The following is a 121,896-nucleotide window of genomic DNA, read 5'->3' on the forward strand; positions in this document are numbered from 1 at the left end:
AAAAAAGTCATTCAGATTGCTCTCCTGTGGTGCTGTGCTCTCACCACTTTCCTCATGTCGGATCTAGTGATCCTGCAACATCAGATTTTGCCAGGTCAGTGAGTTGATCCAATGAAAAACTAACTGGGGGGAAAAAAGTTTTTGATCAGATAGCCACCAAACCCAACATCCTGCGGCCCTGCTGTATCACTGTATCAGGTGCTGGGGCAGGACGAGCAGCTCATCATTCAAGGAAAATCACCCCTTTTAGCAGCAGCCCACATTCAACTGGTTTAAGAACAAATGAAACTACACCAAAGAACATGGTACTACACGCAGAACAAAGTATTCACAAATGGATGTGAGGTATGTCCCTTCAAGAAGCAAAAACTACCAACACAGGGGAGTAATTTTGTTTTTTTGGGGGGGGGCACATAAATATTGAAATTAGAACTATTTGTAATACAGAGAAAGTGATATTTGTGGATGTTTAAGCTGCATCCTTTGAAGGAAAAAAAATGCTTCTTAATCAAATTAAAAAGATAAAATGTTTTTCTTTTCAACACACGTTTTTTTTTTCCATTTCATTAAGATTTTCTTGGTCATAAAAATATGACCAAGAATGTAAATATAAAGAATATATATTTAGAATATAAATATAAAAATATGACCAAGAATATGACAGAATATTAAAAAGAAGAGAAATAAAATTTCTTCAATGTGGAACATCAGTCTTGTTATTTTCAGTACAGCGTTGTTTTTAATCACCCAAGCCTCTGAAGCTGAAAGCAATTGGAAACATTGGGAGGTACTGAATTTGCAGTGATCTTCTCTGGATTTAAAGAAAACATATCTTTGTGGGTAGGAGAGCACCCACCCTAGCAGCAGTGCTCAGCCCGACTGTCCTTCAGGAACATGCAGAGCACCCAACTCAGTCCCTGACGTGGTCAGAAGCTTCTGTGCATGCTCTTCCCAGCAGTGATACAGTTCAGCTACTTGCAGTGAGCCTGAATGGCAAGGTCAAGCAGGCAATGCACAGCAATTTGTCATGTCCCTCACAGCAAATACTTCTGGAGCATGTTAGAGCAGGACAAGCGTAGGAAGCACTATTTCAGACTTTGATGTAAAGATACAGGAGAACCATCATATCCTTTCTCAATTTCATTACCAGTGATCACAGTAGTAATTCAAAGACCAAACTGAGGACTCATTTGCACTGAATATTAATACAGGTGTAATAGATAAAAACTGGCAGGAGCAGTTTTCAGAACAATGCACCTGCCAGCAACAATCTTTGAAACAAATCCAAGTCTACTTGAGCAGCTTCTTTCCCTTTCTTGAAAAAGTGACTCGCTATGTTCAGCTACATCTTTTCAAAAGAAAACATTTGGACTCTTTTATTTTATAGACTTTGATCTAATGTCAGAATGGTAGTGATTTCAGTGAAGGTAAGCTCTTAAATAAGACTCGGGCATTTAACCATCTTTCAAGATAAGGCTTTAGTGAAGGAACTTACTTGACAGTTTGAAGATGAAAACCTCCTTTCATGCCAAAAATAGAAAGAATGCACCATTTTGGAACTGCCTTGCCTACTTGCCTTACTATTAGGTTGCAGAAATTGCCTTGACTTTTACAAAGAAGCTATTTCCCATGTCATTTGGCTCCTCATCTCCATTAAAAGGTGCTTAAAATATAGCAGGGGACTTCAGTTCTGATGTCCGCTGGACAGAAAACAGACCAGTGAACAGTTCACTAAATACCAACAGTCACCATCAGTTCATAACCAGAGCCTGCACAGATGTAGCTCCATTGAAATAAATGGAGTTCTGCAAGCAGAACACTTGACCTAAGGACTGATTCTGAAGCAGTCTGATATCAGTCCTCTGAGACATTCAATCTACCTACAAAAAATTGCTCTTAACTTGAAGAAAATTATGGAACCCAACTTGCTTAACATTTTAATTTTCATTTAAAAACATGTTCAAAACCTGCACATTAAAACATGCGATTTTGATAGTAAAATACTGAGAATTAAATTGCCCTTTTTCTACATGAATCCTTTAAGACTATCCTGTTACAAACTCAGGATACCTTTTCCCATCAATATCCTGAAGCACCCTTTCCCTCACTTGTTATACTTTGGTAAAAGAATACTTCATGTCCTCTCCATTACTTTCATGCTTAATGGCATTGCAATGAAAGAAATGACACCTTACAGAATTAGGACCCAGACTAGCGTCCCTTGGAGGCTGAATTTCAGATCATTATTTCTGCTGACACCGTGCAGCTGTTGCAGAGATTTTTTTTTCTAGGAGCAACTTCGATTTTTTTTTCATCTTTTTTTTTTTTTTTTTGCCACAGAAGTCTTTAGCGGGAAGAGGAAGGCACGGCTTGTTGGATCAGTGATGTAACAGCAGCTGACAGGTGGGTTTCAGGGAACTCTCTGGGGCCATGGCCTCTTTAGTGGTTTTACCACTCTAAACTCAATTACAGCGGAGTTTCACGCTCCACAGCAAACTCCAGTCCTTTTTTGATAAAAACTCTACAAAGTAAATAAGTCATGATGATGATATGGGTCTACCATTTAATATTCATTGAAGTACATATGTTTGAAAATTGGAAGCAGAGTTTAATCCATTTTCATATTTATATCAACATGAAGCTTTAAAAAGGATATCTTTCCTTTTCTCTGAGAATCCTGACAATTTCTGGTCTGACAAGATAAATAAAGATGTACAAAATTCACTTTGAATATAAGGAGAAGACCCACAGAGATTTAAAATGCAAACCTTGAAGTATATATCTTGAACCTATTCACTTTCAAGAGAGAACACGTCTCCCTTCTGTTTGAGTTTCTGTTTGATAGAAATGACATAAAATACTTTAAAGGATCCAGGATTCTTGATGCTGTGTGCGTAATTTGATCACAATCTCCTTATATCTTACTGCAAAGTGCACTGATGGTGTAGCATAGCAGGTTAATAGATTTTATAAAAGGACTTTAATATTTATGACCAATTTCTACTCTCATTTAGACATACGAGCTAGCACTAACTTTTCTGTCTTTGATACACTTGAAGTTAAAGCACTCATCAGAATTCAGTTGTGTACAGCTATGACAGTTAAATCAAAACACACAAAATGAGTAGTCTATATGAGAACTACAAATAAAACTGACAAAATAAACAAAGCATCAGTCTCTGCTTCAGCATCCCTAATTTAGAAAAAAAAACACCTCATATAGCATTAAGTTTAATCATTATAATATCAATCCGTTTTTCCTGCCCATGTTCATGTATTTTCAAAAATCATCAAAAAATAAAAATTGAAAAGAAGGTGTAGAAAAGTTTGCTTTGTCTTCACGTTTTATTTCAGAACTCTAAAAGATAAATGAACCTGGAGAAAAAAGAGTTAACATAATGATGTCGTCTTTTATTTGACTGAATGTTTAAGCATGGTGCTACGGCTGATGGCACCTTGTTTAATAATGCAGTACATCACTTCCTAAGGGGACAGGGCTTGATTTGAAAACTGAATATGGTGCACTCTAAATTCTCTTCCCTGAGGAAGGCTGACTAACTGATAAGTGCCATGAGCTAGCGCAGGGACTGATTCTGTCAAATCAAGCTCAAATGGAAGGCACAATGTAGACTCTTCTCAAGTCTTAGTGAAGTAATTTGAGCAGACGTTTGTGACATTAGACAGTGCATCAACTATGGAATGCTGTAAAAGTTCACTGTCTTACTACAAGGTGGTCTTTAGATGACAGGATAAAGAAATCAGTGCAAATTTGTTAATGTAACAACTTGGAAAAGCATGCTAAAAATGTCACTCTATTGGGATATGTGATAAAATGTATAGGGAAGTGACTGCCAATCGGGTTTCCTTGAGTCCTTTATTAGAACTCATGTAAAAGGCAGAAAAATAGAGAAATGCAATAAACACACAATATATATTAGTTGCTATCAATCACTTAGATTTTTGGTTTTCCTGAACTAGAAAAAAATTCCAATAGACAGCTTAAATCTTTGAACATCTTGTCTAAACGAGGACTGAAGAATAAAAATCTTTCAAGTCAGGAAGAAACTCACACAGGTTGAGAAGGGGATAAAATCTGTTAATCAGACATAAATAATGTGACAGCATGAAAGGACTGACTTTCAACAAACCTGCAAGAAACTGGAAATGAATGGAAATACCTCAATAAATAGAAGAGAAAATGGGAGAAAACAGGAATTTATCCCTGGCCAGTCATTCTTTCCTGATCTCATGTTTTTCTTCATTTAAGTAATTGGTTTCTGATAGTATGAAATGAGGAAAAATTCTGCCTGGCTTCCAGTAAAAAATTTGACAAATTGCTACCTGGGAAAGTTAAGGATGAAATTAGTGAAGAATAACATGGTAGATTAGGAACTGATCAAAGAGGATATAATAGCAAACAATGTTGAAAATTAGCATTTCTACTTAGAGCAAGTATGCGTCTTAGAGCAGTGTGTGTCTTCCAGGATATTTTTGAAAACAAACTTTATTAGAAGTTCTGTGACCTTAACAGAGAAGTAAAAGGGTACTGCTGAGATGGGTAGGTAATGCCCAGCTAAAAGGGGGAAGACTGGGAAGAAATGGTATATCACCAAATGCAAGACTGTGCATCTGGACACTCATAATATATATATACATATATATATATATTTATTTTTTTGTGAGCTTGAAATTCATCATCTTGGTAAAGACTGGTGTAACAAGTGATCAGAGGAGGAGTGGCAATGTCAATCCGATACCAGTGTGAGAAAGGCATCTGATACCAAGCTGGTACCAGATGAGGTTTTTCTGTCAGAGCACTATTAATATAATGGTGCAACACAGCTGGTGATACCCTACCTGGAATTCAGACCCATATTCCAAAGGCTCCATTTCAATAGTTTTAGGTATATTTTATTAAATAACAACTCTTCACGTCTGTTTTGCAAAGCTACCAGCTCCTTGGAGGTGTCACAGAGAAATGAGTGATCCTTTGCATTTGATCCTTTCCACTCTGCAGGATCAGACTCTTAAAGTGACTTTTCCTTGAACCAGACAGATGTCCTGTCCTCAGTGCTATTTATGACAGGAAAAATTGTGATTGCTTCAGGAATGGAAATACTGTAATACTAACAAGCTTTATTTTAGCCCCACCACAAAGAAAATATTTTGTAGAGGAATGATGAAGTGTATATGCTTGCTTGCTTTTTCTTTCTTTCTTTCTTTCTTTCTTTCTTTCTTTCTTTCTTTCTTTCTTTCTTTCTTTCTTTCTTTCTTTCTTTCTTTCTTTCTTTCTTTCTTTCTTTCTCTCTTTCTCTCTTTCTCTCTTTCTCTCTTTCTTTCTTTCTTTCTTTCTTTCAACTGGGGCTGTATGGAGCTCTATAACACCACTTTCATGAGCAGCGTGCTCAAAGGAACAATTTAGGCCAGTATCTGAGAAATGTCTTCAGCCCAAAGTACAGGTAATACACAAGTAAATACATTAATAATCTTGTATTAATGGACCACAGAGAGAATTTTCAAAGGCATTCAGCATTTGTAGAACTTGACAACCAGTGATATTAATGGCATTAAATTAAGAATTTGGAAAAGGGAACATCAGCCACCTTATGCTGCAGAGATGGAGTAAAGATGCAAATGTACATGTACTTCCAGTGCAGGTGATATTGAGAAGTTTTGCAACAAACTCATACTCAAGTTTTAATTCTTGGAATTCTGCTTCTTTGCAGTGCACAAATGTGTGTTGTTCACCACCCTAGTGATCCTAACCCTTTTTAATCCAGGCAAGAGTCAGGAAACCATACAACTTATTATGAACAAGACAGACCTGGTGGTGAGGTACATGTACAGGTTGCCCAGAGAAGCTGTGGATGCCCCATCCCTGGAGGTGTTCAAGGCCAGGCTGGATGGGGCTTTGAGCAACCTGGTCTAGTGGAAGGTGTCCCTGCCCATGGCAAGGGGGTTGGAATTATATGATTTTAAGGTCCCTTCCAACCCAAATCATTCTGTGATTCTGTGTGAGACCTGTACTAAACCCAGCCCTTCCAGTTATAGTACATATTACCTCACTCCATAGGTACACAAATCACTGAAACTCAGTGAGAGTGAGGGAGGGAGGCAGGCACAGACAGTCCCCTGGTGGAGTCTAATTGTTGAAGGTCTCACACAGAGAATCCACAGTACTGAGGCTCATAAACACTAAGCTGGAATACTGTGAGTCATCGACATTAAAAATTAAAAAAAAAAAATTATTATTTTTTTAAATCTCTGTCCTTTAAAGATAATAGAAAGGATTTTCTAAAATGTGTGTCTGGAAAATTCAGAGTGCATTTATCATTAAAACATCAAATGTCACCAGTTATTTTTTGATAACCTTCTATGACGGGATGACTAGCTGGGTAGATGAGGGGACAATGATAGATGTGGTCTACCTTGACTTCAGCAAGGCTTTTCACACCCTCTTCCATAACATCCTCACAGGCAAGCTCAGGAAGTGCAGCCCAGATGAGTGGCCAGTGAGGTGGGTTGGCAATCGGCTGTACGGCAGAGCTCAGAGGGTTGTGCTTGGTGGTGTGGAATCTAGTTGGAGGCCTATAGCTAGCGGTGTCCCCCAGGGGTCAGTACGGTGTCTAGTCTTGTTCTACTTATTCATCAGTGACCTGGACAACAGAACAGAGTGCACCCTTGGCAAGTTTGCTGATGACCCGAAGTTGGGAGGAGTGGCTGATGCCCCAGAGGGCTGTGCTGCCATTTAGAGGAACCTCGACATGCCGGATGGTTGGGCCAAGAGGAACCTCATGAAGTTCAACAAGGGCAAATGCAGGGCCTGCACCTAGGGAGGAATGACCCTAAGCACCAGTACAGGCTGGGGGTGATCTGCTGGAGAGTAGCTCTGCAGAGAGGGACCTGGGAGTCCTGGCAGACAAGCAGGCTGACCATGAGCCAGCACTGTGCCCTTGTGGCCAAGAATGCCAACGGTATCCTAGGGTGCATTTGGAAAAGTGTTGCCAGCAGGTCAAGGGAGATGATCCTGCCCCTCTAGTCGACCCTGGTGAGGCCACACCTGAAGTGTTGTGTCCAGTTCTGGGCTCCCCATTAAAAGAGGGACATGGAGCTACTGGACTGAGTCAAGAGGAGGGCTACAATGATAAGACTGGAGCACCTGTCGTACAAGGACATGCTGAGAGAGCTGGGCCTGTTTAGCCTGGAAAAGAGAAGACTGAGGGGAGACCTCATTAATGTATATAAATATCTGAGAGGAGGGTGTTAAGAGGATGGAGCTGGTCTCTTTTCAGTTGCGTCTAGTGACAGGATGAGAGGCATCGGGCACAAACTGAAGCACGGGAGGTTCTGGCTCAATAAGAGGGGGCACTTCTGTACTGAGAGGGTGACTGAGCACTGGGACAGGCTGCCCAGAGAGGCTGCGGAGTCTTCTTCTCTGGAGATGCTCAAAACCTGCTTGGGTGCCGTCCTGTGCAATGTGCTCTAGGTGATCCTGATTGCCATGGGGGTTGGACTAGATGATATTCAGAGGTCTCTGCAAACCTTGGCCGTTTTGTGATTCTGTTTTAGAAAGCCATTTAAAAATTATATTTGCATGTGACTGGACTTTATTACAAATCATAAGGGTCATAATATTTAATATGGTATATTATGCAAAAAATCTGATAATATTGATAACAGCCCTTTCCAGCCAGTCTGAAGTGATTTTCTTTGAAATCCTGAACATCTTCCTAGACTGCCACTCATTTTGCAAAGAAAAACAGAATAGAGAAGTGACAATGGCATCATAAAACTTCTTCCTTGCACTTTCACGAGTTTGATAATGTAGTGTAGTTGCACACAGAAAGAAAATGGAAGCATCCCCAGATAATGCCAGTGGCTACCCTTGAAGCATTTTGCTTTAATATCTCTATGCCTCGGTTTTCCTATTTTTATGGTGTTGATAATATTCACACCAGCAGGCTGCTGTAAAGCTAAATTTATTATTGTTTGTAGAATGCTTTTAGAGCATCCAAGTGAATGAATGATAGATATGCAAAACAGAACCTCTTGTAGCTATTATTCTCAGACAATTTCTGCTGAATTTATATAAAAAGAATACTGATTATTCTCAGATAAATATTCTCAAACAACTTATGTTGATTTTTTTTTCCCAATAAAATGGAATAGTTTTTTTTTTTTTTTTTTTTTTTGGCTGGTTGCTTATTTTTTGTTTGTTTGTTTGTTTATAACATTATAAATAAAACTGCTTTGGCCATCAGTCATTAAAAAAGTACAATGTCCTTTCTTGTTTGTTTGTTTGTTTCCTCAAATAAACAATAATAAATTGAAAATACATCAGATGCACTCAGCCTCTGCCAAGATATACAGGCACTGAACATCTACGTCATGCTGACATCCGTTGCATGAGCATGGGCTCACAGTCATCACTGCCTCTTCTTGTCAGTAAAATTTTTAAAGCTTTCCAAGCACATATTTGCTTTTGATGTGTAACTTTCAGCAAGAGAAATATGCAGAAAAAGACAGTGACCATTACCTTCCATTACTTTTTTTTTAAAAAAAAACAAACTTCTGGTACTCATCTAGTACTATTCAATCCTGTTGAATTCACACATTAAAAAGAGTGTTTTAGCATATTCTTCAGAGTATGAGAAGACCCTCACTTACTCATTCCAGTCATGTTCAAATCAAATAAAAAGAGGCAAGATATGCTCTGATATGCAGGACTGGAAGTCAACAGAACTGTGTTTAGCTCTGCCATCCATTCGCTTTGCAAATTGAAGTTCAGTCATAAAACTCTCAATTTTCATTCTAATGAACATAAATCGGCTGCTGCAGTTCCCACAGGACAGCCTGACCTCCTCCCACACAGAGTAAGAACCAACCCCTCCCTTTGAGCGTTGGCGTTTAGGGCACAGTGAACCATCCAGTGCCCGGGTTCTGCTCCTCATCACTTGCACTGCACTGCCCACCCTCATCTCTTCTGAGCTCCTCTGGGCACAGCACCAGGACCGGCTGCTCTGAGGTGGACCCCCTGCCATGCTCCCACCCAGCTCAGTGCAGCCCCACTGCTGAGCCCAGGCTCCAAAGCCCCCAGCCCCTCCTGCCACCGTCTGCTTTTGCCATGAGGCCATCCCACATGCGCTGGCTGACCACTGCTCTAATTCGTCAGACAGCCATCTTACAAGGGACAGAGAACTACTGGAGTCCAGAGGAGGGCTGCAAAGATAATTAGAGGATTGGAGCACATGTCATACGAGTACAGGCTGAGAGAGCTGGTCCTGTTTAGCCTGGAAAAGAGAAGACTGAGGGGAGACCTCCTTAATGCAATGAGGGGACACTGCTTTACTGTGAGGTGACAGAGCACTGGGACAGGCTGCCCAGAAAGGTTGTGGGGTCTCCTTCTCTGGAGATACCCAAAGCCCGCCTGGATGCCATCCTGTACAGTGTGCACTTGGTGATCCTGCTTGGCAGGGAGGTTGGACTGGGTGATCTTCAAAGGTCCTGCCAACCCCAGCCATTCTGAGATTCTGTAAAGGAACAGTTGATGGTGTCTTGCCCTTTGCATCCATGCCATGATGTAACCTACAGTAAGACCAGCAGTAACAAATTCCCACCTATGGCCAGTCATACCTTCTGGGCATAAGCCCGAGCCACTGCACACCTCCATTTAATAGAGTCAAGGAAAAAAGACTTCTGGAGCCCCTATGGATATGTGCAAAATACACACTTGTTCCCTGCACTGAGTAAAATGCCCCAAACTGAATGATTGACAAATTGTATGAATATTTGCTATACTTTCTCTCAACTGACCCATCTAAACCAGTAATTTTTATGTGTCTAGTTCTGTACACTCCCAGAACAGTTGCAGATTGAGATTTATAGTAAGCTTTTCATTCCTTCTAGGCCAATCTGCAATATAAACTAATACAGACACACAGAAAACACATGAACTTCATTTAAGGTCTTACCTGGATCAGGCCCTCTCACTGCTACTTTAACATACAAGACCATTGGGAAATGCCCAGAATGAATATACAAGCTCAGAAAATTTGTTGCTCGAGAACATAAGGACTTGTGACACACCCAGAAATCTCTGTTTAGAAACATCTGTATAGCTTACATCTATGCATAAATGTAATAATTAATGAAAACTGAGTGAACAGGATTATTATTTTTTAATTGGTATACCATGATCACCCTACCTGCTGGAACTCTTCACACACACAGAGTATGAGATCCAGCACTATAAAGTAGCAAATCAACTGGGCAGCAGTAATTACAATGTGATCCAGGATTATCCTTTCTGTTCAGGCGCTTAGAGTAAGCCATAACCAGGCTGGGTAGAATAATCTGCACATGTGAACATACATGCGAGTAAACATGCCTGCAGATTGCTCTGGTCCCCTTTCTGAAAGTCTGGTTTCTGACACTGGCAGCAGAAGCACAGACTCTCTCTGTTTGGAATGGAAAAGGAGACATGAAGAGTTCTTAAGTGCAGGAAGTTTAGGGGGAAACCAATAATGTAGCAGAAGGAAACTAAGAGAAAAACAGGTTTCTCATTCTCCAGTGATTCTCCACATTTATACAGTGCAGATAGGCTGTGAAGGCTGTGAAACCTTATGATCTAACCCTAGGCACTATTGACTTGGCACCATACTGCTTAGTTTTCCCTCAGATCAAATAAAATGCCTAAAAATAGCAACACTTGCCAAAACATTTGTGTTTTTAGCTTTGCTCAGTTGTCTTAACATTCATACCTCTTTTCTTTCTCTGTTCTACTTTGTGATTAGATTACACTTCTCAGTTGTGGGACCTAGGATTATGACTGAGCTGGAACTGGAGGGAATACAGCAAAGTACTCAGAAAGGGAAGGGGGAATATTTCTGACATTCCTATCAGTAAGAGCAAGTAGCAATTGACCAAACATGCTGTACGTCTATAGCCAGCTGTTACACACTGGGTGAATGGCCCTTGATCTCTCCACACTGCCTTATTGCATTTCCTGCATGGCATTACCTTTGCTGACAGATTCCACCCTCCTCGTCAATTAGGGTTGTCATCTTGTCCCTCAGGCTGCTCTCTGGGCTTCTTCAACTGATCTTTGTTTTACTTTTATTTCTGGATGCCATGTTATCGCTGTCGCCAGAATTTTGTATGTGCAGTTGAGTCTTTATATAAGCCTAAACCATAGCTCCTCTGTTAAAAAAAAAATAAAAAAATTAAAAAAACATTAGACATTGGAAACAAAATCAGACTGTATAAATTCTCTGGCTTTACTTGTGATCATGCCTCATGTTTTTAAATGTTACATCTTATTCTTTACATTTTTTACCCCTTCCCAGTTGCTCTGAATGACTTCCAACCTTGGTGCCAACCACTGCAAAAAGAATAAATCAGGTAGCAACTGGTTTCAGCCCAAGTCTACAGTGATTCTTACTGGCATTGCAAAGCTTACTTGAATTCACAAGGGGCTTAAAAAGCACTGAGATGGCAGAGATTGTTGTGGCAGAAGCAACTGGAAAATGTCCTGAGATTGAAACACAGACATATTAACATCACCCTTGTGGACGCTAATGACTTGCACTTTAAAATGCCAGAGGCTCATACTGCCAGCTAAAACAAAGAAAAAACACATTTTTAGTCTCCAAAGACTTTAGATCTTTCCAAACTCTGAGGGCAAATTCAGCCATAATGTATTTTTGCAGTAGAGCTGGGCAGCTCATGCATGCCACTGGGGGAATCATTGCCTGGAGTTGCTGTAGGCAGTGTAGTCGGTATAGCTAAATAAAACAGCAGCTGAAAACCTTTGAGAGGTTAAACCAGTAATGAAGCATTCTATAATGCAATGCAATCAAACCTAAACAGTCTGAAGGCATATCTTACTGACACTCACAACCCCCATCATTCTCGCTGAAATATATTTAAGGAAGAAAAACACCAAAAAAGAAAGCATTTCTACAGGAACTTTACAATTTAAATTGATGCATAATTAAAAAAATATTTTAATATTTTGATGAAGTAACAATGTCCTACATAGACATTTCTAGATGGAGAATTCTTTTAAGAGCTTAGTAGTAATGGCAGATTGGAAACTTTCGGAAACTGTAAATGTTTAAAGAGCTCTACTCAAAGAAACAGAAAGGTAACAGGAAAGAAGGGAAAATAGATGCTGAGAATAGAAAATGCTAGGAAAAGACTTACAAGCAAACACATGGAATAAAAATTTAGTGATTCAGTGGAAAAATAAGTGTAGGATAGTAAAAATACAAAGGCCAAATTAATCCTCAGTGTAAATGTAATGACAAACCAAGTCCAAGAAACTTCAAGCGGACTGGGAAAAAATGCAATTCCTTCTTTTTTAAATCTTTTTAATATGCAAGAGAAAAAAAATCCACATTTTATTTGTTTACATTTGAAATGAAAGCCATGTGTACTTTTATCTTCACAGATTCCATGAATGGCTAAACAACTGGCAGGGTAAGATGTGTGCTATATGGACTGCATTAAACCTGAGTTACTGAGAAAGTAATTTATACCTTGCCTAACTGAAAATACATTTTCTTCTTAAGAATGAAAATACCTAACTCATGTTTTAGAGTTTCCTTAGGGAACTACTCCTACCCCTAAAATTAAACACAGCATTGCCTTCTATAAATTTTATGACAAAACAAATGAATTAAAATAGAATTGCTTTCTTTTACTTCCAAATTACATTTCAAGTAATAGTATTTCTCACAATAGAATGAGAATTCTCAAAAAAAGAATGTGTTGTCAAAGTCAAGTAAGAAAGTATTAGAAAAAAAGGCAAAAAAATCACAAAAAAAATACAGAAGAAGAACTTCATATGGTCTTTCCTGTATATAAAAATTCTCACAATTGAATTCAGTGTTGGTAAGTGAAAAGTATTTGCTTAATTAACTTCTGGGTCTATGCCCCACAAATGCTTTGGCACATCTCATGGCTCATGTACATCTCAGTAATGAGCTGCAGGTACAGTTAAATCTGGAGTTGTTGAGTCATTGTTCTAAAGGTGAAACATTAAAATCTCTGTGGAGTTCCTCTCACTCTATAAAAAAAAAAAAAGTCTTTCTTCTCAGTTTAAGATTTATATATATTTAAAGGAATTCTCATTCCAGTAGCACAGGCACCCGGGCCATGGCCATCTAGCAGAGAGCTCCTTCTGTTCCCTAGCTGAGAGCCAGGGAGTTGTGCATGGCCTGACTTGGGTCAGACAACCAGCAGTGTTAGCACTGATTTCAGTACTGCTCAGTGAGAATCTACACTTAAATAAGGACCAACACCTGGCTAGATCACATTTGAAATATTGAATTTAATATTTAATTGCGATTTTATGAGCACTTTAAGACAAGATAAAATAGCTTTATTGCTAAACACAACATCTAGTTGCCATCAGCCTCTTTGCTTCCCATTTCTGCATAGACCCACTCCCTTTCATCACCTTGTGTTGGCACAAGCGTTCGTGTGGCCATGCCGTGTAAAGTTAGCTTACAACTAACCCAGACCGATACACCCACCTGGTTCGTTGAGCAGCTATGTAAACACTTGTGCCAGACCAAAAGGATGCGGTGGGTGAGGACTCTGAGGCAAAATGCAGGTAGAGGGAAACATTTTTAGTATGTCCTTCCTGCCAGTTACCTCAGACTATGTTCACGCAATAGCGTCAACTTATGATACATAGCCCATTGCCTCAAACAGAACAACCACTTCCCACTGTACGAAGCTTATTTATTCTATTTACCAAAATTCTTTCAACCTTTTATATAATTTCCCTGACTGCAGCTCTGTCCTTGCCTTTCCCCTTTCTGGGAATTTCTGAATTTCTCCAGGAATACTGGAGGCTAGCATTCATTAAGCGTGTGTAAGGATTTAAAGCATGCTGGGGATGGATGTGGCGCGACTTTGTCCTAACACGCTCTCAACACAAGGAGCCAGCAGGCCACAACCACCCCACCTCAGGGCCCTCTCCCTGCTCACAGGGAGCAGCCACAGGCAGGTCCCAAGGGGGTAACTGCGTCTCAGGACAGCTCACTTCCAGCAACCCTTTCCTCATTCCGATGTACCCAAACGTACCTATGCTGAAATAGCATGGCTGGTGTCCCTCTCTACCAGCTGACAAGACCCAAATCTTTTTGTACAAGTGAGCCATTTCCACCACTTATTGCTCCATGTTTTCTTCTAATTCAGTCAGTGACTTCTTCTTTAGGTTTTAAGTACTAAGCTGAGAACCGCCTCTGAGGAACCTCTCAGTAGATTATAATTTATTTTGCTGGCTCCTCCTAGCAAACACACGTTGTGCATGGCCAGATAACCACCCTGAATTTACTGCTGATGAGTAGTAACCATTCCCAAATTGGTGTCACTAAGCCATATGCCCCACAGAAGTGTTCCAACACAGTTGTCACCTTTATCAACCGCGCTGGTCGTCCTGTCAGAACAATACCAAATTCATCTGACCAGGCCTAATTCCTGTGAAATCAAGCTGCTTAACACTAACTGTACTTAATACACAGCTTTTAATTCTCTGGAGATGAAGTCAGCCATCAGTTGACCCGCTACTTCCTTCAGGCTCCTTGCCTACAAAGCTGTCTTGTATTGCATTTCCCCAGTCACCCATCTCATCGCTTACAACCACGGCAGATCATTCTCCCGATTCTCTGCAACTTTTCACATTTTCATTTAAAATCAACATCATTAGTCCAGACACGTTCATTAAAAAACTCTTGGTATGATTTGTTTCAGCCTGATTACATAAAAATGGGTAATGCTAAAAAGCAGGCCTTGTATGCACTGTGGGGCAAATTTTTTTTGTTGTTGTTCTTATATATGGACACATTGAGCTTTGTTATGAATTATAACTGTGACGTTATTAAATACTTTTACATCTTCTGCACTGCAGAAGAAACACACCTTTTACTAACAGAATTCATCCTTTTTCATACATATTTTTGAGAATCTATGCTTAAACCTGATAGCTATGTTGCTAATTAGATAGTAGTAAATATATATATATATATTTTTTCGAATGGTGACTACAGAGTACCTGCCTAATGTAAAGAGTTACACTAGGTAGTGTCCACAGAGAAGTTCTGAATAACTGACAATTACATAGCACCTAACCCTCAAAGAGGATGCAAGGCCATTTAAGGTACCATTTAAGAACTTCTTATTTTGTTTTTTCCTTGCTAACATTTATTCCACTCAAATATTAGAAATTATGTGGGAAGAAATTCTTACTGCAAAGGATGCAATATGCTCTTCCCACTGGAAACAAACAACTTTTACTGGTACTTTCTGAAGAACAGCAATAATCAAGAAACAAAACAGATGAGGACAAAGCTCTTCACTAAATTTTATTTTAAGGCCAATATTCAAAGTCACTGATTCAGTAAAATAATCACGAAGTATTTCATGCTTTCATTGGAACATATATTTGCCAACAATAAGCAGAGGATTTTGCAGAGTGAGCCCACATTTGTAATAATTCTTTCCACGCTGCTAAAAATACCACTTCTTTTGCATGTTTTTGATTAACCACACAAGCCTACAGAAATACAAAAATAATTTTATGCCACAAGAAGTCAAGTATTTAAAGTGGTTTATTAGACAAACTAGGGAAAAGTAAAAGGGATTTTTCCCCCCTTTTTTTCCTCCTTTGCAGGGATCACTTGTGATGCACATTGGATATCCCAATATATTTGACTGCTATTTTATCTTGATTTATCCAGACAGTATCTGCCCTATGGGAAATACTTGAACTTTTCAGCCTTCACACATTGTAGCACTGGGAAAATATCAGCAACACAACCCATGTTGCTGAAACAGGTTATTCTCTCCAGTTGAATGATACCCACTCCAGCCAGCCTAACTGACACTTACAAAAAAAATCTGTTTGATAAAGTCTGCAATATTTTATGATAAACATTTGAATAATACAAACGCTAAGCAGTTAGGAAAATATAAGATACTCAGAATGACAAAGAGAATTCAAGCTGAATTCACACTTGGATTTCACCTTCATTAACTGAAAATTTTCCCTTGAGCTGATATTTTGTCCCTAACACACTGTTTACACACAGGTCTGGCTAGAAAGATGTTTTACCATGGATGTGCACTTCTGGAGAAAAAAATAACTCTCTCTCTCTCTCTCTATATATATATATTTTTGCTGATTCAACAAAAAAGTAAATAAAAGCCAATGCAAGGAGCTAGAGTAACATGAAAAAAGCCATCACTTACCCCTACTTATGGTAAAAATACCTACTTATTTTTTAAACTCAGCAGCTCTGGAGTAAAGGAGAAAAAGCTTTCAAAAACAAAATACCAAACAATACCAAATTCCCCCTAATTTAATCTATCAAAAATCCGCCTCTTTGCAGAGAATGTCTACCAAGTTGTCCGATTTGTAGAAATTTTCTACATAATTGACTTGAGTTATAATTTTTTCTTGTAACACAACCAGTACTTGAGCTTTGAAAGAAAAAGTAGAAAAATAAAATTGCTTCTGCCATGCCTTTACAATTGGAAACATTATCCCTCAGGTAGAGCACTGCCGTACCAACATTTAATTTGTCATTTGAGTTTACAGGTGGGGTACAAATACCTAGAAAGGATGATGGAAAAATTAGCAAGAGAAGAATATCTCAAAGCAGATAAGCTGTGAAAAGAATTCAAAACTTTTTCCATCAGTGGCTGATTTGTGATCAGATTCTTGTGCTGTGCCCTTCCAGATGTTATTTACACCTCTCCTGGTATTTCGATCTGCTCAGTTTGTCGCCTCAGTCCAAGGAAAGGGAAACCAGACCAAAAGACAGTAGGTAGCTCTTACCACAATGAAAGCTAATTTGGTTACTGTTGATAAAGGTAATAATCCAGCTACCACTTTTGATACCCACACTTGAATGACCTGACTGAAACTAAATAAAGTGTTTTTTAGACAAGCGAGCTGTATAAATGTATAGCAGCATCTGTGCTGCATCTGTCTCTGGCATGTATATCACTGTGGTAGACATGCATGAGGTGTACATATACCGTATGCTTACACCAGAGGATTTAACACTCATTTTGAATGTTTGTGGGTTAGGTTTTGCAGACTCAAATTTCTGCCCAATTTCTGAAAAATAAATAAATAAATAAAAATTCAGTAGCCATTAAGATAAATCAGCGTATCTGTAAGAAAATCTCAAATATTTCTAACCAAAGCAGGAGCCTAGATTTTAGATGCTCTCACTAGATCTGTCTTACAGCCAGAACTCAAAAAATTTGTCATTGTTTGGGATAGGAGAAGACTTGGCAGAAAGAATTTGTCAGTGTGCCCACTGATATACAACAGTATAAGGATTCTTATCTAAAATTAACGCTGCAAGTTTATGAATCATACTGTATTCTATTTCCCAGTCCAGCTAGCAATCTCTGTGATCTCTGAATCATTCCACTCATTTCTCACCAAAACATGAAGCATGCATTAGAATCCGAAAATGATTTGACTTACTGGAGCTACAGGCAGCTGAAATAGTTTTACCTAGTACCCTACCTATTATTTTTACCTAAAGCCTGTCTTACCACTTTCTCCCCTCCAGCCTTCAAAATAGCCAAACTCTGGGACATGATATTCTTTGCAGTACAGCATGCCCACAGTTAAAAATGTAAAACAACGGCAGTGAAAGAAGAATCACAATGTGATGCACATGCATCTGCATCTTAATTCTCACTTTGTTTTTATTTAAAAGCAATAGATTAAATGCTGAAGGACTACTAATCACATACAGATTTATGACTGTTTTGCAGTCTTCAGTAACAGTACAGTATGCAAATCCCTCAACTATGATTCACTGCAGCTCTAAATATACCTTCTGACAAAAGCAGCTACCTCAACTTCTCATTTTATGCAGCTTATAGAAAAATTTCAGATGTGACCCAGTTATGTCACAACCATTTTCAAATTGTGATCCTTTGAAAACTAACTGTACAAAAAAAGCACCTTCTTACTCATCAGATCTACTCCCCATAGATAGCCAGGATAAGATCTGCTGACTTGGTTACAAAGATAAAGGCTCTACTACTTATTAAAATTTCTACTAGCCTTGCAAAACTAACAGAGCTGAGGAGAGGAGGGAGATAAATTCTTTTGCATTTGGACGTAATTATTTTACAGTGCAGCACAGCTCTAAGTCCTGAGAACCACATTGAAGATTTGGGGTATGATCAAGTAACAGCAAAAACATAAAAAGGACTTTTGCCTGCAGAAACATTTTAACTAACACGTATATATGATAAGCAGGGAATTTAGCTCCTTTGCTAGGGATTAAGTCACCACTGGGAAGGCACTGGTTTACATGAAAGCCAAGCATGCTTTATAGGCAAATCAACAGGACCCTGGAGCAGCAATTTTCCATTCAAAATTGCCTAGTATCCGTCTCTCTCCAGTTCCCAGGCTTGCCTTCTTATTTGTCATTTCAACATGAAACATAGGTATTAGCCTACATTTTCTAAGACCTGGTGCTTTGATTTTTTCCTTGCTACCTAATTCCTGCCCCAGTACCTCTGCTTCATTTTGTCACTCTGCCAGACCCAGAACAAAGCAAAACATTCTGCTGTACTGTCAGAGCTATGCACTCAGGCTTCCTTAAACCCCCAAACTGGCTTAAACTTAGGCACACTTACAGCATGGATGAGGGCAGCTTTTTTGTGTGTATGTGTGAGGGGCAGCAGTTGATACTTGAGAGACCAACAGCCACAGGCATCCCAGCAATAAAACTTAAAGGTCCGTGAAATAAAAGCATGAATCTTCCCACTATTTTCTCACAAGTGAGCTGTGCTTGCTTTCATCTTGTTTCTGTGAGGTGAAACAGCAATTCTTTTTCCACCCATAGTTAGCACCCATAACAGTTGTTTCGTTACTCTCATCTCACATATTTGTCCTTCCTTTCTATCTCTTCCTTTTACCTTAAATCAACAATTCTGGTGCCACCCTTCTCTACTTCCCTTCTGAACACATTCACTCGTACCACCTCCATCTCACTTCAATAGCTCTTGAGCTTCTTCACTGTCATCCTCTTGAAACAAAGCCTGACTGGTTGTGAAAACATGTTGACTTCAATACTATTTGCAGCTAGCGATTTTTCATGGAGAAGCTGCTTTGCAATATATGTTAAGTAACTCTGGCTAAATTACAAGACTTGAAAGACACTGAAATAAAAGCTGGAGGCTATGCAGGATGCTGGAAAATATTGCTAGCCCTAAGGCACTAAGCAACTTGAACTCTAAAAAGTCATAAATTTGTTTTAAAGCAATTACAGATTTTTTTTTCTCTAAATTCTTTGGACATGGTTAGGTTATGTTGTAAGTATTCTGCAAATGAAACTGAAAAATGCACTTTCACAAGATACCAGAAATATCAAGAGATTGGACAGAAAAATGTGAGGTTTTGCAGTAGCATTCCTGAGAGCACTTTGAAGTTGATCCCAATTTCTTCTCTCAGACCAAAGTGAAAACGAGGCATTAAAAGCATACAAAAACCTCAGCAAGTGTGAATTTAGACTAAGATTTTCTTCGCTTGTGCAGAAGAACATCTGCACATACACATACCTATATCTAGATAGATATAAGCACACTGAGAACCACATTCATCATGATCCTTCTGCCTCTCACTGCCTTAAAAGCAATCTCTTTCACAGGCCCTATTGCTTCAGGCTGAATTACATGAGTGAGATGAGGCAGGAAGCTTAAATCAACACATTTGGTCAGTTTTGGAGAATAAGATATAAAGAAAGGTCACTTTTTGATTTCTTCATCATGTTTCCTCAATATGTATTAAGACTGCATGTTCTTCAAGCCAGGATTTCCATGCGTTGTTTAAAATGTAAGGTTATCCTTACTCAGACATCAGAAATAAAACCTATATTGATCCTAACAATACAAACATAAACGTATCTCATCATCTTCTGAATTCTGTGACCTACACTCGGGTAAATCCTAAATTACTCCCTCCATGGCAAACTTTACTGCTAGCCCATTTCCCACGATGAACAAAGCCATCATAGGTGTGTTGGAAACTCTGCTGCCTCTCCCCAGTGCACAGCAGAGGCCACGCGCCACGCTGAGCTGTGACCGTGGTGGGAGGACGGCTGCTCCTACCTCGCTGCGCTGGTGTTGCCCACATAGAGCTGCCTCTGGACGCTGGCCTCATAAGGTTAAGGGGTGAGAGAGGACAGGCAAAAGTATCAGGACGTTCCCCACTGCTGACACCGCCACGTTTTGTGCCTATGTGAACCCAGTTGTTCCATCGGAATTCAACTATTCTGCCAGAGAGCTCAGACTGGTGGAGGACACCTCCAAGTCCTGGAGGGAAATGTGGAAATAAGCTGGGCCCCATCGCACAGCTTGCAAATGGAGACCATGTTTCATTTTTTTTCAGAGATCAACATCTCAGAACCCTCTTAATATGTGATAAAGGCTTTCAGCCATGGTCCTTGATATCCTTTTACCCTCCGACACACAGCGGCCACATCCGAACTGCCTAAAGGCAATGAACAGCCCTAATCCAATGCTGATTCTCTTCAGTTTATGTTACAGTGCAAACACATCAAAGCTGCTGCATGTCCTCTTATGTTTCTTCCACCATTTCAAAGGCATTTTGACAAAGCCTGAGCCATTCACTCCAAGAGTTTTTAGCACTCAGATTCCAGGGATGCATTTATAGTATATTTTTAACTTTGTCTTTTCTAGATTTCTCTAAAGCCACCTGTGGAATAAGCCACTGTTTAAACCTGTTTTGTACATATGGACTTCTATTTGAAAGTATGAGGACTGAGTGAAAGGAGCTCTAACTACTGTTATTGTAACTCTTGCTTTGAAAATTCCACTTCAGTTAAGTCTTTGACTAACCAAGGTACACCACATTTTCAATTAATTCCTCAGGACCTCCTTTCCTTTTCACACCAAGCAGCTGTCCCAACTTCTGCCAGTGGGGTCACATCTACGACCTCTCACTTGGCAGTGAAAAGACTCTCAGAGCAGCCTGTCACTTCGGATCCTGTTACCCACTTACTGGATTTTCAAACAAACACCTTTACACGTTGTCCTCTGGAGGGAATCCTTGTCAGAGTCTGCCCCCTTGTTCTCCTTCCAAACATTTCTTAAAGTTGTTCTTTATTGATTCAGTAGCAGTGAAATCTCTGCGACAAGAACCTATTTATCATGCTGATCAAGGTCTTCTCATTCAAGGTTGGACTCAATGATCTTGAGGTCTCTTCTAACCCAGACAATTCTGTGATTCTGTGATTGTTTTCCTTTACTCTTCTATTCACTTTGCTCCATCTTTTCCTGTCCTTATTGGAAACACCTCTGACATCCTTGTACAGTCCTTGCAGCAAGCTCCCAACACAAAGGGGCTCTATTCTTTAATCCACAATCAAGTTTGGTGAGCACATCTAGAAGACAACCTAAGGATTAGCATGTACATATGCTACTAGGTTGGTACTTGGGTTAAAAGATTCCTCCATTTCTTCCTTATTAAGACTGAACTCTGCCTTCTGTGAAATAACAGATACAGCAGCAGACACGGTAATTACTAATATCACAAGTACCATCTTACTAGCTTTAATTCATGCCTTAAAGCTTGACTGCGAGAAGTGCTGACAATCCAGGGCTTACTTATAAATAGCAGAAGTGGGTTTTTGTAACTTGGAACAACTGGGCCCTTTGCCTCTTGGTGAGACTTTTACACCTCTTAGCAAGTGTAACAGAAAACAGGTGATTGATTACACAGATTGTAGTTGACTTTATGAAAATCAACATTCTGGTGCCAGGTCTGCTCCTGGCATATTTGCAATCTGTGGCATTTTTTTTTGTGTGTGTGTGTGTGTGTGTTTGTGTGTGAAAAGACGCACTTAATTTACGAACATCCATCTAGTTCGCTGTTTTGTAATTGTTTTAGGAACCGGCTCTAATGCGCGTACCAAAATACCAATGCAGACGGCACCTGCTTGAAGTCAACAGGCTCAGGCAGAGAACTACAATTAAAAAAAAACTTTAATGAGGATCCTTCCCCCAGCCCCTCAGCCCCCTTTCTCCCTGAGGGAAGCAGCGGACAACACTTCAGGGGCTCCCCCCTCACTCTCACGGAGGCAGCGCACGGCGCGGGGCCGCGGTCCCCGCCTCAGCCCTCCCGCCAAACCGACGTGCGCGCGCCCGCTAACGGCCGCCAACGGCCCTCCCCCAGGCGCGCGGACGTGCGAGAGGTGACCCCCGGGCTCCGCGCCCCCCCCCTCACCCCCACGTGACTTCCTCCCGCCGGGCGAGGCGGGCGGCTCCTTCCACCAGCGCCGTAGCCAGAGGGGGGAACGGAAGGCGGGGCCGCGCTTCGCCAGGGCTCCTCCAGCAGCGCTGCCTCCGCCTCCCCCCGCGCGAGGAAATGGTTTCTCCCCCCGCCCCCTGCACGCAGGTCCGGAGCGCCGGCTGCCCGGCGGCGCGCATGCGCAGCGGCCGTCCTCGCGGCTCACGTGCTCCTCCGGCGCGCGGCGGGGCCATGGCCGCGCTGCTCAGCTCCGCCGGGCGCCTGCGGGCGCTGTGCGCGCGCCTCCGGCCCCTGCTGCCCCCGCGCGCGCCCGGCCCCGCCCTCAGGTGAGGCCCCGGGGGGGGGGGGCGCGGGGGGCGCGGGGCCTGAGGCGGCCTCGGGTGTGTGGGGCAGGGGGGGGGCGGCCCCGCAGGCCTCGGGGAGCCTGGGGCAGGCCTGCAGGGGGGACGCAGCAGGACCGCAGGGCTCGTTAGGGGCGAATCGGGAATAAAGCTTCCTACGTGGTGTCGCTCAGCAGGGCTTCGTGCTCATCAGCTGGGAGCTAACTGCTAAAACAGCTCGTTGCAAGGTGCGGTGCTCACAGGACTTCGTACACGCCTTGGTGCAGGTCTGACAGGACTTGCTGTCTGGGGACTGTTTCTGTAAGGAACTTGAAACGCGCTTTGTACAATGAGATTTTGGGTCTGACAGCTAGGCACTGTCACAAATGCTGCCTTCTGCTTGCTCCAAGTGATGCTCCTCTATGTCCCTAAGAATGAATGGGGTCGCCTGTGGGATGGTTTAGGGGTCTTGTGGAAACATGTAAATTCTCTGTTAGATTTTATTAAATACACGGGAAATGTGCTAGGTAAAGAAAATGTTCCAGTGATTTCATTCCAGAGATGATATTTTCACACAAAATCTTTGTCTTACTATCGCTCTAAGGTGTGGGTTTAGGTATCGTGATGTACAGGTGATGCTCTAACACCAAAGTGCGAAGGAGAGGTAATGCATCTGAGTGGAAATTACATGTACAAGCATATAATTTCAGTTTGTTTTATACTTTAAGTAACTGTTCATTATTGTGTTTTTCTACCTAAGTCTTAACTTCTGGAAGCGGATGCCTTTTGAAGAACTAGAGTGACTTGGGCGTATGGACCACATTTAGACTTTTCTGCTTGCTGCTGAGGTCTCAATTAAAAGTGAAATGCAGCCCATTACAGTAAACTTCAGAGAACACAGATGAAGCCATAGCTGTTATAGCGAGAGTAAGGGGAACTGGCGTAAGAGTGAATAAATAACAAGGAATAACTCAGCATTTGCCATGAGAACTGGGTATATGTCAGGCTCTGCATGTTTACATGTTCTTGGTTCAGTTGCTTTAGCACTGAACATAGTGAAGTCAGTTCAGATGCAGTTTCGGGACTTTGGTTACAGTTGTGATGACAGAAAAGTTGCAGATCCGTTTATTGCTTTGAAGATGTGAAACAGCAGCTACTCCCATTCAGGCAAGGGTTTTAATTAAAACATCAAACTGCTCTTGGATTTTCCACGGCAGTCCGAACTACCACCGCCAGCCCACAGAGTACAGAAGTGGTGGCTGGACTCTGGGTTGTGCCCGTACAATTCTCAGAGACCCCCAGGGCACTTTGCTTATCTGCTCAGAGCCAGGGTGACAGGCACTGGAGAGAGAGGCAGTTTGTAATGCAAGTAAGGCTTCAAATTCCATGTCAGGACTTTGAAGTACATCTGCGTCTATAGTAGAGTGAGGAAGATAGATTTTAGTTCTCTTCTGATGCCCTCTGTTCCAGGAAGCAGTTCCTGCTTTACTGAAGAGTGAAAGGAAGCTGCAGGGTGACCTTCGGTGGCTGTCAGAAATGGGCTGTAAATGGCCTAGACGCATTGTCCTGAGAGTATGATAGCCAAAGTACAAAGTCCTGCAGTCTTTACTGGCAAAGAAAATAACATACAGAGTACCAAAAGTACCATCCGTACGTTGCTAGGTAGAATGCACCCGTGTAAGCCTGTCAGGGATGCCTGGTATAAGCTTGGAGTCATAGTGGAGAGGCGCAGATGGATGCTCAGCCACAGCAGAACTCTCCAGTGACATGCTGTTAGCTCTCTCTGTAAGTTTAAACAGTTCAGTCTGATATAAATGTAGATGCTTCATAGAACAGGTAATGGCAAAGAACTTCTGTCCTGTTTGCTGCATAAGCAGCAGGTGAATTTTTGTCAATAGTAGACCTGCAGTAAAAGAAAAAAAAGGTCTAATTCTGTTAGCCATGTGCACAGGGCTGACAGTCAACTGAAGTTTCTCAGAAGCATGGCAAGGGCATCTGCTGTAAGTAAGCAGCCGTGCAGGATGTCAGAGGATGAGTTGTGTAGTCAGTAGGGTCTGTTAATGAGACTTCATAACCTGCAGTCAGATTGCTTGTGTTTCTCTCGACTTTACATTAAGTTAGCAGTTGACCATACTCCTTTCTCAGTTTTAATACTTTTCATAGGGCCTTGGATATACCAAGGTGGTGTCCTTCTGTGACCCTATCTGTACCAGTTCTTGCTGGTTGTAAGAATCTGTAAATGGAAGAAAAAGAAGAGATAGGACTGTACACCTTGACTACAGGATTGCACTTTGGTCCTCTGCATGAGAATTTGAATTAAAGGACAGATCAGGGGAATGGAAGTGATACTGGGTGTACAGTCAGAATGCAGTGCTAAATGTATCTCTGAAAGATGGTTTTTCTGGCATTGTCTGTGCATTTTGCTTCTCTGACAGAGCCAGCTGTGATGTCATTTGGATGGAATGGATGTGCTGCTTTCAGGTGGTCCTCCTGCAGTGACTGATGGCTCCTGGTGCTCTGCTGCGTGCTGCCACACCACAGCTGAGCCAAGGGAATAAACTCTGGGAGTATTTCCCATCTAATTTTGTGTCAATTTAACCTGAACTGACAATAGATGGATATCCAGTTGCATTGAGCGGTTGAGGAGCAAAAGCCTCATATAAAATCTAAAGGAAACGTACTGTTTCATTTGTCTGCCTGTAGTATTAAGTGTGAGATACACTAAGCCGTGACAAACCAATGCACCGTACTTCAGATCTATGACAGTAAACTGTAGTCAACATTATTTCCAGAAGAAATCCGTTTCTGGAACTTTGTTCGTGGAAGTTTCACGAAAGGAAGAAATGTTAAATGTGCAGCCTGATGTGCAGCAGTTAAGAACGCTGCAACAAACAATTCATCTGATGAGTGTTCAGAGGATTTTGAGTTAAGTTTATGTTTTGGGGAGTTTATTCTATGTGCTCCAGGTGATTGCCATGACTCGATGATACAGCTTGCTGCTACAGGAGACTAAGTGTGGGGGGGAAGCGTACCAGCTCCATCCTTCCCAGGCTGCCACCTCCCCCTTGCCCGCCAACTTGTCCTTGCTCTGGAACAGGGTGCTCCTTGGACCTGTCATGGGGTGATTGCATTTGCTGGGGTGCAAGGAAAAGAGTTTTGGGGCTGCACTGGATCAGTTAAGGATCTTATGCGCCCCAAAAGGGTGGAACTATGGGCCAAGGGAAAAGAGGGACTGGAACTGGTGCTGCTGGTGACTGTGTTAGATCAGTCCAGGTGTGTTGCTGCACTGCACTTTGTTAGGCTCTTGAGGTATGGATCATAATAGTATTGCTGAGAAAAAATCTACATGCAAGTGTCTCTGTGTCTTTTGCCTTGCTGTCACTTCTTTAGTTTAAGATTCTCATCTGTCAGGTCAGATGGTGGTTTCCATGACTCTGGGGAGCAGAGCAAACCATTCTGCTTGCTAATTTCCCTGAAAAGCGAACTGTTCTGGAGTGAAAACTTGTGTTGTCCTTGTCAGGCCTGTTAGTTGTTGATACGTTTCAGTGAGCTTGTACGGGACTGGGGCATGCTGGCGAGATGGGAAGGGGAACACCTTTTTAAAGAATCCTGGTTTAGATCCGGGGGACTTGATTTGAGTTTTGGATAAGCTGCAGTTTAAAAACCCAAATGACTCATGGTTTGCTGCATGTTACAATTTTAACTTGTGAATTAGTTATGCAGAGTTCTTAGATGCTTTCCAGGAACTGTGTCATTTCTCAGTCTACATGAAAAAACAAAATCTTCTCTCTTCCCACAGGATCCTGCTGTGTGGCCCTGAAACAAGAGTGCAGTGGCCTAACACTGGCCTTGTATGTGACCATAGCTGAGTCAGGGGAAGCACTGAACTTTAAAAAATTCAAAAAAGGATTGCACAGCCACCATATGGATATTTGCCTCTCTCTATTAGAGCTGCAAAAAAGTATTTGCTATGCCACATAAAAATACTGAATATTCAAGTTCTTTATAAATTAAAGAAGTTAAAAGTATAGGAACTAGTTTTCAGAGTACAAGCCATGCTCAGAGTAAAATAATGAAAGCCTAAAAGGGTTAAAATTCATCACTGTATGTAAAAACACTCCAGTCATTGATTAAATTTAATAGAGTCAAGAGTACATACACTGAGTGGGACCCCAGCATAATCCCCTATGGTGGCTGTGCAATCCTTTTTTGAATTTTTGTAATTTGTCAGGCTTTACAGAAAGTAAACCTCCTTCTGTTGCCAGGCAGACAACTGGAACCACCGTTTTTAATTATTATTGAGTTTTGGGAAAGACAGGATGCTTTTTACTCAGGCTGCTGTTTAAGATCTCTGTTGCTTCAGAGAATCAAACGCGCTGCGTTTAGACTGCTCTGGAAATACAGAATACAAGTACATCAGTGCAGTGCTGGGATTCTCACTAAACCCTTGCAAACACAGAAAAAATGTATTGATTAATTAAATATAAATTCCCAATGGCTACTTCATCTCTGCACAAGTTGTTCACTAGTTTAGCTTCAATTTTTTTCCATAAAGCTATAAGCCAGAATGGAAGGGAAAAGTTACTGTTGAAAAGTGAAAGTTGTATGTTGGGTTTAGGAGCATATAATTGGTTAACCTTTCCGATGTGGGCAAGATCTACACATTTAGTCCTCATAATTGTAGAAACAAAGCTGAAAATGATGTAAAGTACAATTATGTAGAGGCTCCAGCGTGGGAAGGCTACTTGTAGTCTTGCAGTAGCAGTAGTAGGAGAGAATTCACTTCATAGAGTTTAACCTGTTCTTTAGAGCTTCTCTTTGTAGGTACAAAGAAACACAATTCTGAAGCATGCTAAAGAGAAAGTAAACGTTTGGGGAAGAATGCTAATCGAAACACATCTGAAATTTGTCGTGTAGCTCTGTATGTTTGCACGTAAAATGTTTCACATGGAAAGGATTTTAAAAGGCTGTTTAAAGGCAACTGCTGAAATACTTACACCTATTTCAGCCCTTGGAGCGGTGTCATGCATTTTGCTGGGTAGTGTAACATTTAGTTCTGAACACAGTCAATGAAAGTAATAGAAAAAATACGGCTATACCTTAAGATTATGTAATCTAACATCTAGCACTGAGGCAGGAACAGGAATGTCAAGGTCATACATGATAGATTTTATCCCCCTCATCTGTTTCACAAGCTTCCAGATGAGTTTGTCAAAGTATCCTGTTCTAATATTTCGTAACAGTTAACATTATCAGTATGATTCCTGATGGATTATGTATAGTTGTGTCTGTCCTTGCATAGAGGAGATGTTCAAACCAGGCTTCCTGTGAGTAACCATACCATGACAAGCAGAGTTATTCCCCCGTGTCTTATCTGGGTTGCTTCTGTTAGGAATTCTGTTGTCTACCTAATTGTATGCCATGGAATGTTTCTGCCTTTTTTTTTTTTTTTTTTGTCCAAATTGTACAACTTCCTTTTTCATTGAATTTCCTCTGTTGATTTCAGACCATTTCATCAAGTAATCAGGATGACTTTGACATCTGAAATTTTCCATCTAAGAGTTTGCCGCCGTTACTGGTGTGCTCTCATCTACAAGTTCTATAAGTTTCCTATCTCCTCTGCCATCCAAATTGTTAATGCAACTTTTGAATGGGCATGGGGTCAAGGACTGGAGATTAGCTGAGTGAGGTCCATTAATATCTTCAGAATAGTTAATGCTTCTAAAAATTACTTAGTCCATTCTTCTGTTGTCACGTTCCCATCTCCTTGTTAAAATTTACTTAGTTATGGTGAAATGGTTAAAAATTATGTCATATGGTTATAATTAACATTTTTTGAAAGCTAAGCAGAGTGTGATGTCATTTTTTTTTTCTATTTTAAGATGTATCTACATTTTCTAAAATAGTTACTCATCTATTTAGAAGCCTTTCTTGCTGCCTTTTTATGTGACTTCCAAACTGAGATGTTAAGTCTGGCTTTTTTTGTTTATTATCATTTCCTTTTTTTTTAATTCTCCTAGTCGTGTGTTTCTCTGCTTATAAAAGTTACGGAGAAATTGCACAAGGTTGCTAAAGATTCCTGACACATAGATAACTGCTTCATTAATATGAGTTCCCCTGTGTTCTTTCTTCCTTCACTTACTTGTCTCAAATCAAACCTGATTCCGGTTCCCTTAGTTGGTCGAAGTTTGCATTTTTGGAAGCTTTCTTCGGTGCTCAATTTGTAGAATAGGGAACTCTTAATGTGTTTTTTTTTTTTTTGTAATTTTCTCCCGAGTTTTGTGTTCTTAGATGATTTCTAGTGATAAGAACCAAATTCAAGGCTGTAGATTCTTTCAGCTTCATCCTGCTTGTGAATTCACAGGAGTTCTTAACAAACTCTTCCTATGGATGTAAGCACCCTAGCATTATATGGTTTCTTAAGCCATACTATGATATACACAAATGCTGAAAGCCTACAGGTGATAAGAAGCACTCAAGTCTTATGCTATGTGTTATACTTGAGAATGATAATGATGCTTTAGGTGGATGCCAGTGAAGGCTGAAGAGTTCCTCAGCTTGTTTTATACTGCAGTACTCTTCTCCCCGTGTGTCAAAAACTTGGACTTGGACTCCCATGTTGCTATGCCTTGAAATGTCTTCAGTCATGAGAAATGAACAGAAAAAACAGATATTTCAATTTTAATCTGAAAAACATTTTTTTTTCTTGCTTGTGCTTTGATTACTAATGGGATTCAAAGTGTAGATTTCTGTATTACGGAGACAGTGAGCCCTGTGCTGCTGCTTGCATCCAAAGTGTTTTTTCTAACCTGACTTGAAGTACTCTGAAACGATTTCACGTAGCTCTTTTAATGGCTGTATAATAGCGGATGATACGATTTTCTTTATATCTTTATGAATAAATAAATAAAGAACTGATGATCATTAGTTTTGTTCTTACTGTTATCCAGTGGATAGCTTATAGTTCTGTAGTGTTATTTATGTGTCATTAAGGAATACATGTCAGAGCCATCTCATTTGATTATTACACCTGAGGGGGTGGAAGTTTTCATATTTTGCTGTTAGTCTTACCTTGTACTACTGGATTTTAATCCAGCTAGCCTAATGATTTCTGGTTGAGGGAAAGTACATTGTGACTGGTTATATGATGAAGTAGGAGGAAAAGGAAGGAAGCAGGGAAAAGGACGCCTTTGGAGATGGAGATTTTTAGTGAGAGATGGCATTGTTAGAGTAAGTTTTGCTAAGCTGACAATTCATTCACTACGGAAAGCCGTGTTTCACTTCCTTCTTTTTCTTCCTGCTTCCTCTGATTTTTAGTCCGTTTCTTTTTTTTGTGGTTTGCTGTGGTGGGTTTTGGACATGACGAGCTGTTGAGACTGAAAGCGAACTCTGTTTTTTGGCAATCTTTTTTTAAATTCTTTTTTCTTTTCCCCTTTTTCTTCCTTGACCTTTCTCTGTTGAAATAAAATGCAGGTAGTTTGCTGGCCTCTGGAAGTTACTCAGGAGGATGCTCTCAGTAAAATCTGCCTGCTTGAAAAAGCTAAATCCGAGCAGTAGTGCTGGTCCTCGTTACTGAAGGACTCCTTTGAATGCCTTCATAAAGCAAACACGTTTTCTACCTCACTGTTCTCACAGCTCTCTTAGGAAAGAGAATTGGCTTCAGGCTGGCTGTGTTTGAGGAGTTCAGCTTGAACTTACCTTGGGGCCTGCCCGGTTAGCAAACCAGGATTTCCAAGGGCCGGGGAAAAGGCATCCCTTGGGCCGCGTCCTGCTCACAAGATGCAATCCAGCCACCCATCAGGTTCTCCACCACACCCTTACCTGCCCCCTGCTTGGGCTTTTAGCCCTTTTTTGGCCATTCAATGGCTTGCAGCCAACAGCGGCCTGTCTGCGGGCCTCTTCCCTGCACTGGGGTGCCTGCGCTGAGGCCTTAAGCTTGCCCATGTAGTTATGCACATCAACTTATTTTTTTAAATAGCTAATTAAGTGGTGGGCTCTTAGCGTTTTGCTTGAAGTAAGAACACTTCTTGATGATATTTCTCACAGTTGCACTTTATTTTGAGAAAATAAATGCTGAAACAAATCCAATGTATGTTTGGTTTATGTTGCAAGATGACAACAGCGTCATGTTTGCTAATAGAAATCCTTCAGAATGGAGAATGATCTCGTTTTGCTTTAAGCTGTTAGATAAGCTTTGTTGTCTACAACACTGGCCTCTGAATTAGTTCTTGTGTATTCTAATTGAAAAGAAGGATACAATTAGCTGCCTTCATTTGGTGTGTTTTGGAAGAGTTGTCTGACTGTTTTTGGAACAGGTTTTCAAAAGCATGTGAGAGCTGTTGTGAGATCCCATAATGGGACTATAGACTTACAGAGCACAGAGATGATTTAAAAAAAATTATTTATGTAGGAATAGTACTCAAACCACTTACCACGAATTGGATCTAAGTGAAAATCTCAGACGAACAATTGTCACTTTGAGAAAATAAATGTGACTCTATCGTTTGTAGTAGAAAGGCTTACTGTGTGCAGTGAAATCAGTCACCTGCATTTGTTTGTTTACATTAATACGGAATGTTTTTGAGAAACTGATCATCAGCAAGAAGTAAAGAGCGTTACCTTCCTGACATTAAGTATGACTTGTGTAGTTGCAAGATGACTCTCAAGAGTGTAATCTATATTCTCCTTTTTTCTTTTTATTTAAGCAGAAATGTAGTTTACCAACCAAGGTTCCTTACAGTTGCACCTCAACAGCAGGGAAATGTTACAGAAGAACCAGTGTCAGAAGGTCTGAACAGAAGGGCATGGCAGTTTGACTGGGCATTAAATAGACTGGATAACTCTGTCAGAAAAACTGGCCGCATCCCGAAAACCCTTCTACTAAAAGTCTTCCAGGAAATATGCAGAGAAGGTGAGCTGCTTCCAATTCAAGTTAAAGCTAAAGTTGTGATAAAACACTTCATCAAAACAAGGAAATTTCTGAAGGAGTTGTGATTGTATTTTGTCTTTTGGATGTTGTTTAACCTTCCGCATGTATTGATGAACAAACTTTAAATGCTGTATAGATAGTATTCTGCTTTAAATGCGCACATTTTCTTTTCAAGGGTTTTTTGTCTTTGGAGTTTATACTACTTGTAGAAATTGAGTGTACTTCTAAGAAATCTTACTACGTTGCCCTGGTTATTACAGTTTCTTTTTTTTTCTTTTCTGTTAAACTTTTCTCATATAACAGTGTTCTGAACTCTTAACAGGGATTGTATCTGTCTACTTCATACAGTATATTTTGTCTGTAGGAAGCCATGGTGTCCTTGAGAGGTCATTTGTTTTAAAATGGAACTATACAGGGAAATGTGGAAATCTGTCCCCAGGTTTCTCCATTATCAGGTAGCTGTGGATATTCAGATTAACAAAGCTTTATTTATTTATTTTTTCAATAAAACAAAAATAAACAAGCGAGGCATTGTTTGTTCTGACAGATTCAATATTCCTTTGTCTAAAAATAGCCAGACTATTAATCTTTTGCAAATCAGGTAGCACAGTTGAGATTTGGTACCTGTTAGGATGAGTCAGCAGAGATATTTTATGAGTTGAGGTGTTGAATTGAGGTGAGAACTTTGAGTATACTGAACAATGACAACATGTATTGTTTTGTTTTAATTTTAAACTTTGCTGTCTATCCTGGAAGTTACTGTCTTATTTATTTATTTGGATCGTGGTCTTAAAGTTTTGAGACGTTTAGATGTAGAGCTTAGGGATATGGTTTAGTGGGAACTGTTAGCGTTAGGTCAGAGGTTGGACTCGATGATCTTGAGGTCTCTTCCAACCTAGAAATTCTGTGATTCTGAAGCTCACTGGTTAAAAGATGAGTTTTCAATTCATTCTCTCTTTTTGTTGAACATTTTTAGTTTTGTCTTTCTGCTTGTGATATCCTTTCTGACTGCCTTTTCTTTTTTAGGTATAAATTTATTAATTGCAAATGTGGATAGACAAGGATTTTATGCTTCCAAGCTTATCTGCAGCCACAGTTTTCATGATTTTTGATCAGTTAGTTTTTTTAGGAAGCATGTTAGTAAACAGTTTAATCGCTCATAGTGGTTTCCTTTAGTTATTTAAGTATTTTTTGTTTGGGTGGGCTTTGGAATTCATGAAAACAAAAAGCTTCAAAAGGTTTCCATTAAAATAAATGACAAATCTTAATTTGAAAAACAGACCTTTTTTATTTTTTAATAACAGCAAATATTTTTTTTAATAAAAATATTTTTGCTTTTTTTTTTTAATAAATGCAAACTTACCAAAGTGTGGAGTCTTGTTTATTTTTTTAAAACTATGTGTGTTTTAATGTTCTTCCGTTTATAATCATAACACAAAAAATACACCAATGCTTTTGATGCAGATCTCATCTTATGCATTTCCGTACTCATACTGCTGATTTTTTTTCCAGTTTCTTTTGACTTTGAATTACTAAGCCACTTGTATAATGTATGTGTAAAACACTGGCATCATGAAACTGGAGGTACTGGCATTTTTGCCACACTAACTTGATTGTATGCAGAGGTTTACAAGTTAACAAAGTATATTTCGTTTCCCGTCACTCCATGATGTTTTCACAAGCTCAAATCACCATTTGCAACTTGTACCTGCCCTCTCTCACTATTTTATCTTATTTATCGTTTCTCATTATTATTTTTCCCCCACTACTGTGTGTTTCTTTCCAGATGAGCTTACTCTGATATAGCAAAAAAATACTGACAATACTCTGATATAGCAAAAAATAACATTTTTTCCTATAGATTGTTCTAGTGAAACCCAGTTTACGATAATGATGTGATATCCCGCATTTGTTGGTCCTTTTGTGTATCAGAAGATCTAATTCATAGACTGCCTCATACCTTTCTGTTCTTGATTTTTTTTTTCTATTTTGCCATTATTTTATAGCTGTGTAGCTGTTCTTATAGCTCTGTATAATTGTAATAATAATAATAAAATATACCTGTAATATATAAAATCTACTTAGAGTAATAAGCAGCAGCTGGAGATAACTTTAGTGGCAACAGTTCCTGTCTCTATGCTGGGCTGTACACAACTTCAAAGTGTTGGCATGAAGACTTGGAAGTCATTTACAGAGCACTTGTGATGCTGCAGACTTGAGGTGATTTTGGAAGTCTGAGTCATGCAAGTCTTCATGTGTGTTTGTGTTTGGGATAGGAAACCTTAAATAACTACTTTTTTTTTTTTTTTTGTTAAACATTTAACTTGTATGCAAACATACATCTCTGATCATTTTTTTTTTTTTTTTTTTTTAAGTATTCTGCTTTCTACAGGAATCCTCCTTTTGATCATAAATGTCTGTGTTTCCTTATAAAGATGTGATTGAAAAAATCTTGTCTCCAATTTACTGGATAATCTGATAATCTGCAGTTCTACCTAGTTTTGCTTTAGGAGTAGTAGTGAAGTCCAAGGCAGTCAGCTAAGTCCATACTTCAGTTTTTGACATCTCTAGGGTTGTGTACAGAAGTTGGACGGTGTTGATGTTTCTAGTTTTCTTCATTATTTTCTTGATATAAATTAACTAATTTATTTTATGTTGATCATGGACAGAAATGAAAATGGATGCTAATGAGAATTGGGAATTAAATTTGGGATGTCTCAGAAAACCTGTTTTGAAATAGTATGGAATTGATATGAAGTATTTTGCAATTTTAGAGATTTACCAAAAAGTTGCGTCCCTATTAGAATTAGTGGGAAATACAAACTACCTGACCACCTGAGTTTAGGATTTTGTGTTGCACTTGTGTTTTTTCTGCTCAGCAGAGCTCAGTATTGTACTAATTGAAACGTTTTATCATGAACCTTCTTCAGCATATAATAGTGTCATTGTTTAATCATTTGGGTATCCTGTTCAGTAGAAAAGTTCAATCTTGAAAATTGTATCATTTACATAGGAGGGGTTTTTTCTCTTTCTGTTTTTCACTTCTATTCCTAATGATGGTCTAATGTTAGCGCTGGAGATAGGATTCTGAGATACCATTCATACTTCTTGCCAGCAACATCTCTTTTCAGCCTTAAGCTTTATGAATAAAATTTGGAGGTTAACAGCACTAGCATAGCAACAGGAGAAGAACCTGAATAAAAAGGCAAAATGAGTAGGGATATAGAGGTTTCTCCTTTCTGGGCAATTTGAAAACTTGTTTATTCATCTTCATTGATGCCACTAAAAAGTAAAAAGAGCGTCTGTCAGGTGGGTGAGTTACAGTAGTGTCTTGTCATCTTGTCCATGCTGTCTTGTTTCTGTTAAGTCCTGACATGACACACACACTTGTAGAGCTTGGTAAGGTGTGACTTGCATATGGGTTTATTCAATGTTTATTTCATTTGAAGAGAGATGCAGTGCAATGCTTAAGGAGTGTGAACTCTTCTCTACTGCAAGATTGAAACCACCTTCTTATTCAAGAGCTATAAACAGATGTAAAAATAACTAATTTTTGTAACGCTATTTGGAAGGATGGGTGCCCAGCACTGCATAAATATATACAGTATATACAATTACTTGGACAAGTTAGCATCAGAACCTATAAGTCCTAAATTTAGACAGTAATATTCTATAAATAAACTTAAAAGTTCCTTCAATGTTATCTTTCAAATGAATCCCAAAAGAGTGAAAGTTTGAAAATAATACACTTACTGAAACATATATTTCCCAGTGGTTCTTACATCTGACAGACTTGTGGCATTGTTGCTTCTGTTTGTGTCTTTGAGTGACTACTTCTGCTTTACTTGAATAAGACCTATTAATAATGTTATTTTTTACTGCAGGGTGTCCAGGGAGTAATCAGATCTCGCTTTTGTTGCGAAGTTGTGGTGCTCTGTTACCAGAGGTATTGTCATCTGAAAGAACAGAACTAGCCCATACGATATGGGACAAGATGAAAGAAATGGGTAGGTTAATTTTGTCAGTCCATCCTGCTGGAATAGCAGTGTGCTTTAGTTGTTTACTTTGTAATAGAAGATGGAATGCATCTTAACAGTGTTTAAATGTTACGTTATAATGGCAAAACCTCATTAGTAAATAAATGCTAGGTTTTCTTATTCAGGTGAGAGTTATTTCTTATTCTGGGAGTTATACTGACATCTAGGGGTGTTTATAATAAATCTAAAGATTGCTGTTTCTGATGCTTAAATCAGATTTTCACTCGATTTTGATCGTTGTAAGAATGTGTTGTACATCTCTTTTAGATGTTATGTTGATATAGGTAGGCTGAGTATTCCTAGTGCTACCAGCTATTGTGTCAGATGGTTTTTATTTTTAAGTTAGGCATTTGTCTATACATGTTGCATATATTAACTGATTCTTGATAGTAAAATTACTAAATGTGTAAAATGAATACATCCGTAAAGGCTGCAGAATAGTGTGCACACCAGCAACAGTGCTTCTGTGCTCTTTTTAGGTTTTAGCCTTTTACAAACAAACGTGTTAAATAGATGCCTGTTACTGTAAAGGTGGATAAAAGGAAGCAGACTGATTATAAATAAAGTTTATCCAGAATAAAATTGATAAGAAATTAATTACCTAAGAAAGCTGTAAAATCATGTAAAATATAGAGCATCTACATTCAGTGACAACAGTTGAAATATTTCTTTAGGTGCCGTCTATGACACAAGCCATTATAATGCTTTACTTAAAGTCTACCTCCAGAATGAGCATAAATTTTCTCCAACGGAATTCTTGGCCAGAATGGAGGAAGCTCATGTGCAGCCCAATCGAGTAGGTATTTTTAATAGTAATTTTGGTTAATATTTATTGGATAGAAATCATTAACTTCCCTTTTTTTGTTTTCTGTAGGTTACATACCAAAGGTTGATTGCTGCTTATTGCAATGAGGGTGACATTGAAGGAGCAAGGTATTCTTTTGCACTCACATTTAAAGAAATCTCTAAGAAAACTGATTATATTCCCCACCATTATTGTTATAACTCACTTCAGGGTAATTCTTAGAAACTGAGTAAAGCAAAGAGGATTCATTGTAATTTATTTGAGTACTGAATAGCAACTTTTTAGAGATAGCTGGAACCTGCATCACAAAAATGAAAATAAATTTCATCTGTGTGTTCAGATCAAATTGTATTGAAGCTGCTAAGAAAATAACTTCTGACATTTTTAGAGCAGGTGTGGAACAAGTATGAAGTTATAAAAGCTTACTGCCTGTATAAGAAAATGGCTACTTGCGAGGGCATTTGAGAACGAAGTGGCCTAAGGAGTAAACAGTAATGATTTTTTTTTTTGTTACACAGGGCTCACTGGATATTCCACCTAACATTAATTGCATTAATTTTTAGCAATGCTAAGTTGCAATAGTGAGATTGCTGGACATGTATAATAAGGAAAAAGGAGAATAGAAACAAACAAACAAAAATCTCAGCCCCATTATTTTGCCTATGCATATTTCAAAATGACAAAGATCTTTCATATGAAAAAAGACCACATTATGCAGCATGCGTAGATAAAATAGCTCAGTGACATCAGTATTTGTTTTTGTTTAATACAGTACTTGTCCAACAGCACAGTTATAGCGCGGTAGTTTATTTTCAAATTTAAAAAAAAAAATGTCTTTTTTTTTTCTTTTTTCAGTAAGATACTTGGATTTATGAAGAGCAAAGATCTCCCAATCACTGAAGCAGTATTCAGTAGCCTTGTCAAAGGTCATGCAAGATCAGGGTAATGTTAATACCTTTTTAAAAAATAATAATTTACTTTTTACTTTTATGTTTTACTATAACGTAAAGTGACATTGTACAGGAAATTTGTATGCCACAAAATAGCATAATGGTTTTGCATAATGTAAAAGATTGTCTTTCTACACATTTTTGAAGCAAACAAGGCTGTGTAGCAAAGGAAACAATTTTTCTTGTTTCTGAAAATGTTTTATTTCAAGATAAATTACTGTACTTCTGTAATGATTTGTGCTTTGGTGTTTTAGGGTTTGCTTAGTTAAATAGGTTTCTCTGTACTTGTTGCAGCCTTTGTTTCCGATTCTTAAGACCTTAATGAAGTAAGGTGGAAGTGACAATAAACAATTGTGATTAGATCCACTGATAACTCTTTCTTTCGAATTCTTTTAGCGATATCAAGAGTGCAGAAAATATCCTTTCAGTGATGAAGATGGCTGGTGTTGAGCCAGGTCCAGACACCTATTTATCACTGCTGAATGTATATGCTGAAAATGGTGATGCTGATAGCATCAAGAAGGTATTGTGAGTTTGAGTTTAAATACAATTTGTTTGATCTTTTGTTCAATTTAACTTCAAAATGCTTTTTATCCATACAGGAGGAGTCATACTGATTTTTTTAAACTTGTTTCCTCATAGCAAAAATTATTATTATTATTTTTTTTGCATCTGAATAGCCAGTTGACTGAAAGCAGTCTCATACTTTATGAAAAATATTTTTTTATTGATGCTTGCTTTTGGCACTAGGAGAAGATCTGGTGAATAGTGTTTGCCAGTGAGTGATTTAATAATTCGTTTTCTTTTCAAGGGGCAATGATTGTATATGATACATATAAAAGTAAACCTTGATTATCCTGCTCTCGTTGAAAGCATAGAATCCTTCCAGTAGAACTGTGATTTTTTTTAAGGAGAGTTCATACCTGCAACTTACATGTTCATAGTGTCTGAATAAGGTAATGCTGCTTTACAGCCCTTTGTGTAGTTGATCATTTCAAGTTTTGGACCACAACCGCCAGCTTTTGTAAATTTTACTATTTTAATATATTCTGTTTGAAGTCAGTATAGAGTTTATTAAAGTTAAGTATCTTACTGTTTTCAGACTCTAGAAGAGGTTGAGAAGACTGAAGGGTACCTTATGGATAGGATTTTGATGCAGGTGATATTTAGCCTTGCCAAGGCTGGATATCCTCAGTACATTGAAGATATTAAAGAACGTATAAGATTTGAAAAGGAATTAATTCCAGGTATGTACTTGGTTACTGCAATGATACTTTGCTGCTCAGGATGGTGAAGGGAAGCTTTTTTTTTTTTTTTCCCAAGAATGCCTAATGCCACCAAAAATAGGTAATTTTGTATCTTGAATATGGAATGAAAATACTATTTTGGCACTAGTTTGTAGGTTCATTTATGCTGTTCTTAATCGTGCTTTCTGAAATGTAAATTATAAACAAATTTAATAAACCAATTATATTTCAAACTAAAATATAAACCAAACATAAAATACAAAGCAATTCACATACTAAAATCTATGTATCATCTTTTTAACTTCTAAAATTCATTAAGACTTTAAGGAGACTCTTAAGGAGAGCAGTAATTGTGGAGTCCTTTCTTCAAACAACACTATTGTAACTCCTGTTGTGACAGCTCTTTGTGAATATCATAAAAAGGGAGACAGTAAACACTGACTATAGTTTTCTCTATCTACAGTTAAAGTCACTTTTAGATCCCAGTATGTGTAGTCTGATTGATAACTGTTAATTATACTCATCCCTTTTCCTTTTCTTTTTATTTTTTTGACACGTTTAGATTTTTTTTCTCTTATCTGGTATCCAATCATGCTACAGTGGTGATGGTTTGCTAATCTTAGGAATGGTCTTTTTAGTGCAGTAAGTGAATTTTGTTGACAATATAAATAATTCTGAAAGATGAAGTTTCAGATTTGATTGGTGAGTCATGTTAAAAGGTATGTCAGTGATACACGAAACTTACTTTCCTAGTTTTCACTGCTTTTAGTGTATTTTAATGTGAAAATAGTTATATACACTATTGTAATGTTGTTGGTCTCTGTCTTTCTGTCTCCAGATGCGATGAACCTCTGTTTGACTCTGATAACTCATGGCTTTGAAGATATAAGTTTCCGTATTTTGAAGTCTTACAATCATTTATCACGTGATAATGCGGACCAGGGTAGCTTCTTCTTACAACACTGTGTAAATAGAGATCTGGTATGCAGCATAATGATACTTCTTTTGTAATGCACTAGTGATAATATATTTAATTTAATGAATCCATGGAAATGGAAAACGGTATTTTTTTTTTTATAGCTCTTACAGAATCAAAGGATTTTAGTATTTCATGCCAATTTGCATAATAAAATGAAATTCATGAGGGAAGCCTGTTTGGGATGTGTAATATCAACTTCCTAAGCATGAGAAAAATCTGACAGTGTAAACAATTAGAGAAATGTAAAAATATATTAATTCTTGAAATTCTTTGCAGCCTTTGAGCAAGCTGAAGCAATTTTGTAGTGAGTTAAAAGAAACAAAAATGCACTCGGCACCGTTAACATTTGTCTTGCGTTGTGCTTTGGAGGCCAACAAGTCAGGTACTTTGCTTATTTATTTATTTTACGTATGTTTATTTAAAGTACTTGGTCACTGTTTAATTATGTTGTGAATGTTTTTAGCCCTGGCTATTGGTGTGATGAAGACCATGAAAGAGGAAGGCGTGCCGCTCAGACCTCACTATTTCTGGCCACTGATGGTTGGGTTCCAGAAAGAGAAGAATCTTAAAGGTTAGCAATATGATATGTGTTCCTCTTGCTTTGTTGTAAACCTAAGGTACAAATCTTCACTAAAACACCACTTCCAAGATTCACCAGGCTCTTGAATATAAGTGAAGACCTTGCTGCTTTTCTGTCTTTGTTGCAAACTTTTTTTTTTTTCCTTCAGAAAGGCTTTTTAAACCCCCCCCTTTCTTTCTCAATCGTGATACAAATTTAGGTGGCTTACCTTTGTATAGAAAGATGAGCAAAAGAGTTTATCTTTTTAACTCTTCACATTCTTTCTGCCTTTCAGTGGTTCTTTTCACTCCTCATTACTTCCAAGAGCTTACTCTTGAAGAAACTGAAATCTGAGAGAAGCATTTAATAGTAAGGTGGTGTTATAATAGCTCTCTTGGACTGCAAATCCAATTCTTTTTTGAAACCATCTTATTATGTACCTGATAAGCCAAATGTGAGTTTAGTTACAATAATAAAAACTGCAGGAGAACTTACGTCACTGAATGTACGAGCCTGACCTGACAGCATCCTGATTGAAGGACAGAAATGCTCAATCTTTTGGATTCTTAAGTAGGTTCAAGCATTTAGCATGCTTTCCCCTGTTACACATGGGGATGTCTACAGGCTATGAATAAGAATTGAACAAATATTAAATTTTAGAGTACAGTATCTAATTCTTTGGTTTGCGTTATTGGTAATTCAGAAAGAATGGTATTGTAAAAAGATGCTTTTAACAGAAGTACTTCCCCCTTGGGGAAACAAAAAACTGTCTTTTTCATCTTATCTCACAGTATAATGTGCTTTAGAATGAGATGCAGAGTTGTTAGTGTGACACTGGGTGACAAACAAAATGCACAAACAAAAAAAAAAGTGCTTTTAGCACTCTCTTCATATCGCAATTTTATCTTAAATATACAGTCACATTCCAGTTTGGAAGAAATGCTGAAACAAGTATTCCCTAATTGTTTCTGGCTATAAAAATGTCTCAAATCTTTTTCAAAAAGCCTTTGTGAAAACAATATTCAGTTTTTATTAACTCTTTAGGATCTGTTCTGCTAGACTACTACCCAAGTTTATCTTCTTACAGGTTTTCAAGAGCTACAAAGTTCAACGACATTTTAAAAGTATCTCAGTGTTGGTTTTAGGTGGGTCATTTGTGACTTACTTGGAGTGCATTATTGCCACAAATAAGTAAAATTAAGTTGTGTCATACTTCTGTATAGGCAGCGGGTGCTGCCTACTGAACAGAAAGAGATTGTCTGTTACTACAATGAAAGTTTCACTTCACTGACACAACTCTAAGAGATGCTGAAAGTGTTAGATTTAGACTTTGCTCCCAAAGCTGAGGCTATGTCTGACCATTGAGAGAAACTCAAGTTTCAGATCAAGGTCTCTGGCAAGTTCAGAAGTTTCCTTAATTTCAACTCCTACTGTAGAAATTGGCTGTACTCTGGCTAGGAGTTACTGCTGGAAGTCATGTAAACAAACTGAGAATAAAACTGTTGCAAAAGCCCTTGACTCTGGCTTTCTTTAATATGCCCTAGAAAGCCTGTCTTCTTCTGTCTGTAAAAGCAGTGGATGCATAAACTACTGTATGGCTGTATAATAGTAGTGTGGCTTTGCAGACATGGTTTTGTAACCTCATACTTAGTCTCTCAGAGTTTGAATCGTCAAGTGTGAAAGTTACTACTCCATACATAACTACAAAGGCCAGTGATTTTGCAATTCTTAAAATATGTGAGAAGATATCTAAGCATTTTTTTCTGCAGTGAAGAATCAGTGGAATCATTCTTGCTGCAGTGAAACAATAGTCTTGTTTTTTTTTTTTTCCCATTTTTGAAATTTAATTGTCAGTAAAAAGAAAAAATAAAGAGACCCACTATCTAAAAACACAACCAATATAGTTGAGGTAAAGTAAATAGGAGGAGAAAAAAACACCCTGAAATTTTCATAGAAATAACAGAGCAGAAAATAATGCTTCAGTGAGAACTTAAAGGTGACAACAGACAGTAAATGAGCAGAATGGTGCTTTCTAGCAGTGAAAAATAATAGGGCTGTGCTAAGAAAGGTACAGACAGACACTGCATCACATCTCGTACTAAAAAGGAGGTAATAATTGCTTCATCTACAAAGTAGCAATGCCTAGCCTAATGTGTATAATTTTGCATCTCAGTATTGGTAAGACTGAAAATGGAAAAGAACTTTTAAGGGGGGGAAGAAACGGTAAAAATCTGATAGGAGGTAGACAATGGACTAAATCATTAAAGGACACAGAAGAAAAGCAGCAACATACCTAGAACTGCAGGGTACAAATGCCTTAATATAATGCATGTAATATGACCCAAGCAATTACAGAACTAGTAACAACATTTAATTACACGTTTATCTGAGGTTAATTATAACAAAACCTGACACGCTATATCAAAGAAGGTTCCCTAACTTCTGTATTTTGCAGCTGAAGGTGAAAGAAGTAACAGTGAAGTGGTGGCTAAGAGGAATAAAGCTAAGCAAGGCAATTCTTTAAATATACTGCAGAGAACTTAACCACTCTGAACTAGCAAACAGATCTTTTCAGTCATTTTACACAGGCAGATATTTCAGGTGGAATATGCTCGCTTTTATTTGCATTTGATATGAAACTTGATAATTACTTATTTCTGTAGCATTTATCTAAATAAATGCTGTTAGGCTTGGCAATGGAAAGTATGTAAAAGGGTTTAAAAGAGGTATATGCAGTAGATCAGAAACGGTTTTTGAGATTCAGCTTGTATCAGATCATAGTAGCAGGAGAGTTGAGCAGAAATGTTTTACTTATGCTGGTAACTGGACATATTGGCTCCCTTCATATTTGTGGAATCACTTCAGGTATTTTTGAGGACAATTTTTAAAAGTCAATAGTGTATTTTAATTTCATTTTCTATTAAACTGTTGTGGTTTTATACACAAAGCATGGCTTGTGAATGATAATTCAGTTTTTACTTTGCCCCAGGAAAAAGAAGTTGGATGAATAAGGAAATAAGGCTCTTGAGTTCACTGAGAGCAATGAGTGCTGGTTTCCCTAAGTAATTACTACAGGTCGTGTTTTGTAGACAGACCTCTCCAGCCAAGAACTTTGGAGTGCATCTCAGATTAACAACACAGCAAAAATACTTAAATATTACATTTTTTTCCTGTACACGTCCTCCCTTTACAAGTTTTTTATTTGTTTAGAGAATTGCTGTAAGCACAGTTATGCTTCACTTTCAGATATTGAACTGTACGTAGCTGCCTTAGTAATTAAATTCTTCCTGTTCTGGTGGGACCATGTTAGATACAAGGTGCTGCTTCTTGTGAGAAACTTAAGAAATGAAAGGGGGTCTGAAATGTGAGCCTCTCTTTTCTCTCCTTAAGAGGCAGCAAGTTGCTCCGCTCCATCAGAGGAATACTATGATCATCTTGTGATAAATCTCTTATTGTATTTCTTGGTGTTTGGATGTACTTACTCGAGGCTGGAAAGATGCTTTTCTGCTTCTGCTGGGGCGTTCCAGTGCTGTTTCCAGTGCTGACAAAAAAGGAGAACGGAAGTGTTAGGCTGTGTTTTGTTCCCTATTTCTGTCTTCTTATAATTCACTTATATAATTGTGGCAATTCAACCCCTGGAATCCATACATACCTCAGCCCATCATCTCAAAAACCTCTTCTTGATGAAGCAGGGAAAGGTGACTGAAAAAACTCTCTGAACCCGTACAAGTCCAAGGAACTATTGTACGTATTTGAAAACAGGACTCCATCAAATTTTGATTTTTTTATGCCATGAATAGAAATTTTAAGACTTCGTGGATAGGCTGCCTTTCATATTACTCACATGATTTTTTCCTCAAATGCAGAATACCACTACCACAATATCAAGTATTCTATATAATTTCAGGATTTAGACAATTGCAAAATATTTTTAAATACATTATGTCTCATGCAGACCTTTTGAATGAACTGTTACATGGTCCCCAGGGACTAATCCTTAGTATAAAAAAAAAAAAAGCTTTCTCTTAGTAATCCTTTTATTTACAGAGTCTTTTTAGAAGACTATTTGATTGTGATTTTTCTTTAGTATCTTTGTGTGTTTTTTCGTCGCACCCAGTTTTCTATAACCCAAAACAGGATCTGCAAAGCAACCCATTGAGGTATGGGTGTACAGTTGATAAAGAAATAATTATTTTTAAACTAGTGTTTATTTCATTTTCCTCATTTTTTTACTTTGTTTTTGTGTATATTTTCTAATGTACATAATATATTAGTACAGTAATACGTGTATGCAGTTTCTAAATACATACACGTGGGGGAGAGCACATTCTCAGAAAAAGTCCAGAGACCGGTGTTGTAGCTAAATGTGGTTGCACTTCTGTCCTTTGTAGTCTGATCTTTGGTAGCTGGGAGAGAGAGAACACAATAGTGTACTTTCCAATACTGTTATGAGATGAAACTGGTATCTAGAAAGTCAACATACAATAATGCTCAAACCTTTACTCATCCATCCATTTGATGGTATCATAGTATTCTGATAAAAGTGGGAATGTTTCACTGCTTCGTGTTGCAGAAGATATTTACATGGTAATTAAAGTAGTTTCTCCTCTTCATGAGGTAGGAAATGTATGTGAAATTGTAGGATTCGGTGTTGATTTTCATTAATCTATTCCAAAAAACTCTCCACATCAGCTATTGTAGGTGTGAAGAAGTGTGTGGCTGTTCTTTCAACTTAATTTGGCTATGTACAATGGTTCTGTTGGTATACCTCCTCGATTTTCATCTCAGTCTTCTGCTGGTGTCCTAATCTTCATACGTGCACCTACCTTCAGAGGAGTTGTGCCAGGCCATGTAACTTCTGTGACAAATGGGTACTTGGGAATGGCTGTGCTTAACAAAGCAGATGTCTGCTCCGTTCTAGGTACAGAGTTAAGTATCTAGATCTAAATCTCCTGAGTTCACCACACCTTGTTCACTGTGTTAGATACCTTGCAGTCTTCAAATCGTACCTTAGTGATGAGGACTCAAACTCAGCTATTTGGTAAAAGGTTTCAACACAAGAGGGCTTAATACATATGTTGAGAAGTTGAAAACGTGGAATCGAAGCTAGCTGTTAAATTTTGAAAGGTATCAGTAAAGACTTATTGTAATTAATTCTTTATTCATATTTTCACAGATTCTGGGCCAAAATCAGAGTTTTGTTTAAGGCAAACTCGAACAGATGATGCGATTTTAATCTAGTGTGACTTGCCTGCATGTATTTGCAAGTGCTCAAAGGGAATTCACATTTGATTATTTGCACCATAGTGCACTGCATAAAATATTCATGGAAGTGTCACTTTTCCATAGGTGGCACTCCAGGGCAAAGACAGGGACTTTGGGAAACTTTGCATTTTTAAAGTAATAAGTATGAAATGCAAGTTGAAAAAAACATATGCTATTTGGAACTGGTGTCCTGCAGCAACTGACAAGTCACTTTTAGACCAGCAAAAAATGATAATACCTGTATTGATTTTGACAGGGGTTCAGAGTTTGCTAGCTAGGGTTACTGTAAGAAGTTTCTCCAAATCAAAAGAGGGTGAACAATTAAAAAGCATGAAATATACCGTAAAACTGTATGCTCTCATTGTTAAGCTCCAGTGACGATGTTACTGGATCCAGTAAGATCAGGTATCGTTGTCTTCAGATGCTTCTCTACAGTAGCAATACATGTGTAAATTGATCCAAAACGTGTAAAAGTTGTAATGTAGCTTCACTGGGGCTTGGGAGACTCTACCCTTTCTCTGATTTCCTGTTTGAGTCTGATGCGTTAATACAGAAAGTTAACACAGACCCGTTTGTTTATGAAAATGTTGCTTGCTTTGAACAAACCTAGAAAGAAATCTTGAAAGCTTGCCTTATTAATGTTGGGAACAAAGCTAAGAATGTTGATTTTGTGTCTTGAAAGTCATTATATTCATTACGCTAAATTCCAGGTCTTTTTTATGCACAATAATATGGACCTTCTAATATATAGCTTTAAAAGATGTTTTGCAAATACAATATAGAAAATAGCTGTGTACTAGCAATTTCCAAGCTAATGAAGACTTTCTTGGTTTTGATAGTGCATCATGCAACAGGAAATTTAGTAACTCAATTTCAAGCTTCACAGTTAGGAACTTTATTAACACCTCAGATAAAAATGCATTTTTTTACATGGTAGTTTCAAGAAACGAAACTGAAGAGACAAATCTGTTTTTGAAAAGCAACATTTGTTTTTATGTGTTTCTCAAATTTTCATTTTTCTGCAATGCTTAGCTTTACCAATTCTGTTTTGATAGGTATCTTTGAGATCCTCAAAGTGATGCATGAGTTGGGGGTGGAAATCGATGCAGAAACATACACTGGCTATGTTCTTAAAAATTTTCCTGATTGCAAAACCGCCTGTGCCCAGCTGAAGGTGAGTTTACATTTAAAATTCATAAAAATGATCATTGCAACACTTGTTTTTCTGTGAGAGATTTGGATACTAGTAGTACTCTAAACGTGAATGTGTATGATCAAGTCTGTTTAATATATTGAGAATACTTTTGAAGCAGTTGTTACATGGGTGATTTGTTTTATAATGTCTTTCTCCTGCTGTGTTTTCTTTTTGTTTCAGAGTTAATGAAAATATTTTCCTTGAGTTTTACTAGCTTGCTGTTCCTACAAGTCATAATAAATAAATGAATTACATTCTTTGTTTTTATCAGTAATGTTTTTTTTTCCAGTGCTGTTTTTAATGAAGAATTCAGAATTGCAGATTAAAACAATTGTACTGTTCTAGCATATCTAGCTAGCCATGTAGATGTCTGGAGAGCACTTTTCTAGGTTCTCAACAGCTACTGATACAAGAATGACAAGGTCCTTTGGGAAGGAAGAGTTTAAAATACCAAGTATCAGAAAGTTTTATTGTATGTACTTAAAATGTTTTTTATTGTTTTTGCTGTAGGAAAATAACTGCCTTTTTGAAACTGTTGGACTCTGTGTAGCACAAATTAGACATGAAGCAGCACATGGAAGACTGAATAATGTTCTTTCTCTGTGTAAGTGTATTTCACGTTGCATGTTAGTATATTCTCAGTGGTAGTGCTGATAGGTTGGTTGTAGGTGAAGGGATTTATGTGCACAAAGAAGTGTGGGAAATTTGTGCAAGGCTTTTGTTATGTGAGGTTCTCTACGACAAGATGTCAGACTTGAAACCACTAGTTCTGGACAACATAGTGTGGTTAAATTGATTTTTAGGATTGAGACTGGCCATAACATGACATATATGATATTTAGCAAAGCTGTGTTTGTGATATGGTTGTGAACCCCACATATTCTAGGAGTGCTTAAGGAAGCAATAGGCATGGACAACAACTGTTAAGGCTTTGGTGCAGGGATTGTTCTTGTTTTCTGTTTGTGGCATCAACTACAATGGGATGCTAGTTTAATAGCACTGCTCAGAAGTACTGCAGAATAATTTATGAATGAATCAGCTTTAAATAACTCAATGCCATTGACGTTAACCTGAGTCTGGAAGTTGGGTAGGAATTTGACAGGGTAATTAGGTCATGAAGTTATTTGCCTACTATACTGAGTCCGTAATAAAACCCCTTAATCTTGGACTAAATCTGATACAAAAAGTTCTCTTTTTAAACAACAGTTTTGTTTGTGTAAGACTGAGGGAAAAGCTAAGGCAGTCACTGACTTATTTAGCTAATACTAAAAGATAGTATGCTGTGACCCTGCAAAGCTGTGCTACGGCTTGGAAAGAAACGTTAACTGTAAGCTTGTACTAAATCAGAGTAGTCCTGTGTTAATCTGAAGATGGAAAAAGTTACAGTAAAAAGCAGTTTTTAATACTAAACTGGAAAACAGAGTCTGTATAAAGGCTTAAATCACTATTTTTGTATTTCAGTATATAATGCAAGTGAGTGAAAAGGAGAAAATGAAATGAGTAGGTATTAGTGATTTATTAATTGTTGTAATGAAGATTTATCAATTAAGTGAATCTTTTAAGGTTCACCTTACATTCTGCCATTACTGTTGTTAGTTCTCATTACAACAGAAATCTTAACCATGAAAAAGTAGTACTTGAAACAGCCGTGAATTCTTTTTTTGAAAGGCTAGTTATTTATTAGCAATAATTTTTTTTTCTGAAAAGTGGAGTAGGATTTGGTAGGTTTTTGCTTACATGAAAAATTATAGCCCCCCATCTCTCCACACTCATTTTGGTTAAGTAAACTAGTTGCTTTTCATTGTGTTTAAAGGCACAAACGTGTTTGTACGTGGTATAAGATAAATATATGTGATCCGGCACATACGTAACGTGCTGCATTTTGTTTTACTGTCATGAAATTATTCTCACATAGTGAATTGCTTAGCTGTTGTCTGTGGCTTGAATTCAAATTTTGTAGTGGTGTTTCTTTTTACAAAGCCTAGCGTTAATAATTCATAAAATCATACGAAATTTCTTTTTGAACTTGAGCTTTAAAGGAAAGTACTCCGGTAAATAGTTTACCAAGCTGAAATGAATGCTAGTAAATCTAATTAGCACCTAGGAAATGATAAGGCAAAGATATTAAACAGCTGATTTTTTTTTTTTTTTTTGGATTGGCTTCTTCTGCAATATTACAAAGAGGGAAAAATAGATGCAGTATGGAAAACAGTTCAAGATTGTCTCATCAATGTAGTTAGGGGAGGTGAAGGCTGGGTATGAGTGCTGGTTGCTATCTAGGTGTATTGATTCAGCTTCTCATACCTTATAATGTATAGATTTCTGCTCCTGACAAGATGAAAACTAAGAAGCATCAGCTGAGGAATCTGGGCGCATAAGGCGGCGTACATGAGAGCTGCTTTTCCCCTTTATCATGCCATTCCATTCCACTTCATTGTCAGCCTCTTGATTTTCTCAGACTTGTTTGTTGCTAAGGAAACCAGGTTGCCGATTGTCAGCAGCAGCTGAGCATACTAAGATGCTTTCTGCTCGTCTTTTTATGAGCAAAAAGTTTCATAAACCAGCGGAGGAGGGTTTGTATTGAGGGTTGCTTGAAAACCAACTTCACCTGAGATTTTCCGACTAAAATAAACATTTAATCATTTAAAACTTAGTTTTCTAAACGCCTGCGCTTAGACTAAGGTGTAGTTTTTGTATGTTGTTCCTGCCTTTTATTTTGCTGCTTCGCGCAGAGCTGGTGTTTTTATTTTGGTTCTCCTCTACCACCTACCTACTGTATTACAGCCCTTGCTGATGGGACCCAGTGCATTCAGGTTTTCAGAGGGTTTAGGTGTGTTGTGATAGTGAAGTCAAATTAAGATAGCTCCATACAGGACTTAAATTCACCTACTACTGTTGTTTTTTCTGGTTTTTTTTGTTTGTTTGTTTTTCCCAGCTGTACTATGACACTGGAATGAGAAACAGTAATTTTAGAGAAGGTAGAATTATTCCCAATATCTAGCAAAGAAAAAGTCTAAAGATGAGGATACAGGTATAACAGTAAATGACCTCTCAGATCATTTAAGTTAAAATTATTTTAGTTACCTTTGTGTTCATCCAATGTTGTAACAATTCTACATGTTAATGTTTACAGCTCATGGTTATTCATAGGTGTGTCTTTTTCTCCCCTTACATGTAATTTAATTTAGTGGATAGTGCTTTAGATAGAACTACTTCTTGCTTCTTGTCAGGCAGTTTACACCAGCAGAAAGAAATGTTTACAGTCTCGTGGTAAAAAGCAGTAGGATTTACATTAAGTCTATTTTAAAGCAGGTATTCAGTTTGAAACATCTCGGTAAACTGTTTGCCTGTGGTGTATTTTTTTTTGGTTGTTGTTTCAGTACTAATGACTCAAGTTTTCCTGGTTAGAGTTGTATTTTGTCTTTTGCTTTTTGCAACAGGGTATTTGGTCTTGTTACTGTTTTGCAGGGTTGCTTATTTCTATTGCTAATTTGTAATAAATAAATATATGTACATAAACTGGCCTTAAAGGTAGTGAAGAGGCAAAAATCTCTTGGAATATTTAATCTCTTTGGAAAGGAAGCAGACGTAGAGCTGATAAAAGTCAGGACTTTTTCAAATAGCATGGTATTTGAAATTTTGATTTTTACAAATGTTTGTCAGTATTTACTAAATAAACAAAATAGTCCATCTACTCAGTCCCCATTTATGTGACCAACTGACTTGCTGGTGTTCAGGGTTTTCTTGGAATGACTATTTAGAAACATTGCTTTCGTTTACAGTGTCTTCAGCAAGCACACCTTCTGTTGATTTTAACCAGTTTAGAAACAGCCTAATTAGGGGATTCAAAAGGTAAGATTGTTTTGTGAATATCCCTTTTTTTTCCCCTTTCTTTTGCCTTGTTGAGCACAAGTCCGTGCAGTTTTCCCTCCCTTCCTGTCCCTAACTCGATGTTTGAGAATTTTAAAGTAGGGTTCCAGCTGTGGCAGATCTGAGGAATCTGATTTTTCTCTGCACTCCCTGGTTTCCTTACCCCTGCTTTATCTGAGCATACTGCTATTATTGTTTGTTATCTGATATTTGACAGCATATAAACTCTTACAGGTAGGAAATATTTGGAATTTTATCTTTACTTTTTATGTTGCTAAACTGTTGTGCTAATATGATTTCCCTACAGATCGTTGTTAACCATTAGAGTAGACAGGTACTTAATGAGAACAAAATACCAAGAGAAGCTGGGCATACTCCACTACACCTGATAGCTTCGTTGTGCTACATTGCCACGACTTCATATTCAGACCTGTTTGGTCCCATTTTGAAAAGAGGGCTTTATGCTACTTGAAGGGTTGACATAAGCTTGTGGAAATACATGTGAATTAACAAGTACTTGTATCATCCTCTTTTTGCTCCAATCAAACATTTAGGACCGAGTTTTTTTCTGTAGCTTTACACCACAGGAGTCACTTAACATTACTTAGGACCAGAGTCTGAAAGCTGGTTTTATTGACTTGAGTAATTTACCAAAATTTCTTAATGGCTGTGATGTGACTATGTTTAGGTTGGGTATTACTAAAACACAGTGGATGAATATAGCCAAAATAACTACCTTGTAAATAGCAAGTTCTGTCCAGCTGATCATGTTCTGCCAAGGGAAAAGGAGGAGGAAAAAAAAAATCAGTGTTAAATCTGGGCTTGTTAACCTGGCACTAGATAACCTTGACTTCAAAAGGATAAGTGCAATAATATTTTAGATAATATTTAGATGATGTATTTTCAGCCCCAGAATCATCTGTTTCAGATGTTTAAATTGTTACTTTAGTTAATACATATTTTTTGTCTGCAACTACAGAGAAATAATCAGTTAAAGTAGGGCTTGCCCTAGAAAACAAGCCACACCAATGTTCCTATGCACCACCAAGGAATGCTGGCATGAAATAGCCTGCTACATGAGAGTAGTGCAGGTGGTCAGAATGCAACTTGCAGCAAATTGAAAGCATTATCAGCTTGTATCGTAAAAATTAGCTGCTGAAGATTCATACTCGGTGTAAGCAAAATAGTTATACTCCTAAGCAGTGGAACAGTTTCTCCTGTTGTGATTTAAAGAGTTATTGAACATTTGGGCTCAAAACTCAGAATTCTGGGGCAAACGAAATATTTTTTAACTTGCTTCAGCTGACTGTTGTTCTCTCTCCTTGCCACTTCTAACTGCAGCATTTATTAGTTTCTTGTTTGTTCTTATTGTAACCTGGCTTCAGGAGCTATATATGAGGTTGGCTGTACCTGAATTTTACCTTTTTATAGTTCCTGAAAGCATGCCCAATTGATGTTTCCTTCTCTGTTTTAAACTTAATAGCGAGAACAGCCTAAGAATGAAGCTTGAACATATGGTAGGAGAGAAGAGAATATTGGTTATCACCATACATTTTTTAAAAACCTGAACTCAGGAGAATTTGATGACAAAATGCTGGTCACAAATGTTCAAAGGAGCAGAGTTTAGGACTGGCACAGGGTGTGGACACATAAGGGACACACGAACAATGCCTGCAGCATACTAGCTGATGGATTTCTGTTGAAGCTGCTCTTTCCTAGTTATTGCTTCAAAGTATTCCTGTTCTATCTACCTGAACTACCATTACTATTTCAGAGTCAAGTACTTTGGGAAATTGATGCGTTTGATATCTGCAGTTCATTGTCATGCTGTCAGTGGTGGAGTGAGTTCACTCAGGAAAGCTCAACTAACCTCACAAATAGCATTTTTTCCTCTTTGTGGACCTGTGCTCCACTCATTTTCAAATACCTGTGGCAGTAGCACAAAAAGAATAAATGGTTCCTAGGCTTGAACCTCCTAAGTAAAATAGAATCCTAAACTTCTGTAAATGCTTTGAAGTTCCACTATAGCTGTTCAGACTGACATCTTATTTTCTCCTTAAAAGAATTATAGGAAGATAAAGTAAGGTCAAAAGCTTTTGATTTTTGTTTTCTTAGCCTTGTCTAGATTAATGCCGCTTTATAGTTGTTGAGATGTTACAGCTTTTAGATAGAACTCAGATGTCCTGTAAATAACAGGAATATGTCAGTTTTTTTTGTACTTGAGTGAACTGGTTAACATTTGGTCTTGGGTTGTAACCTGATGATGTGCAGAAGTGCTCTCCATTCAGTTCTATAGAACATCAACAGAAAAAGGAGAATGGTTTCATGTTGAGTTTGTGCTTAATATGTTACCTATTTATCTTACTCCAATAAACAGCTTAAGTCAGATATTTGATTAATTTATTCTTTGTTACAAATGCATTTAGAGGTACCTGTAGTTGTCCATCTATATTAAAAAATTAATTTTAATGCACAGAAGTACTCATTTTTATTCTAAATTTTACATGTGTTTTTCTATGTTGTACAAATTCTTTGCTTGAAGCTTATTTTCTCAAAATATTAGACTGCAGAATAACATGAAAAATGTGCAATTAGAACATGTTAAAATATTAGATTAAAAATAAAATTAAATACATTATTTTTAGTTACCTATTAGGAGTGCTGCATTATTTTAGGATGTTTACTAGAAACAGAGTTTAGTATAATGAAAAGTACAAAACTTATTCTGTACCACATAGGTTTAAACAATATGTTGGAATTACTGAGTTTTAATAATTTGCTTTAAATACCAAGATCCACAGTGTTAATATAGTTTGTGCGTTTTAAAAAAACACATGAGACCAGAGTAAAATCATTTTGTTCCTATTAATTTTTTATCCTTTGCTGCCCTCTTCAGCTCAAATGATGTACAGCTTTGGAGCAAGGTAAGTGGATATAGTGATGCTGTAAATAAAATCAATTTCTCTGCATACTTACGATAAGTTGATGTAAATCTGAATTCTGAGCCTGGTAATTGTAGAACTCATTAATTAGAGCAAGACATTTGTCAGTAGCAGATTATACAACTATATGAAATTTGGATTTCATATTTGATAAGTGCAGTTGTAAAAATCAAATGTGTATCTTTATTCTGATTTGTAGATCAGTGCGATTAGAGATGAAGGTAGTACACAGTTGTAGCTTTGTATACAAAGCTAGCCATGGTTTTCCTGACACTCCTAAAAATCCTTTTCTTTCTTTCCTTCCCTAAACTTTCTTCCTATCCCCACACCAGTGCACATAAAATAATAAGGCATGATTAGATTTTTCACGTTTCTGTCATTTTACTTAAAATATTGAAGGCAAAGACAGATAAAGTCACTTGAATGAAATCAAGTGAAAATTGGTTGATCATGCCCTCTCCAGTATAGGCTACCTTAGAAAGGTGCCCCATATAACTTGATTAATAAATCTTATAGGGACCTAGAACAGAGGAGATGTTGGCAAATGCTGACTGGTTACCAAATTTGGGAAGGGACTTGCTGCTTTCTGTCTTCTATTTAATTACTGTACTTGCTGATTAATATAAGCCTGTATGTGGCTTGCAGTATATTCAGATTTTTGGGGAAAAAAAAAAAAAGAAATTGCAGTTTGGAAAGTTGCTGTTTAATGATATGTATAAATAAATTATAGTCATGAGGTTCAGGGTGGTTTTTTTACCTACCACCTTCTGTTGTGTGAAGGTCATGGTCAGTGGATGTTGTCGTCCTCTGCATCTATCTTTCTTCCTTGTGTGTGGAGAGGGAAGGGGAAAAAATAAAAAGGAAAGAAAAAAGGGGATCAGTTTCATTACTTCCTTTATGAAATTAAACTTGAAGGACAGTTGAGGGCTAAAATAATGGTGGTCTGCATGTAAAGCTGTACCTACAGCTACTTCTGCTATTCTCCACAGTGGAGAAAAGGTGTATTTTATCATCTTTACTAAATTTATGAGTTAAATGTAGGTGTTAGCATTTCTTATTTTACAAAGGTTAACTGGAAAAACAAGTAGTTATTTATTAAAAATAATACCATGCTTTTTTTTCTGCAGTCCATTATTTTCAGTGTTCTCTGAAATTTGATTGAGAAGGAGAATTGTGTTACCATGACTTTATTAGTTTTTTATTAGTTGTGGGTTCTTCAGTGCATTGGTTCCTCACAGGGAGGATAAGGGCAAAAGGGCAGAAGCCCACTGTAGTTTAACCATTCACAGAATCTAGGCTGTTGGTAGAACGAGAAGTGATGGTTTCATTGCGCTTTTGGTGCTTTCTGGATTTATTTATTCATTTTCATTAACAATTAGGTGAGGATTCATTTTGTTCTGTCATTACTTAAAATACAGCTCTCTGACATCGAGAATCCGTCTCCCTCCTAGTTCTCTCAGATTGCATTCTATTGTCACATCAGATACAGCAAAATTCTTGAAATAGTTAAAAACTGTGATTTTAAATATAGATGATACAAATTGCTTAAGAACAGTCAAATGGATTTTTAAAACAATGTGGTTTAGGTGAAAGTATTTGTGGGTAGGATGTGGGGGGCTTGGGGTAAATGCTTCTTTTCCTCTGAAGTAAAATCCACGTGTTCTTTCAATTTGTATGAGACTAATGGAATACATGCTAAATTTAGTCAAAGTATAAAGAACGCAATTAATTTTTATGGATGTATATGTTGTCATTCAAAACTGCATTTATTTAGAAGGGCTATACTAGTTATCTTAAATCTAACAGAGCATGTTAAATCATGTTCCTCCGTTTTCTTCATGCATTTGCTTCTTTCAGAATTAAAAAAAAAAAAAAAAAAAGCTTTACGGGCCAATTTCATCCTTTCAGTAAATTGGAACATAATTGTAGCATCTCCAGGAGCGACATCAGTTAATATTTGCTTTAGGCTATGTCTTACGATAGTTAACTTTCTGTAGAATGATACACAAACATACTAGAAAATCTGTCTTACTGCCATATCTCAGAAAGCATTTCAGTTTGCAATATATATTTTTAAGAAAAACCTATTATTTACCCAAAAAACACACACACCAAAATAAGCCCACCTTCCTTGTATGTTTTTTTTTTTAAGAGAATTACTATGATGTGGTAAAGAATAATACTTAACAGCGAGATGCTTTATTATTTTGAGAATTCAATTTCAGGTACTATTTGTCCTTGCTTCTTTTGGCTGCAATGTACGATTATTCTGTCTTACCAGATAACAGAACTGTTGTACAAGGATGAACGTTATTGCCTGACGCCTCCAGGACCAACTGGTAGAGTTTCAATTTCTATGATTGTAACTTATCCACAAATCCGTTCTTCTGTGTAATGATGGGTTTGAGGGATTACAACAGTAAACACTGATTGCTTCTTTTTGAAAGTGAAATTTGAAAACATGTGGGGTAAAATCCTGATTCTAATAATCACAGCATATTTTTGAGATACATTAGATCTTTTCCTTTTTAGAATTATAAACAAATCTTGCTGATAACGATTTATTTTTCTAATTTTATTGACCAAAATACAGATATAGAATGAGCACAGTATCAGTGTTTAAATACTTTGAGAGAAAATAAAAGCCATCTTTCAGTCTAGTTTTACCTTTAGTGGTTTTGTGCAGTACAATGGTACTTAACATCGCAAATCTTCTACTTTGAAGTATACTTTTTTCATACATGAATAATCTGTATTAAAAAAAATAATAATAAAAAATCCTCCTGCTGGGGGAGGTTTACGGGGAAAGCTAACCATTTGAGAAGAAAATTAACTAATACTATTCCAATTCTTGAGTACAGGTCCCCATATATTTTTTTACTTTTATAGATAAAAGCCTTAGCACCATTTGATAAAATCTGTTAATCTTGGTTTTCATTGGTTAATAGGCAGCTCCTTCAGTACTAGTTATGTAATGGTTAAAGCATCTTCTATGCCTTCATATCAATATTACAATACTTAATGTAGCTTGGTAATGGAATGTAATGGGTAAAATGTACAGAAAAAATATGCAAAGTGGTAGAAATCAGTTTTTTCTTTTGAGCAGTGACAAAATATTTGTGGCAACTATTTGGGGTGGCGGGCAGGAAAGGGGGGGAAGGCCTTGGGCAGTACCACTTCTGTCACACAGCAGTGGAAAAAATAGATTGAAGTAAGATTCTGTACTGAAAAGCTGTCACTGGGTCTGAAAATAATTAATATTCCTTTCACTCACCAGTTAGATATGTGCTCCCAAACCACATAATCTCTATGCCTCAGTGATCATTGTTGCCATTTCAGAGCCTCTCATCAGGGTGACATCTCACACCAAAATGATTTCTTATAAATTAATCTTGATAACATGACAGTCTCGGTAATTTTAGTGGAATGCTTTCTCTTGTTTTTTTCCACAGAAGCTGTTGGCTATTTTCTTTATCACTTGATTGACAGCATGAGTGACTCAGAGGTACAGGCCAAGGAGGAGCGTTTGAGACAATACTTCCATCAGCTGAAGAAGATGGTACCATTTCATTTTTTGCTACATAATGCCTGTCCTGCCTGACATGTATCTATTAGATTTGAAATTGCTGCTTTTAAGTACAACCAGACCACTTCTCAATGACATGCAAGAGCTGGAGACTTGAATTACGTCTGAGATAATTTCTGTTAGACAAATTTCAGTTTGGTTGTGTTTCAAAACTCATATAATTTTTTCCCCACCTCTTGCTACAGAATATAGTTATCCCTACAAACCTCTGCAGCGGCATTTGCAGACTACTGGACTCCTCTCAAGTACCTGAATTAATTAAGGTCTGTGGTTCTATGACAATTACTTTGAAGCTAAAAAATAGAGTATGTGTACTCTGTGTGTAAATATTCTCCTTGGCAAAATAAATACCTTAATGCTATGATTTATATGTAAGCCTTTTAGCCTTTCTGTGATTTTTCACTAACTGTTGAAATTATTTTCATTCTCATGTATGATAGCTTAGAGGGATACATTTAGTATTCCTTCAAGTCAGTGAAATAATGCTGCAGAATACAGGGTTTTTAAATTGCAATTATGTAATAAACTCTACAACATTTTTAGCATCATATGGTTACTTATGGATGGATTTTTTTATTTTATTTTTCTGAATTAGTGATATCTTTGTTTTACTGCATTTTAGGATGTAAGGTCACTGTCTCCTAAAAAACCCGTGTCTACAGACAGCATTCCAGAAGTAAGTAAATTCACCAATGGCTATGCTTGTTCATACCAGAATAATAATAATAATGTTTGGATACGGGTTTTGGATGAAGTATAATCACTCGCTTTCAGGTCATGCAAGTATATTGACATTATTAAAATACACCGCTTGAAGTTCAGAGGTTACTTTCCAGAGTAGGAATAAAGGCTGTCCAGATTTTCCTATAGACCTGATGCTTGACCCCAGAGCTGGCTGAAGTTTCATGCCTCAGTTTCCCTGTCTGGTAAAATATATGTGCTTTGAAAGTTCTAGTTAACAGTGGTGGTGTGAGGGGTGTGAGGCTTAATTCATGCTTGTAAATTACAGCAGTCCTCTTGAGTGGCAGGAACCATATAAATCCATACTGTCTGTGATGCTGGAATGTCAAGTTTTTACATCCCTGATCTGAGCAGAACAGAGATGGAAAAGAAATAGGCTTCTGTTACCTACTTCCTGAACATAAGAACAGAGTACAAGGAAAAACAGTAGTGTTGACCTTTGTAGTTATGCTACTTAATGCTTTTTTTTTTTTACTGTATTCTGACTCAGATCTTCAATTAATATGTACTACTTAAACAGATAAAAGCATCTTAAATGATTAAAATTTTTCTTATACTATGGAAGGAGAGGATTATTTTGTCTGTCTTTCATTAAAGTGATCCGACAAGTTGTTCGGGGAAGGCTGTTTTTGAAATTGACATTCTTTCTGTTACCTCCATTTAGAGTGCTAAATCTGACGTGTCTGCTTTGGAGAAGAAACTAGAAAAGCGAAAAGCTGAAAACCAGCCTATTACAGATGTCTTGAAACAACTCATACATGCTCTTTGTGAAGAAGAGGTATCTTAAGCAATGCAGAGATAATTGGAAACACATAGCTATATTTTTAAAGGGACATAAATGACTGTATTATGGAAAGACAATAGTTAAGCAAAGACAAGTGCAGTGCTTGAGGTTTCATGGTTTGATGCTTATAAATCAAACATAAGTGCAAAAAGCAATTAAATCAAAAGGTTAACTAATTTCAGCAACACCTTGAATGGCATGTTTTGGGGTTGCTGAAGTTTGTTTACAATAATCTGCAAAGTGAATGATAGTAACAGCTGTGATAGGTTTATCATACATGCCAAATGTCCTTTCAAGCCATGGCTCCGGTCTCTTATATCTAGATTGTCAAGCAACTGATACATGCACTAGTCATTTGCAATTCAAATATTACTAGGTTGTTAATGCAGGGATTGAAATTCCATTTTCCTGCAGGAGGAAAGCTCTTCTGAGATAAAGGGTCTCTTGCCTTCATTCGGCAGGCGTCCAGCTGTAGTTTACATTCATTTAGTGTGTGTCTGTAATTTGTGGGGGTATCACCACACTTTTATTCAGTTTCTTGTTCAGTATGATCCTGCCTATAAAGCTGTATATGTAGGAACAGTAACAGTCATGCAGATGATAACACAGTATTCACTGCTGCTAAGGACATAGTTCAGAAAGAGTGATTCTCAGCTGTCTGTTTCTATGATTTTGCATATGAAACAAAAGCAAACACCATTATAAGTTTAAAGTGGTCAAATGTATGAATAGGGATGTATAAAAAAAAAAAGCTTTCTATGGGATTATTAAGTATATTCTTATTCTTTAGGAAGTGGTTTTATTGTTTGTTTGGCAGTACACTAGGTGAAAAATTGTTACGAATTCCAAATAAATAAAAACCATATTAGAACTTGGATTAATAATGTCTGTGTGGATTTAAAAAAAGAAAAGCCTTATTTAAAGCATGGTAGCAATGTTAACTAGAAAATTGACTTGGAAACCTACGCTGAAATTAACCTATATAGTGATTTAGAAAGATACTAATTTCTGCAAAATAATCTTTACTCTGAAATTTTTCTAAAGTATTACAGCTATGTTTTCAAAATAAGATCTTCTGCTATTAAAAGCACTAAAGCAGTCGAATAACCGCACACGGAACATATAAGATTCATAATGTCATATTGACTTTTCCTCTAGTTCACATCTTTGCTTTGTTCCTTTTTTAGAATATGCAAAAAGCCCTTGAAGTGAAAGCCAAATACGAACCGGACATGGTTGTCGGTGGCTATGCAGCCTTAATAAATTTGTGCTGTCGACATGATAATGTAGAAGATGCAATGAACCTGAAAGAAAAAGTGTAAGTACACCGGCACTGAAACATGTCACAGAGATTTATGCTGATACACAGACCTTGTTGAATTAAGTAGGTTGAATATTAACCCCCTCATCCATTTTTAATTAGTTTTCCCCCACCAATGTATGTGCATTTAAAACAGGGGTGTGGTTTTTTGAAACTATTTTTTCTATAATTGAACATCAGAAACAGCTACTTTGTATGGACAATAACTTTTTTTAAATTGCAAATTGTTGTATAGGATCTGTTTTGTTGTTATTTTAAGCATAAGTAGTGTATGAATTGAAGTTAGGCTTAAATTAAGTAGAAAAAAAAATACCTGTATTCTGTGTTAAAAAAGCAACTAGAATGCTTTTAGAATACATTGTACCTATATTGTCTTCAGGATAACAGTGCTGCTTAGTGGCATTGTATTTTAGGATTTACAACAGGCATTCTACTTTAATTTTTTATTTCCAGAGCTATGTATTTTATCTATGAAAATTACCTCCTGGCTAAAACATGTTATGCCTGGCTTATCCCAGAGCAAATTCTTTCAGCTCATCCTTTTATTTGCCCCTTTCCTTCTTCCCCTCTTCCCCTTGAAAACCTCCCTACAGTCCAGTGCTACAGGGGAGAAAACAAGTTGTGTTACTTTGACATTCTCTCTGTCTCTCATATGCATTCATGAAGTGTTTGCTTTGGTTTTACAGTAGGTTAATAGGCAGGTGCTCATTACACTTTGCTAATGTTTGAAACTGAGAAATAATTGAGCTGTAAATACCAAGAAATTCACCACTCTGCAAACACTAATGTATTGATTTTAGCCGCACTAACATTCTCCCACAATCCCCATAGTGAGATTGTATGAAGTAAAATAGAGTCTTCTAGTGGAGCTTCACTGCAGTAGCATGGTTTTACTGATCTGCCTTGAGTATAGCATAAAATTGCTATGAGGCAACTCTTCAAATTGTTGCAAAACCAGAGGAGGAATTGGTTTTTAAAATTCCAGGAAAGAGAAAATAAATACATAGAAGTAACTTTAAAATAGTAGATTTTCACTTGTTACTGTAGGCGAATAGCTTCACATTCTTTCCTTTATAGAAAACAGTACAGCACTACCCCAGATGTGAGGACTGAGTTTTCTTTCCAGGCTTATGGGAAACAGTTTTTTCCTTTCCAAAAACTACCAAATAATTAATAAGGACGTTTGTCTCTTTAAAACTAGGTAGTTTAGTTTTCTGTTGGTGGGAAGCTGCAGATTTTTCTTTTAACACTTAGAACTTTTACCTCTTAATGCTGTTCTTTTGGTACATAGTTTTCTGTTTTTTTTAATTAATTAATTTTTAATTAATCTGTATTTATAAAATATAAATGTCTGATACAATTTTTATTCTTTTAATTCCTAGCTTCCCTAGGAACTCACCTGTTGCTCTTGACACTGGAAAGTACATAGCACTGGTAGAAGTCTTAGGAAAGCATGGTAGACTAGAAGGTAATCCTTTGGCTTTTATTCTGTGTTTCTGCTATATAATAAAGGTATCTTGCTTCAAGAATAAAAATGTGAGTTGATATTAATGGTATATCATGTCCTGAAAAGTGCTTGAACATTTTGCATACAAATTTGCATGTGAATTCAACCAGAGATGCTTGGACAGTGCAGGCCATTAGTTTTAATGGATTGGCAAGCTTGTCATTTACATTTGCACAGCTCAGTGCTTTTTGCATTTCTGCAGCTAGTTTTTATTAGCATTGCTGTTTGGATTGAGTTTGAAGATCATGACTTATGGCACAAATTGCGTATGTGCCTAGACTAATGGCTTTGTTTTTGCTTAAGAAGGTCTGAAGGCTGAACATAAAACCTATAAACATAACCTTCTCATGAGAGCCAAGTACTAAAAAAAAATCATTTAACTTTTTATAAAGTATATATTTTTCTGCTCCTGTTCTTTTATGTGTTTGTTACTGTGTTTTAGAGTCATTCTGTCAAACTGCCTGGAAATTTTGGCTTTTAATGAGTGTTCTGCCAACTGCCTATTTTGGATTGCTAGATGTTTGCATTAAGCTGTTAGCTCTTTAATTTCTGTAATTTAGTCTAATATAATTCTATTATTTACATGATTTGGTTGATCTTTAAAAGAACCCTAGACTGTCATCAACTTTAAAACATGACTCCGAATATCGAGCTCTGTGATTTTGTAGAAGACCTGACACAATAAAAACGCGGTCCAAGCTTAAATAACACCGTAACATTTTGTATCTAAACGACTGTACAACAGAAGTAAGAAGCTAATATATTTTTTTGTAAATATAATCTTCTTTGAAATTTTTCTTACACACCTTTTAATCTTACTGTTCAAAAAATAATAAATAAAGCCGATGTTCTCTAAACCACAATAAATCAGATCATTACTACCTCTACATTAAAGCACTTTGAAAAGATTAGCTTGCTTTTAACAGCATGAGTGTCCCTCGGAAAATAAAACAATTCATAAATGTAGCCAAATGCAAAGTGGTCAAAACATTCTATCTATGCAATAATTAAGAACATTATAAAAATGCACTTATTCCATATACCGAAATGTTTGTTTCTGCCTTACTAATGAAGCTTAATGAACCTAATGTTTTAACATGCAGTCTGTTAGAAAGCTTTCATTGGCTCTCCTTGGCTAATTAGTATCGACACAGCAAACAGGCCCTATCGGTATCAGACCATTAGTCTGGCTGTATATACAGTGTAAACATATCTTTATTATCTGGCCTCGTGACAAGCCATCTGCTGAAGAAACAATGGAGTGATTTAGCAGATGTTAGCATTGAACGATAAAAGCATCCATTTAGTAGAATCTTGCAGCTATAGGGCAGACTATACAGGGTTATGTGGTACAGAGTGGGCACACAGTTCCTATCTATAATTTGTAGTCAAAGTTGCAGCAAAATGATAAAACCATGCTATTGTGGATTTATAATTGTAGTCTCGTTTAGAAATGCAAGTAGTAATTAACTTGAAATCGGCATTATACGCCAGAATTTACATTCCTGCTGGGTTTGAAATGCTGTTTTAATAGCAGTTTGTTTTCCCTACATGAAATTACCTAAGGGTCTTTTGTGTTGTTTCATTGTAGATGCTATTAACGTCCTAACAGAGATGAAAGAGAAGGACGTTCCGATCTCTGATAGAGCGGTTGCATCTTTTTTCCGCCTTCTTAATGCCGCTGCCATGCGAGGTGAAGTTGAAACAGTGAATCGGTTACACGAGACCATTGTGAACCTGGGGTTGGCAGAAACCGCTGCCCTTTATTCCCCTCTGATTACAGTTCACCTTGAAAAGTAAGCTATGTTTGAGCTAGAGGAAACAAGTTACGATAAAATATTTATTTGTTGTGTGACCTGTGTGTGCTGTGTGCAGTGGTTACACATTGGTGTGTGAAAGTGCTTTTGTATGTAAACTTGCACATGCTTACCATTCATACTTTGAGCGATCTCAGAGTATTGTGAATGAATAATCTGTTTGTAAGGTGCTTTTTGTCAGTTACATGTCACCTGATGGTATCGTTGTGGGAACAACAGGTATGTTTTATGGACGCACCAGAGGTGAAGTGGCTGTATTTTGAAATATGCTTGCAAATAAGATGGTTCTGAAGCCTGTTTGACAGGATGGCTATTCAGAGCATGCTAAGTACACTCAGCTCTTGTGGTTAAGTATGTGTTTTTCCCATCAAAACTATTATTTTGCTGAGCCATACAATTGATCTCAGGTGAGCCGAAGGGGTGTGTTTGGACATTGAAATATTTCCAATTCACACAATTATTCAGATAATTTGATATTACTGCCTATAGACTATGTTGCTGAATTTAAATTCGAGGAAAGTACTGACTGATATCTCTACTGTGATTTTCCCATATATACTATTAACGCCTTTTACCACAGAAAGGGAAGTTTGTGCACTCATTCTGGAAGGAAGTATCTGTAATTCCATGAGCGCTGTTCCTATGCATAACCTTTTTGATGAGGCAGGATGTTTAAATTAATATATATATGAACTATGTAACAATTTCTAACTGAAATTGAACCAAGGATTCCTTTTTGCTTTCCTACTGTATGCACAGTCTTTTTTTTTTTTTAGCATGTCATTTATGTACTTGTTGGATTTTAATCTTTTACAGCTACAGTGACTGATAAGTTTATTGCAGTTTGTTTCATATATGTATTAGATGTTCTTGGCTTAATATTATATTTGATATTAATATAATGCCTATAGAATACCATGAAATATTCACTTTTTTCATATTTAAGTCAACCTCAAAGATGGGTTCATAAAGTCTTCATAATGTTTTCTGTATCCACAAATTCGTGTCATAAAGGTGGAACTCTTGGTGGATGCATGCATGTTCTCTTGTAAAAATAGTATTTTAGAGAACTAGTCCTCTAGTTAGGAGTGTACAGAGTACACCTTTGCAGTCAGCAGCACTGCCTTGGTTATATCACAAGACGAGGCAGATGTTTATGAAGGTAATTTAACTGCAATCATATGTAACTAATGTGTTGGAAAAATATCTTTGCTTTACAGTGCACAGCAAGAGTGGTTGCATATTACATAATTGCTTTATGCACACTGACATGTGGTAGTACTGGGTTCTGTTCACTGGAAGTGGTATGGTGATGTGATGTGATCATGTGTGGATGCAAAGAGGAACGGGCAAGAATGCTGCTATTTTATCTCGATTCCCAGATTTCCACATTCTTTTGTATTATAAACATTTGGTAAAACTTCTTTTAAAACTTCGTTTGCTCTTTATAAAGAGACTTGATGAGACTAGACTCTCTTTTAAAAAAGAAAGCAATTCCTTCCTGTGGAGCTGTAAGACTACAAGTCATCAGTACTCAGCTGTATAACTTAATATATTTCATTATATATAAATACAGTACAAAGAATGCTAATTTCCAATGTTTTTCTCTGCCTTCTTACAAGAGGAAAGACTTGCTTCCTCTTCGATGTTAGACTGAACAGAAGGGGCAAGCTTTTTCCACATAGTTTGGTTTGAAAGAATGACTGCATTTCACTGATTTTTATTGTGGAGATCTTGAGAGTTTTTGAAAGTTGAGTGACTGAAATAAGCATTAGTCATTTCTTTTAGCAGTAGTGCTTACTATTTGCCATCCTGCAGTTCAAGTATCATTACTGAAATGCTGTCATTTAGCTGCAGATCATCAGCATGGCTCTGAAATTAGCCGTGAAATGTTTTTTTTAATGTTCCACAGCAGCATTTGAGCTAGTGTTCTGTGTTCTTAAATTAATTCAAACTTTTTAATTGCTTGTAAAGGAATCTGGTTTGCTTTTGAAGATCTCGACAATTTTGAGTTTAAAATGTTTTCATCTAACCCTCTTCTCTGTGCCCACTCATGAATATTCTGCAATTCTTGTTAAGTCCTAGTGCTTACAAGTGAGACTTTGTAGTGGAACGTGGAAAAGAAAAAAACAGAATTGTTGATTATTGCCTGCTCTTGTGCTATACAGTACTTCGATAATACCTATTTACAGCAGGAGAAATTAACAGATACAATAAGTACATGTAATTCTTTTTCTTCCAAGAAAGCTGCACAAGCTAATTTTCATAAAACAAAAAATAGGAGTTTCGAACTTTAAGACAGGAACCACATCAAGTTTCTTATTACCATGACTTTATTAGTGCTCCCCCTGTAAAATATTAGCTCTGAGAAAGGAAATAAACAAGAACATCCTCAGGTATGAAATTTACACGTTTTACTGTTTCAGAAGTGCTTTTAGGAGAGGGAAGAAAATCTGAAGGAAACCACTGAAAACATAGACTGCATGAAAAAAAAAATTCTGTAGTTTTAAGTCACTGAGCACAAGTGGTGAATAGCTGTATTTTTAGAGATCAAAAGGCTATAGCTCATTTGTATTTCTTTAAAAATGATTGGTGCATTTTAATACAGCATTGTCCATTAAAGTATTGTGTGCTGGGTTGTGATTAATTTCATATAAAGCCATATTTAGTTTCTTATGTAGCAGATGGCGTGCATCCAGTGCCTTGACAATTTTTCTTCTTGTTTTCACAGAGTTAAATTCACCTGATTTTGTTTGAGGTGATGCTTTGGCACGTACAAGTTACTTGACTTTTAAATTTACTGTTAAAAATAGACATCTTTTTAAATTAGGTGGTATTTTTTGGCAAAAGCATCTCTGATAGGGACAGTTTTTCAGATTTTCAGCGGCTTTATTTTAGATATTTGCATTAAAACTCCGTAGGTGTTGCAATGAAATTAAGGATGTTTGGCTCTCTTACTCCATTATTGCAATTAGGAATTTAGCATCATCAGTGCCAAAGGACAAAAGTGTCTCATTTGCCCTATGGGGACAGGACAGTGATAAGATGATTTTTCGTCAAGGATCATTGGGTCGTAATTAAGTTACATTCATGGCTATTGCTTTTTGAAGGATGATTGGTAAATGACAGGCTTCATGTGCTCGGTACGGACAGTGTTCGCTGGGGTTTTTTCTCCCTCTGTCAGAAAATCCTGTTGAGTCTGATAATGTAAATGTGGCATTTTATTCTGAACAAAAGAGCAGGGAAATGAGCTATCTTGTCTAATCATTCAGTTGTTTAACACCGACTTCCAGTTTAGACTCAATTGGCTGGAAAGCACTTGACATGTGAAGTTAGTGCTGTTCGGAACGCATGTTTGAGTAAATTTTAAAGTAAGTGACAGCTAAATTGTACCTAGGGAAATTACAAAGCCTTCAACACAGTTAATTTTTTGGGGAGGATTAGTTGTAATTGCAACACCAGTCTCCTTGAAGATTCCTTAGTATAGCAAATGAACAGAAAAACATTTAGCTCTTTCAAGAGCCCGTTCTCTTTTAACAGAATAATTTTTGTAAAGCTGATTGTACCTTGCTGAATTGACTTCCCTCTACACTAACATCTGCTTCAGATTTGTAGAGAGGGATTTGTTTTACCCGTCTACCCTCCACCCCCACCCCAGAGAGTCCCTTTTTTCTTTCTACCTCTCTAGTGGTTTCAGGTTTGAGAGCTTTTCAATCAGTAAACCCCTTAGGTAAATTGCCACTTCACTAAAGCTTTATGCATAATGTTGCAGCACTTCATTCCAATTAAAATCAATATTTGGAGTCTTAGTTTTATCAGGCAGACTCTCTGGTTGGGAAAGTTGTTTATTACAAGTAAAAGGGTTAGCTTTAGTGCTGCCTTCTTGAAGCAAGAGGGGAGTGGCTTGCTGAAATTGAAGGGGGCTGTTATAGCCAGGCATGGTGTTTAGCCAGTCTTCTGCAAACGCTGAGACATCTGACTAGTTCTGTCTCCTTAGCTTTCAGCAAGTAAAACTGCCCATGCAAATGTTTTTGGAGGTTTGCACCCCTGGTATCTTGGACTTCATAGGCATCCCAAACAGAAAACACGAATCCAGAAATTTCTGTGATCTTAACTCTAACTCCAGTTTAGTTGAAAGGTAATGCTGAACTGGGACTCCTGGAGGGTTACTTAAGGGGCAAGCATAATAAAGTCATGACTGAGGCTTCTCCTGTCATTTGAAAATAATAGTATAGCTTTGGTTTTAAGGGAACGTGTTTCGACACGGGGGGGGGAAACATACAAAGCCTTAAGTGTAATGGATATTAGCCTTGAACAAATACTGTCTGTGAGCTACTGAAAAAAAAAACAACTGTAGAATCTGGCCAACAGAAAATGAGGCACGGAGCATATCTGTTAACGTTATAAATAGGAATTTTGTGCAAACTGCCCCTGAAAGTCAGCTTTTCCTACGTGGCTAAGAGTATATGGCTTTATTTCTTTTGTGACTTGATCCATATTAATTAAATAGTAATTTTGGACCAGGCTTTTAATCTAGTTGTGTAGTAAGTAATCCTTTGGCGAGATAAAAGGGTATTTGACATGCATAAGTTTGTACAGAAAGACTGCCAAAAATTTTCAAACGCACAGCTGTTTATTTGCTTAAAACCCTGGTGCCTAAACAGAGTTTTCTTAAAATGTGGAAATTCTTTTTTGTGCAGCTTTCTTTTCTTTTTTTTTTTTTTGTTTGTTAGTGAGTCATAAGAAGAAGCACACTAAAATCTTACCTGTACTTGAAGTTTGAAGCTTATAGTAGGTTTCTAATTTTCTTTCTGTTTTTCTAACAGGACTGTCTTACAAAAGTAGTTGCTGGTACATATTCAGAATTAATTGCAGTCAGTGACAATTGAGAAATAGTGCAGGTTGTTAAGTAAATCATTTTAACTCAAGTATAAGCGTAAGATTATTTTTTTAAATAGTAGTAAAAATATTTTTTGAAGAAATACATCAAAATAAGGCTGAACTTCTGTACCTCTGCTATATATTTGTTGGTTGCCAGTTTTGTTGTTGATCGGATTTGCAGATGCTGTTCACTAGAAAACTCTGGATGACCAGTTGGTTGCTTGAATGCAACAGAACAAACATGTCAGATTTTGATAGATTAAAAACAAATGCCTGGTAAATGAGCGTACAAGATACTGACCTCCTTAAATGCAGAGTTATTTGGGAACCCGTGAGCTATGAGTACCAGTAACAAGTACAATATTTCCATTTTTGTAATCTTGGTCCTTTGCTGACTTTTTTCTCTGCATATACAGTATTAATGCCTCTAGAAGCATACATTTAGAGACGAGAAAACCCTTAATGCTTCTTTTTGAATGACATTCAAATTATTTGTTCATTTATTGATAGCTTTGACCTAAAAACAGTCACTTTAATCCTTTAGGAATACAGCTAAGACAATACTATGGCTGTTTGAGCATCAATCTGAAAAGCTAGATTTATCACTGAAAACTTCAATTTGAATGTGTAAATGTTGTTGTGCCTCCTTAGAAATAGAGTCGTTTTCTGTAAAACTGTTTTTTTAAGATGTTAACTGAACTTGCATCTAAAGCAGGAGAAAAATACTGATTATATAAAGCTTTATATCTGTCTATGGTAACTACCATGGTATTTCTCTTTTATGACAGTAATCTAGCCTGCAACATCTACTTGCAGTTTTGAAATTAACCTGTAATTTAGTCTTCACCCCAAATGACAAAAATTCAAATGACTCCATGGGGTGCCAGAAGATGCACTGTAAACAGGGCTCAGTAAGGGGGATAAGGTAGAAATCCGTCATCTTAGGTGTATTTTCAGGACGCCAGTATCAGTGAGCAAAATGAATTCCGTGTTTTACTCAAAAAAAAAAAAAAAAAAATCAAAAAAGAGATGAGATAGTATGTAGTAATTCAGATAGTTCATTCTTTGAAAAAGCAAAATGTGTGCTGCACAAGAAATCTCAGTGTGAGGAGGAGACATCTGACTTAACGTGTTTTAACAGAACATCTTAATTTGTTAAGGCTGAGATGATCGATAATAAAGTTGCTTCAGGAATGCAAAATCATCATCTCAAGTCACTTTTATTATAGCCTTTGGCTGCTTCTATTAAGTGATCTTTCCTCTTACCTACTTCCACCACCCTGTATTTGATAGTCCTTTTGAAATCTAAAATGCGGTCTTATTGACTGTTTGTACTTACTAAATTTTGTGTGTGTCATCTTGGTTTGACTCATTTAATTTTGAATTTCTTCCTTCAAAGAGTAACTTACATGTTGTTTACCACTGTTTCAGTGGTGGTCTTCTTTTTTTTTTTTTTTATTGGTTTGTAATTCTTTGAAAAAGGGTCTGCAGCATCTGACTTTGCTCTGTTAGTTGCACAGTTCAGGATCTGAAAGGTTACATTTGTTGGTTACTTTTTACAGTTCCAAGTCTGTATGGTTTTTATGGCTTTTCAATTACTTATTATGATTAGCTCTACTTCTGAAAGCATTAATATTGTATACACAGCAGAAAAAAAGTCACCAATGGACTGAGATAACAAAAGTGGAAATATTGTACTTGTTACTGGTATTTACTGCTGAAAGGCTTGTGACTAAGTCTGCATTTAAGGAGGTCAGTATCTTATGCACTAATTTACTAGTACCATGACTCTGTGTCATGGATAGGTCAGCACAGAGTACATTTTGGTACCTCAATATATTGTTAAATTCAGTGCAAAAAAAGTACACTTTTATTACAGAAAATATGCATTGGTTTCTGACCTTTATATAGAATGGGTAAATGCTAACCCTGCAATTGTAATGGAAGAAAAGGAATGGAAATAAACCTGGTGATTTATAGCTAGTCTGTAAAGGTATGAAACAAGCATAAAGCAATCTAAAGAGCTTTGTTTAACTAGGTTGACCCTGAGGATTTCTACTGAAATAAAAATGCTGTGGAAAAATTTTAAAGAGCTTAAAAATCGAAAATGTCTAAACAGAGATGTTTGCAGATATTGTATTCTGCACAATATTACATACTAACAAGAAAAATGGAACTCTGGAATATAAACAAATTTCTGTGGAATTGGTATTTTGTCACAGTAACATACGACAGAATTTAAGAATTTTAATTCAAAAATTTAAGTGTATCTAATGATGATGTAGAGCATTTAAACCTTTGTTTAATTTGTAATGAACAGTTATCGTGAACTCAAAAATTACACAGCAAGGACCTTTGAGCCTAAAACTGTAATTCTGTTTTTATTTATGTGTCTATCAAGAATACATGATATTTGCTTGTAGAAAAACTTTATCCGTTATTTGAAAACATCTGGAATATTGGGGGTGGTGGGGAATAAAATACTCTTCTGTATTATAGATCTGTACATAAATTGTCCTTGAAATTTTCAAGACCAAAGTGGATTCGTAATAGTCTACTCCTGCTCAGTTTTGCTATTTACTTATTTTTATTCTTTCTTTTTTTTTTTTTTTTTCCTTGAGGGATGACATGCCTGCTGCTCTGGAAGCTTTAATGGGCTGTTATAAGAAGCACGGGAAAATTCTTCAGCTTCATAACATCTACTGTAGACTCATAGAGAAAGGAGATGCTGATCTTCTGCAAAAAGGTTGGTTGTACGTAGTCAAGTACTGTCTGGTTATATGGAGTGCTTTCTGGAGGTTTTTCTTCCATGATAATTTATAGCATTTATGTCATCGGGAAGAACAAAATTTCATACCTTTGTGTTACTTTAAAGCATTTAAATGATGCCTAATGATTGAAAAATTGATATTGATTTTAAATGGAGAAGAATTCTATTGTTCGGGTAATACAGCAACAAGTTTTCAAAGATTAGTGTTAATACTTGTTCTAGATATATATATCACTTCTAAAAAACAACTTTTCCACACATATGTTTCTGAAATAGTTGTGTAGTTAAGAAGACTTAAATTCACACTTGGCATAAGCCAAGGATGCCAGCATACAGTCTGTTTTGTTGAATGTAATTCAAAATGTAGTGCAGCTCAACAGAAAAACAGTTTAAGCATGCTTAGCCACAAAGCTACAGCAGATTGTGCAATATGTTGTGATCGTGCCATACGCTTCAAAACATATTTGATATATATGTGTATGTATACATTAATGTACGGAATTTTGTGATGCTTGGAAAATAGAAAATATTAGTATTAAGAAAATTCAACATGTATATTAAAATGCTTGAATTCATTTAGTAAATCATTTTTGTTTTCTTTAGTTTCAGATTTTATAAGCAGAGAGTATGGTGACATGATGGCTCTCTATGATCTCTTCTTTGCCTTCTTGCAAACAGGAAAATACAAAGAGGCTAGGAAGGTCATTGAGGTAGGATTTTAACTATAGTACTCTATTCATGCAGCCATTTAGACTCTTAATTAGAAACATTTAAAGTTTTTAACCTTTAATTAGACTTGTTCTGATTCACGTTAATAGAATTCAATCCTAATAATGAAAAAAAAAGCCTCGACCAGCTTTATTTTGTATAATTACAGTTCAGAAGAGAGACAGTCTTGTTATATATTGAAATTGTTTCCTCACGTTTTCAAATTTGCTGTTATATATCAAAATGATATTTGCATATTAAATATCGGATTGTGGAACAATTAAATTAAACTGGCATTCCTGGGTGTAAAGTTGCTAATCCTCTTTCCGAAGGAATTCTTTGTTCTTAAAAGCACTGGAATTTAATTTGCTGCAGACCATGCTCAGATTTATTTGTAATGCTTGTCTACAAGTTAATCAGCCAAACAAGAGCTGTCTGCTACTGTTTGGCATTTAATTTAGCATTTCTTCTCTCTCTCTCTCTCTGTCTCTCTCTCTCTCTCTCTCTCTGTCTCTTTCTCTCTCTCTCTCTCTCTTGTTCTCTCTTTCAGGGTAGTAAGCAGCTTATAGGAAGTGGTAGGTGACAAACTTGGTCTATTTAGGATTAGTATATTTTATCTAGACTTGATTGAAATTGTGCTTACTGAAATTGATAAGTCAAAGGGGCAGCTGCAGAGTCTGCCCAGATTGTGATTATTTTTCTTCTTAACACAGTTGTATGTTGTTAAAATTCTGCATAAGTTTACAAGTTAATGTGTAGGAGGGGAGGGATCTTGCAGAAAAAGTGATACTCAGTCCTTATCATTTTTGTATTATGTACGTAACTGTAACCTATTTTTTCTGTTTTTTTTTTCTCCTTCCTAAGATAAAACTTGCTTTTTTTTTTTCTAGTTCTGTTAAAATATTTGAGATACCAGTTATCCTTACTTGAATTACTATCCAATAGAAATCGTTCTTTTAAAAAATCTGTTAACTGAAGGTCTGCTCTGTGATAGAACAATACTTCTCCTGCTTTAAGGAGGACAGAAGTGCTGAGCATCCTTTGAAAACAAATATTTTTGCTCAGAGATGGTCTTTTGGAGCTTAATCTAATAATACAGAAGAACTGAAATATCAGTATCTAACAAGACAGTGAGGAGTTCAGTTCTTTTGATAGGGATTTAAGTATATAGGATGTACAAATCTCAGAACTGGAAGTAAGAGTTTCTTAGACTTCTGTATTTAATTTCTCAACACTTCTATTGATGGCTACAGTTCAGCATTTGTGAATTGGATAGTAAGCAAATGAACAAATTATTATCAAATCAGAATAATTTAATAATTATTTTGAAATTATTATTTGAAAATGTTGTTTTAATAGGTGCCAATTTTATCTCTGCACATGTTCAGTATTTGGTGTTGTCAAGTGTCAGTAACCACAGACAGACATAAGTGTGAATCTGAGTACCTGGTATGTGGAGATGAAATGGAACTTCTCCTGTCTCTTTAGGCTCTTTAGAGTAGGATTTCCTGCTCTTACCTAGCTTCCACGAAGTATGAATTTCATCTTTGTATATGTTGTTGAGGGAAAAAAAAAAAAAAAAGGTTTAAATTTTTTAGGAATACAGAAATTTAGCTATGCATGTGATTTACCAGTGAATCAAGGGGCACAAAATCAATCACTGTATCAGGTGTTATTTTTAGGTATTTTGATGTAAGAATAATTTAGGTATTTTCCAAGACTACTTTTCTTCAAGGGCAAAAAAAATCTTAATTCATATCTTGCTGGGGAAGAAAATAGTTTTAGTCCATCAACGAGTTACTGTTTGCTTTTTTTGTTTTGTTGTGAAGTTGAAGCCATGCTGTGTATAATGTGGAAGATGGAGTACTGGCTGTATGTATATCATTTTCTCCAGCAGTGTTTTTTGCAGCTAAATTTCTTCTCTTGCTAGCCATCTCAGATAGTTTTTCTATTTTCATTTCCTGTTGAAGAAACATTCAGTAAAGGTTGATCAAATTCGGGGTCACTTGTTCTTTAGAGAAGTAGTTGCATGTTAGACATCTGTTGCCTGTCAGTGTACACTTCATCATGTACTGCTGATTATAGTGATCAATTCATTTTAGTGGTATCATTTGTTATTGTAGTATCTGAAGAATTAATAATGAGTATCTAAAAAGGTATGAATGAAAACGGGGAAAAAAAAAATCTATAGGCGCTAAGGAAATGAAAACTCCGGAGGTTATGGTCTTATAAATGGGGTTCTTTTTATTGGAGACCACTGCCTCAGCTTTCTCTTGTTACTTTTAGAAATCAGAGATCTGTTGGATGCTCCTGTGAAAGTGACAACTGCTGCTTTGAAAAAATTGCAACTCAAAACCCTAGGAAAAGAAAATAACTTTTAAATCTCAATCTCTGGTAAAATACAGCTGAATGACAGTAGTGGAAAAAGAAGGGGAAGATTTGGGTGTGGTTCTTTAATAAAATAAAAAAAAAAGTGTGGGGGGGGTCAGTTGTTTATGTACATAATCTGGTAACAAAAATGTGCATGCAGAGAGATATATATATATATATATATATATAAGCTCATGTTAAGGGATGTTGCCATAGCAAGAAAGCTCAAAGCTCTGGGGCACAGCTCCTTGTTGGTAGGGCAGGAAGACTAAGTAGAGAATGATAGCATAAAAGACAACTAAAGAATAATCAGTGTGAGCAAAGAATGTGCCTGACTAATACCAGACCAAGTAAATTGCAGCGCATAGTTTGGTGCTGTGGTTCTCTCTTTGAGGCAATAAAAGAGAAGACTTGAGGCAGAAGGGCCAATACCACTAGGTTCTGAGGCTTCATAGCGTGGTTGATAAGCTAACAGTTTGCAGTGTTGCTGGACTCTGATTAAGGTTTTGAAGTCTATTCTCATCTGTTTTGTGGCAGGTAGCTAGACAGAAAGCCTCTCTCAGAGATCAGACCTTCAAATGAGGTAGCTTCAGTTTCTCTGCAAAGGGAAGGTGTGCTTTGTTTTAGCCGTGTCTGGTGATTACAGAGTGCTGGTAGAAGGATGTACTGGGAGATGCTCTTTTACCTCAAGCTGGGAAGTTCTACTGTTGGGTTCATCACAGCGTGATTTAGTCTTCAGTTCTGAAGTATGCATCATCTGATGTGTCAGATTTTGTCATGAGTCCTTCAGAAGTGATCATAATCAAAACAGACCTTGGTACCCCTCTCTTCTTGTCCCTTACCATGAAGTCACCTACTAGCTTGCTGAGGGGCATCATCATCAATTACACCATTGTAGCCTTAGTTCTTCCCTTACTTGTAAAGGCCGTTTAGTTGCCTTTTTGACTTTGATTTTTTCTCTTTTTTTTCTCATAAAAGAGAGATAGTTAAGTAAGTAATTTTTTACTTTTAATACATGATACTTAAAGACTAAAAGAAACAGATGAATTTTCCAGTAAAAGGGATTCAGACACAATTACCTTCTAGAACAGTTTGGTTTTTTTTTAATTGTCTTCGAAAATGTCTCATTTCGATAATATCTAATCGAATTTTCTCATGGAGGGTCATCTTCATACATGTTGTTCCATTGTTTCATGTAGTAGAACTGAGAGTCTGGAAGAGTTGCATGGCCTGGTATTCTTTAAGTGCGGTATTTAAGTGGCAAGAGTATTTTCTAGAGCCTACTCCCCAGAATCCCTTTCAATCCATAGCTGCTTACCTCTTTTAAGAACTGGAAAAAATGAATTCCCTTATTTTTACTCAGTTGTCAGCTGCCACTGTTGCTGTTTTATTAAACTTGATCTAGCTGATGGTTGAGAGCTGGACTGATGTGAGGGTCATCCAGGAGAGAGGTGAGATGAAAAGGGAAGTTTACATCACCTTCAAGGAACCTGCTTCCTTCCCCCCACCCCCTTCACCCTGTTATTTTCCTTGCATGGTACATGGAGACTTAAAAATTAATTAGCTAAACAGTTATAGTTGTTCTTTGTCACTTGGGATCAATTTTAGCTGTTCAGTCATCTCTCAAGTTTTGCAGTAAGATCTGTAGTTCACCTGTGTGATGGTTGAGTGTTTCTAGACTTGCACTTTTTCCTTCATTTATTATACATGCTGAATGCTATTATCAAAATAGTCTCTGAATCTGTGTGTGAAGTCATGCCCATGGTCTAGACTACCCACTTGGTTCTTTGTGGTAGACTTGCAAGACTTGTACATGGGTAAGCACTGTAACAGTCCTGCAGCAGAGCTCCAAGGAAGCTGTTCTTTAAATCTGCTTTGCAAAAGCAGGCTTAGTTCATGACACTTAAGAAGTAAAAATGAACATTTTACACCTATGGCTGATATATGCAAAGTTTTAAACCATTTTCCAGTTGAAATCAGACTCAGGTTTACAGGTCAATTTTTGTTACTGTTAAGTAACGAAATAGAAGGCAAAATAACTATCTCAGGTTTATGTATCAAGTCTGTCTTTAAAACAAACAAACAAAAACTAAAACCTACCACAACCAAAAACAATAAAAACCACCACCACCACCAATGTAAATTATTATCAGAATCTAAGAGGAAGAATTCAAAAGAATAAAGCACATTAATTAAAGCATTAATGAGTGTTAATCTTAAATTATTAATGATTTTTTCATTGCTTGAAATGGAAGAGTCAATCAATTCCTCTTTACTCTTTAAGTAAATATTAATCTTTTGTGATGAAATGGTTAAAGCAATTTGATCTGATCTTATACACCTCATAAAAATGTAAATATAGTGGTAGCTAGTACTTGGAATGGCAGTATGTTGCAAACATAAACCAAAACATCAGTAGGCTTTTACACTGAAAGTGACACAGGCAGCATTGCTAACAGCATCTGTGTTAAGGTATGTTAATATGGTAAAACACTATACATGAATGCACCCGAAGCTTCACACTATCATGACTGGCAATATTTTTCTAAAATTTCCTTTCCTTGTCTTTTTCAGATATTCCTGTCTATTGTTTTAGATAGTTCTTCCATTAAAGGAGACACTTCAAAAAGTATATAAAAGTATCTTGGAGCTGTTTTTCATTTTCTGTTGATTCTCCCATGAATCAAACATCCTAGTATCTTCTATGTAAAAATGTCAGCATCGTTATACACAACTTTTTAGATTATTTTTTTCAAGAGCACCTGACTGTTCTTAATGACTTACCTGTATGCTGTTATCTAATGACTTGTATGGTTTTGTTTTCATTAAGGTGAGCAAAAATGGTTCATAAACTAATTTTTGATAAACATATAGATATTACCTCTTTTGTGGAATAATTAAAAAATTATATATATATATATATATATATAAAATTTATAAATATATATATATACAGAGTACTCTTAAATCTTCTTTCATTTTTCTTTGCTTGTACAAGTCCAGTGGAAAATGTTGTTCAGAATACTGGCATTCCTACTGCTTCAGTGTAGTTAAGAAATGTTCATTTCCTAAGGGAAATAACCTATAAACTTGTTTTCTTCTTTTTCTAGATCTTCCTGGGAAATAACATGCATATTAGTGTGTACTTAATACTAGTTTTCTGCTAGTACTGCTCTGTAATGATAAAATGTATTTTCCTACACTGCATTCCTTTGGACAGCAAAATACTTTTTTTTTTTTTTTTTTTTTAATATGATACCTTTGAAATGGGTATCAGATCATTGGCATTTTTAGGTATTTATAGCCTCTTTCAATAAGTTGGTAGAGATGTTTTAATTTTTTTCTTGACAAATAATTCTTGAAGTCATTCTAAATTAGTGCACTAGCTCATGCGATTTAAAATAGTTCTTTTAATAAAACAGTAAAAGCTCTTGTTTCTGCTCTGTAGTTCTACTGCAAATGAAGGCTGAGAGGATTACTGTATTTAGGAGATAGGGAAAGATCACAGAACCGTATGGCAGAATTTTTAATAGAAAACGAACCTGCACAAGTTTGCTATCAGAAGAGGGAACTCCCTTGAAAATGTCAATACAGAGTGTATGGCTTCCGAACTCTTTTTACTAAATTTTGTGTGCAGTTCTCACTCACCTACCCTTATATTAAATATATCATGTATACTTAATAGGTGGATGTATTACACCATCTCTTGTGTATCAAGATGTTTATGTGAAGAACTGAAGAACAGGTATATATGAAATATCTTTAATGAAACGTAGTTACGGTACCAATAAATACAAGATAAGGTATTTGTTGCTGAAATTCAAGACCTGACAAAAGAACTATTTTAGGTGAGTTTAGTGTACAGGAATATATCTATCAACAGATGTCAAGTTAATTTAGGAGGTAAATAGATTTAAGCAAAGAATTGTGACATCCACTGTCAGCAGACCTTGAGATACCAGTTGCCATTGGATTTAATCTACCCTAAAAACAATGATAATATTTCTACTTGATATTGAGAGATTACAACCTTCTTTCATCCAGATTGCTTTTTATAAGAATCTACATCAGAAAATTGAGTCTTGCTGATTTTATGCCAGCAATAAAAACAAAAGAAGAAAACAAACAATAAATCAACAACTACTGGGAGAAGATGCTTTCTTGATTTGTCACAGCAGGATTTTTTTTAAATGTATGGTTTAATGATGGTTACATCTAGTGTCTAAATTTACCTACAAAAATGTATGTTTGGTCTGCTTATGAAAAAGAGCAGTGGTGATTAGAACAAAATTTAAATGTCTGTGAATGTGTAATGCAAATTGTGTTAGGTACTTAGAGATACGGTGGTCTGAGATGGAGTAGTTTGTAGGGGGTGTAATAGCTTTTATTAGAGTAACTGTATACAGCTGGGAGGGAGGAGAAAGGATGAAGAGCTTTTAGACACACAAGCCCTATAATTACAAGAAAAGATTATTTTTTTTCTTATTATTGAGTCCTATTAGTCTAATAAGAGCATTATTTCTACTTATGAAACTGGATTCTGATACAGCTATTACTGAAGCTGGATTTTGTACCCATGGATGTGTGCATGTGTTAATTTAAAAAAAAAAGTGCTTACTAGATCAGTGCATGCTACTCAAAAGGTCTTACTTTCTTCTAAGAAATTAATATTTAAATGAATATATCCCCAATAAATAAATTTAATTCATTGATTCTAGTGGAAAAACAAAAGCGTTGACTAACGAATAAATTCATTCCAGAGAGGTAGAAAATACTGTGTTTAGAATGTGGGATCATGGCAAGAGATGTAAATCCTTCCTTGGGTCCAGGGATTGTGTTAGAGAGAAAATAATGCTACTCTGTAATGGTGTCTGGGTTCATCATGCAGTGTAAAACCGTATTACAGTGCAAAGAAAGCAAATTTTTGGTGTTTTCAGTCTAGAACAGCGTAGAGGATGTATTTTAGAGCAGGGTCTTTGCATATTTTTGATGTCTTCTTTCAGCATGATTATTGTTGTGAAGTTGTTACTCTAATGAATTTTTGTAGCAGTACTTTACTACATAGTTTCACTTGGAAATCTCATTGATAAATGTGGGCTATTCCAACAGCATACATAGCATTAAACATACATAGCATCAGTCTCTGTTGTCAGGAGTAAGAAAAAAATTTACAACTTCAGCATTGTTTTTCTTCTGGTATTTACAGAAAATAATTTTGCATCTCAATGTCTGCCTAGCACAAAGCAGGATATATTCCTGTTTGAAGAGAAATAAATAAAATTAAGTATTTACTCAATAGGTACTAATTGTGTTGGTTAAGTCAGCAAGAACTGACAGAAGCTTTGTGGCAAATACATATTTAAGAAAAAAGTGATAATATATACACAATAGTTGGGTAGTTTTTGAAGGCATAATTTTAAGTGGGGCAACTCAAAATTTTCAAAACTACTACAACAGAATACTTAACCTAGTCATTGAACGTTGAAGTAGTCATACTGAAGGTACAGATTTAATTGTATTCAAGTTTTCACACAGTTAACCTTCCCCAAAAATTTGTGCAAGTGTGAGGATATTTTAGATTAGCTTCTCATCAAAGAAATCAGTATTATGTGTTAGGATGTATTTAGCCATGTTATTTATTTCTGGGTAAAATTGTTTACAAAGAACAAAAGCAATTACTTCTTTTGTAGAGGAAACCTGTCTTAATTAGAGCAGTTCTCAAGGTTTTCTTTTGTTTAGAAAGAATAAAGTAAATGAGGATCTCTTTCTGTACCATCACCAAAGAATTATTTATTTGAAATACAGAGGAGCTGCACTTCTTTCCAAGTGGAAGGAGCTGGTAGAAAAAATGTATTACTTTGCCTGCCATAGACGGGCCTAGCTCTAATGCTGTCCTGGTAGTAAAATAGCTTAAAGAAGAGCAGAGCTAGAGAAGTAATGTATTTTATTAGGTAGCTGATATGATTGCAATGGGAATGATGCTTTTTGATGCACAAGTTATTTCTAGATTCCTCAGTCTTTAAAGCAGCTTCTTTTATAAGCATCTGGACTATTGTGTAGAAGTTCATATGTTCAGAACCAACAATTAAATCAGATTTATTTTTAATATAAATGTTTTAATTGATGTATTTTTGCAAAACTAATGCATTGCAATTTGAAGGAGAAGGAGCATTTAAAAAGATGGAAAAAAAAAAAATTAAGATTACTTTAACCATTTCATCTATCAGTGGGACCTAGATGGCTACGAAGGGTACAAAAACTTAAAAATATTCTTTACCATTCTGATCGGACAATACACTCACTGCTTACTAAAAGTGAGGAATTTTGCTAAGAGTTTTCACATAAGGAAAGACTCAAACATAGCATACACTGTTTACACTGTAAAAATAATAAAAAAGAATCTTCAAATAAGTTGCTGTGCAAAGATATCCTAGGCTTCACTGAAGCTGCATGGAATTTGTGCGATTTCATAGGCACTTTTGTGGAATCAGGGAAAAAAATCTGCTTTTAAATCAAGAATTTCCTATCAACTGTGCTGTTTTCACTAAGGCTTATGTTAGAGAGAGCTGTTAGAAATGACATACATCGCTTCTCATAGCTGTCTGTTTAAGGCTGTCTTTCCAGAGAAGTAACGTGACTTCTTGCAAGACATTTCTTTGGCATCTAAATCTCAGTAAGTGGTTCTGGTACTGGTAACATAAGTCTATTTCGGCTGTTGATGTAACTCGTCGTGAAGCATTTTTCTTCCTTAGCAGCATTAGCTGTCTCTTATTATTACTGGATTTTTCAGCTCCAAAGAGAAGGATGAATGGATCTACCTGTCCAAAAAATACTGTCAGAAAGCACAATGTAGATAGGGTTTATACATTGTGTCTGTTTCTTTCCAGTATTCCTGGTAATAGTTGGATGGGTGATTACTGTAGAACTGTTTCTCTAAGAAAAGATAGAACATTAGGAAAAAAAAAACACAAGAGTTTAGAATAATATATAGATCATTTGAAAAGGGTAGGGTTAAGCAGAGGTAAACGTGAATGTTTAAAATCAGTGTTACTCACAGTGAATTGTAGATTGATAGAGTTCTTTAGGTTGGAAGAGACCTCTAAGATCCTCTACTCCAACTTTTAACCTAGCAAAAGTAAAGTTACACTGTGCAAGGCTAGAATAAGTTTTCAAGGAGATACCTAGGATTTGTAGCACTTGTTTTGCCAAGCATCGTGCACAGCAGTAGTTCGTGGAGGTGTGGTGTTGGAAGGTCAAGACAGTAATTTGTCTCTTTTATGTTATGAATATGCCAAATGAAAATGCTTTTGATGACTTTCAAATAGTTGTGCATTCGAAGCCAGCTGTAGCAAAAGAGAGACCATTCTGGGATGTTCTCAACACCTATGTTTTCTGAAAGTGTTCCTCTTTGAAGAGGATGTTTTCAGTCTGTCTCTACATGATTTTTTTTTGCTGTTGTTTTTTCATTATGTAAGTTTTGTCTTGAAAGAGAATAAGGTTGTTTCAGGCAAGTAGAAAAGTGAATATTTTATGCATCTCTTCTGTAAACTACTTGGCTTTTTTTTTTTTTTAAAGGTTTTCAAAAAAAGACATTATTGGTCTATTATCCGTAATAATACAGAACACAGATGTAGACAAAACTTGAATGTTTTTGTCATTCTTTAAAGGTGTGGGAAAGTGTTGAATAGAATCTTCTCTGACAGGTCAGGATTTCACCATATAACCAGTTTTCTTTCAGCTGTAATAGGTAGAAGTTAGTTCAACTAAAAATGCTAGTACAGAAAAGAATTTCTGGTGATTGGATCCCTGCAGTCACCTGTCTAAGATGACTGTTTCTAGTGGACAACTGAGATGTTTTCTGTGGTTTAGGATTGTTGCATTCACATGATCCTTGAACACTTCTTGTCAATAGTTTTTCTAAAGATGCATTAGGTTCTTTCCCATTCTGGTTAGTTTTCCTTTCTGTGTGTGAAGGCATAGAATCAGTGAAAAAAATAGTGCAGGGTTGTATGTAAAGTATTAAAAAAAAATAGTAAAAAAAAGTGATCAAAAATAGGAGATGTGACTAGTTAGGTGAGGATGTCTTAAACTGGAAAAGAAACAGTGGAACGGGGAATTATTACATATATCACTTAGGCATCTGTGAAATCAAGAGGGTAAAGGGTAATCAACTGTATGGTGTCCCCCAATACAAAATTAAGGGGGCTCCAAATGAAGCCCATAGAAGCTAGTCTGAAAACAAGTAAAAAGTGGTGGTACTTCATTTTTTTGTAGGAGGTAGTTGAGGCAACCCTTTGCCAGAAGCTGTTATGAATGATAAACCTCTCTGTGTTCCAGAGACAATCAGAGGAGTTCATGGAAGACAAATCATTTGCTATAGAAAGTCTGACCAATTAGCTGGAGAATGGAGGGACACTGAGGGGAATGTATTGCTGGGTTTTCTCTCACTTCGTGTTCTCTCATAGGCAGTGTTGGGGAGAGGATGAAAAGCTAGGTGGACCTTTGGTCTGGTGCAGTATAGCTCTTTCATGTTCCAAGAGTATTTAAAAGCTGGAAAACCCCCATATTTAGTTTATAAGCTGTATAATTTTTTTGATAGACACTCAATAGTTGTTTTGCTCTTTAAAACAGTGAATGCCTTAAAAATGGAAGGGGGAAAAAAAAAAACAACAGGAAAAAATACTAAGACTCAATACTACTTTCTGGCCATGGAAACAGACAAGGTCAAATTTAAAACAGGAATTAGGAAGAGTAATTAAAGTAACAGGTTTTTACTCCTTTTTTAATTATTATTCCTTGCTTTATTTTTATTCTGTATTTGCTCTACTGTAGAAAGTCTGATTCCTGCTAAATGCAATGCTTAAAATTCCCTAAGATGGTAAGGGATAAGCTACAAATATGGACTATCAGGCAAGCCCTGGAGATTTAGTTAATCTGACCTAGATGTTCTTTTGATGATTGAGACCTGCAGTATGTGAAAACACTTCTCAATTTCAAAATGAAACACAAGGATATCTGTTGTATAACTCAGCTGTCCTTGTAGTGACAGACACATCAATCATTGCTGAACAGGAAAGGATTTACTATAAAAAGTTTGTAGGTTTGGAGCTGTTGAGTTCATTGGCATTCGGATCAGCAATGATATTGGAAGTTGTAAGTGAATTCAGCATTTGAATTTTAACATGTCTTAAAGAGGATTAGCTACAAATGCAAGCAACATACTTTTTTTCTTTTTCATTTTCAAGAGCCTGTTGTGTAAGATGTGAATTCTTGACTTAATTTTCAGCATATTTTATATGAAACTGCATGCTGAGTCTTAAAAAAGCACTGACTGGATACCTGCAAGCATGAAAAACGGTGATAAAATCTAAATGGAAAAATCAGCAAGTACCTGGAAAGCAAAACTGTTTTTAATATACATCACTTTGGAATACTTCAGGAGTCACTGTTTTTCTATAACCCCTTGGATTGAGACTTTTTATAGTACAGATAAATACATACAGAAGATTGTTCATGTTGAGGATCTAGGGGTTAGCATCCTGTTTTTTGTTTTGTTTTTAATTATTATTTTTTTAACTTAGAATGATTGCATAAACTGTTTTGGATGATTGGCAGGATTATATGCCCCAACATTTACTTTGCAGAGCACTCAGTTTCGTGTATCTTCAGCAAATTTTTAAGTCTTTAACTGAAGTTTAGCATGCTTGCTTTTTGATGTATGCTGAGCTATTTCAGCACGATGTAGTGGTAATAATTCTGCTGTTGGAGGAGAAGACAAGGGAAGGGAAATTATTTATCTGTGTTAGAGAAGACAGAAGGTTAATTGACTTGTTCAGCAGTAATTGTTTCCACTGTTTTGGAATGGAGACTCAGTATTTGTCACAGCTTTTTGTTCAAGCTGCCTCTTACAGGCGAAATTGCATTTGAATTTTGGAAATCACACTTCAACTGCAGAGACTTCTTACAATATTAACAGCTAAAACCCTTCAAGAGTCAAAACACATGTTTCTAGGTGGGGATGAACAGACATTTCCTTGGAATCGCTTTGAGTTGTGTTAATGTAAATCTGGATACATGAAGGGAAAGTGCAGTCCTTTCTTTCTGTAAATAGTCTTTGTATTAAAATGAGAGAGTATACAGAAAGTGAATTCAAGTAGTCATGAAACAGCATGTGAGATGTGAAAGTGGTGATGGATGCTTTGCTCACAGGTTTTCTTGTATCATTTTTCTAGATGTGGTGGAGCTGAGCCACACAGTGCCTATAGCATGTTTCTTTATGAAATTTTGAATTTTCCAGTGTTTATCAAATAATTTTGCTGTTGACATTGGAGGAACTGATACAATTGTTGTGGTCTGTAGTGCTGAGTGGGTGCAATGTGATAGCGTATACTAGATGGAGTGCAAAGAGATGCAAAAAAAAATGAAGGCTTTTTGAGTATGTGTTGTGTGACTGTAGACCACTCAAAGCAACAAAGGAATGAACAAGCGATGTCTCATTTAACCTGAGAAAATGAGTAACACAAAGAACTATGGCTTATTAACTATTAAACACTGATTCTTCTGTGGACACAGTAGGTCTTTGCTCTGCTCTGGGATGGGAGTTATCTGCAGTTAGTATACCCAGCATCTTCATTAGCAGCTGGCTACAGTATGCTTAGTGCACTCTGGCTTCACGATTTTCTTAGTGAGCATATCAAGAGAGATAACAACCTAAAACTGTTGGTTTAAGATGCTAATAGCTGTAAGAAAACAGCTAATGTGAGCCAATGAAGGGCACTAATTGTCAACATTGCCATTGTGAGAAGCATGGTTTTCTAGTTGCTAATGATCATTGCACTGATGTTGAATATGAACTTTTCATTGTGAAGCCAGTTTGGAAACATTTGGTGTAACTTTTTGCCATGAGTAATAGAAATGATTACCCTGGGTAATAGTAATAATATTCCATTACTGCGGTGACAGAAATTATTTAATACTCCATTTCATCTGAAGTATGTTCTATAGTACCTGTCTTTGTCAGTGCAGACACAGCAATTTTTGATCAAAAAGGAAAATGTCTTGAATAAAATGACTGCAATTTTTAAGCCTGTCATAAATGCAGCTTAATTTGATTATTTGTGAGCTTGTAGCCTCAGACTTCAAAAAACAAAACCTATAAACTGTTATTATGAGGACATGTATTATGCCTACTTTAGCTTAGAATGTTCTGTGTGAAGTAATGTGTTTTTTCTTGTGTAAATATTATTTTGCAGACTCCTGGTTTAAGAGCCCACCCTGGAAGGTTGCAGTGGTTTGCAAAAAAGTGTATATCAAATAATCAGGTATGTGGCTTGTATGTCGTCTTCTGTAGAACTGTCGTTATGTTCCAAGAATAATTGTTTTGAAATACTTCATTGCTAGACGTTTTTTGTGTGAAGATGTGTGACAGGCTGATGAGGTGAACTTAATGCCATGTGTAAACGCTGGCATATACTTAAACAGGAATATTTTAGATGAATGTACACAGTATCTAAGTGCACATACGTAGGAAATAATTGTTTGGCTGAGATGTAATGATCTTTTTTTCTAAAGATGGAGACTTTGGAACAATTGGTAGAATTAACTCAAAATCTCTTTGAATGTGATAGAGATGAGATGTACTACCACCTCCTTCAACTCTGTGGTAAGCTAACCTGTATTCTTTTTCATTTTCAATTGGGGAGTTGTTTTGTCCTTAAAGAATTAGCCTGGATATGGTTTCTGAGGCATCTTGCAGGGGAGGAGAGTAAGAGTAGTTTTGTTTGTATGTTTGTTTGTTTTTACCTGCAGAGCTCAGCATAACAGTACCCCAGAACTTAAATAGTACACATCTTCCATTCCATCTTACTCTGTTGTGTCATAATTCAAAAATTTACTATGTATGTGTATATATATATTTATATATATATTTAAATGTTTGTAAGAAGAAAAATTGCTCACTTTTTTCTATATTTTTAGTCATTAAAGATCTGCATTCTACTTTAAATGGATCTGCCTACAGCTTCTGGAAAGGTGTGGGATTTTTTTAATCTACCAGTTCCTTACCACGTATAGCCAGACTTGTGCATCACTGATGGAATTTGACCTTTTTTTAAAATTGGAAGTTCAGTTCTATACTACAGATTTGTTAAAGAATGTATCTGTAGTTACTTTCATTTATTTTCTATATTTATCCGTCTGTGTCAGTTTTGTTATTCAGTGTATCATACTGTATTATACACAGTAAAAATGTTGGAGTCTTTAGTTCTAGTTATTTAATGTTGTGAGAAAATATTTTGCATTCTCAGGATTGGATATTGAATACCAAATAGGAAGTTAGGACAAAAAAGCATTAGAAGGATTGCTACATATTTCAGAACGATGACAGAAAACCTTATATCATGGTTATATATTAAAGAGTCATTTATTTGATATATTTGGTCTTGGGAGAACTTGCATTTAAGCTTGAAGTAACTTTAGGCTGTTTTCCCATGTATGTTTTTCATTGACTAGAACTAGCAATGTTATTATGCAAAATAAAACACTATTTATTAGAACCCCCTTTTAATAGAGCAACGAAAGAGGCTGCATCCCCATTGCATTTAATTACAAGCAGAATGTATATTTCCTCCTCCTGCCCTCCCCCAAGAGACTTCTTGTGAGCTCTGTACCCTTTTGTTTCCTGAACAGTCTCAAAAAACAACAAACTGTGGTATTACCCTGTTCTGGCTTTCCGTTTACTGGTTGACCCTCAAGTATCATGTAGGCCTAAAACAGAACCTTGCCTCAACAGGAGGGGGTCTTCCTGTTTGCTACCACCATCCTGTTCAACCTCTAGCAGTGACTAGGTGTGACAGTGTGGCTGCTAGGAAGAGAATCCGAGAAGATAGAATTCATCAAATTCTGTCATACAAAATCTTCAGTCGTCTTTGAAAAGACAAAACCAATTCCATCTACTCAAAGAAGTGGAAAACATTTGTGGGTTTCTGTCACTGTAAAAGACAAAAACCATGCACATTCCTGCTTTCAGCCATTTAAAATTATCCATCAAAGCTGCCCAGTGAACTAGTACAGTAGAGAGTTGTCACTGTGCACCAGAGCCACAACTTCAGATCTTTAAGTATTAAAAAAATGAAGCCTCTACCATCTAGTTCAAGCTGTGATCAAAAATGTTGAAAACGTGCTTGTTTATGTAGAATAAGAGAAAAAAATTACGCTTGAGAGAGCTTCAGGAGTTTTGGGTCTAGCTCTTTCTCAGAGCTGTGACAGCTTCAAAGTTAGATCGGTCTGTGGTCTTGTTAAGTAAAGTGTTGAGTGCCTCCAGGGGTGGAAATTAAACAGCCTTCATGGGCAACCTGTGCCAAGGTTTGACCATCATCATATACTCCATTACTGCAACTTTTAACCATCGCCTTTCAAACTGTGCTGTGTGCTGCTAAGGAGAGACCTGTCAATTAAGTATCTGAAAACAGCAATTAAATTCCCCCATTAGACTGCTTTTCTCCAGGTGGTACAAAACCCAGCTTCTTCAACTTCCTGTTTTATTTAATCTTCTCAAGCACCTCGTCTGTCTTGAGGTCTCAATTTGTTGCAATTGCCAGCATCTGCTTTATAGTTGTGGAGCCCAAAACAAACATAAGAAAAAGTATCAAATATTCTCCATCCTCCATTGTTTACTGCCATAATAACCTGTGTTTAAAAGTGTTAATTTTAGTCTTTAAGACAAATAAAATGATCAGTTTTAAGGTAGTTCGCTACCTCTTCTAAAAAGCTGAAGTGGTACTACAACCTTGTGGAAAGTGGGTATGGATCTTGGAATTTATAAATGGTACCTTAGAATGTTTTGTAAACGTTTTGAATCTTTTTTCCAATTATTTTGGCAGTTAATAAGGAGGAATATTTGAGTTGATGAGATGGGGGCAAACTTCTGTAGTATTTTTGTGTTTTCTCATTCATTTAAAAATTTGTACAGTCTTTTTTCTTCTATTTGCATCTTCCTGTACCTTCTGAGTAGCACCAGCAGTTTAGAACTTCTCAATTTGAGGGTCATATGAAGCAGAAGTGTATGACTGACTAAGTATTTTCCACAGATAGGACTCTAGATATGTATATATACTTTAAATGTGCTTTTATTTGGAATCTTAAATCTTGTTTCAGAGAACAACAGTGATTGGTCAAAGGCTGAAGCAATTTGGACTAAAATGCAAGAAGAAAATGTTGTTCCTCGTGAGAAAACACTAACCCTGCTGGCTGATATATTTGAGAAAAATGGTCAGGTTGTCCCATTTGAGGTACCTAAGGTAATCTGACTCTACCTGTGGTAGCTAACAATGCTTCTGAATGTATAACTTTTTCAATGAAACATACTAACGAATAGCATTTTAGCAATTTAAATAAGCTTTTTGTTTTAAAGGCTAGACAAGAAGAAACAAGAAGCCCAATTTCTTCTACCTCGGAAGAAAGAAAAATAAGGATGCTTTGCAAGACAAATAATGTAAAAGGTAAACTGAAACCTGCCACTGCCCCCCCCAGCGCTAAACTTTAGATTTCTGTTAACTACAGAGCAAGAGATGCTTTCTGCTGCTTTCTGTTGGTTTGCTAGTGTGTTACAAAAGTTACGTGATAAGCTTACTTAGCAATGTTCTGCTTCAAAAGTTGATGAGAGAAGCAAATGCTAAACTGTTTAAAGTGTCATTTGAAATACTGACTTTAAATGCATGTTTCAAAGTCAGTCTGCAGGGAAGTAGGTGATTTTAAAGTTTTGGAAGTATTGCTGGTCTGTAGTTTATATTGTTAGTTTAACACCATTTTCTAGACTTTAAATTCAATATGTTAAACATAAGGAGCTATGCATAGGGTCAATGCTGAAAATATTCTTTCACCATTGTAGGCGCCTATGTGGTTCCCAATAAATCTAGCTGTTTGGCTGCAAGTTTTATGGCAAAGACATGAGTAGCATGGAGAGAAGGATTATTTAAACAGATTTAACAAAGAAAATATTTAGATGAGATTAAATTAGACGAGTCTGGACTATGGGGATGATCGCCTCTCATTGGTCAAAAGAAGTGATTCTCCTGCTGTATTTAGCATTGCAGCAGGCTCGCCTTGAATACAGTGTGCAACTCTGGGCTCCACATTATGAAAAGGATGTTAAAGTACTTGAAAGCATCCAGCGGAGGGCAGCAAGGCTGGTAAAAGGGTGGAAGGCCTGTCCTGTGAGGAGAGACTGAGGACACTGGGGCTGTCTGGTCTAGGGAAAAGGAGGTTGAGGGGTGATCTCGCTGCAGGGAAGCACAGAGGGAGGTGCCGGGCTCTGCTCCTGGGAACCGATGGCAGGATGCATGGGAACAGCATGGAGCTGGGCTGGGGAGGGTCAGACTGGGCATGAAGAGAAAATTATGTACTATGAGGCTATCAGACACTGGGACAGGCTTTCTAGTGAGGTGGTTGATGCCACATGCCTGTCATGAGGCATTTGGATAATGCCCTTGTTAATACGCCCCAAGTTTGTCAGCCCTGAAGAGGCCAGGCAAGAGGACTTCGAACTTTGTAGGTCCCTTCCAACTGAACTGTTCTTTTTTATTGCTGCCTTCCTTTATGGCTTTTATCTGTTAGTCTGTTTTCTTTCTGTTAATGTTGCAAAGCGATCTGTGTTCATTTGAAGGGAGGTATGTCTCCTAGTGTTTATAAATTCTTTGCATTTAAAGTAGTCCATATTTTTCCCTAAAATTAGCTAACTTCTCCTCCTGATCTTCCTCCTACAAAGACAGACAGTACTAAAAACATGTGGTTATTTGGGTTGTAATAAATATAAACAAAAGATCAAAATCAGTGTCCCCACAGCTCACTATTTCCAACCCGCGGGCGTGTGGGTGTCACCCAACAAATAAAATGGCCTCATTGAGAGATCACTTCAAATCTTCTGCTGTGAGAAATAAATAGCTTTTCTGCAGAAAATTCTCTGCTTCAGATAAAAACAGAATTAACTTGTGCTTGGGTATTTGCCTTTGTGTATAGAAAGGAGGAGTGTACTGCAGTACAATTCCTCTGGCTCAGTCTATGCTTAGTTTAAATAATTGGAAATCCATTCTTATTCATCTCATCCCAAAACACTGTCACAGAGTCAGAATTAGCATAACTGGGTCATAATTGATCCATTTCTAGCATCTGCCAAGGTGCAGATCATTTTAATATTCTTGAAATCTTTTTCTTTGCCTATATTATCATAAATAACTAGATCTCACTTGAGAGATCATAAACATAGAATTAAATGGGTTAAAATAATTAAGTTTGCTGAATTAGGAGGATTTATAAATACAAGGTGCCTTGTTTTCTTCTCTGGGTGTTATCAATGTATTTTACAAGTTGGACTTACAGATTAAGCTTTGAGTTTAAAAGCAGAATCTGTTAGTCATTGACAGTTACCTTCTGTTGTTAGTAAAATGACCCTATAGAAAGAAGTACGGAGTCCCAGGTGCACGGATTAGAAGTCTGAACTCTACATATTCTGTAGGTAGGGGGTACAGTCGTGGGTATTGTGGTAGACATAACATTAACATGCTTTAAGGAAATTCTTCATGGTGGTAAATTTTTGGAATCAAAAGGCAGAAAAGCAGAAATACTTTTAATTGAGCAATAAACAAAATTAATGGAATGCATTTTATACGTATTTCCTAGAAAAGTGTCCAGTGTCTTTGATAACACAAATGAGCAAGCAGAGAGCAGGTGGAAATTAAATATAGCTTGGACTTTGGAGGGACACTATTTTAATATAAAATTATAAACTGTAACTGCTACTAGTCTGTGGTGACACTTGATACTGAATTTACCAATAAGTTACTCCTGCATATTCTTTTATTCAGAGCAGCAGTGTTTAAGAGGAGGTGGTCTACAGCTATTGGAAATTTGGGGAAACGCTTTCTTTTCGTCTTAAACTAAGTTGTCACTTTTGTATAACAGTATAATGTAGTTTTGATATAAATGTAATAGGGCAGAATAAAGTTTTTTTATCAACGCATTTCTGATAGGAAAAAGATTAACTTAATCGAGTTATGTAACTAATTTCATGAATTTATCAGCTCTGACAAGGGGGTGTTTTGAAAATCTGTTCTCTGAAGTGCTTGATTTATGCGAAGTCACAGTTGCGTTTTTATCCTGATTCTGCAGTGTGAGAGCTTGACTCAAGTGGATCATGTTACACATAGCCCAAACAGTTGCAATTCCTGAAACAAATTTGCCTGTCTTGAGAACTGAGACTTTCTTGGCAAGTTGTCACTAACAGATCTTTCTACTTGAAATAGCTTGTGTAACGCCGTCTGATTCTGAAACCAAGAACTTTGTCTCCTGAATGCTAATATACTTGGGTAATTTTAGATAGCAGCTGAAGAATCAATAAGCTGGTAACATCTGATCAGGTACATGAGTCTCCGTTTGAGACTCCTTTAGGTATACTTTAACCATGCTACTTGCATGGATGCAAAATAGAGTTAAGAAAATAGTCTAATCTGAATAGGATAATCATTCTGAGGTTGGGATTGACATATACAGCAAAACATTTTGCAACAGGAAAACAAAACTGACACTACGATATTTTTTTTTTCATTGAACTAGTCATTACAGAAAGATTTACGTATATTTCCTTGTAGAAACAGATTTTAAGCATCCTTGACCAAGGTCATTGATAGTAACATATGCTTGGCATTATATCCACTGGTGGCAAAGTCCACTTTGTGCCCACCTAGTGGAAAGGGATATTCAAACCTGGAGTGAAATCTTAGTTCTGTCTGAAAACATTAGGAGTCTTCAAACATACGGATTTTTTTGTTTTGTTTGTTTTAAAAAATAAAATTTAAGTAGGCTTTTACTGTTGGAAGGAACAAACATATCACCAGCTGGTTACATTTTTCTAAATGAAAAGTGGCACTTGTGATAGATTGTACCAGTGAGATATTTTTTGTTACCACTGAATGTGATTACAAGTCTACCAATACCTCACATTTCAGAAAAGCAGAAAAAAGGTGTCTTTCCTGCTGGATTTCAGCAGGTGTGAGCACTCCTTTGCAATTTGTGATATTCGGCATCTGAGCAGGCAGGAGCATTCAGCACATTGCAGCAGGCCGTGTTAACCTCAGACCAATAAGTGAGCACGGAGGGAGGATTCCCAGGCTGTTTCTGTGACATTCTGTTGTTGTTTTATGGTCCTTTGGTTGACAATGCAATCAGTGTTGTAGTGTCAGACATCAATCATATTCTTTCTCCATCTCTCTCGTATCTCTGTCTCATACGTTGAATTCACAAACGTGGAAGTGGACTTAATGGATAAGAACACTACAATAAAAATTATCTCAGTTCATGTATGTTTAATGTAGCTCAGTGTCCAAAGCAGATTATGGGTGGCAATGTTAATTCTAATATCAACTCAGTGCGAGTGTGTGTGTGTTGCAAGTAATTATTTTATGCATGGTCACTTCTGTGCCCGCATTTCACCAAGTTTTTATGTATACGTTTTGGTTGAAGAAGTTTAAGACCAACAATTTAACACCAACTGTTCAGGCTTTTGTAGTATTATTTCTGAAAAGTTGTTTAAAAGGTAATTGTGGCTTAGTTTTAAAATAGCAAAGGGATTTTTATTTTTTTTTTTTAAGTTTCCTTGAAGGAAACATACAATCACAGTTTTAGATGCAAAAGATGATTTCTGGTTCTAAACATGTTAGATAGCTGTGTTGCAGCTCAGACTGCTACCTAGGCTGTATGTTTATAGCTGCATAATTTTGTTTCAGAAAAATAAATGACTGAAAAGTGTGCTTATCATTTTTTTTCCTTTTTGGTAACATCTTTTCATACACTGACAGTTATTGTGAATGCATGAAATAAAACTGTTAATCAGTCAAACAAATGCAGCGTAGTTTACTTGTTAAATATCTGTATATTTGTAAATTGTATGTTTTGTATAAATCTTGTCGTAGCCAAATAATTTGATCTCCCCATATTGGAATCACTTCCTATATTATTTGTTGAATGCTGTTGTGATCATGCACCAGATACTGTAACTATATACCCCTGCATTAGGTGTTGTTTAAAAAATCTTGAGTCTTCCCCTTCTCTTGGTATTTAAGCAACAGCTATATATAGAAAACTAGAAGTAGCAAACTTTTTGTTCTCTCGAGGCTTGTGTCAGTTGATTGTTGTGTACAAGCAGTTTTGAACAAGCTGTGACCAGCAGCTTTGGTCTCAAAGATGTAGGAGGATGAAATGACTTCAGATGGACCTTTTCAATGAAAAGATGACTTTTTATGACCAACAGTATTATAACATGACACTTTGTTTGGGTGCTTTGTCTTTTTTAGAGGCCTACGATTTTTTCCTGCAAACGCAAGAGAAGGGCTATCAGTATCGTACGTATGTCACCCTTATAAAAGCGTTGTTATCCCAGGATTCTTTTGAAGAAGCCATCCAAGTGAAACACATGTAAGGCTTTTCTGCATTTTGGGGATTTTAATTTTTTTTTCTGATTTGGGGTTTTTGGTTTTGGTTTTGCTGTTTTTTTATTTATTTTTTTGTTGTTCTTTAAATAATTTCTGGATCATTTTCAACTAAGTCCTTAAATTTCAATGGGAAAACAATTCACCTGACTGGTAATTAGGAGTTAATGGTAAGAAATACACCAATGCTTCATATGACAGTCTGCCATATATTAAAAAATGTGGTGGAGAGACTGTGTGTATTGCTAATAACTCATTTCAACAAACTGTATCAACAATTGCACTTGGCATCAGAACTGCAAGTCTGCCCTTCTGGCAGTCTGCCTTTTCCCCTTTAGAGCAATATCCAAACAGACAAGATTCCTTCACTGAACTGCCCCTGAGCCTTCTCAATCCCCATCCCTGCTGGTACCCTACCCTATCCACACTCTGGCAGCTGGCTGCCTGCCAAATGCAAAATGGTACATTTGACTGTTATGCCAGTGGCTAGGAGATGACCATAAACCTTAGATCCAACTGTTACACTTCTGAAATAAATCCAACCTGCTGTCATACATTATTAGAGTCATCAGTATTGAATTAACCTTCAGTGAGTTGTGTGGCGCACCACTTGCTTTAAGTATTGCCTGTAATGTGCATTCTGGCCAGATTATAGACTTCAAATTAAGTGTTACTATTCATCAAGCTAGAGTTAAGAAGAACAAAAATTTAGGTAATTTAAGGCATTTCATTTCTACAGCTAAAACGAGAGTGGTGGCTGTCTTCATTGTGTTCTGACTGAATACAGTGGATTAGAAAGTGGATGTGGGTAACTTACATGCTGCATAGTCTAATCATTTTTAGAGTTAACTTAGTTTATTGTTTTAATGATTATCTTTAAAAGTATGTAGATCAATGAAATGTCTTCTGTTGGAAAATGGTTAAGTTCCAAGTTCAGAAGCGCAAGCAACACTTTTCCAACTCTGTGTCAGTAACTGAGCTGTATGAAAAGGGGAATGTTTGTGCTTGATGAATAGAAGGCTTATATCAAGGAAAAACTTGAACTGCTCATCAAATTCTGCTCCTTGAAATGCGAATAACTGCTGAATGTTTGTAAATAAAAGATGGAAAGGGCATGTTTGAAAGTACACATTATGCTGAAAAAGTTTAGCTACTTGGTTAAATATTTACAGAAAATCTTTATGTATAGAAAGATATATAGAAAGATTCTTCAAGGAAGAATTTTGAAACTTTTCACTGAAGACTTGTGCATGTACTGACTGCCTCCCTGTTCCACAGCTCAAACATGCTTGTAAGGAAGATGCGCAGAATATTGCATGTTACAAGCAGTAATTTGCAGATCGGAAGAGGAGAGAGAATGTGGTGGTTTGTTCCTGGTGCTGGTGATTCAGAAATCCTGCTTTAGATAATAAGTGTTTTAGGATGTAAAATGCAGGAAAGAAAAGAACAAAAAAAATGTTAAAGACTAAAGAAGTTTGAAATGTGTTTTTAGGGACAAAGCCTCTGAATCTCGAGATGTATGGAAAAAAAGAAAATAGGATTTAATAAGAGGTTCTGGTCCAAGCCAACCATAGTAATAACCACCGTGCTTTTCAGAACTCATACTCAATCATGTAGCATAGAAATGCCAAATAATGACATTCTAAGAAGCCCATAACAGCTCACTGTTACATCAAGACAGAAAATGCTTACTATTACCAGTGTTTATAGTGTTTATCTGTGTATCTTTTTTCTAATAACAAAATCATGCTTACATTAAGCATTTTCAAAAGTCTGTAAGCTTTAAATTATTCACTGAAGTAGAGGAAGCGATTTTGTGTGTACACATGGTTGAAGAATAGCAAATCTATTTCGCACACATTTCTGCATGCTTGACAATTTTACCAACCTCATATTACAGAGAGATTATTCCTACAAAGCCTAAATGTGTGCAGTGGCCTGAAACTTGTGCAACTCCCAATATTTTCATAAAATACATGAAAGCCACCTTAATTTGTATAAGCTAACATCTTTTTCTTTTTACTCTGCTCGAAGCCAAACTTGAAATTTAAATAATATGTAGAGAGCTTTAGTATAGGCAACAAAATAAGTAATTTCTCTGTTTAAAAGGGTTAGATTATTTTAAAACTTCCTTACTGTCATCAGAAGTGAGAAACTTTGATGAGAAAGTCATGTTGTGGTAGAAGGAAATTGAACTCCCACTCTGCGTTTGGAAACAAACAAAAACCACAAAAAACAAACAGAAGGTTACTGATCTGTAGGTCAACCCGAGTCTAGTTGCTTTGGCATCCTAGCACTGTTTTGAGGAATATTTACTGCATTTAGTTGAAGTTTTAAGTAGAAATTTAGGAGTATGGGAATGATGGATTAGTTCTGTAATAGTAGCTAACATCTATTTAATCACACTAAAGATTGGAAGATTGGAGAAAGTAAATCCTTTGTTATATGTAATTTACAGTCTCATGCATGAATTGTTGACTTAAGGGCTTTGACAGATGGGACAAAGGGAAAAAAAAAAAAAAAGAAAAGGCGGAACTGAGCAGTGGGTGCTTAGGCAGGGATTAAGAGGATTGGTTGGGAGAGTAAGAAAATCCTGAGTCCAGTGACTGCATTTGTGAGCCCGGGAGGCTGAAAGTGACTGAGAGGATAGTCATATTGTGTACTATGTGAAGGATTTTCTTGGGATTGAGGGGAATAATTTAGCAATGACCCTGCTTACCTCCCAATCCGCTCAGCCTGTAAGTTCAAGTAGGTAGGCTGCTCAGTTGTTTGCCACAAGATGATCAGTGAGGTTTATCTTGATTGCTGATATGGTAAATGGCGATGCCCCCCTTTTCTGTGTAGAGATTTTGTAATCTAGAAATGAACATTTGTAAAGTTATCCGTGTGTATTAAAAATGTGGCTGTATGGCATTGAGGAATGGGAACATTTTGTTCGCATCGATGTGAAGGCTGGTTGGTCTCTCTTGCCTAATTTCCAGAGTGTTAGAAAAGCTTTAGCAATGTTCCTAAAGTAAAGATCCTCTTTACTATAGGTATGTGATGTGTAGTATTGTCGGAGATAAAGAATTGATAAGCCAAACACAATTTTAACACAGCTAAGGCAGCAAACGTAGTATGTTCACTTTAAAAAACTGTATACATCTAGATGACAGAAATTTGAAAATTAATCAACCAAATGATATGGTGTTAGTTCATAATATGCTTTAGTTTATGTTTAAAATATACAGTGCTGAAAATAAATGTTTCATTTTTATTGCTGAAAGAATAGTTTTACATTTTATAATTATGGTGACTATTGAAAAAAGAAGAAAAAGTATCCAGCTTAGGATACAACAGAACAATGCAGGGCATGCAGTTATTTTAGTCATCTAATATGTCAGCATTCAAGAATCTGAACCGATTGTTTAAAAAAAATCTTGTACTTTGTTTCTTTTGTTGCTCACTTCCAACTTTGTCATCTGTCAGAATGCAAAAAAAAATTATCCTTCTATAACCATTGACAGGATAACACAAAAGCTGTCTCCAGGTCGATATTTTGCAGCAATATTTTTAACATACGAACAGTAGTTTTTATAATTTCACCTTGGTGCTCAACCATTTATTATCGTATCAGAAGCATGTCAGTAATTCCTTTCTAAATGTCTGCTTCTTTTAGTGCTGAGACCCACATCAAGGGCTTCACACTGAACAGTGCTGCCAGCAGCCTCCTCATCATATCGCAAGTTAGGCGGGATTATTTGAAAGGTATGTCACAATGCTTGACCTTTACGTCACATTAATGCCTCTGCAGATTTTTCTTGTAACGCCCTTCGAATACTTGGATAAAGGAGTCCATTTAGCAAATTACCTGCTTATCAAGAGCCTTTTGTGGTAGCTGAGAGACGTAAATTACTGTACATGCATTTATAATACAGCTTGAATATGAATGTACTTGTCATTTGACCACTTAGTCCAGTTTCCATTCCATTTAACACAAGATGGGTTTTCTTAAGATGAATCACAGCTCTTCAGACATGCAAAATTTGTGCTCCAGAACGAGAGAAAGTACAGGCTTTCAAGTGCGTTAAAATTCACAGCACAAGTCATTTTGCTTTGGAAATTAACATACTTTAGAGCATCTGAAACAATTCCCAGCAGTTGTTTCTTGCATATTGTGGTGGTTGTGTGAGATACCAGATGAGTTAAATTGACTGTTAAATGTGCATGATTGTGCACTAAATGATTATAATATTGATTTAAAAACTTAATCAAATACTTTTTAATAGTTCTCAATACCAACAGTAACAAATATTCGGTTTGTCTTTCTTTTTAATGTAACAATCACAATAGAAAAGAAAATGGTGGCTGAAGAGTATTTGAGGGCACACAAGAAGATGGTGGATAAAGTTCACAGTTGTTTTACTTTACTTCTTGGCATTAGCTGTTCTGCAGCCTAGAGCATTCAGCTCTACAGCATTAGATTTTACTTATTCAGTTGTTCTGTAGAACTTCTGTGAGAAGAAAACTCTGCAGGCACATAGCTTTACATGCAGTGCTGTCTTTTACCCCTTTGCGAGTGGATATAAGGTGTTGATACACATTGCCAACGATATCTTTAAGCATTAAAGTGGCTACATATGAAAATAAGTATTGCACTGAGCTGGGTTTCACTTTCATACCAGAGGGCATAGCAGAAAATCCATTTTTGATTCTGCCATCTGTTTATTTTTTTCCATTCCGCTTTGTGTAGTTGTAGTAGCCCATACACATGTAATAGTAACTACATGAAAGATGAGCATTTAGACACCTCTTCTCACTTGTATTCTTTCTGGCAGCTGATAAACTTCTCTTCTTTCAAATTCCTTCCCCCTTCAGTCTTACATCACTGCTGGGTGTCATCGACTGAAGCATTTGCAGTTAATGCAATTGCTTCTCTTCTGTGTTGGCAAGTCTTTCCTTTTTTGCAGTTTTCAAATCCTTCACCTAAACTTTCTGTTTGACACTATTCTAGCAAACTTTCTGCTTTTGCAGCTGTCCAGTATGCCACTAAGTTTTGTTAGTTCTAATTCTAAACATTACATTCACAGATCTTCTTCAGAACATCACTGATATTCCTGTATTATGACAGTCTTTCTTTAACTATGCATTTTCTTTTTAGCAAGCAACCAAGATAATTTGCCACCTCAACCGAAAATGTTACCTTTTGTACAATAAAAAGTTTCTCAAGAAACTGTTGGGTTGCATGATTTTGCACCATTATATTTTCCTTGATTTTGTGCATTGAACAAGCTTTCTTCTGGTTATTTAATTGAATACTTAGTATTGATACTTGCTTCTCTTTTAAAGATATTTGCTTCTCTTTTTCTAAGTGAAGCCTTGAAAATGCAAGCCACTAAATGTTTCAGTTATATTGGTCATTTTCTGAGGCTCAAATTTTAGTCTTGTAATCTTAATTAGTAAGATGAACCATTAAACCTGCATCTTGTGACAGCGGACATAACTTGTGAGCTTTCACTATTGTAAAATTTATTTTATTGGTTCCTTAGATAGCTATTGACATCATTCTTTGCTATTTAATGTGGTGCAGGTTTAAAAACACTAATTATGTAGCTCCCTAAGTAGCCTTGAAAGAGCTGTAATATCTTATAGCAAGAACTCTGTTTAAACAAACAAACCAAAAAGTTTTTTAAGAGTCAAAAGTTCAATTTTATGGTACAGAATTCGCAGAACTTAGAGTAAAGCCTTTTAAAAGATAAACAGTGGGTTTTCACAAGCAAAGTTAGCTTCTTTTAAGTATTGAAAAATCAAGGGATTAAAATATGAATTCAGATTAGTAGTAATATATGTGCTTTTGCAAAGGAAAAGGGGTACCAGCAGAATTACCTAATCTGCTAATAAAACGGTTCCTTGCAGTAGTGCTGCATGCATGCAACTTCCAAGCCTTTCTCTTTCCTTGTTTTTTAGAAGGCTAATGACACTACACGCTAAAGGGAGGTCCACACCTAAAGCCAGGAGAAAATTTTATCTTCGCATGTGTGTTAAGATTGCTTTTAGATTTCAGGAATTCCACCCCAATGTATTACTCATTTTTTTCCCTAAACAAGAAGGAAAGAAAGAAAAACAAAACAACAGGGCAGAAGGGAAGTTGGCTGTGAAGGAAAGTTAGGCACACAGGATGTTTTTTCTTCCTTTCTTGTAAAAGCTAATATTTGGTTTCTGCAGTACCTGCATATTGAATCAGAATGCTAATACTGTGGAGTTCATGTGGTGTGTGTATATTATGTTAGAAGAGTTATCCCTTGGTGTGATAATTATTATCTGTGATTAATCCTGCCTGTGCTGGTAAGGGCTAAGAGGTTTTTACCAGAGGGGCATGTCTTTCTCTGTATGTTTACTCTTGTATAATATAAATCAACAAGAATTCTGGTTAGAAAAATGAGAGCAACTGTTACAGATGCACAGAAGACTGATTTGGGGTATTTTTAGCACATAACTCCTGTTGTTTTAGGAGTTTTTAAGGTAACTGTCCAGTTTGGAGTTTTTTTGTTCTTTTGTGGACACTCATATTATGAACTTCTATTTAAAATTAAATGTTGGTAAACAAAGTTTTGGTGCACACTTGAAATACTAGACTTAAGCGGTTTTGGTAATAAATTGCATCTTTAAACGAACTCTTGGTTCTTAAGTGTGCCACATTTTTCGTTTCCAGTAAATAAAAATTCATTATAGCTTGTTTGGAGAAAAAACAAGCTTAAAACATTACAACTTCATGATCACAAGGGAGGGCACTTGCGATATAGCAGCTTTCCCTGAGCTGGATACTCAAATGGGATAATTTGATGTTAAACTTACTCTAATACTTCCTGTTACTGAGCACATTTTAAAGCATTGTATCCTAAATTGCCATTGAAAGTTTTGTGTATACATGTATGTTGGTTATTATTTCCTAATTTTGGGGCATAACTTCAGCACGAGAATGATTTTCTATACATGTTTTTATAAAGGTAAGGTTAATGACCCTAGCAGTGTGGTTGTCTTCTCAACTAAAATTTCAATTCCTTTTTCATTGTTTCTTCACCTTTATTAGATGCCTTAGCTGCTTTCCAAGGAATGCTTGACAGTGGCTTGTTGCCTACTAGACCAGCAGTTATTGTACTTGCTGAGGCTTTGGCAGTGAAAGGAGACATGAAGAACTTAAAAGCATTTGGAAACATGATAGAAGACATCACAAAATCGATTGATTTATCTCCCTCACTAATGGCCAATGCTATTGCATTGGCTCATGCTAAGAAGTAAGTATTCCTATGACTTCCAAACTTTTATACAAAGTGGTGGGAAATCATTAACATTATCCACTTCATTCTGTTTCCATTCTTAGTGTCCTAGATGTTAAAATGCAGGGCAAGATGAGAACTGTGCTGTTCAGTCCTGTTCTGGTCTCACTTTACAAATACATTTGGGGTTTGTAATTCATTTAATGAAATACAGGGATAGCTGTGAAGCGTTTGGGAGAGCTTGAGGCTTTCTCTGTTGATATAATTAGCTTTGATACTTCTGTTCAAACATATTACACCTCTCATAGTGTTCTTGGTGTGAGATCAAAAGCTCTACAAGGTCCAAATGTCAAATACAACTAATTAATCAATATAAACTTAAAAATCTTGGAATTTAGCACACACATTATGCATATACTGTTGGTTTGGAAACAAAATCTGTTACTTGTTCCAGTAACTGAAATGATAACGTATGATTATGTTTACCCTCAAAATGCGAAAGCCAGATATGTATCTGTGAGGTGGTTTTATACTTTTTGTCAGTATTAAAAAATTGGGAAAAAGTTTTTCCTTTGCTGCTTTAGGCCACAGTTTCCATCATGATCATTATCCCCACGCATTGATTATCCTTTCATTTAAATGTTTAATTCAGCATCATGTTCTGCCTAGCATTTTTTAATTGATGTGTTGGTACTTTGCTAGTTTATCCTTTGCATAAAGCTGCATGGGGGAAACACTTCTTCACATACTGTGAACTTCGCAAATGCAGTTTGCAGGAATCAGTCTTTAGGAACCCTACATACTCTGCTGTTTTCTTTCAAGAAATATCATCAGGTAGAGCTCCTCTGTGTAACTCAGCACGATAGCTGTGTAACTTTGTAGTACATAACAGATACCTGATTGCCTTGGGCATGCCAGACTGGAGCTAGTAGTTACTGAGTGATAGTGTCTGCAACAGCAAGATGATTTAAATTGAACTAGAGCCACGCAGGCCAGTTCCAGTAGTGAGCTCACTATATTTTCAGCCACTGAAAAACAAGGAAGGACTGACCCTGTAAATATTTAGGTCCAAGTGGTGCTTGGCAGAGGATTCTAGTGAATTGGCTTTTGCCTATTTCTATGCCATGAAAGGGTTGTGGAGTCATGACGTGTTCATAAATGTGAATCAGGTTGACTGCAAGAACAGATAAGTAAATCACTGTATACAGACACAGGTTAAGCAAGCAGCATCAACTTTTCTTCTGCCATACCAAAATTAGCTTAGCTTACCTGTATGAGAAGACTTAGCGGTAGCATAAATAATACACACCTCTATTCTTAAATGTCTTGCAAGTTGTACCTTGCAAACTGTGATAAAGAGTATAGATTTACATGTACTTCAAATAGCTGTTCACTTACTGCTAGATTTGTATTTCTAATAGTTTTCAAAACCTTTTTTTAGATTTTAAATGTGTTTCATATAAAAGCATTAATCATGCCCTGATTTTTTTTAATTAAATTTGTTATTAGAGTGGACTGATAAGAGGAGATGTCATCTGAACTTTTTAGAACACTAGCAGTAGACTTTTCACTTGAATGAATACTTTCTGTGTTATTTTATTAGCATTTGCTATACTTAAGCCTGAAGATGAAAGAGTTTAGGAAAAGGTATTGGCCAAATGACACTTAGTATCTTTTTTTTGCTTCCAAAAAGGCAAGGAAGAGTTGGCTAAATAATTAATTGAATAGCATAAAGAAATACTTGAGTTGTCTGCATTAATTATTCAGATACCTTCCGTTAATGTTTTGATTTTTACCTTCTGGGTTTGCAGAACACTTCCTTGAAGCAGCTAGCCAGAATTCTGTTTAGTGAGGGAAGAAAAACGTGTCAGAATTACTTACATGTCCTGAGGGTCAAAGATCATTCAGAAATTTGGCTTACAGGTTAATTTATTAATTCAGTCATAAATAGTTTCACTTTTAAAATATCTGAATGAAGTCATAGGTACTCAACTGTTCTTGGGAAGTATAACATTAATGTAGGAAGTAAAAATTTAAATATAATTGCTTCTTTAGGTTTAGAAATCTTGATTTCTGAAACTAAGCCAGTTCAATATTTTTTCCTAGCAATGACCTTGATGCTGCAGTGGAATACCTTGAGCCTCTGCTTATCTCTGGTGCACAGAATCCTGATCAACCTGTCAAAAATATTTCCTTTTTGTTAAGAAAGGTGTCTGAGGAAGGATTAGAGCCAGCTTTGGAAAAATGTAAGTTAATTGCAGTTGTATTTAAATATTCCGACTAGACAGAGGTGTTACAGAAGAGCTGTTACATGTAAAACCTGCCCAGTCAGCATAAATCATGCCAGTAAAGTTTACAAAAGTGCCTTTTCAATCAAAGGTTTTCCTTATTTCCTTTCCTTTTTCCTAATATTTTCTATCATTTGCAGTTGGCGTGATGGCAGAACGACTGGCCAATCAGTTTGGAATTTACAGACCTGTCACAGATCTTTTCCTTCAATATGTCAGTGCAGGCAGAGTGGATGATGCCAGATCTCTACTACAGGTAATGACATAACAAGAGAGGTACAGAAATGCATAGATCTCTTCAAGGGTAAACTGACAAATTATGGAAGAGAGGTGTTGTACAGCATAGGCTAATGCTAGTTTGCTTTTGAATTCCAGCACAAATATCAATATGATTTAGATTATTTTGTACCATGAGATAGTAGTCTAATGCTAATAGTAGGAGTGGGTGCCAAAGTTAGAAAGCTTTTGTCTTCCAACAGCCTGAAGGAAAAGAAGACACGTATTGCATGAATTTTCCATCCAAAGCAAATATTTTCATAGTTATTGATATATTTTCAAGTTTCCTGTTAGACAGCGTTGCTTCTTGCAGACCATCTCCTCACATAATTTTCGCTGTGCTGTAAACCTTAATACATCTCTCGTAGCTATACAGTTCACAAAATAGAAGTGGGCAGTGCTTTTTGTAGCCACGGTATTTCACTTTTTTCTTTTTTTCTTTTTTTTTTTTTTTTACTTTGTCTAAGCTGTATTCAGTGTTTGTTAAGAGCTGAATTCACCTACTGTTCACTTGAATGTCACAGATGCATTAAAAGACAAATGCTAGTCTCTCAGCCACAGTATCAGCTAAGTTAATGATCTTCAAGGTGTATGACGTGACTGCTCACAATGTTTTTGCAGAGCTAGACACAGACCATGCTGGAGGCAGAATAACTGCAGCTGGTGAGTGCTGGTGTCTCCATCAGGTCAGGCAGCCTCCTCCCTGCAGGCAGCAGTCAAGCAGCCATGCGATCCTGCCAGCCCGCTTGGGGCATGTAGGCTCCCTGCCTCAAACTGGGGCCTGTTACCAGCTCCTGGTAGTGAATATGACTCGATTACCAGTTGCTGAGTTTTCTAATCTGTTACAAAAACACTTGTGTTTCACATATACCAGAAGCTTTATGATATCCCAAGACTCTTTTTTTTTTTTTTTTTTTTTCCAAAGCAAAAATGCATACTAACAAGTGTGTTCAGTGACTTTGGCTCTAGAGTCAAATATGTTTTTTATATTTCTTCTCCAGAATATTTTTAATAGTTTTGCCGAACTGTTCATCTGAGTGTTAGTTTAAAAGGAGACAATGATTTTAATATAAAATCCTACTTTTTTATAGCATGAAACATGAAAATATGAAAAATTCTTGCTAACTTATTCTTGCTTTTTCTCTTTGATTGGGACATTGAAATCCGTTATAATATCCTGCATTTGTGAAAATAGTGTCTTTTGCATTTCTAAGTAAAAGCTGCATGTTCTCAAAAACAAAACCAACAAAAAACACTGACCAATTTCCATTCTTAGTTTCCTAAAACTTTTTATTCCAACAGTGTACAACTGTTGGAATTAAGTTCACGGCTCTATAGCATAGTTGAAATAATGTTGTGTACAACATCTCAGAGGAGAATTTTTATATGTTTCATTTTGAGTGGGCATTCACATGTAAGTTTGAGTTAAAACTTTGTAAGACAGTTTTTCCTATAGCATATATGAAATAAAATTTGTGTTAACATTCTTGAATGTTATTGTGGATCAAATATTCTACTAATAGGTAACCAGAAGATGGTAATAATCAAAGTCTACTCTTAGCTTTTCTATTAAAAAGTAGAAAGTAAACCACAATCTAAATGAACAATTTCTCTTGTAATAATCTAAAATACTGGTAATACACACAGCAAATCTTTGCATTCAAAAATGTAACTGAGAGTCCGTTTAAACTTCCAAGAAACAACATCTTTTTTTTTTTTTTTAAACTCTCTGGAGGGACTGTTTTGTGTTTTTTGATGAGAGTATGAAAGTCAAGTGTTTGATATTTTGGCATGAAAGGGGGCTGTGGAAAACCTTTCTGTGGCTAGACTGTCTCTTTCCTCTTACTATACTGATAGTAGGTGAGAATGTCTAAAATCAATATATAATGTTGCAAGTTTTTTCCATGAATGCTTTGCCCCTATTTATGAAGATTTTTGTCAGAGCACTAGCAGTACATGGATGCGAATATTTTTTTTGTCCGTTTCCCTTACTGAATGAAGCTTCACACCTTTTTACCTGGATCTTAAAGAGCTTGTCAAAAATACTACACATACAGTACATTCATAATGGAGCAAAGCAAGATTTGTCCTTTGCAGATGTCTAAAATACTAATTGAATGTGGTAAATTAATTGTACGTGTATGTCTATATGCACAGTACCTGTCTGCCTGTGCATTTTGGTACCAATAAAATATCTTGCAGCTTATAAAAAGCGCTGTGTACTATTAGAAATTTTAAGACTGGTACCTCTGAGGTGCATAAATGAAAATACTGTCTTGTATGTTTTATTTTGCCCTCATCTAAAGTAAGATAGATTTTTGATTTATCTGTTCTGTCTCAAACTTTTTTTTAAGTTAAGCTTCTCTCTCTCTCTCCCTCAAACACTGTCTATTGCAATGAAAGCCTTTTATAAAATAGAGAGATTGAAATCAGTCCTTTGTATGCATAAGTGTAGGTAATTATACTTTAAAGAGAACTTGCTTTGTACATTTTAATTTTTATAAAGAAACGAGCAGTTATCTCCCTGACACCTTATTAAATGTATAATTAACCTTATGATCCCTAGCTCACTTGTGAATGCTTGGCAGTATAATTGGAGAGGAATAGTGTTTCTCTTTTTCATTCTTTTGCAGTCCTAAACCTCGTTTTTGTGGTGTGTTGAAGTATTAGTTTAATTCTTTCCCCTTTTGTTTTAAACAAACTTTATACCTACCATTTTAAAAACGTTAGCCAAAACGGTGCACAAAATAAACTTGTTTCCTGTGTTGTTTTTTTTTAAACTCATGGTCAATTATTTACCTTTCAGATAGTTAATATGTATTAAAATATTTTAAAAGTCTATAATTGGAAATTTTCACCTTAGTCGTTTTGTTATTTGCTAACCTGCTCACAACATCTGCATTAACTACTTCCTTTTCTTTAGAGGTGTGGTGGATTAGTTGAGGAGAAGAGAACTTTTCTGAATTTCATGGGTAAAGCAGCAACTAAACCTGGACAGGTATAATATTTTTTCATGCTTATCATTGTATATGTAGCATATTCATATGTAGCATATACTAGCTAATCATCCTTTGAAATGTTTTGGATATTGAACTTCACAGTTGACAGCTTTATCAGGTTTCTCAGGGTGGGGAAGAAAGGTTAATTTGCAGAGCTAGTCCCGTTTAAAAGAACAGCTTATTTTATGAGGCTTAATAATAGAAAGGAGAATGTAATTAATATTTTTTCTATTACTTCAGTAATTTCCTTTATTTTTGATGTTGTAGTTTATATGCTACAAATACTATGCTTTAAATTTTTATTGCTTCACTATCTAGTTTCATATCTCAACCTGAACATATTTATTTTGTTGTCTGCATTGTATGAATACAAATGCAGTGAGAATTTCAGCCCCTCTAGAATGATAAAAGGTGCCTATGTTTACATTAAAAGACTCATTACGAATTACTTGCTATACTGTTTTGGGCATGTATTGAGTTTGAGCATCTGTTTAGATTACTAGCTTTGTACTCATTTGCTTTAATTCCAACTACTCTGATTTATGTGCCTGTCCTACTCCTGTCCTTCCCTCTTCTCCTTGCCCCCCTTCTTCTCCCTCAGGTTCCTCAAAGTAATAAATGAAACTAAACAAACAAACAAAAAAGGCAAAAACACGCACACATTGATTTCTGTTTTGTAGAGGAGTAGCATCAGAAGACAGTTAATACAAAAACGAGAATAAATGCTTCTCAAATGAAGGAAAATGCAGTTTTTTATTTTGCAGAAGTTGCCATTAGATACTCATGGATTAAAAATTCTACTGTAAAAGTGACAATGATAAATACCATCTTTTGGTGTCTGAAAGAAATTGAAAAACTTGAAAATTTCTAGCTTTTAGAGCTGAAATTTTAATATCAGAATTTTCTAGTGTGTGATAAAGATGTTAGTAACTTCTGTACACTTTTTCTTTAAATTCAAGACTTGAGTTTTTGAAACTGGAGTCAGAGGTTGAGGGAGGGAGACTCCAATTTTAAGCGCATTAGTCAGTGATCTGACTACTTTGAAGCACTGATCATAGCTACCACTGACCTCTAGGTCATTGAAGGCTGCCAAGTAGTTTGAATTCTTCTTCAATTTGGTTGAAATCCTGACATATTCTCGTTAATATATGGATTGCTTCCTTCAAAAAAGAAACTATTGTATAGTCTCCTTGAATATGGGGTTTTAGTCCCGTATTTTGTTCATCTTATTGTCTACCTGATTTCTTTGGCTATTTCTTATTCACATCAGAATTTGGGCAAGAAATACTATGTCGTCATTCAGTTGAACAGACCATTTCTTGTAATCAGTAGTTTGTCTCACTTAAAGATCTGAAATAATTGTTTGAACTTTATTGATTTTATTTGAAGTTAATGTTCTTTTTTGTCTGTGCTATAAATCTCATAGGCAAAGAAGATTGAGACACTTCTAGAACTGATTCCTGATCACCTAGATATGGAAACTGCATATCGTTTCCTCCTAAAATGCTATGGTAATTTACTCTACTTGGACTACTTTATTATTTAAAACAAAAAAAAATCTTTAGGTGTTCTTAAAAGGTCATGGAAACCTTTAGAATAGCAGGGTCTACACTGTGCAAGTTGTCACTTTTATTTGGTTTATTTGTGTGTTTTTTTTGGCTTTGTTTTGTTTACGCTCACTGGATCTGTGTATGGTCCTAGGTATTACATTGGAAAAGCAACTAACAGACCGAAGCCTTGAATCCTTTACAAAGGGAACTGTATTAGTTTAAAGAATACTGTTACAAAGAGGTTAAGTATGGGCTTCATGGAATGAAAAAGAATCTCTCCTAACCCATGGAGAGAAACGTTGTAGAAATGAATGGCTCTTAAAATGAACGTAGCTTTTTTTCTGAAACATATAATACATATCTTCATTTTGTATGTGTGTGTTTCAAAATCATAATTAATTAGTTCTATCAGTAGTTTGCAAGGTTTTTACTGTTACTATTGCAGATTCTTTATACTCGTTTTTATTTAGCGGACGTTGCTTTACTTAGATTTAGCTAAATAGTTGATTTGAAGTGCTAATCAGTTTCTATTGTTGAAGTCAAAGGGAAACAGCTCTAAAAATCAAGTTGCTTATTTAAATACATCTCTTCACAACACTCAGTCATGAAAAATGAGGACATATAGCCCCCTCGGCACTTGTTTAGTTGAAAGGTTGCCCTTGAGTCCTTTGTGTTGTGTATTCTAATATGATCCTCCAGTTTTATTACAGGGAGGAAATATAATCCTCTTCACACTTGTAATGCAAGTAAAACGATATAATGACAGAAGCCCTTGTGTTCCAATCTATCACAGAGGAGATAAATAGGAATATTTAAATAAAATACTTCAAAAAACAAATCCAAAGTATGGTGTTAAAGGCATACAGACATCAGTATATTTGAATCAACCTGTGAAAGTTTTCACGATGTAGTATCTAACTTAAAAGTTCACTTGCTTAGTAATGTTCAAAACAACAGTCACTGGCAAAATCCTTTAGCTCCATGGTTTCATTCACAGTATGATAGGTTTTCTGACATGTTTTTATTTAAAAAATAAAACAAAAACTTCTATCACCAACACTGGACTTGCCACCTTACAACATCACTGACACTTCACTGGATGTTTGCTGTTGTTACCTCAGTAAAAATTGCAAAAGCGAACTGATTCAGCATCTTTAATGTTCTAACCAGCTACATCATCATACCACGATTTTATAAAGAGATTGCACAGAGACTTGCTCGATGATATCTAAAACAGTGGTTAGAATATTTAACATGGGAAGCTACATAGTAAATGAAGAGATGGTTGCTGTAGTTTCTTTAGGCAGACATAGAGCTGGTTGATAGCATGTTCTAGAGGAAACATTCCCTACCATGTACAGTATGTACAGACTTGTACATTTTAATAGCAATGTAGCTATCTCTTCCCTCACCCCTCATCTTCTTTATCTGATGCTTCCTGTGGTGGCGTGTTTAGTTTCATTTGTAAGTTTGAGATCAGCAGTGAAGTATAACTTCAGGTAGCTAGAAGGATGTGCTTTTGTTGTATTCTATCTTAAATAAATGGAAAGTTCACAGTTTCTGTTAGATTTCTAATAAAGCATTGCTTCTTGCAGTTTCTGCAGTAGCCTCCCACATTCAAAAAGTAGCTCAGCCACTTGCCAGATGTGAGTGGGAAGCTTTCTCATGAGAAAGGGATCCAAGCTATCAATTTCTGCATAATTTAAACTCCATTTCTTTAAGAACCATTGTTTTTGTAGCCCATATGGTTGTGAAGATAACATTCCAAAAGTGAAAAAGAAAGAAGCTGAGACAGCATCCTATATTGCAGATGTTTGAGCTTTCCCAAGCAAAAAAAAAAAAAAAAAAAAAAAAAAAGATGCAGTGGCTTCCTTCTTGTTTACAAGATGCTAGGAACTGTTGTACTGCTTCTAGGACCCTGAAGACAATGGGGAAAAACTGTTGGAGGCCATTTCAGTTTCATCCTGATGCTGCTCAAGCAAGGGTCTGAGCAGCAGAAAAGTGCATGGTTAAGTGTAATGGAAAAGGATAAGCAGTGGAGAAGGAAGAATAGAACAAGACTGCTCTGTTTTTCCCCTCTCCCGCTTCAGAGTAAGGAGAACAATATTCTGCTCTTCTACAGCTAGAAGTGAACAGGGCTTTAGATAAATAAAGAATGGGTTTGTTAGAACCCATCGCATGTGATGGTGTCATTTATGGAATATCCAGCAAAATGTAACTGGATACCTTTGCAGTTAACATTTGTAACAGTGTTAGTGGGTCAGCAAAAAAATTCTCCTGCTCTTTAGGATGAAACTAATTTCTGTTATGGTCTAAAATAAGCATCTGACCTTTGTTTTGTTTGTTCCTTTAGGTTATACATTTGACATAGCCAACACCTATAACCAGAATAGTATTTTGTCATCACCTAATGAAATTCTGTTCAAGAGTTCTCACAGGCTGAACATCAGTGGCTTTTGGTTTAGCTTTTGTTTTTATTTTGCATCATTTGCCTCAGAAAGAGGCATATAACTTTGCATCTCGTATCTTGGAGTGGTGTTCTCATTGTGCAAGCAGCTCTGTCCCTAGTGGTCCCAGAATATTCTCAAAGGAAATGATCATCCAAGCCTCAAATGAAAGGGAAAGCTGGAATGGCTGGAAGTTCTGTTCTCTTCTGGTGTGAACTGTCAGTAGGATATGAAGAATATCCAGAACATGTAGAATTACAGAATCACAGAATGGTTTGGGTTGGAAGGGACCTTAAAGACCACCCAGTTCCAACCACCATGTCATGGCAGGAACACCTCTCACCACACCAGGCTGCCCAAAGCCCTATCCAGCCTGGCCTTGAACGCCTCCAGGGATGAATGGAGCATCCACAGCTTTTCAATGTCTGATCTAAGTCTCCCCTCTTTTAGTTTAAAGCCATTACCCCTTGTCCTGTCACTACGCTCCCTGACAAAGAGTCCCTCCCCAGCTGTGCTGTAGGCCCCTTTAGGTACTGGAAGGCCACTGTAGGGTCTCCCTGAAGCCTTCTCTTCTCCAGCCTGAACAATCCCAACTCCCTCAGCCTGTCTGCCTGTGGCCCCCCTCTGGGCTTGTTCTAATACTTACCTGTCCTTTTTGTGCTGGCGCCCCAGAGCTGAACACAGGGCTCCAGGTGGGGTCTCACAAGAGCAGAGTAGAGGGGGAGAATCCCCTCCCTCACCCTGCTGGCCACGCTGCTTTTGATGCAGCCCAGGATATGGTTGGCTTCCTGGGCTGCAAGTGCACATTGCTGGCTTGTGTTGAGCTTATCAATATTATTACAGAATATTGTATACTAAAATATTTAATATGCCTTGGGAAGTGAAAGGGAATGAGTAACGTCATGGAAACAGGTGAAACAAGGAGCATTTAACTATTGGGGATTTTGTTTTTGATTTTTATTTTTATTTTTCTCAGAATTAGATGGGGATGTTGCATCCGTAAAGGCTGTGTATGAGAAATCAAAAGAAAAGAATATACAGCTTCATGACTTATCCCTGAAATCTTTAGCAGTTTTTCTGAAGAAAGTAGGAGAGCCGGTCCCTTTCACTGAACCCCCTGTGAGTATTTCCTAATTAAGAAATAGATCTGCGGAATTGTGTATGTTTGTTAATAAAACAAATTGCATGAATAATTACATAGGGATTAAATCTCTGCAGAAGCTCCTCAAAGGAGGCCATGTAGGAAGTACAGAGTGTTGTAGGAGCTATAGTAATCTTGCATTGGATTTGACTTGGGGAAATAAAACTCTTGGGGCTTACTGTGTTTAAATTACACAACCCTTATCAGGCACTCATCTACAGGTGTATGTTTATCAAATGTCCCTGGGGCATTTAAGTGCTTGAACTTTAAAAGGCTTATAGAAAGTGTGTTTTGTTAACAGTTAATGGCTTTTAGTTTTTGTTAATTACTAGCTTTATATCTAATACAAGTTGCTATCTTGCTATGATGGGATTTTAGAACTGCAGGAATTATTTGTCTAGCTTTACTTCTGGTTGCCTTGCCAAAAGATATATGCAACTGTGCAAATGTATCTTATTTGAGGGTGACAGGTGGCATGACACTACATCTATCAAGACTGCAAATACTTCTTTCACATCATTCCTTTGACTAATAGTCTACTAGTATCATTTCAGCAAAACAGGCTTTAAATAAAGACTTACTATATTTTCTCTCTAACCAAAATTTTACTGCTATCTGCTAGCCACATATCATAAAATTAGTGTTTTTCTATAGTTTTCTGAAGACATAATTAAATTTTACTTTCTCCATCCTGATCCATAATAAATAGGTTCTTTTTCTCATTTTACAAAAAATCAGAGGAAAAAAATTGGCTCAAAATGTTTGTTTTAGCCTGTTAACAGCTTCAGAGATTTTTCTGCAACTTTAACTTAATTTTAGAAGTAAATTTTTATTTAGGTATGTAAATATAAAACCTAGAGTGTCTGTTTCTTGCATGTAGTTAGTGAAAATAAGTGTTTATTTCAAAGTCACTGGAATGATTCATCTTCTGATTTTCCTGCTCATTTTTCTCTGATGCAGCTTGGTGTTTAAAAGCATCTTAGAATTTTTGACACAATTGCAGATTGCAGTTAAAAAGTATTTTCATTTTTAAAGTGAAATTGATTATATTATTGCATTATGTAATAGAAGCTTCATTATGCATTTTTGGCAAGGTTTTCCTTCTCCTTTTATTCTCTCTCCTTGGTATTTCTCTTAATTATACAGACTTCAATACAGATCTAGTTTTATGACAGAGAATAATGGATTTTGCTTTTGTCAGGACGTAAGACTTTGTTCAGAATTAGTAACTTTTTCAGTTCTAACAACGTTGAACTTGTTTATTCCACTCTGTTTTATAGGAGACGTTCAAATTCTATATGGAAAAATGGAAGAAAAGAAGATCGGAAACATTATGAACAGTCGTTTTATGTTTTAGTTGTTTATGAAATTAAGTATTACATTCAATAATAAAAAAATTAAAAAAGCATGTTGTTCTGTGTAATTTTTAATATTAAATACTGTGTTAAAACAGCACTTTCCATAGCTGTAACTGGTGGAAACTCATAGGCTTTTCTTATGTTAAAATTGCTAATGAAATATCACGATGTCACTTTCTAGGTTATTTCTGTTTTGATGTATGATCTGCTGTAACTAGAACTGTACTTCAGCTCCTGTTAATTCACCAAATATATGTATATTGAGAAAGTTGCTAGAGGGGTGTGCAACTGTGACTTCAGCAACCTGCATTATTTTTCGTTGTTGTTTGCCAGGTCAGTGTGCTTTGGCATGAAAGTAGAAGGGTAAAGAACAGGATTCATCTGTACCTATTAAAAAAAAAAATAAACACATCTTTTTTTTAGATTCTACTAAATGTACGTCTTTTGTGTAATGTATCTTGTTATGGGATTCAATGGTATAGTTTAAGACAAAATACACCTTTTAATCTAGCTTGTGTGTTGTAGTTTCACTGTATCTATCATTCATTCTCATAACTTTTAGTAAAATTTAAGTAACATTTCTAATTAGTTAACTAATGTATTTAAAAATACACAGAAAATTCCTGTGAGGAATGAGGCATAACTAACCCTGTGTTGCAGAGAATGTTCAAGTTTATTTAAAAAACAAACAAACGAAAAACTGTACGCATCCTATCTGTGTCCACTAAAATGTCAGCGTGGTTTTATGATGTCTTTCAATACTTGGCTTGTGCGTGCTATGGAGACATGGTACGTTGATGGTGCTGGGTTGACTTGTTGGGTTTTGTTTGGTTGTTTTTTTGCTGCTGGGGGGTGATGTCTGGTTTTTGAATTCACCGCAGAATATCGTCCTTTCGAAGATATTACAGTAATCTAGAATGGGGTGAAAAGAGACAAAAAGTCTTGAAAAGCATCTTGTCAGGAACGTGGGTGGGTTATGTGGGAAGCAGACCGTACCTGAGTGGTTCTAGCCATCTGGCACCCTTTGTTCCTATATTGTCAGAAGGCATTAACATTTGAGGTTTTATTCATAGCCTAGCGGTTTCATGCCCTCTCTTGCAGCTTTTTCTAAAGCCGCAGCCACATTACACGCGTTTCAGTGTAATAGCAGCATAATTGAAGACTGCATCAGCTAGTTTGTGGCCCTTCCTCTTGTGCCACAGATCTTGTTTTTAGAGGTCATCTCACACCCCTCTCTGTTTCACAGAAGTGGCTGTGTTCCCATAAGCGGGGTCAGACTGAGCGTAACTTGAGGCAGTGAGGCCTGCGCGTGCTCGCTGAGGTAGCGCAGGGCCTCAGGAAGGGGAGGACTTAAAGCACACTCCACGTCCACACAGCAGCCGAGGTCTGTAGACCTGAGGTAACTGTGCTGACGAGGAGCTGGGATCCCGTGTGGCATCAGGCCTCCTGCCCACTAGGCTGGGTGCTGTTTGTAGTCAGGTTCTGCAGCCTTCATTATTCGGTGCTGATGCTGGCAGAAGGCGTCTGCTGCCTGCTGGCAGTGCCCACGCCTGATGTCTGACCCTGCGAGGTGCTAGTTAGTGTCTGCGTGTTTTCCACCTACCCTGCTTGGCTGAACTCCTACAGATTAATGCCCTGAAATTTTGTAGATGCAATTTGGAAAGTAAATTTGATAGTCTGAAACCGGTAACATTAATTACATCATTCTTGGCTCTGAAATTGCATTTTGAGGGACCTCAGGGGATGCACTGGGCTGAATGAGCCCGCTGCTGAAAGGATCAAACAGTGGGGAGGCACTGCCAGAGCACAAGACCAAATGGTACCAGGGTTTTGTGGCAGCAATGACTGGCAATAGGTGGTAGGACATGCTGACCACCTGGGATCGTGTTGTGCAATAGCCCTGGCCATGTGTTGTGGGAGGACAGACATCATTCAAAGGATAGGCAAAGCCTGCTGTTGTGTGGTAATGCTTCTGACTTTTCTGTTCCAGTAAATGTTTCCAGTACAACTAAAGAATGATTACAGAGGACTAGAGTCGCTCCTGTCTTTAAAATGTGGGACAGTGAGGGATTGGTGCCACCCTGGGACACGGTCACTTCGGTCTGAAACGATGTTTTACTGGGAAGGTTTCTGCAGAATCGGCATTTGTGCCATCTCGTCTAGAATACGCTTGAAATATTTCTTGTGCATCGGTATGCTGTAAGACTCTGCCATTTCAAGCATGAAGAGCCGAGTTTAGAAGGTTAGTTTTTTCTTCACCAAATAGGTAGGCAGCTTCACTATTTCTTTCTTCGTATTCAAGGAAGGAAACCTGTGAGATGACAAAATGCAGAATGGCAGTCCTGCAAACTTGTCAGGGTGACTTATTAGACCAGTTACAAAACTTCCTCTGTCATACTGACCGTAGCACTTATCCCTTTAAAGCAGAAAATAAGTACTTGCCACTGAGTAACTGGAGTTGGGCGGGTTTTGGAGCAGGTGTGGCAGCTGGGAGATGGGAGTGCGCTTCTCTGTGGGGCTCCCCAGGGAGCTGGGAGTGTGCTGATGTGAACCGACCCGACGCGTTACTGGAGAAGGCAAGCTGTGTGAGCACGTACATGTTTGCATACCGGCACATCCTGACTGGGGCTGAGAGGACTGGGAAAAGCTTGCTGCTTGAATTGAGATCGCTTCACGTTGCTCCTGTGCCACGTTAGGGGCTTGCCTTCCTCCACCTTCCCTTGAGACTGGGCAGGAGGAGGCTGCTTCTTGTTGGTTTGTTGTTTTTTTTTTAAGCTCAGCATGGAAAAAGTTTCTCTGTTAACTACTAGTGTAGTCGTTTTAAAGCACGATAATTTAATTATATGCTGTAGTTCTATCCTTATCTACTGAAACAGTTTGTTCAACTTGCTGTCTCCCAAGACCCTTTTCTACAGAAAGAAATGGAGCTTGGTAGGTTAGTAGCTGTCTCTAGATTGATAATGTGTACCCACTGTTGAAAATTGAGTAGCTGAAGGCATTGCATCTTTGGCAGCAGCAGCTCAAAAGGTTTTTATAGATTGAGTGCCTGAGTCAGCAGGAATCCATCTGCAGTTTATAGTAAGAAGGTAGGATCGTAGCAGTGATGGTAGGTGCACCAAGTGCACATACTGACAGAGAAATAGTCTGGAAACGTGTTCACCAGAGCAGCACCGTCTTTATTGCTTTTCTTAAAGGTGTGATACTTCCAGACACTCCAGGAACACAGCTTAGGAGGAAGTGACAGGAGTGATGAACGCGACCGGGAGGTTTTGCTGTTCAGTGATTGTTGTGAGAGATCTGTCAGCATCTAGAAGGAAAGGCCAGTTTCCAGCACCAGCATATTGTTGCAGTAAAGGTGAAAAAGTGAGCAGGTAAGAGAAAGCTGGTCTGCCATTGATTTTAGCCTTTTTAGTAAAGATTTCTCTGCTTCTCTTAAAATTGTTCTCATAATTTCTGTGTAAAGTCAGTACAAAGAGAGATTATCCTTCCAGACTGGTTACAGCTTCTGGTGTCTTGCCAGTGCTTTTGGGAATCGATAACCAGAGGAAACCTAATCTCCTTTGAAGTTAGTAGCTCCAACTGGGACCACAATTTAATCCAAGGACGTATTTCGAAGTATGAGCGTGCAGATCCTCAGCTACACTCCCAAAGTTCTGGGTTTTCCATTAGGTCTAGAAGTAAGAGCAAATATGGATGGCTGCAGTTTGAGTTTTCAGTGTTTCCTCAAATTACAAAAATGAGATAATAAAAACTGTCTTACACAGTACCTGCTGTAGATAGGAGTTGCGCACTGCACTGCTTTTAGATAAAACTATTAATGCAAGGCTTCTCTTTGATACTCTTCACCCTCTGTACTATAATTGGCTAATGCTTCGCAGTTTCTCATGTGATGATAATCCTTGTAACATTGTAGTAAAGCAGTGGTATCTATAGAATTGCAGTTATCTGCAGCGGTAGTTGTTGAAACACTAGAAACACTTCCTACATAAAACAAAACTAAATCAAACCATTGCCCTTGTTACTTGCACGGTTTCTTGGGATTTCCCTCTGATTAGTTTAGCTAACAGCTCGAATAGTTCATGTGGGGAGGTTAGCTTAACTGTAAATCATCCTTAGCTATCATCAATTTTTAGGGCCTTCAGAATGCTCTGTAAATAAAATTACACTCTAAAAATCTGAAATGGGATAGAAAGTGTGTGCTCATTGGAAAATCCATTACGAGCCATGGATCTGCAAGCTTTGCTTAAACAAGGCTTTTGCTTTCCTTCATGATTTTGTTGACTTAGCCTGTATTTCAAACATTAATGGTCAGAGAGAGAGCTGGTAATATCACAAGTCGGAGATGATTACCTGTTCAACATTCCATGGAGAGGAAAAAAAAGCCCTGATCTAGCTGGATATATGTATGTGTACAGTGTTAAATTCATTAAGAAAAAAAAAATCAATTTCATCTTTTCCTTTATGGTTTTAATGACATCCATATTTTTCATCTGTAGCACCTATAAAATATTGAGCTCCAAATTGTTTTTATGCCTTGGAATGCAATTTCTGCATCTGAGTGTCTTTTTCACTGTCATCAATAACATAAATTTGTCTAAATTCAGCAAGTAAAAACAAGGTTGAAAACTATGTTTTATACCACTAGCTGCAGGGGGCATAAAATTACGGTAATTTGTGGCTTTACTATTGTCAGTCATGTACACGGGGTTTTTCAGTGGAAATTTATCGTGCGCCCGGCACTGAATGTGCACTACAAAGCTGCAATGCGATTTTTGATGTAAAAGCACTGAGAAATTCCCTCTGAAGTATACGAAGCTAAATATTCATTCACCTTTCTTTTGTCTACCTTTTGGAAGGGAAAAATCTGAAGCATGAGTGTCCAAAGCATTTGGCAGCGTTGAGCTCCGCTGTAACCAGAAAGCCTGCTGTTCTAGGTAGCAGTAACACTTGGCCAAAAGGCTTTTATTTATTTTATTAATAGTATTTTTTTACAAGATTGGTCATAGGAGATGGGGGCTCACCAGGGAGGTAGGGAAGCGGCTGTAACCTGTGATGCCCGCCCAGAGTTACCACAGGGGTGGTGGGACGGTGCCACGGCAGCTCAACAGGGGATGGCAACTCGTGTCGGTATTGCTGGGGACTATGGGGCAAAGAGCTTGTATTCAGTGACGGTTTTAAGGGTGTGCTAAACCCACAGAGCGGTCCCACCTGGAAATCTGTGTGTCAGCTCGTTAGGACAGCCCGCGTCCTGGTTTGCAGTTTGAGCAGCACATTTTATTGTTGGCTCTTCAGAGCACTGTTTTCTGGCTTTCTGCCTTCCTTCAGCTAGTTGAAGCAGTGCCACAAAGCGATTAGCTATTTTAAGAGCGAGAGGTAAATGATGCGGGTGTTTGTTGGAAAGCGGTTCTTTTAGGGCACCCCTTAGCATCATGAGTTGCGTGGTGGGAGGGCAGGTGTTTGCCTTGATCCCATGTCAGGGAGGAGCTGCTGGCTGAGGCTGCAATGGCAGATAGAGGTGCTACGTTTCGATCTCATGCCTTTCGTGGTGAAACATGACGTCTTTCCTGTCATAAAAGTTTCTGTAGTTGTTTGCTAAACTTCCTCCAGCCCCCAGTAAGTAAAAGTGAGCAAAGATCACATCTCGAGGAATGACGCTGTGAACTGGTGCCTTGTATTAGCATCGCAAGTCACTGGCAGTTCATTGAAAGTGACCTGTTCTCTACTTCATGCTTCTGCCTACTTGTGGATTTCATAGATTTCCAGTTGCAGTGCATTTGCTTGAAAACCCAGTGCAGTAGCAGCCGGTGACTGTATTGTGGGCTTATTTGCTCACATACAACATACACTTTTTTTGATGCAAGTGGTTTCTTTTTTTCTCGCCATGTGAATTCTGGCCAACATTTAACCTATTCCTTAAATGTGAGAAATGTAAGTGAAGCAGAAGTGGTACTGGCACGTGCTTGGTAATGTTAGCAAAATATGAGTGACTCTGATTAGATGCTTTAAAAGGAGCAAAAAATCCAAATGTGTTGTTGAAGGTAGACGCTTGTTCTGGAGCCGTGAGGTGAAGATTGAGGGGGGAGTCTGTAAAATTGCAGTTTCTTGGCACTGGAAACATTAAATGTATTGAGTTGTGACCATGAAAGTACAATATTCCCAACAGATTTTTTCAATTTGAAATAAAACCATGTTTGATTTAATGAGAAAATGGTCAATAATTAGTTTTATAATTAATTACATAAATTGTCAACAACATTTTCATAAGTGATGGATCTGAACTGCTTTCTAAATATTCCTTGGGGGAAAAAAAAAAAAGAGCTGTCCACCTGCGTTTTATTTGAGTATATATATAGACAGATATGTAATCTAATCATATGGGTATCTCTACGTGTATATATATGATTACAACACATGCAGCTCCACACATGCTTTTTAAAGCTCATCAGTTCTTAAAAGGGTTAAGCAGTTTTAAAATTACCTCAACCCACTGCTTAAACATTGTTGCCTTAATTAATAGCTGCTAACATATGAAGGGCTTGTCTTGGCTCTCAGAGGGGGGAAAAAAGCAGCATGCCACAGAGCTCCATGTACACTGCTTCTTGTCTACTGCCATTAAAATTAATCATCGTAGCTAAAGCCGGGAAGGTTTGTTATTTCTGGTCCAAGTGGACATACCAATACCTGTAATTTCTTACTGATAGGTGATAGGTTCTCCCTGCGTAGCATGTTGTCTGATTATTTTTTTTTTTAAGACATTTTGTGGTTCTCTTTTTTTTTTTTGATGTGGTGGTTTAAATAAAAATGGATGGCTATTGATACTTGTTACTGATTTAGCATTTCTGAATGCCTTTTGCAATTAACAAATAAGGGATGAAACTTTCAACAGCTACGTATTAATTTAGCTTAGGCAGACTGAAAGCTAGTCCTTTCCAAATGACGAGTTAGAAGTATTTTGGAGGACTGCCACAACCCAGGAGCCAACATGCAAAGCAGTGCTTCCATAACCCGCTTTGCAGTGCTAAGAAAGATCATCCAATTTGCCAGCTGGAGAGGCTGCACAAACTTGGAGAGGAGGTGGGGGAAGAACTTCCCACCTCTCCTGCTGTTACTGAAAGTTACTTAAAATATTTTAAGTAATAAACCCATTGTTATTATCTGTCTCTTTAAAGAGAAGACAACACCTCTAGTACACAGAGGTGTTGTACCAATGCATGAGTTCTGTTGTCCACATGTGGGTTTATTTTTATTACATCCTTACAACCAACACAGATTTCTTTGTTTTATTCTGAATTTGAGGTGCGTTGCTGCCAGCATTTGATGCTCCCACTCACACTTACGATGTGTGTGCATACTGAAACCCAGTGGCCTGCTGTGATCAGGTCATGCACTGGGCTATTCAAGAGCACTTGGGCAAACAACTTGGGATCTGTCACCAATGCAATGCAGTGTCACTTCGACGTCAGGTTTGTGTTGACTCAGTTGCCTTCAGCTGCAGGGGCCACAACTCAGAGCTGACGAGACTTCTTCAAGCCTACCCCCAGAGGATGCAGGAGAGCAGAGCTGGCAGCAGGGGCATCGCCGGGCTGGCAGGTAGCGCGCTCTTTGGATGTGAAAACTGACTCACCGCGTTTCTTGGGATGTAGCAAGCTAAATGTCATCGTGTGAGGAACAGATAGTACTGTGAGTTTCGTATGGTTTTGCTTGTGATCTGTAGTCTCTGTGTTGAGATTGTTGCAGCCTGCTTGAGTTTTGGTTTTCCTGACACAGGAAGCATAGCGAGGGGGGGACACAGCTTCTACTGACACAGGGGAATCTAAGGAAAAAGAATGGCTACCCTGAAATTTGAAATCAAACTGCTGAAATTATGGCATTCAGCCTTTGTTAGAACTCAGGAAGATTTCCATCCGTCACTAACCACTTGTTCTTGCAGCAGCTCTGCTGTTGAAGTGTGAAACCTTTTCTGCATGCAACTTGTGTGGAGCAGGACAGGAACACAGAGGCCAAAGCCTACGGCATAATCTTCGCCCCCGGAGAGGCGCATAATTCCCCTACACCTGTAGCGTTTTTCAACTCCTGGGAGTGCGAGTGGGGCAGGTTGTGTGTCACCCGCCCACTCTTCCCATTGCTCTTCCCTGTACACAGCCCCACGGCATGCTATTGTTAGATATGAATGCTAATTGCTGGTATTTCAAGGCTCCTATCTTCTTATTGCTAAAGCCTGTAACAATAATCACAGCCTACATTCCCCATCTCTAGGCATCAAGGAAACAAGATATGATCACAGGCAGTGTGCTGAAGTAATTGTAGTATATAGAATATGAGCTTTTTCTGTGTAAACACAGGCCTGGCCACATCCTATGATAGCTCTTCCTACACTCCATAAGATGGCTGTTCCCAGGCTCACAACTCACGTCCCCATTATGTATATATCTACCCTTGTCATAACACCACCTCTGAAACACTCACACCGTTTGGTCCTGCTGCATAATGTTAAGAGGGTGGAATTTTAAATTGAAAAAGGCTGTTTAAGTAATGTCAGCAGCCTGACTAATTTCACAAAAGGAAGGAAATTCAAAGTTAAGGCTATGGTATATTCTTATCTAGATGCCTGAAGATTTCTGTGCATGACAATATGCCCCTAAAATTCAGAGCTGTCCCTTATGTCTTTAATTTCTCCCATTGTGTCTCTCCTTTTTTTTATTAAACATCAAAGTGAATTCACAACAGAGAGTCAGCCTAGAATTTAATCCTCTAAATACCTTGAAAATAGAGGTTTAGACTAGAAGTACCAATATATACCCTTAAAACTTCAGTGTAATATAAAAGAGATTCTAATCACAACAGATCATTACAAAGAAGAGTAAACCACTTTAAAAAATTAAGTGTCTTAAATATAATAAAAAGGAATAATTAAGAATCAAACAGGAAGCTGCTACTCTGACAATTTAATGATGCTGAATTGGACTGAAAGAATTGGCTTTGCCATTAAAAGGCAATGAAAATCTGATAATTTCAAAATGGCACTAGGATAAGATCAAGCATATTCTTCCAAATCAAATGCAGCAGAACCAGGAAGAAATGGTTGAATTCACCTCAGAAAAACCTTGAAGTGCTTTGGACTCCTGCTGCTGCCTGAGGCTGAATCTCTTATTTTATCAGACCTGCTTAACATCTTTAGACTGGGGTCTTCCTGGGAATTTAT

The 121,896-nt window shown here is 37.0% G+C and overlaps 1 protein-coding gene and 1 long non-coding RNA gene across 3 annotated transcripts; both read left to right on the forward strand.

Moving 5' to 3' along the window:
• Nucleotides 1–22,480: 22,480 nt before the first annotated feature.
• On the forward strand, nucleotides 22,481–113,128 carry LRPPRC (leucine rich pentatricopeptide repeat containing). 2 transcript variants are annotated; one of them, XM_068676693.1, is made up of 38 exons: nucleotides 22,481–22,644; nucleotides 31,344–31,549; nucleotides 35,452–35,574; nucleotides 36,279–36,400; nucleotides 36,479–36,537; nucleotides 37,265–37,351; nucleotides 37,756–37,882; nucleotides 38,462–38,606; nucleotides 39,445–39,587; nucleotides 39,862–39,967; nucleotides 40,049–40,156; nucleotides 46,465–46,583; nucleotides 47,115–47,208; nucleotides 50,387–50,456; nucleotides 53,371–53,398; nucleotides 55,698–55,755; nucleotides 56,869–56,975; nucleotides 57,188–57,265; nucleotides 57,625–57,678; nucleotides 58,408–58,521; nucleotides 59,715–59,845; nucleotides 61,231–61,316; nucleotides 62,947–63,151; nucleotides 70,675–70,799; nucleotides 71,427–71,533; nucleotides 85,154–85,222; nucleotides 85,473–85,563; nucleotides 88,056–88,198; nucleotides 88,312–88,399; nucleotides 93,245–93,365; nucleotides 97,038–97,126; nucleotides 100,449–100,653; nucleotides 102,742–102,881; nucleotides 103,064–103,179; nucleotides 106,123–106,197; nucleotides 107,625–107,709; nucleotides 111,172–111,314; nucleotides 112,617–113,128. In XM_068676693.1, exons 1-38 carry the CDS (start codon nucleotides 22,496–22,498, stop codon nucleotides 112,671–112,673), a joined length of 4,173 nt encoding a protein of 1,390 aa, XP_068532794.1. In that variant the 5' UTR covers nucleotides 22,481–22,495; the 3' UTR covers nucleotides 112,674–113,128. The 2 variants fall into 2 exon arrangements, with proteins under 2 accessions (XP_068532794.1, XP_068532795.1); XM_068676694.1 differs by having other exon boundaries at nucleotides 31,347–31,549.
• A 2,327-nt stretch (nucleotides 113,129–115,455) lies between these two features.
• LOC137853869 (uncharacterized) lies at nucleotides 115,456–120,268 on the forward strand. Its single transcript, XR_011094779.1, has 3 exons — nucleotides 115,456–115,780; nucleotides 115,889–116,065; nucleotides 120,184–120,268. It is a non-coding gene; the product is annotated as an uncharacterized lncRNA (long non-coding RNA).
• The last annotated feature ends 1,628 nt before the right edge of the window (nucleotides 120,269–121,896 follow it).

The sequence above is a fragment of the Anas acuta genome, chromosome 3 (genome assembly GCF_963932015.1).
Source record: "Anas acuta chromosome 3, bAnaAcu1.1, whole genome shotgun sequence".
Taxonomy (NCBI): domain Eukaryota; kingdom Metazoa; phylum Chordata; class Aves; order Anseriformes; family Anatidae; genus Anas; species Anas acuta.

Coding starts and splice junctions, on each gene's coding strand:
- LRPPRC (XM_068676693.1), top strand. CDS start 22,496: ATGCGCAGCGGCCGTCCTCGCGGCTCACGTGCTCCTCCGGCGCGCGGC. Junction 55,756..56,868: donor GACGCCTCCAGGACCAACTG/GTAGAGTTTCAA, acceptor TTTTTTCCACAG/AAGCTGTTGGCTATTTTCTT. Junction 103,180..106,122: donor ATGCCAGATCTCTACTACAG/GTAATGACATAA, acceptor CCTTTTCTTTAG/AGGTGTGGTGGATTAGTTGA.